Source organism: Triturus cristatus, chromosome 4_2, assembly GCF_964204655.1.
Source record: "Triturus cristatus chromosome 4_2, aTriCri1.1, whole genome shotgun sequence".
NCBI classification, from domain to species: Eukaryota; Metazoa; Chordata; class Amphibia; order Caudata; family Salamandridae; genus Triturus; species Triturus cristatus.
In genome coordinates, this window is record NC_140586.1 from 576,759,685 (window position 1) to 576,903,863 (window position 144,179).

Here is a 144,179-nt window from a genome sequence, read left to right on the forward strand (position 1 = left end):
GTTGTGTCTAAAAGGGATCATTGCCTGAAATGTGAATTGTTAAGCCATGCTAAATGTTTGACTGTGGAGGAGTGAGGATTTCCGAGTGGAAGAAAATCAGATGGGCTTATAGAGGCTAGAGGAAGTGTTTCCATTTTAAAGGAATTAAGCATGAGGAGTGCAGAGCCTTCAAGTAATGAAAGGCACAAGAAAGAGACTTGGGTTTTGTGATTGAGGAATGTGAGACGAGAAACAACAAGAAAGTTTGAGAGTCCTAAACGAATGGGTGAAGCCAAAGGAATACATGATAGTTTCCAGGGAGGAGTCATAGACAGAGAATAGTCGGAAGGCAAGGTACCAGAATATTGTGAGCAAATATTTTGCATCCTAACTTTTGTTTACCCACATATTTCCCTATTGGGGTTAAAAATCGATAATCTTTACCCAGTGGAATGATATTTTTCTAACACTAATTAGGACACAATATTAGTCTCTGGTGATAGTTTTGTGACTGATATTCTGACACACAACAAGTAGAAGACCAAGCGTGAAGCTTTGGGATATCCACATGTTGGTGGTTGATATAGATTTATCAGAGGGAGGACCACAACACTGTGAAAGAACATCTGGAAAGGTAGAGGTAAATTACTCAAAAGTGGTCCCTGCACTAACAAGGTGGGCAAGTATACTCAGTATGATGGAGCGGTCAATAGTTTTGAATGGTACTGATGAGTCGATTCTAAAACTTTATTCGATCTTTACATTGAAGATCATAAAAGTACATAGCAAATATACACAGATACAAATAGTAGTGTTATATAAACATTCACAAGAAGAAAAAAAAATCATTTAATCTCGAATGTGTATACATTTACACTTCTTTCTATTCAACAATAAAATGATGCTTAATGTTATGTTATGTTCATAGCTTTTATAAAGCGCAGAGGTTACCAAAGGGTGTCCTGGCGATAGATTATTTACCCTGAAGGCACAGAGCGAGGCGAAAAAGGATTTATTCAGTCAAAAGCCAGGTCTTCAAACCCTTCCTAACGTCCAAGAGATCCGTGCCGTTTCTTAGATGAAATGGCAGGTCATTCCAGGCTTTTGCCGCGCAAACAGCAAAGCTTCTGCCATCCCAAAAAACTTTTATTGTGTGCGGTACTGAGACCAGCTTGGCCCCCAGTGAACGAAGTGTTCTTTTCGGTGTATACCACTGGAACAGCCGATTTAAGGAGTCTGGGCCTGTACCTTGAAGAGCTTTGAATACCATACACAAGGATTTGAAACGCACTCAACTCCTTACCAGGAGCCAGTGCAATTTCTTTATTTCCTTGGAGATGGAGGAGAACTTAGATGTACCCGTAAGAAGTCTTGCAGCTGTATTTTGGGGCAGCTGGAGTTTGTTCATACTTTTTTGTTGAACGTTCAGATACAGGCTGTTACAATAGTCCAGCCCTGACAATACCAGTGCTGTGACCACTGTTTTGCGACTACCCAGGGGTAGGAATGGCAGTACTTTCCTAACTGGTCTGAGCACATAAGCAGTTGTCGATGCTACTGCATTTACCTGATCCCCAAAGGTAAGTCTCTCATCCACAATTACACCCAAATTCTTTACCCTTTTTTGAAGGTATCGGGAGAGAGCCCATCCATTCAGGCCACCAACTTGGGTGCCAATTCTGATCCGGTAAAAAAATTCCCCGTCCGACTCGTATCCGGATTTTTTTCCGTCCGAATCGTCAAAGTAGCGTACAAACTGCCAAGTACGATTCGAACGGAAAAAAGTCCATACGAATCGCATTGGGAAGATTTCCCCACACGTCCTCGGGTCGGGAAAAGTCACCGACACGTCCCCGGGCGAGAAACCCACCGTGCGGAAAAATAAAGTCCGACTGCGCAAGTACGATCCCTCCCGTCCTCCCCATTTCACAACCGTACGCAAAAAACACCGTCCGAACCGAACTCCCATAGCAACCATGGAGACATGTGCCCGCATACGCGCCGAACACCCCACCACCCCCCTGCCCGCGTATGTACGCCCCGAACCCCCACCCGTGTATGTACGGACCGAACCCCCACCCCAGCAGAGTATGTACGCCCCGAACCCCCACCCGTGTATGTACGCACCAAACACCCACCCGTGTATGTACGCCCCCGAACCCCCCCCAGCCGTGTATGTACGCACCGAACCACCAGCCGTGTATGTACGCCCCCGAACCCCCCCCAGCCGTGTATGTACGCACCGAACCACCAGCCGTGTATGTACGCACCAAACCCCCACCCCAGCCGTGTATGTACGCACCGAACCACCAGCCGTGTATGTACGCCCCCGAACCCCCCCCAGCCGTGTATGTACGCACCGAACCACCAGCCGTGTATGTACGCCCCCGAACCCCCCCCAGCCGTGTATGTACGCACCGAACCACCAGCCGTGTATGTACGCCCCCGAACCCCCCCCCCAGCCGTGTATGTACGCACCGAACCACCAGCCGTGTATGTACGCACCAAACACCCACCCCAGCCGTGTATGTACGCACCAAACCCCAACCGTGTATGTACGCACCAAACCCCCACCCCAGCCGTGTATGTACGCACCGAACCACCAGCCGTGTATGTATGCCCCCGAACCCCCCCCAGCCGTGTATGTACGCACCGAACCACCAGCCGTGTATGTACGCCCCCGAACCCCCCCCAGCCGTGTATGTACGCACCGAACCACCAGCCGTGTATGTACGCCCCCGAACCCCCCCCAGCCGTGTATGTACGCACCGAACCACCAGCCGTGTATGTACGCCCCCGAACCCCCCCCAGCCGTGTATGTACGCACCGAACCACCAGCCGTGTATGTACGCCCCCGAACCCCCCCCAGCCGTGTATGTACGCACCGAACCACCAGCCGTGTATGTACGCACCAAACACCCACCCCAGCCGTGTATGTACGCACCAAACCCCCACCCGTGTATGTACGCACCAAACCCCCACCCCAGCCGTGTATGTACGCACCGAACCACCAGCCGTGTATGTACGCCCCCGAACCCCCCCCCAGCCGTGTATGTACGCACCGAACCACCAGCCGTGTATGTACGCCCCCGAACCCCCCCCAGCCGTGTATGTACGCACCGAACCACCAGCCGTGTATGTACGCCCCTGAACCCCCCCCAGCCGTGTATGTACGCACCGAACCACCAGCCGTGTATGTACGCACCAAACACCCACCCCAGCCGTGTATGTACGCACCAAACCCCCACCCGTGTATGTACGCACCAAACACCCACCCGTGTATGTACGCCCCCGAACCCCCCCCAGCCGTGTATGTACGCACCGAACCACCAGCCGTGTATGTACGCCCCCGAACCCCCCCCAGCCGTGTATGTACGCACCGAACCACCAGCCGTGTATGTACGCACCAAACACCCACCCCAGCCGTGTATGTACGCACCAAACCCCCACCCGTGTATGTACGCACCAAACCCCCACCCCAGCCGTGTATGTACGCACCGAACCACCAGCCGTGTATGTACGCCCCCGAACCCCCCCCAGCCGTGTATGTACGCACCGAACCACCAGCCGTGTATGTACGCCCCGAACCCCCCCCAGCCGTGTATGTACGCACCGAACCCCCACCCCAGCCGTGTATGTACGCACCGAACCACCAGCCGTGTATGTACGCCCCCGAACCCCCCCCCAGCCGTGTATGTACGCACCGAACCACCACCCGTGTATGTACGCACCAAACACCCACCCCAGCCGTGTATGTACGCACCGAACCACCACCCCACCAGGGAATGTACGGACCGCACCCCCACCAGTGCATGTACGGACCGTACTGACGCCAAAAAAACACGTACTGAACCCGGACAAACCATATTTACACAAGGAGAGTCAAGTAGAGTTTCCCCACACCACCAAACAGGCCCAACAACCCCACAAACATCACATACACTCACCTGCAACTGCCAAACTGCCAAACAGAGGCCCAAAACTCAATCACTCCTCATAACACACCCACACAAATTTCAAACACAGCCACACCCACAAATGGACCAATAAAAATGGACCACACACACAAACCATGAGCCTTTGCAACAGACCCACTGCTGCCAGAGCCCACAGACGACCCACACCACCATACTTGAACCTCACACTTGCATACCTTCACACAACCACCTACACAAACACCCCCTCATCACATTCACACACACACCTCCACTACCACACCCACACACCCACAGCCATCCACACCCACACCCCCACAACCATCCACACCCACACCCCACGCCATGTCCACCACCAAGAATCCAAAGTTCACAAAGGAGGAGCTGGAGATCCTTGTCGACGAAATCCTCAGAGTCGAGCCACAGCTCTTTGGGACATTGGTCAGACAGACCAGCATATCCGAAAAAACCGCCATGTGGCAGAGGATCGTCGATTCTGTGAATGCTGTTGGGACAACCAGAAGGACCAGGCACGAGTGCCAATCCAGGTGGTACGATCTGCGGAGGACGGTCAAGAGGAAGATGACTGACAATCACAACCAGGGGAACATCACTGGAGGAGGGCCGCCCCCCAGACCGGTACAATACCATCCCTGGGAGGAGAAGGTGATGTCCACGCTGGCGGTGGAGGGACTACACGGACTGCCAGGACTCCCAGACCCTGGTGAGTACACAAACAACTCACCTCACATGGGGGGGATGCCATACACAATCAATCATGCATGCCACCCCCCCCAAGCCACCACCGGACACAACAACACTCCACAAACACACACATGCCACTGGCGCCTCCATGCCCCATGTATCAATCAGGGCCATGCCAAGTCACAGGCCACACAAAACACCAACACAACACAGGATGTGGTCGATGCTGGGAGTGGGGGCAGCAAAACTAACATTGAGCAACTCACAAGCACACAACAATGCCCTCAGCCCATATGGCCCAGGGCACAGCCATACAAACTGTGTGTACCCACACAGTACTGTCTTGCCTGCAAATGATGGCTGCCATGCAGGATGCCATGGGTCTGAAGGCACAATTTGCACATAACAGCAGACAATGAAGATGCATCGCTCTGATAGAGTCTCAGCACACACCGCCACAGCAGCAGCCACACTCAGACACACTGCCCAATGGGTGCCCGGAGAACAGGGACTAACTCACATGAACAAGCCAATGGCCATTCAAAGACCGGCTAACTGTGTGTGCCCAGGAAGCTGGCCTGAGGTGACAGAGAGTGACAAAGAGAGGGAGGGAGAGGGGGAATGAGAGGGAAGGAGACAGAGGGGGGACACAGGGAGACAGACAGAGGGAGGGAGTAGGGTGACAGAGGGAGACCGACAGAGGGAGGGAGGAGGGTGACAGAGGGAGGGAGGAAGGGAGACACAGGGAGACTAAATCACCCTTGGGTGGTGTGGCCATGTCCACTCGTCAGCCGGTGGACTGTGTGCATGCAGACCAGGTCTGGCAGTGCCTCAACCCCCCCTTCCGTAGATGAAGACCGGTCCATGTGTCAATCTGTGCACGAGTCCATCCGTGCTGCAGGCACAGACCTAACCACACACCCAGTATACCCACCCACCGTGTCGGTAAGAACCCTGTCACAAATGCTTCAGTCCCCTACCTGCAACATCAAATTGCCTTGCCAAAACACCATTTGGCCACGTACAGTGCAACACGTAAGGCGCATCTGCATGGCTCGCTACGCCCGCACACCACACTGCTGACTGTGTACCCAAATAGATGCATCAACTAAGATTGTGTCTCACACATGCGTAAAGCCCTGACAGCTGTGGCCAAGGGACATAGCCATGCACAAGTGCACTGTGAGAGGAATGCAGGACAGATCCAACTACCCAGAGGAAGAGTGCCAAATCAGAAATGCATGCAACATGGATGCCACATGTGACACTGTTAACATTGTCTCTCTCACACACAGGTCAACGTCGACGAACACCCCCCAACACTGGGGGAGAAGTCACACAGGACCAGGCTCCGCGGGATGATGACCCCACCGCCAGCGATGACTCTCACCACTCCGTGGATGACCCAGACCAACCTGGCCCCTCTGGTGTCCAACCACCTGCAGCACCTGCGTCAGGTACAACTGTGCCAACCACCACCCCCATTCCTGCCACATCCCAGGAGACGTCCAGGAGCCCTGCCCGCACACGACCACCCAGCCAGTCTGCCCAGGAGGGACACGGTCCTCCGGGCACCCAGGAGGAGGCAGGCGGCAACGCAGATGCCATCCCTCAGGGGTCCCGGAGACCCGATGCACCCACAACGGCAGGCCAGGTGCACGTGGGCAGGGGTGGCGGGAGTGGAGGACGGCGGAGGCGCGAACCTGACCAGGCAGCTCAGGACCCGGTAGTGTCCCAGGTCAGCAACATCCTGGATACATACCGGCGTGACACCAGGGGCATGGACCAGATTGCGTCCACCCTCAATGACATCAAGGGGACCCTCCAGGAGATGAAGACCCTGCAGTCCCAGCAACATGCCTGTCAACTGCAACACCAAGGAAGGATGGAGGATAGACAGGCTGAGCTCGTGGCGGTGCAAACCCAAATGACCGGTGTACTCCGTCGGATTGCCGACAACATGGGCAACCCTCCCTGTGGCACCAGGCGAAGGCCATTACCAGACACAGGGAGGGATCAGGAGGAGGAGGATTCATCCGACGGAGCGTCACAGACATCGTCACGGACTGCTTCCGAGGGTCCCCGCAGGAAGGTGGGTCGTCCACGAAAAAGACTGTGAGAGTCAGCAGAACATCACCATCTCCCAGGTCACCTGGCCTGGCACCTGGCCCTCTGGCCCAATAGCAGCACATGACATTCTCTGCCACATGGACTTGCTGGTCACTGTCTGACCTATGTTGACGAAGACTGTGGCATGGACTCTGACATTTTGCTACGACAAGGATACCAACTCCCCCAGTGAACTTTGGATTCTACACTCCCGCTGTGCACCTCTTGTCATCCCCACAAACCCGTACCCCACCACAAATAAATTAATCACACTTACAAGATGATGCCGTGATTCTACATTATTACAATACATGTGTGTGTCGTACAGTCAAAGCATGCCTGATCTCAGAATTAACTCCAACCATCCAAACCGTGGGGTCGCAGTCTTGCCCAGGACACACATGGGTCCCAATGTCTCATCTGATACAGACATGGAGTACCAAACTCACCTGTGCTGGGCCCAACCAGCTGAGTGGTTCCCGCACAACTGTGGCTACAGACACATTCAGGGGAGCAACAGTCATGCGCAGAGGTCAGGGATCATGTGGAGTGACCTGGCTTGCCGCTCCCAGGTATGTCTAGACATGTGTCCCTACAATGTGCAGCATGCTTGCGTCAGGCGGATGTTGAGAATGGTGGCTAGGCCAAGGTTGGATGCATGGAGATGCCAGAATGCAGTTTAGGATCACTGTGCCACATGGTTGTGTTGGGGTTGTGGGCTGCATCATGAGTGTGGGCGTGGATCTAGAAGGTCATCCTGCAGCTGGCTGTGAAACATTCCCCCCATCCCGTTAGGACGTTGATGTGGCCTGGTTGCCCGACGCAGTAGCAGAGCTGTGCAGATGCACTCCGGATATGGACAAGTACCATGGGAGTCGTGAGGCACATGTCCGTAGACTGCAGGGTAGGATTCGACACGGATGTTGTAGTTGCCCTGGGGGATGGTCTCTCTTGCCTTGAGGTGGATGGAACTGTGCATCTTGTGCATAATACAGTTCCCACTCCCTGACAAACCCCTAGCATCTTGTCACTCTACACATAGACACATATGCACCACCTATGAAAACTATGCCAGACCTGCGGCACGCACAGTGGCAACAGGGCACCATTGACAGGGAAGAGGCACCTTGGAGACAGAGGGACAAATTTATTAGTCATGTGTGTTGGAATGACAATGATACTCTGTCAACACATACACAGGTCATGTGGATGAACATGTGGGAGCAACACTGGCACCCCCCATTGCAACACAGATGCTGGCATCCCATTGACCTGGCACACAAGTGACGGATAACAGCTAAACACCCCCTGCTGCCACGGAGAGGCCGCTATACACCATTGAGGCCCTGATGGGGCAATCACACACCATGTCAACCCGGTGCAACCTGTATGTTTCCGAGGCCAGTGTTACACACAATGATGGCCTCATCACAATCCCCAATCCCCTGCCACATGACAGTCACCAAGTCTGAGCATGGCTCCAGGTGAAGCCTGCCCCATGTCATGTTCCCCATGTAGGATCACCATGTATGCAAATGGAACACACATGAACCGGAGAAGTGCACACAGACTACAAACAATTCACACACCCAAAACGACGTGAGGCATCCCTTACCCTGAGGAGATTTCAACACTTGCCCGTGCATGTGACGCTGAATCAGCACATGTCGCTGTGTTCATGAGGAGTAGCAGGAGCACAACAATGCCACCAGCAGACAGCATGCACATGGACCTGTGGAAGAGAGACACACAAGGATTCAGCACAAAGGAGCACATCCGCAAGCATGTACTTAACACGTATCATGTTGTTAACATGACAGGTGACAATGATGACCCTCAGACAACATCCTTCCATTGCGCCATCACTTGAGTGACACTTCAATACACACCACTGACTCACTTGGCAGACATGCAGATGGACACACACATTGCAACACATGCCACACACGGCCCAATGCGTGCACACTCAGACACTGGAACTCACCACTAAGCAAAGAAGTTGCGTATGAGCCGACTCCGCATGTCCTCCACAGCCTCCTCCTCCTCCACATCACTTGCCCCGTCACCAAGCCCTTCATCCTCCACGGGTGGATGGTCCTGGTCATCTTGATCCAGTATGAGTGGAACAGCTTCCTCCACTGCCATGTTGTGCAGCATGCAGCAGACGATGATGATCTTGCACACCTTCACCGGGGCATATGGGAGTGCTCCGCCGGTCTTGTGGAGGCACCGGAATCGGCTCTTCAGAAGTCCAAACGTCCTCTCAATGACTCTCCTGGTCCGCCCATGTGCGTTGTTGTAGCGGTGCTCGGCAGCCGTGCTGGGGTTGCGGACAGGCGTCATCAGCCATGGCATGTTGGGATAGCCAGCGTCCCCTACAAGGAAACATCATGGACAGAAGTGTGTCAGCACAGGCAGTGAGATTGGAAGATGACGCCAAACACTGAACTGCCAGAGTCTACCCACCAACAATACATGCTCGCTCGTTCCGCAGCTGCAGCATCATTTCTGGCACCCTGCTACGCCTCATGATGAAGGCATCGTGTGCTGATCCTGGAAAGCGAACACAGACATGTGAAATCACCATGTTGGACAGACACACCACAAGGGCATTAATGGAGTGATAATGTTTGCGATTCCTATACACCACCTCCTGTGCCTGTGGTGGTACCAACGCAACATGTGTCCCATCTATGGACCCAATGACATGGGGCATCCCTCCCAGGGCATAGAACTCACGCTTGACATCTGTCAACTGCTCACGATTTGGGAATTTAATGTACTCATCCAGGTGAACCAACATGGCCTCTAAGAAATCATGCAGAACACGGCTGAACATCGTCTGGGACATGCCCCCGACATCAGCAATGGTATGTTGGAACGTACCCGTGGCAAGGAAATGTAGGGCTGCCATCACCTTCAACTTGGGTGTCAGTGCACTTGGATACCTGTGGCGCGGGAGGAGTTGTGCTTCCAGCCGGCCAGTCAACTCATCAATCAACCGTTGGCTGAATCTGTAGCGGCGTATACAGTCCCGTTCATGCAGGGCAGCAATGTCTGGCATACGTCGAGGGAGAGGCGGAGCCCTGCAGTGAAATGGAAGGAACACCTAAGAGTGAGCACTGTACAACAACATCGTCAATGCACTGAGCACATGTTACACAGCCAATACACATATGCCACGTTGTGAGTCAGGTCTGTGCCACAGTTCCTGGACACGTACGCCAGTCAGGTTACACTCCTACCAAGGGACAGCCACTAACGGAGGGGGGCAAGATCACGATGACATGGCATGAGACTAGCTGTGGGCCAGTGTAAGTGAACATGCACACGCATCACAGGATTCACAGACATCCACACATGTGCAGAAGTAGTATGCGTATGGTACAGACAGGTAGTTGGATGCGATATGCACTGGTCACATGTCATAGGAATAGGACAGGCCACACACATTGCCTTTGAGGAGTACATGTCGAGACAGAACATACATAGGGAGCATGTGGATATGTACTTGTGTTGATACTCCGTGTAGTTGGATACATACACACCTCATTGCAAATCACATATGTGGGCTGGTGTGCGGAACAGTGTGCCATGCCCATCGACACACAGACACATGTTGGCAGCAGCAACTGCTGACGCATTGAACCACACACCTACAGCAAAATCATGGAAAGACATGCCACACACATGACATGGTTGCAGCGTGCAACGCAGCCATACACGTGTCATGTGTAATATTCCGTGTACCTGGCATCAGGGGACAGGTGCGGGTGTCCGTGACTGGGACATGCAAGTGACTCATGGCTCCACTAGTGTGTACAACATGCACACATGTCAAAGGAGTGCAGGGGATGTGTGGTACAATGCGCACCATCACACACGACATGTGTACACAGCTCATCGTACATGTGCTTTGCCCACACCTCAGGGGTAAAGTGCCACATCACATCCTGACACACCTGTGTCACACACAGGTGGTATTGCACAGACAATGCATTGGTGTCCACCCTTGGCAATACCTGTCCGCTCCATTCCTGTCTGTGTGCCGCCTGTCACCACTGACAGTTGTTATACGCACCGTACATACGCTCGGAGCGCGTGTATAGGGTCCCTGGGCCAATATTGCCGCTGGCGTATGCGTACGCCACAGTAGTACGGACTGTACACGCGCTTGTACGGTCCGGATCACAATAAGGGTGCTGGCGTATGCGTACGCCACAGTAGTACGGACTGTACACGCGCTTGTACGGTCCGTACTACTGTGGCGTACGCATACGCCAGCGCCCATATTGTGATCCGGACCGCACAAGCGCGTGTACAGTCCGTACTACTGTGGCGTACGCATACGCCAGCGCCCTTATTGTGATCCGGACCGCACAAGCGCGTGTACAGTCCGTACTACTGTGGCGTACGCATACGCCAGCGCCCTTATTGTGATCCGGACCGCACAAGCGCGTGTACAGTCCGTACTACTGTGGCGTACGCATACGCCAGCGCCCATATTGTGATCCGGACCGTACAAGCGCATGTACGGTCGGTATCACTGCTTGTGGGGTGCCCTAGGGCGTGGAACGCACCGTACCTGTGTGTAAATGTATGAAAACACATAGGGGACACATGAGGGACAAGTATAAGGGCCTAAATGCCTGATGGTTGCCATGGAGACTGAGTTAAATTTTTGAATTTGAGCACCAGGTGCACAGCAGAAGTCATGCAATGTGGATGTTGACTTGACATCATTATCAAAACTGAAACCATGCAAAGCCACACACTGGGGTAGGTTTGAAGGGATTGGATGAAACGTAGGATGCTAATGTGACTGACCAATCAATCTGTACTCCTATACATGAACAGGCCAGCCAGGCATATATAAGGCAGCCAGGTCCCATGAGAGAGCACTTGCCTGCACATCCATTCATCCATGACCACTGCTGCTGATAGTGATTCCTCTGGCACCATGTCCAGGACTGTGGAGAGGTCACAGCCATTCACCCAGGAGGAGAACCTTGCCCTGATAGATGTGATCCTCCCACAGTTCCAGAGCCTGTATGGTCGACCAGGGGTTCAGGTGAGTGCAGACTCCACTAGCTTAGACTGTGCCCCTTTTGTGTGACAGTGACTTCTGGCATTGTGTCCATGTGTGACAGACATGCACTGTTGTTTGGAGTGGGTCCCAGGGTGTGGAAGGCCTCATGTCACCCATGCAGAGCATGCTGTGTTTCCTGTGTGCACTCCTCACTTGCATAGTGCCTACTGTGACAATGAATGCAAGGTGCATGCCACATTCTGCCTGCATACTCCTCCTGGGGATGTTGTTTCCACAGTCCTGATGTGATCATGTGTTCCCCCCAGTGTGACAGGTGTCAGTACCCATGGATGTGTGTTTGTTCAGTGTACCTGTGCTGTGAGTGTCCAAAGGCCGTGTTCGTCCCCTGCACATTGGTGTGTGTGTTAGTCCCCTGTCATGTGGGTGAGTGCATATGGGGAGTGTTGCACACAAGCAGCATGAGGGATGGATATGGCCTGGCCATCGGATGTGAGCAGGGAGCAGTGCTGTGTGCATGCCGTGCTGAGCCAGCCCCACACCTGTGACACCCCCGTCTACTGGCACATGGGCAGAGTGAGGTGTGTACCCGCAGTTGGCAATGCCATGTGATTGTCCTGTACCTGTGTGTGTCTGTGTACTCTGCTGAGGTAGCATCAGTGTGCTGGGGCAGGTGACTGCTGTGAGGTGCTGTACATAATCCTGGTGTAGCCTGTGAGGCACAGTGTGATCCCTGGTCAGTGAGTGTGTGGTACCCCTCATGCCACCCGTGTGCTTCCACTGGCACGTAGTGCATTTGGCCTTCCACAGTGGATAATGTCCCTATGACAAAGGTGCAATTAGTTGCATGCATACCATGGCCTGTTCATAATGAGGATTGTTCTATATGTGTGTCTCTGTGTCTTTGCTCATGTGGATTAATGTATTCTCTCTTTTGCATCCTCACAGGTAGGCGCCATTGCCAAGGGGGAGATCTGGAGGGAAGCCGTCAGTGCCGTGAGGGGTACAGAGGGTCGGAGGCGGAGCCTGTCTCAGGTGAGGAAACGCTGGCAGGACATCCGGTGCTGGACGAGGAGGATTGCACGGCTCCTGCTGGGGGACTCACCTGAGAGCCGTAAGAACCGTGGCCGCCGTCGTCTGACCCACATCCAGAAGCGTGTGCTGGCGGTGGTCTTCCCCGATATGGACAGGCGCCTACAGGAGAGGCAGCAGCAGGAAGGGGGTAGGTACATGTGTGTCAGTTGTGTGTCCCCAGCCAATGTAAGTGTGCAGTTGCATGGATACACTGCCAGGGTTTGATTGTGCAGTGCGTCAACTTCTCCACAAAGTAGCACAGTGCTGTTCTCACTCCCTCCCTTCCCCTCCTTGCAATGTGTTCCCTGGTCTGTCGCCACTCTTGCACAAGGTTATTTAGGCAGGCAGTTCATGCAGGTGCCCTATGCTATCAGCATCATGTGTGGGGGTGATGTGCCACAGGTATGGGGACCTTGCGTGTGCCATGGCCAATTTCAGTCATTGTGGTGTCCATGTCACTTGGCACTGATTGTGAATCACGACATAGGGGTGTGTCTCCAAAATGTACAGCCTTCCAGCATGCATGTCCAATTGTGTGCCCTCTGACATGATGTGCCTGAGTGGGAGGCCTGCTAAGTGCAGGGACGGTTGCTTAATTTGCAGTCATGTCCATCCTGGACCATGGAGGAGTGTGGGCACTACTGTGCCCTGGGGCACCTCTTCCTAGGTATCATGTGCGTCATCCAACAATATGGCCATTCACTGTGTCTTTGCCATGGGTTGCGTAGGGTGGCATTGTACCCTGGGCTCAACTGTTAGGACCTACAGGTTGCTACATGTGTCCACTGTACAGGGGGACCCATTTTGCTTGTGCATACTCACAGTGGGCATTACCTGTGTGTGTTGTTGAGACAATCTGATGATGTTTGCCTGTCAATGATGTGTGGACATGGCCACCAGGGGCTGTGTGTGTACAGTCATGAATTAGTGGAGGCCATGTGTTTCCATCCCAGAGTAAGAGGTGTACATACTTTCTCCGTCTCAATGAGATTGTCTCAGGTGTGGGTGGTTTGTGCGTACAAGGCCTACATGTCAGAAGCTTCATCCTCCTTGCTGGGTTTAGCCTGTGTGTGATGTTTGACTGGACATACGCTCAAGGTGCAGTGACCCTGTCATGTGTGGCCTGGTTTCATGTATTGCCTTTGCAGCATGCGGCAAGAGTAAATGGATATGATTCATGCTCATCCCTTTTTGACGACGCAGTGTGGTGCAGGTGCTGTGCACATTTGTCCCCAGAGGCTGACTCCTCTCTAAAATTTCAGGTGCAGTGATTTGCTGTTGTGTCATGATCTCCATTGTGTCTCAGTGGCATGGTGGGTAGAAAAACTGTGTGTTCCATGGCCTACATGTGTACATTGTTTTGTAGGTGTTACTCCTGTTGCTTTTCAGGCTATGCAATGTGACCTATGTATATTTGACTCATGTGACATAAGTGTACAGGTGTCTGATTTTCTCCTGTCTCTTCACCTTGCCCACAGCATCGCCGGGGGACACGGAAGGAGACACTAGCACGGACCGGGAGGAGAGATTGAGCACCAGTGCCAGCAGTGCTGTCCTGTCTGGCACATGGAGTGGCACGGAGGCCGAAGGGAGTGAGGCGGAGGACCTGTTGACTGCCAACACAGACTATGACGCAGACGGGTCCGAGGCTGAGCTCCCAGAGGTGGCGGAGTCTGCCCCCCCAGCTGATGGCAGCCCTCCACATCCCCCCGCCACCTCAGGTTCCATCACCGGCCTCCCACATGCTCGTGGCCCTTCCCTCCGTGCTCGGTCCCCACATGTCTCCTTCCTGCCAGGCACCGCACCCCCTGCCCCTGTCACCACTGCTGCGGTGAGTGCGGAGTCTGTGGACATCCTGAGGCAGTTGCAGGTTGGTCAGACTGCGATGCTAAATGTCCTCCATGCCCACACCCAGGTGCTGACCCAGATGGAGGCATACATGGAGGGCATGTCGGCTGCGCAGTCTGACCAACGGCAGTTGCTGAGGTCCATAGACTCCACACTGACTGCAGCACTGGATCTCCTGCAGCGCTGCGTAACACCCCCTACCCCTGCCCCATCCACAATTCCCACTCCCGTGCCTGTCCCACGCACATCCAGACGTCAGCGTGCACGCACCCCAACAGACACAGGCACCACACCACCAGGGAAGTCGAAGCGCACACCTCCTGTCACGCACACACAGGGTGAGGAAGGCACACCCACTGGGTCGGGGGGGAAACGTAGAACACGCAGCCACAGTGGGAGTCCGCATTCCACACAACCCACTCCCTCCAAATCCACTCCCCTTAGCTCTCCTGGCCAACAGTCAGTGACAGCATCATCCACTGCGAGTGTGCCCCCCAGCCCCAGGATGACACCACCCCGCAAGCGGTGGAGGCGGGACCCGGCCAGGGGAGTTGAGTCCCCCACCCTGTCCACACCCTCCCCCAGTGGCGCTGCGACCCATCCCTTTGCCCCCCCCCTCCTTGGGGCCTGTGGTTGGATTGGGTGCGGGGGAGTCGCTGGGGGAACTTGCCGACGTGTGCAGCGCCATTCTGTCCTCCACCTTTGGCGCTGGCACCCCCCCTGTGGCAGATTCATCCCTCCCTGCACCCACAACACCTACCCTTTCCCCTCCTGTCCCTGCGGTGCCTGTTTCCACCCTCCCCCCTGATGCCCCCTCTTCTGTGGATGAAATGGACTTGTGAACTGTGCAGGCAAGCTAGGGGACACACGTCCCGATGTGTACCCCCCCCCCGGACATTGCTGCTGGGCTGGCCCATGGCCCTTGTACATAGTGGACATTTTCTCTGATATATTTTCCTGCTGAATAAAGCCTTTTCTTTTTGTTTTGCACACTGATGCTTTCCTGGACTTGCTGTTGGTGCTGGTGCTCCCTGCGTTGGGGTGGTGATAATGTGTTAGGGGTCTGTGAAATGTTGGAGTGTGCTGCTCATGGGGTGTACCCTGCCATCTGCGTGCCATCACAAAGGTCTCTGCAAATGGTATTTGGTCATGTTTGCTCTCACTGTATGGTGACATTGTCCCAAGGTGTGTTCCATCCTCTGTGGCCCAGGCCATTTTTCCTGCAGGGTGTCTCCCAAATGCTGTGCTGTGCTGTGTCTACATTTCCTGGATGTGTGAGGGTTGCCGTTCAATATAGCCATGCTGGCTCAGCGATGGCTCCGCCTGCATCTGGGGTATCACCCTTGTAGGTCACTGAACTTGTTGATGGGGTATATTGTCCGATGTCTGGGCACTGCTGGGAGTGATAGGTACACACCCCTCCTGTGTCTGGGCACTGCTGGGAGTGATAGGCACACACCCCTCCTGTGTCTGGGCACTGCTGGGAGGACCCTGCACCCACCCCTCCTGTGTCTGGGCACTGCTGGGGGTGTTTTGCACACCCCATTCTTATAGCAGGTTCGGTGCGTACATGCACGGGTGGGGGTTGGGTGCGTACATACACGGGTGGTGGTTCGGTGCGTACATACACGGCTGGGGTGGGGGTTTGGTGCGTACATACACGGCTGGTGTGGGGGTTGGGTGCGTACATACACGGGTGGGGGTTCGGTCCGTACATACACGGGTGGGGGTTCGGGGCGTACATACTCTGCTGGGGTGGGGGTTCGGTCCGTACATACACGGGTGGGGGTTCGGGGCGTACATACTCTGCTGGGGTGGGTGTTAGGTGCGTACATACACGGGTGGTGGTTTGGTGCGTACATACACGGCTGGGGTGGGGGTTGGGTGCGTACATACACGGGTGGGGGTTTGGTCCGTACATACACGGGTGGGGGTTCGGGGCGTACATACTCTGCTGGGGTGGGTGTTAGGTGCGTACATACACGGCTGGGGGGGGTTCGGGGGCGTACATACACGGGTGGTGGTTTGGTGCGTACATACACGGCTGGGGTGGGGGTTCGGTCCGTACATACACGGGTGGGGGTTCGGGGCGTACATACTCTGCTGGGGTGGGGGTTCGGTGCGTACATACACGGGTGGGGGTTCGGTCCGTACATACACGGGTGGGGGTTCGGTGCGTACATACACGGCTGGGGTGGGGGTTTGGTGCGTACATACACGGCTGGTGTGGTGGTTTGGTGCGTACATACACGGGTGGGGGTTTGGTGCGTACATACACGGCTGGGGGTTCGGGGCGTACATACCAGGGTGGGGTGGGGGTTCGGGGCGTACATGCACGGGTGGCGCTTGGGTGCGTACATACACGGGTGGGGGTTCGGGGCGTACATACCAGGGTGGGGTGGTGGTTCGGGGCGTACATACACGGGTGGCGCTTGGGTGCGTACATACACGGGTGGGGGTTCGGGGCGTACATACACGGGTGGGGGTTCGGGGCGTACATACACGAGTGGTGGTTTGGTGCGTACATACACGGCTGGGGTGGGGGTTTGGTGCGTACATACACGGCTGGTGGTTCGGTGCGTACATACACGGCTGGGGGGGGTTCGGGGGCGTACATACACGGGTGGTGGTTTGGTGCGTACATACACGGCTGGTGTGGTGGTTTGGTGCGTACATACACGGGTGGGGGTTTGGTGCGTACATACACGGCTGGGGGTTCGGGGCGTACATACCAGGGTGGGGTGGGGGTTCGGGGCGTACATGCACGGGTGGCGCTTGGGTGCGTACATACACGGGTGGGGGTTCGGGGCGTACATACCAGGGTGGGGTGGGGGTTCGGGGCGTACATACACGGGTGGCGCTTGGGTGCGTACATACACGGGTGGGGGTTCGGGGCGTACATACACGGGTGGGGGTTCGGGGCGTACATACACGAGTGGGGGTTCGGGGCGTACATGCACGGGTGGGGGTACGGGCCGTACTTCCACGGGTGGGGGTACGGTCCGTACATACCCCTGCCCACGCTCTGCGTGCCTGGGTACGGGCCGTACCCATGCCTTTGGTGGGTGGGTACGGTGCGTCCCACCATTGTTGCGGGGCCGTGGGGTCCGCACCGTACACAGGCCTTGGGGGCGTGGCTACGGGTCGTACCACGCGTACCCCTACATGACCCCAGCAATGCTGGTACGAGCTGTACCAAGGCCTTTATGACGTGGGTACGGGCCGTACCGCTATTGTTGGAGTGACGTAGGGGGACGCGTGGTACGTTCCGTACCCACGCTCTTGCGGCCTGGGTAGGGTACGTACCGGTTCGCGTGACCATCCACTTCCGTTGTGGCGGACGCTTGCGTTGCTGGCCTCGCCCCCACCCCCTGGAAGTGACCAGGCCCTGATGGTCAGGTATGTCCAGGCCATGTGTGATTTGGTACCATGTGTTGGTGTTGTGTGTCCTGCCCCTGCCCCCCCCTTTGCCCCTGGTTGTTGTGCTGACCTTCTGCGGCGTCTGCGTCGGTTCCTGTACGCCAGGTGGACTGCTAGGAGGGCAGGGATGGCACGTAGGTTCGGGTCCATGTCTGTTCGTCGCGTCCAGCTGCTCCTTGCGTGTGTCGTCCTGATTTCCCGGCAGTTTTTGGCAGCCGGTAAATATTTTCCGTGCGGGATGACGTTGGTTCGAATCGTACTTCCTGGTTCGTGAAACGTAGGCTGGATGCGTACCGACGTCACGTCGGCTCCTTTCAGGATCGGAATTGTGTTTAGTTTCTGTTCGGTCGGTGTTTTGTTCGATTCGTACGGAAATGGTGTTTCCGTATGAATCGTACTTGCATTTTCGGATGGATTTCGCACCGGGTACGAGTCGGACGGAGAAAAGGCTCCGTCCGACGGTTCGTACCCGGTTTTTACCGGATCGGAATTGGCACCTTGGTGTCCAAAACTTGGTATCCTTTCCAAACAATAAAACTTCAGTTTTGCATGCATTAAGCTTCAGACATTCTCTGCCATCCATCTCCCAACTGATTGCATGCATGCTTGGAAGTATTTATCTGTACCTATTTCCTGGCCAGGTTGCAGAGACACCACAATTTGGGTATCATCCGCATATGAAATAAGACCGAATGCAAATGCTCTGATAATAAGGGCCAAGGATCAGACATATACATTAAAAAGGGTAGGGCTCACGGAGGACCCCTGTGGAACCCCACAGGGTAATGAAAAGGGTTTGGACTGGTATTCACCCAGCGCAACAGTTTGTCCTCTACCAGATAGAAAGGAGCTTAGCAAAGCCCGGGCTTTAGATTAGATCCCACACTCCTTTAAAGGGTCCATCAAGATGCCATGATGGACCATATCAAAGGCCGTAGACAGATCCAACAAAATAAGGGCCTCCCTTCCTCCCTGATCCATGGCCTCTCTGATCTCATCTGTGGCCTTAATGAGAGCAGACTCGGTACTATGTCCCCCTCTGAAGCCATACTGGGAGGGATCCAAGGCTTGTGTTGCAGGCAAGAAGGAACTAAGTGTGTATTCATAATTTTCTAAACCAACTTGGCTAGAAGCCGAAGGCGCAAGTTCGGGTGGAAATTATTAGGGTCCAAGCTCGGTTTCTTTAAAAGGGGCAATAGAGAGGCCAATTTCCAACAGGTAGGGAAGTGCCCTGTTTCACACATGCCCTTCAAAATAGAAGACAATGATCAAGCAATCAGACCCGGGGGCCAATTTGGCCACTACTACTGGGCATGGATCATGGGGTGAACCTGATTTAGCTGCCATGAGAAGCTTCTAAAAATTGTCCGGGGATACTGGCAAGAACTTATCTAGAGTATCAATGGGGACTCTTATGGGTTTGGGTTTTTCACTTGCCGTATTCAGCATGGCAGTCTTTGGGCCACAAACAGCTGAAAAGATAGTATCCACTTTAGTCAGAAAAAACGTGGCTATCTCCTCACACAGTTCCTAAATTGATTGAACTCTAGCTGGGCGTGGAGTGGCCAGGCAAGAAACAGTTCTGAATAGTTCTTTTGCCGAATGTCTCACTAGATCAATACGGGCCACATGGAACTCTTGTTTAGCTAAGAAGAGGAGATGTTTATACTTCTGCAAGCCAGTTTTGTAGAGTTTTTTATCTATTTCTTTATAGCCCTTCCTCCAACTTCGCTCTAGAAGTTTGCAAATATGTTTGCGATTTCTCAAATCTTCTGTGAACCATTGAGCAGACGGTTGTGATCTTTTGGGAAAGAAAGATTTTTTGGGCGCCAATACATCACAGGCTTTCTCAAGCCATTTTGTGTATGCCATGGTGGCCTCTTCCACTCCCACCGGCACCTGGTCGGCTGTGGACGTAAGAAGCTCCTGCAAAGCAGTCCCCTCAACTTCATTCGAGGCTCTCGTTATTATTCGACCTTTTGGGTGAGGTCCACTTGCACGTCTTGTCACAAATTGGACGGCAGCATGATCTGACCATACGAGAGGCAGGAGGCCTGTAAACTGTAGGCTAGGATGGTTAGCCAATATACCATCCAAGGTATGGCCTGCCACATGCGTTGGGCCTATTACCTGCTGCCTCAGGTCTACACTATTCATCATATCTGTCAGAGTCACTCTATCGGGATCTGTAGAAGTCTCAAGATGGAAGTTAAAATCTTCCATGATTGTGTAGGCGTCAGTGCAAAGGGCTTCTTCCAAACGGTTGCCCACTGAAGTTAAAAAAGTATTTCTATCTTCCGGTGGTCTGTACAAAAGAATGCCTTTAAAGGTAAGATGGTGGGAAAGATTAAGATTGAAGGATAAGGCTTCACATGTTGCAGATGGGACAGACTGAAATGTTGCCCTGATCGAATTATGATAGATCACGGCCACTCCCCCCCCTTCCTGAGAGGACTATTTAGCATATAGCATGAAAACTCTGGCGGGGTGGCTTTCAATATGTTAGGCCTAGAGGAGTCATCGGTCCCTGCCTCAGTAATAAAAGCCACCTTTATGTCCCACTTTTCAATGAGCCTAGCGCATTCCATACTTTGATTAACCAATGATCTTGCATTAAGCAAAAAACATTTAATTACTTGGGTATTATACACAACAGACCCTGACCTTTGTTCTTTCTTAGATAAGGTGGGCTGATAAAGGACCTTGGGAAGGGTAATTTTACAATTGGGACAAACCGATGAACATGGAGTCAGTGGAGAGTCGAAAGATAGGCAGATGCAGTCTATACCCCTATCTGCCCCTTTAAGTTCTAACAGAGTTTTTTTAGTGTAAGTGTGAAAGGGGGGCTTACCTGCCCAACAACTTCCAGGGGTCCTGGCCCTGAGCACGGTCCGCGAGCGGACGGGCTTGCCTTTGGCGCGTCAGCGGCGCGTCCGCTGCTCGCTCGCACCTGCATCTGATTTTAAAACCTGGTCAGGGAAGAGCCTACTCCGCTGACCTGTGTACCCTCAAGATGGCCACCCCACCTGACTCCCCGATTCCAAGTCAGCATGAGCCCTACTCCTGTCCCAGCAAACAGAAGTCACCACAATACAGGTACTTTAAAACCGTTTAGAATAAAAGCGCTGTTAAAATCAGAACATGTGCAAATTCAAGACTGTGAAAATTACGCTTAACAGGAACCATATTATAAAAAGAGAGCATAAAATGATCCATATCCTATTAACAGTTGTAATTGTGTTATTTTGTTCCTACATGCCCACAAAAATGACGCTTATGAAAAACACACTAGAGGATCAGGCAAAGATTTTAAAAAGCATAAAGCGACCCGACATTGATTAAAATGATACTGTTTTAAAATAGGTACGATAAATTGATTTCTTTCCCTCTTTTAAAAACCACAAAAGAAATATGTGGAGATCATTTTGAGGGGATTTTGAATCAGAGGGACAGAGGGACAGTTCCAAGTATTTCAAGGTCCTCTCTGGGAACCCTAGCATTAAATGTACTAAACTTAGATGGAACATCAAAAGGATACATTTATGCTGGGCGATGGAAATATCTTCTAAGTGAAAATATCCTCCCTCTAACAATGGTGGCATTAATTGATATGTGCGGGCTTCCTGCTTACAGTAATTCCCTTCCCTGCGGACATATTGAGCCGGGCGCATAAAAGTATCAGCCAGCTTCTGTTTGGACATCTTCTTACAAGTGGTAGGGTTTTCAAACAGCTCCGCCAAGCCCACAGTGGTCAGCTTCTGTTTCACATATTTCATCCACCTGATCCTGCCATGGTTCTCCATCTTTAAGATGTCTCTAATTATGTTTTGGGTTAGGGTCACTGCATCCATGCGCCAAATGGAGAGCCAAAGCTGGAGGGGGGGTCGATCTGATAAAATCAGTGATGTACAACAGGCCTAATTCTATGTGTGTTACATAGTCAATGAGAATGACACTAGATTCTAGATTATTGTAGTGAGCTGAATTGATGAAGAGTAAGACATGAGTGGGAGCCATTTTAATGGATGGGGCAGCGTAGAACCCTGCAAGTATATGGAACAGGTTATTAGAGGAGTGGCAGGGGTAACCCTGAGGAATTCAAAGTATTCAAGAACTTTAGAGGAGCAGCTAAAAAATTGAGCTGTAGCTGCTAGAGATTAGGAGTCATGTGGTATTACGCATTAAGCTTTAATAATACTGGTAGTGCTTTTTAAAGGCAAAGTACAGAGGAAATCTACAGTAATATGATAAATAGATTTACTGCTCCACACTACTTCCACCAACTTTTTCATAAGGGACATGTTAGAAATGTAGTGCATTGTGAGCTTTTGAAGTTCCCTCCTCAACATGAGGTTGAGTATTTGATTCAGACAGCACATAATGTCTGATTCTTTTTGAAGCACGTCCTAGTTATTTATGATGTTTTTTACCACTCTAAAAAACACATCTATCTAACTTTCAGCTTGCAATGAGAGAGGTCGCTAGGGCTAAACATGTGTCTAAGCCACTACTTGGACTTTCCTTTATTCTATCTCAAAGTGGTGTCCACATTGTCTCTTTTGAGCTAGTATTTTCAGGTAATATTTTGCGTATCCATTGAAGTGCTGACTTTGAAGTGAAGGCATATTTGCTGAGATTCAAACAAAACAACCAAAATATATATGATTTGTTAGTATTGGTATCCCATGACTTGCATTGATGTCAACATCTGCATCTTATTGAGCCCAAATACTGTTTCAGAATTGATTGAAAGAGCAGTTGATACATTTTTGTAGTCCCTTTCCTACCACCTGACAAATCTGTGGTCATGTAGCATTGAAAATGCATCACTATTCTTGATTCAGTCTGAAAATCTGCTCTAATGATACAATTCTAGGCTGTTGTTCCCACGATGTACACTACCTATCCGTCTACAATTTTGTGGCTCCAAGATTGCACATATTTAGCAATATGTTTTCGCAATTTATCTCTTGATGTGGTTTTCTTTAAATCTTGAATACATTGCATTGTGTCTGCTTGTTGATGTGCTTTTGCTAACAACTCTGAAAATGATGCACCTTGAAGTAGCAAAACTTTCTAGAAGAAAAAGCAAGGATATTTCAGGGTTCTTCAAAGAGCCTTTGTCCCACTCCAGTGTGTGAATAATTGGATTTATGGTGTTGTGGAAGACAGGTTAGAGTTTCTCTCATACCTATTCTTAGCAACGACCTTTCCCACATGCATGTTTTGCATACTATTGATTCAGTGATATAGACAATTGGGAGCAGGTTCAGGTATTTTTCATGCCAATGGAAATGTAACATTTTCTGTCCCCTTGTTTTTCAATTAAGAGACGCTTTTGGAGCAGTTCATGGCCTCTGTTCTGTTGATTCCCTAAGAAGTTGCCTTCTGTTGTCTTCCAATAGCCTGGGCTTTGTTTGTATGGATAAATGTAGCCATGTTTTGCTGGGTTGCATTTTGTCTACAGGACAGAGCCTGATCTTTGTGGGAGAGTGCCTACCACTCTCAGGTGAGTGCTGCAAACCACTGAGACACATAACCTGGAGCTACGTATCTCATCATTCTCCATGTGCTCACTGCCAATATATTTGTGAGACTGCATGTGAGGTTCACTAGTGTACCCCTGGACATTTTCTGAGCAAACTAATCCTTACTTCACACTTCAAACTACCTCCATTTGTTACTTGGGTAGTTGATAACCTGCCTTAGACCATGCATCATACCCAGCGTCACACATCTTTCACATACCTCCAACTATATTGGTTACACTGGCAAGTGGAAGAAGGGTCCAAACATTAATGCCCCCAAAAGCAAGATCTGTAAAGACAGAACATCATTAAGGTTCTTGTTTCAGAGAAGTTAGTATCCTTAGGTAAGAGCTACAAAAAACAGAAGGCAAAAAAGAGTTAATAATTTTGCAATCCAGTTTGAAAGGTAGTAGAAAACAAGATTGTGTAATCAGCATTAAGTGAACAGGCTATAGCTTGTACATACTGGTAGAACTGTGTTAATTGCTGTATTGTCGCCTTTCTGTATAGTCTACCATGTCTCACTGAGCGGAGTGTCTGAATACAGATGTGTGCATTATTGAAGGTCCCTAGGTGCCACAGGTGCATCCTATGGCCATCTGTTCTTATCAGAGGCTCGGGGAGTGGACTTGGGGTAGATGCAAAAATCATCTTGACCTATTACTGCTGGTTTGGGGTGAACATGGTTAGTAATGTCTCACAAACTTTTCTAGCCTGAGCGATGGACACGACCTTGCAAACTATTTTGACACCTATGTAGTTTTTCAGATTGAGGTTAGTTCTCCACAAACTGACAGCTAAGCAAGTTAGTAGCCTCTGAATATGGAACTCCCCAAAAGTAATCGTTATTCTTTTATTTTAATGTAGTTAATGAATTTGCTAAGTTGGGAGCACTTTATCCCATTACACTCAATACCCACAGCTCAACAGCCTCAAGCATTTAATACACTTTTTCAACTGTTCTGATTACCGACCATGGACCGTACTTCACATCTTAGTTTTGATAAATCCCTTCATCCTTTCCATAAGTAAATGCTCACCTCTCTACCAGTTACCACAAGCACATTACTTAACTGACCATTTGAACAAGGTTGTAGCCTTGCAAAAGGAAATGGAATAGAGTGAGATGTTGCAGTTTTATGAATTTATTTACAATATCACAGATCAAGTCCCAATTGTGATGTATCCTTTTGATTGTTCCTGAGGTAATCACCCCAAGATCGGATCAGTGGAAACTGAAGAAAACAATGTCAATACCTTCACTCCTGGGCCATCATTCCATTTGAGAATGGAAGTTCATTTAGCACATGTGCATCTCAGGGAAGCCAGGGTCAAATATCAAAAGTAAGTGGCCATCCTGCAGTCCTTTGCATCTTCTTGTCCTGAGTGGCACAAATCTTGGTTCTCAACCAAGCAATTGTGATTGAAAATACCACGTAAAATTTACCTGAAATTTGCGAGTCAGTTCCCTATAAATAGTCATTAATTCAGGCACAGTAAAATGACTCCTACTATCTCTAATGTGGGTATACCCTGTTTTTCAAACCTCACTGAAACCGTGCTCATCAAATATCAATCTCACTCCATACCCAGTTCCTGGACGCAGAAAATTAATTTGCAGGTGTAAGACATTGGGTTGTTAGTTGACTAGGGCATAAGCCCTGGTTAAGCATCAAGCAAAATCCTTTTCAGGGTAAGGCACAAGCACACCCCGAATTAACCTGTGCTCCTGTGGTTCTGGACTTTTCAAGTGTCAGGGAAACAACACCCACTAGACCCCTGAGTTCCTTCCTGCCTTGGTGCACAAATAAACAGAGACACAGGCTTCTCGATGGTGGCGTCAGAGAACAAGGTTTATTTACTGCAGGGACACAGAAGTCGTAGGAACCACACAAAGGCAGAATCTAGGAGACTGTTCAAATTGTATGAAGTGGGTCGCTCCTTAAATACACCAAATGTGTCCTCAGGCAGCATTGCAAAAATATCTTTCATGCCTAGCCCGGTATCCCAAACAAACAATAAACATATACCAAACGATAATTATTTGTAAGTTTCCAGTGTTCGATCAAGTCTTCATGTCAGTTTTCCATTCTTCGACCGATCCTCCCCATTATAAAAATTGTATCCTCCCCATAGTAAAAGCCCAGAAGGAGAGGAGCGGAGCCAGGTGGGAAAGATTGATAAGTAGGATAAGAGATGCTTGTGGGTCATAAACGGGCATGGCTACTGGCTTCGGCCTCCTAATCGTGATCAGGCCAACGAACACAAGAACCAGTATAGCACGATTGGCCTCAGGCAAGGGAGGTAGCTTTTGCCTAGTCACGCAGCATCAGCTTCCTTGGACTAAAGCTTGCGTGTCCTTAACAAGGTGATTCAGCCAGGGTCATTGCTTGTCCATTGACTATGTGAGGGCAAGAAACAAAATGGATGCCGTATCTAAGATGGATGCCATGAATTTACAACGGAATGCCCTATTTCTCAGTGTATCCATGCTCGTAGCACAGCGAAAACACTGTCACATACTAAATGGATCATTTACGGTTCACTGGTACCAAAATCGTGTCAGTACTACGATACCGAACACACGGGTTCGGATCGCTACAGAACCTCAGACCGTCCTTTTGCCCTTACATAGGCAATAACTTACTCTAGTCAGAATCCATCTCTATATTCATCAGGTCACTGATATGTTGTTGGAGCATTATTCTATCCCGTGGCGTATCTCCTAAAACCGGTGGTCTTCTTACGCATGTTGCAGCACAAAGGCCACATAAGGCAGGACCACACTGAACGATGAGACAGCATGAGAATAAAAATACCAACAAAACACCAGTGACTATCAGAACCTTCCATCCCCACGCAGATAACAGATTCCAGAACCATCCCATCAGTGACCAATCACCTTTGTCTACATGAATAGAGTCAGTGATCTTGTGTAACTTAGAAATGGCCTCATATACTGTTGGCGCATTATTTGGGATAAAGACACAGCAACTCGATTGGATCATCTTACATACTCCACCTTGATCTGCAAGTAATACGTCAAGGACCATACGGTTCTGCAACGTCATGAGGCGATCCGCTTGAAGCTCAGCTGTCAGGTTACTAAGGGCACCAGCACTTTCAGTAATGGTGGATTCAACTACCCGTGTTAGTTGACGCAAGTTCCTACTGTTGGCCATGGGCCCCCAGAACGGAAGGAAACCTTTGAAAAAGTCTCCTGCTTCTTGGCCAGCTGTATCTTCCTTGTCGAAGACACCTCTCACAACTCTAGTCTTGTGATAATCCGGTGCAGCAGTGTATGTCGGAGGTAATAGTCGGGCAATATAACATGAGCCTGAAAAGTCAGCAGGCAGCCATGTATATGCTCTGTCTTTGCAGACAAAATAGGTACCCTTAGCAGCTAAGAATGCAGGGGAAGACTGTGATGGAAAAACGTACGTTTCAGTACAGTCACTCTTCCCTAGTCGAGCTCTCGGATTCCTCCCATTCCCTTGTAAACAGACCTGACCTTGGTGAGGTACGACCCAAATCGGAGTCGAGCTTTTACGCTTGTTTTCACCCAAACTAATGCCGTACTCCGTAGCATTCCAACCCATATAAACTCGTAACTCATCCTTGGGAGTGTCATTGACATCTCTAACCATGTCAGTAATTCCCTTTACCAAGGCTCTATTAGCAGAGTTATACCTAGTGGAACGCGGAGGTCGCGGGGGATAGGTCTCTAGAGCATAGGCGAACATGGTCTGAAATGCCCAAAATGATCCATTATAACTAAAGGGCAGAACCAGATAGGGGATACCCTTGTTCATGGTTGTTGTAACGCTTTTCGCCCTAAGTGGGATGGGTATTCCCAGACGTGGGACCCGTGCTCACTACACAACTGGAGTCAAGCTATCCTGGCTGATGACGGCTGATAGCCAGAAACCGGTCCTAGGATGCTTGATTCCGGTCCAGGGAAGACATGGCTTGGCAGTTCGGGCTGGACTGTTCCCATGAGGCACAGGGTCAAGACTGATTTGCATATGGCCATGTCTAAACTGGGGTGGCGTAGTGGGCAAAAGAACGATGGATTTAACCCAGATCTCTTGACTGGGGGAGAATGTGTGCAATGTCAGCATTCCGTCCATCATTTGTTTGTTGTAACGTATCAGACCACACACCCAGCAGTTCGTTGTATTTACTACTAGTTGGTGTTGGTGCAAGAGCTGAATGAAAGTGTGATTTATAAACTCAGAGCGTCGAGCTTGCTCATGTGCAGGAAAAGGGTGAAAAGAATGAAGAGAAACAACAGTCGGAGAAACAGAAACATGGGGAGGCACTGTAGATGTAACAGGTGCAAAAATCAATTGGATACCAAAAACGATTCCGCCTACCAAAGTTATTAAAACAATCAGAAAGGTCAGAGCGCATTGCATCATGAAACATTTGCTATGCAAAATTTCATACAGTTTTGTCTTACGAGCATTTATGACGTTAGCTCGTCGCAGTTCAGGAAGCTCCATCTTCTACAACCGTTCGCAATGGATGGTTTGTACCTGTTGAAAAATTGCCTCTGTTTACCCTGGGAGTTCCCAAAATAAACAGAAGAGACCGACCTTGTGTCTGGCCCCCTGCAAGTTAAAATAAGGCACACGTTATGACCCTACGGCAACCCAGATGGCAAGGCGAGAGAACAACGAAAACAAATGGACAAAAAATTATAGAGCAAACTTCCTGACTGAATGCAATGTGATAAGATCAAAACAGTTTTCAAACGGAAAGGTGATTATGCAATGTTATTGGTTCATGGAATGAGAACGTAGGTTATATCTGTACTTTCCGGGTCTTGTCTGATCTTGAAACAGCTGATCCGCAGGTGCAGTAATGTTCAAATCCGCAGGTGGCAAATGTTCACTTTGTACAACACTCTGTTCAGGGTTCAACGGAACAGTTCCTGGTGCAGTATCAGAGTTCTGTGTTTCAGATCGTTTGTCCGTCATGTACTCTGCATCACTGAACGGGATAAGCCTAGGAACAGGTTCTGTCTTGGATACACCAAATCCCTGTCTAACCCAGTTGTCGTAGGGGAGTGGGAGAGGCACACGCTTCGTATGGGTAGCGTGCACCCAATTTTTCCTGCCAGCCAGGCGTACAGCAGTTCTTGTGGCCAGGAGCACCTGAAACGGACCCACGAATCTTGGCTGGAGGTTCCGGGTCCGTCCAAAGTTCCGCACCACAACCAGATCACCGGGTTTCAATGTGTGACCTGGACTCTCTGGCAGCTTAGGCAAGGATTCAAATACCTGTTGGTGAATAAGACTCAATTTAGCAGTCAGGTCAAAAAGGTAATCAATCAACATTGGATATTCGATCTGTTTGAACTCCTTGGGCCTAGGGACTCCCCAGACATTAGCAGGGCGACCAAACACAATCTCATATGGGCTAAGCCCTACTCGAGAGTGTACAGTTGCTCTGGTGGACAATAAAGCCAAAGGCAGTGCGTCTGGCCAAGATAAACCAGTGGAAGCTTGGATTTTAGCAAGTTTCAGCTTCAAGGTACCATTGTACCCCTCAACCAAACCTGCTGCCTGTGGGTGATTTGCACTATGGAATTTTTGCTTAATTCCCAAACCCGCACACACACTCTGCATAACTTTCCCTACGAACTCACTTCTATTGTCCGACCATACAATCCGTGGCATACCATACCTGGGGAAGTACTCTTTGAGGAGGATTTTGGCAGTGGACATAGCAGTGTTATCCTTTAACGGATACGCTTCAATCCATCTTGAAAAAGCACAGACTACCACTAGGACATATTTGAGATTATTACATCTGTCCATGTGGATAAAGTCCAACTGAATCACTTCAAAGGGACAAGAAGGGGGAGCAAAGTGACCAGCTGGGGTTGGGGTTCCCTTGCCAGGATTATGCATCAGGCATACCATGCAATTTTTCACCACTCTCTCCGCGCACTTAGTAATTCCATCGTTCTTCCATACTGGAGCTAACATCTTACAGATCCCTTTCGAACTGATGTGCGCCGCTCCATGCGCCATAGTGACTACCGCAAGTACATACGCATCAGGTAGCATCCAACGCTGATGCTCAGACAAATCAACCCAACATCCACTCGAATCCATTTTACCCGTTTTCTCCCTCCATGCATTCTTCTCATTTTCAGTTGCTTCATTCTGGATTGCCTTCACACTTTCAATCGTATTCTCACACATTCCTGATTCAGCAATCCATCTTGCAGACGTTGCAACGTACATTCGGCTCATCATGTTCTTGGCCGTCTCTTTGGCGACCTCATCAGCAAACGCATTCCCACGGCCAACATCATCCGTAATCTTCCGGTGTGCACTGCATTTCACAATCGCAACTTCATTCGGTAAGGTCAGAGATTCCAACAGGTCATTGACTAACTGTCCATGTTGGATCTTAGTCCCATGGGACGTGAGAAACCCTCTTTCTTTCCACAAGCGACCAAAACTATGTGCTACGCCGAAGGCATACTGGCTGTCAGTAAACACATTCACACTCTTTCCCTCAGCTAGAATACACGCTCTTGTCAATGCAATTAATTCTGTAGCTTGGGCAGAATTCTGACTCACTCTTGCAGTCTCGACAACCGTACTCAAAGTCGTAACTGCATACGCAGCCGTCACATCACCAGTCTGTAGCTTGAAACACGATCCATCAACATACAAAGTACCATCTGGATCTAGTAACGGAGTATCTTTTAAATCAATCCTACCTTTTGTCTCTTCCTCAGTTCTAAAACAACAGTCATGGGACTCTGAATCACTCGACTCCTGAGTAGTCGGCAACAGCGTTGCTGGATTCAATATGCTGCATCGCTTGATCTGAATGTGACTTGCCAAAAGTGTCAGCTCATAGCCTGATAGTCTAGCACTGGTGAGGTGCTGAGTTTTCGTTCGATTCATGAGTGTATCCACAGCATGTGGAACCATGACTACTAACATGTTGTTCATGACCAATCCAGCAGACTGTCGAATAGACACTGCAGCTGCTGCTGTAGCTCTCAAACAACTTGGCAACGCTCTGGCTACCGGATCTAATGTGGATGAGAAATATGCACAAGGTCGCTGTCTGTCACCAAATTTTTGCGTCAAGACACTCAACACACAACCCTCTCTTTCATGGACATATAGTGTAAACGGCTTACTGTAGTCAGGAGTACCTAACACAGGAGCTGAGCACAACGCATCACGCAATTCCGAGAAGCTCTGTTGACATTCATCAGACCATGGCAAAGGACTCGGAACACCTTTTCCAGTCAGAGCCACCAATGGTTTTGCCATGAGAGAAAAATTTGGGATCCATTGTCTGCAATATGACGTAATACCCCAAAACGCCCGCACTTCTCTCTGTGTGCTTGGTACAGTCATCTGTGAAATTGCTTTGATTCTCTCTGGGGTCAACCTTCTTCCCTCCTTTGACAAAAGATGACCTAAGTAGGTCACTTCTTGGCAACAATATTGTAGTTTAGAAGGTGAAACCTTGTGATGTAAGTCTGATAAATGACGCAGCAAAGAAATTGTAGCTGTTTTGCAAGTTTCCTTGTCGTCAGCAGCCACTAAAAGATCATCTACATATTGGATCAGAGCAACACCAGGTGGAAGTACAAAAGCATCTAATTGACTTTTTAATGCTTGGCTGTAAATTGAAGGGCTTTCACAATAACCTTGTGGGGCGCGCTTGAATCTGAAACTACGACCACCTAAGGAGAAACCAAAAATATCCCTACTTTCCTCGGCTATCGGAATGCTGAAAAAGGCATTCTTCAAGTCGATCACTGTAAACCATGTAGCTGAGGCAGGAATCAACATCAATAATGCAGTGATATCTGGGACCACAGGAAACTGTGGAACCACTATTTTATTAACCTCTCTGAGGTCAATCACAAATCTGTAGATTGGAGGTTTGGAAGGGTCAGTGCGTTTCAAAATCGGCAGAACAGGACTATTGCAGACATTTCCTCTAGTTTCTTCTATCACATCTTTCTGTATCAAATCTTGCACGATCAGTAAAAGCGCACGTTGACCTTCATTTGAAATCCGATACTGTGGGATTCGTGGGAATCTAACATTTGCCTTCAGACTCACTACATAAGGGGGGATTTCCAGAAGACCTACATCATTAGGACCAGTCGCCCAAAGATTATCAGGGAGAGAACGCAGCTCCGGTGGGAGCTTATCCATCGACAAGTACATTGGAGAGATGACTCTCTTACCCAACGTGAGCTGTACTCCCGAAGGAGAACAGTACAATGTCGCATGCAGGCGTTTCAACAGATCTAAACCAAGCAGATTCTCATTACAACCGGTCGTCAGAATAAGGGGTGCTTCTAGTTGACATGGCCCAACAGAAATTGACAAAGGACCAGAAACAGGGTTGTGAACAGGGGCACCTGAGAAACCTACTGAAATGTTCGTTGAGCCAGACAAAGGTGTGCCAGGGAGTTTCGCGTGCATAATTGAACTTTTTGCTGCACCAGTATCCAACAGAAACGGTTCAATCACGCCTGATGTAGCTACTGCGACATAAGGTCCACTCTGATCAACTCGAACTGATACTACACCCTCTCTCTGCCTGTGGCTGTCCTAGTACTCACTTTGCTGAACTTCTTCACTACCTTCATATTAATCCTCAACATGGTATTGGGGAGATCTACCTGATTGTGTAGATTGTACATTTCGCTGATCGAAATAATTAGATGGGCGATCAGTCTGTGGAGGCATAGTACCACGTCCTCTACCTCTAAGAGCTTGCATAAACCCACCACGACCTCTCTGAGCTGGGACACCACTAGTTTGTGAGTGCAGAACTGGACACTCATTCTTATAGTGACCCTCCTTTTTACAATAGGCACACTGATTCCATGCTAACTGTTGTCGGGGAAAACCATAGTCAGATCTTTGGGACATCCCTTGCTGGAATTGTGGCTGTTGCTGAAACTGGGGTCGTTGCTGTGAATCTGACTGATTCGAGCGAGGCGGGTACGCCTGTTGCAAAAGAACTTTAGTTTTCAAGTCTTTTGTCTTCTTTTCTGACTTTTCCTTCTCTTCTTTTTCTCTATTTTCGTAATACTGAGCAGTTGCGAGTATCTGTGCTGTCGTCGATACCGCCCATGCACTCTCAGAATCCTTCAACTTGTTACTAAGCTCAGGCAAGAAATTAAACACAAACTTGTCGACAAACAACCTCTGACCTCCCTCAGTACTCATATCTTGCCCACTGTGGTCTACGAAGGTCTCTTCAAATCTAGTGAAGAAATCAGAGACGCTTTCGTCCTTCTTTTGCTTGCATGCTGATAATTTATCCCAGTTGACCCGTAACGCTGGCATCAGCGTTTTCATCAAATTGATTATTCTGCCAGGCAAAGCAGCAATCAGAGGCTCAGGTTTAGCACCACCAACTTGTTGTGCATCTGCCGCTACAATAGCTGGCCAATCACCTCCTAAAGCAACTTGGTGATTCTCATGGCGAATTTTGGCCCATATAGGCTGTGGCACTACATTGCCAAATAGCATTTCGATGTCTGCCAAATTCATGACGCATGCTTGAACTGTCTGGGTTAACTCTTTATAATACCCAGCAGGATTCTTACGCGGGTCCGGCAACGCCTGTTTTACTGCTAATACTTCGGCCCGCTTCCAAGGGATGTGTATCCACACTCTATGGAAATGTGCTGGAGCAGCTAAAATATTATTAGCCGCATCAGCTTGAACTGCATCGCGCCATATCGGCGGAACTTCCCTCATCGGATACTGACCTCGCTTCTTCCTAGTAATCGGAGAACCATCAGAGTCCCTTTGTGCTCGAAGAGGAGAATCAGACATGTATGCTAGAATAAGTTCTATCGCTTCCTTTACTTCCGAACCTATTACCATTCCTGCAGCGAACCTTCTCTGAATATGTATCAAGTCAGCGGGAACGGAATCTAAGTCATCATTATCCCATTCCTCACGCAAAAGGGAACACATCACGTCAAAGACATAACGCTGAGTTGGTTCATTCCATTGCATAAATGTTTCCAACACTCTTCGTGCATCATACTTCACAGCTTTCGACATCCACCTAAGAGCTGTCGAATCTAATATTCCTCGTTCCTGGGGACCAGGAAGCTGACTACGTCTCTGTGTAGAGTCAGAAACGGGTGTCTTAATTAAAGACCTGTAGAGAGGAGTTAAGATATTAGTTACAGAGTCGGTTATTTTCCGACGAACAGAAAGCGGAGTCAGAATGTTTACAGAGTTCGGGGACAAGGAAGCTGGAGCAGATGAAATTGTAAGGGTAGAAGTAGTAGGTAAAGCAGTTTGCGAAACGTCGGGCAAAGGCGGAATAGGCAACCCAGGTAGAGGGGGTGCCGAAGGAACATTAACCACAGGAAGAATAGGAGCTTGAATCAAAGGAAAAGGAACAACTATTCCAGGCTGACCAGCAGCCGGTTGCACAACAGGTGGTAACTGTGGTGCTGTAATACCCTGTGCATACGGTGGAGGTGATCTCAATAGGTAAGACAACAGGGGATCCTTTTCACAGTCCTCTATTGGCTTAGCAGGACACGATGGCAAGGCAGGGTAGCACTTGTCAATCGCCAAATTATGTTCTCTATTTGCTACCTCTATTGCTTTTTCAGTTTCGTTGACATGCAACTGCCTAGCAGACTGCATTAAAGTCAACCCTTTCTCTTTCTGTTCCTTCTTTATTTTTCTAATTTCTCTCTGTCTAGCTTCTTTACGCCAAAAGCGAAAAGAATCGAACATTGCCGGCCGGGCTTTCTTTTTAAACTTCACTTCTAGATTGTCTAGAATTTTAGTTTCAAAGCTACCATGTGGTGGCCAACTAAGGACACCATCTTTCCTGGTGTAACGGACCCACACTCCATTATAAGTGATAGGACCCACACCATGTTTACAATAGAGCTCATATGTAGGAGTTCCGATCGGAGGAACCGGACACGAGTCCTCCAACCGGGAATCCCTGTTGCAACTTAACCAGGACAGGAAACAATTACTACGGTTAGCCATTACGAACTAAAGACAAATTCTAACCAAAATGCGCAAAGAACTTAGGCCTACCAAATGAACCAATACCAAACCAAAGATTATCTTAACAAGAGCAACCAGTGATAATCTACAAATCCAAAACAAACGTACCCAGAGAGCAAAAGGATTATCCGAACAAGAGCAACCAGTGATAAATCCTTACAAGAGCAACTAAGAGCAATCAAACTGGGCGCGACCCACTTAATACTTAACTGAAATGTCGAAGACGTCACCAAGGAGAACCCGCCTACGTCTCGCCGTACTAAGGTCTGCACCTCGGGTCCAAGACAGGGCGACAGTCAGGGCAGCGGTCCTCTGTAGCCGTCTGGGAGCGGGAACCCTCGTGGAAGAGATCGTCGGGCCACTTTTACGACATACAGGGATCGATGAAGTGGGGTGCCCCCCTCCGGAATCTTCACACGAAGCTCCTCGAAATCTTCAGGCTTTGGACCGGTACCGGTTGACGTCGCCCCACGCTCGGCGCCAAATGAGGTTCTGGACTTTTCTAGAGTCCAGAGGTGTCAGGGAAACAACACCCAAAAGACCCCTGAGTTCCTTCCTGCCTTGGTGCACAAATAAACAGAGACACGGGCTTCTCGATGGTGGCGTCAGAGAACAAGGTTTATTTACTGCAGGGACACAGAAGTCGTAGGAACCACACAAAGGCAGAATCTAGGAGACTGTTCAAATTGTATAAAGTGGGTCGCTCCTTAAATACACCAAATGTGTCCTCAGGCAGCATTGCAAAAATATCTTTCATGCCTAGCCCGGTATCCCAAACAAACAATAAACATATACCAAACGATAATTATTTGTAAGTTTCCAGTGTTCAATCAAGTCTTCATGTCAGTTTTCCATTCTTCGACCGATCCTCCCCATCATAAAAATTGTATCCTCCCCATAGTAAAAGCCCAGAAGGAGAGGAGCGGAGCCAGGTGGGAAAGATTGATAAGTAGGATAAGAGATGCTTGTGGGTCATAAACGGGCATGGCTACTGGCTTCGGCCTCCTAATCGTGATCAGGCCAACGAACACAAGAACCAGTATAGCACAATTGGCCTCAGGCAAGGGAGGTAGCTTCTGCCTAGTCACGCAGCATCAGCTTCCTTGGACTAAAGCTTACGTGTCCTTAACAAGGTGATTCAGCCAGGGTCATTGCTTGTCCCATGACTATGTGAGGGCAAGAAACAAAATGGATGCCGTATCTAAGATGGATGCCATGAATTTACAACGGAATGCCCTATTTCTCAGTGTATCCATGCTCGTAGCACAGCGAAAACACTGTCACATATTAAATGGGTCATTTACGGTTCACTGGTACCAAAATCGTGTCAGTACTACGATACCGAACACACGGGTTCGGATCGCTACAGAACCTCACTCCCCCACTTGGTAGCTTGGCACAGAGCAATCAGGCTTAACTCAGAGGCAATGTAAAGTATTTGAGCAACACCTCAAGCAGTGAAACAGTGAAAGCACACCACAAAGGGAGCCTACAACAGATTTAGCAAAATAGAGTAACATTTAATAAATTAAACAAGACCAAAACAGCAAAAATCCAATTAATAGATATAGGACATATTGCATTTGAGAGTTTTATTGAAAATAGTGCCAAAAAGGACAAAGCACTACCGGGAGATTCTAGTCACGCCATACCGGGAAAAAGTTATAAGTTGAGGCTTCCCATGATGGATTGTGGGCTGGCTACAGGGACCCAGTTAGACCCATTGAACAGAGAACCATAAATCCTGGTTGTGGAGCGCTGCATGGATTCGCAGTTCAAAGATGCGCCATGCAGCTGAAGCGTTGCATCGGGAACAAGATGTGACAAATGTCTGGGGTGAGGTCCTGTTGCGAGGATTCCATAAACGGGGCATTCGATGTAAAGCCTGGTGTCTGGGCTGCAGCCCGAAGCTGGCAATATTTTGGTTTTGAGTAGCTGCAAGGATGCAATGCGGAGTTCAGCATAGTTGTCACGGCTGCGGTCGAAGAGAGATGCAAAGACCTTGGCTGTGGATACACTGCTGAAATTAGCGCAAAGTATGACATAAGTGCATTCCTAAAACCACCACTGCCATTCAGCACCACCAAGAAGCAGAATATTGGAGCCAGGTGGTCTGCATGAATTGAGACATTCGATGATTTCATAGATGCCCTAGAAGAGGTAAATAACAAGAAAATATTTATGTACCTAATGAAACTTGTCAGTGAAAGAGTAAAAGCAGTGATAAAGAAAATCTCATGGACTGAGATAATTTCATACGGTCAAATGAAAGAAGCATTAGGAGTCAATTTCAATCCGATGCCAGACGTCAACTATGAAAGGTACATTTCCAACCAAGAAAGACAACAAACAATTTGGTGAAACGATGGATGAGTTTGTTGAGAGACTTGACATGCTTACCAAACATTGTACATTTAGTGGATTTAATGATGAAGAAGCCATGTGCCTCAGAGTAATTGATGGCTGTCTTTCTGACTTGTCTGATGTTCGGATATATGACGTAATCCCACAAGCATTTCCTACGCACACCTTTTCTCCACAGTCACTACCCAGACTGCGATTTTACCTCATGTTCCTTTACTGGGCAAGTTGTTACAACGACTTGCCTCAGGGGGGTACTGGACTTTGAAATAGTATAAATTACCATTCCAACTCTAATCAGTGTATCAGCAGGGAAGGGATTGGTCTTAAGATCCAACACCAGTCCAGCAAGGTGCCCCTTAAAAGAAGTCATTGTAACGACTTGCGTGGTAAAGGACCTCATGGTAACGTGGCAGTTGGGATAGTGACTGCAGAGAAAAGGCAGGTCGTGGTTCTGCCTGCGGGGTAAAGGATGTCACCCACGATAATCATATCTGCCAAAAAGCGACATGCACATGTGGCTCTTGCTTCTTGCACAGAAGACGAACAAGCGACAAAAGCAAGTGAGTCAATGAAACAAAAGTATTCATGTAGACGCTGCCCCAAGATTACACTAAAATTCAATGGTTGTTCCATAGCCTTTATTATCGACAGCAGTGCATCGATCACTATCATGACAGTTGAAGAGTTTAACAATTTGTCACCCATACTGTTGGACTTGGCCCTTTTTGTTGGGTCACCCCTGAACTTTTTGCCTTCCTCCTGTATTTTTTCTGAGCGGTTTTTGGCTGTTTTATGACTCTGGGTACTTTATCACTGCTGATCAGTGCTAAAGTGCATATGCTCTCCCTATTGTAAATTGATGTATGGATTAGTGATTCCATGATTGGCTGGTTTGGTTTACTTATCAAACCCTAGTACAGTGCACTGAGTGTGCCCAGGGCTTGTAAACCAAATACTGCTGGTGGGCTTGCAGCACTGGTTGTGCCACCCACAGAAGCAGCCTGTAAAAGTGTGTCTAAGGCCTGCCATTGCAGAGCCTGCGTGCAGTCTAGTACTGTCATGCTGACTGGGCAGGTGCACCCACTTGCCAGTCCCTAAACCTTCCCTTTTCTTCATATCAGACACCCCTAGGGTATGCCCAATGTCAGGGTGTATTGTAAGTATAAGGTAGGACATGCCCTGGTGTGTGTGGCATGGTCTAATAGTGAATTACAGCCATTTTAGTTTTTCACTATTGCAAGGCTACCTGTTCTCCATAGGCCAGAATGGGCAGTTTGATTATTACATCTTATAATCCTAACTGACTCAGGGAACATGGTGGAAATTCGAATTTAGTATACCTGAACTCAGAATGATAAAATACATCTTTTAGTGAAGTTGGTTTTAACATCCTGTGTTTGAAAATACCAGTTTTTAGAAAGTAGGTACTGTCTTGTCTAACCATTCAAACCTGCCTCTGCTAGGCTGTGTATTCCTTGTCTGGAGTTTGAGTGACAGGGGCTGGGGAGTTCCAGGGGGCTGGGGAATTCCCGGAGACAGGGAGAGTCAGCACAGGGCTGAATAGAGAGATCTCCATGTAGATGGGTGGGAGGAGTTGCACCTGGGACCTGAATAGGGCTGTGCTTTCCCTCCACAATGCTGGCTCCACCTCCTGGGGTGCGTCTAATGTATCTGCCCTGCACTGTGAAAGGAAAGAAGGAGTCATGTCAACAAAGTGCTCCAGGACTGACCAGAACTGGTTTGGACTAGGCAAAGGCAAATAGAAACTAGGTATAAATATTGGGACCCATACCCAAGAACTTTAGATCACTTTGGGAACAAGAAGAAACCTTTGCTGAGTAGTGGCACCAGAGAGACTGAGGAGAGACTATCCCTGAACCTGGGGGATTGGCCTGCAGTGGTTGCCTGACTGCCAAAGCAAGGAGAAAGGACTTTGTGTGCATTTTCATTCAACTTGTGAAGGATCTCCAAGGGCTTGGAAAAGAGCTTGCCTCCTGCTGAAGTCTCAGGGACAACAGACGTCAACCACCAGCTCCCTTAGAGTTCTTTGGAAGTGCCTGTAGCTGTATTTGGGCCTTCTGAGGGACTGCCTATCGCAAGGAGCTGGAAACGCGACTCAAGAAGAAGTGTGTCACCGTCGCAGCCACTGCGTCGCATCACTGAACAAGGGTGTCGCTGCTGTAGCTGTCGCATTGCACCGCATCACAAGAAGCATCCCACAACACAGAAGAAGCATGTCGCCGTCGCAGCCGCTGCATCACTGAACAAGGGTGTCGCCGCTGTAGCTGTCGCATTGCACCGCATCACGAGAAGCGTCCCGCAACACTGAAGAAGCGTGTCGCTGTCACAGCCGCTGCCGTCGCATCACTGAACAAGGGTTGTCGCCGCTGGAGCTGTCGCATTGCACTGCATCACAAGAAGCACCTCGAATCCACGGAGAAGCGTGCCGCCATCGCAGCCCCTGTCGTCGCATCACTGAACAAGGGTGTCGCCACTGCAACTGTCGCATCGAGCGGAAGCGTCTCGCATCGTTGGAGAAGAATGTCGCCGCCAAAGCTGCTGTCGTCGCATCACTGGACAAGGGTGTCGCCGCTGCAGCTGACGCATCGAGCCGAGACATCTCGCAACATCGGAGAAGCGTGTTGCATCAACAAGAAGACGCCATCTTTCTTTCTTTGTACCAGATCTTCAATGCATCACCGCCTTTGTGTTTAAGGACCTAACGCATCACCTCCCCTGCAACACTTTCGTTGCCCTGCGTGTCACATCTTAAGGTACATTGACTCAAAGTGTCACATTTAAGATCTAAAGAGAACTAAGCTAAATTCTACCCTTTTAAAGTAACAGTATTGTGGATGTTTGTTGTTTATGATCTTGTGTTAAATCTATATAAAGAATACTTATTTTTGATATAAAACTTGTGTGGTGTCCATCTGTAGTGTTATCTCTTGATTAATGTATGTGTTCACAAATGCTTTACACACTGCCTCTGAGATAAGCCTGTCTGCTCATGCCAAGCTACCAAGGGGGTGAGCAGGGGTTATTTTAGGAGTGTACCCCCTTACCCTGACTAGAGGCAAAGGTGCCTATTTGTCACAAGTACCTACCTGTGCCAACTAGAGACCCCCAAATCTAACACATACCGTGAGTCAACACGTCAAATGAAGGTATACACATTGGCTGCTTCCAAACTTTTGGTAAGCCAAGGATCATTCACAGTGACCTTGCAACATAAGAAGATGTCTGGGCAAGCTCCAATTCACGTTTTTCAAGCTACTTTGTCCAGTGCATGTCTACTCAGTTTTGTAACTGTTGCTGACATGGGGCTAACATCTATCAGTTACAACCTACATGCTCAATCTGAAATTGTGAGTCAGTTCTCGTTATTATTTCATGACCTTGGAAGTCTTAAGACAATAAATATATCCGACCTGTTGCACAGCGGCACCACAGAATAGCATTTCACCTGCAAGAAGCGGTCGGAAAAGAACTTTAAATGCTGTTGAAGCACTGCTTCATTGAGCGCTTAATTGGTTCCACGCCATGGGTGTCGCCCATAGTCGTAGTGCCAAAGAAGGACAGTGGCGGTGCAGTGTCACATTTAGGTGGATATGTGCCAGGCCAACAAAGTAATGGAGAGAGAAAAACAGCCTGGTCAGCACATTGCAGACATGATCATGCAGCTGAACAAAGCCAAAAGTCTTCTATCGTGTTGACCTGAACGAGGGATACCATCAACTTGAACTGAATGAAAACTGCAGGTACAATACCACTTTTTTGAATCATGTTGGTGTGCTCAGATACTAAAGGTTGAGTTTTGGAGTGTTATTTGCTGCAAAAATATTTCAAGATGTTATACGTAGAATATTTCAACCTGCATATTTTAAATTATAGTAATGGCATGCTGGCATTTGGGACTACACAGAAGGAGTATGATTTATTTAATTACCTTTCCCCTAGAGTGACACAGCATCCAATAACTATGGCTGATCTTCCTACATGTGCTTAGGAAAGATTTGCTGTTAAATTCTTTGGACATCATCTCATGGTAGTCATTGACGAGTATTCACATTTTCCTCTGGTGGAGGAAATGTCAACCCATGACATGGTCATTGAGCGGCTGGACAACATCTTTGCAGCATGGGGCATTCCAGACATTCTTAAATGTGATAATGGTCCACCATTCAATAGTAAGGAGTTTCTAACTAGACTCAATGTCAAGCATCACAAAAGTACACCCTTGTGGCCCCAAATTAACGATGTCGTTGAATGATTTATGGACACCGTAAAGAGAGTGATCCAATATGTATTGATGGAGGGAATTGAGCTGAGTCAGGCCTTGTGTCAAGTCTTCCATGCCTATTGTTTGACTCCTCACCCCAGGTGAGAGTCCTACCACCTTGCTGTTTGGGAGAGCTATAAGAACCAAACTACCACAGTGGACCACTCAGAGAACTCTGAGTGCTGACGAGGTTTGTGCAACTGATACTGCTCAAAAACATCAAATGAAGACATATGCTGGTCAATATCAGTGAGCTCAGGAGATTGTCTTCGATGAAGGTGACTGGCTTTAAAAAAAAAAAAAAACGGAATCCGGAAAACAGATCCTCTGTTTGCTGGTGAGACTCTGAGAGTTGTGATGCACAGGGGACACATGATAATGGCGTAACATCCCGGAACATCTAACACTGGGGACTCAACCATCATCAGCCACTGTACGGCCTAGATACTGTGCCAGAACCCAAACGTGTTGTCAAAAATCTAGGCATCTTCGTAGACAATGCACTAACCATACAAGACCAAGTAAAAGTACTGTGCAGCAAATGTTTTACCATGCTAAAATTATTAAGGAGACTTTTTATATGTATCCAGGACAATTGGAGAAAAACCATTGTTCAGGCCTTGATAACTAGTAGACTGGTCTATGGGAATGCATTATTTGTCGGTATGGTAGACTACTTGTTCTGACGATTTTAGGTGAAACAAAATGCAGCAGCCAAGTTGGTCTGTAAAATGAACAAGTTTAGCTTGGCTTTGGAATGTTTGGAGGTGCTACACTGGTTGCCTATGCTCCAAAGAGCTAAGTTTAAACTACTGTGCCATGCGCGTAGAGCTTTATACACTTTTGGCCCCAAATCCTGTAGGACAAAGTTGAACTTTATTTCCCTCTGTGAAAATTGAGATCTCGCAATCCTGCTATGGCTAAACCTAGACATATAAAGAAAGTCAGAGCAGCAGGTTGTTCCTTCTCATATCAAGCAGCTGTACACTGGAATAAACTCCCATTAGACCTACGCCTCACTGACGACCATTTGAGGTTTAGAAAGTGATTGAAAACATGGCTGTTCAGGACCTAATTGCTGGTGCCTCTGTGACAAACGTCTTGACAATGTGGGTGAGCTATAACTAGAGCCGTGACATCCCTTTGAGATGCATGTCGCACTTTATAACTATAATAAATAAATAGATCCAACGTCAGTACCTGTACCCTCAGTTTCCTCTTAGGGTGCATCTTAACTACTTCATACCACGTAATCGGGCCGAACAGTGCAAGCACCTAGATGACTTATTAAAGAAATATATTGCTTCTATTGTTTACACCTTTTTATTTAACAAGGGGGAGATATAGTGTCTTACGTCTATGAGCGCTGGGACCCCATAGTTCTGGGTGGACTCAATGAAAGAATTATGTAACCATTTTGGGAGGTGTTAAAGTGTTAAGAAGTTCAGTTGAATGTGTCCGTTGATGAATAAAGACGTCAGCTACGAGCTCTGTGCGTGGCGTGTTCATATGCATACTACTGGGTTGGGGAGGATGCTCCAGATACTAATTGAACTGTGTCAATTGTTGGGATCTCGCTTTAAACTGTCGATCACGTTATCTTATTGTGTAGAGCATCCTCCTGAGCAGAATGCCTATACATCACTGAACCTACTTCAACAGCCTCTCCTTTATTTCACCCTAATTTCCCTTCCTCCCACAGTGCATCTCATGATGTTCTCATTGGAGTGTCGTAGAGTAGGTATGGGGTAGAGGTGTGCTGGAAATGGCCTTTTCTGCAGGGTTATCACAAACGTTTTGCCGTCCTCCTCCTCCTCTTTTTGCTGCATTCTTTTTGTTGGCTTTGGGAATCTGAGCTCTTTACCGCTGCTAATCAATGCTAAAGTGTATGTGCTTCTCCCCTAAACATGTTGTCACTGGTGTATACCCGATTGGCATATTTAGTTTACCTCTAAGTCCCTTGTATAGTGGTACATCATGTACCCAGGACCTGCAATCTAAATGCTACTAGTAGGCCTGCGTCAACAAAAAAATGCCAGTACTGCACTTCAATTCAATAGTTTCTGCTAATTGAGTAACAATCCTCAATTCGGAAAGACCAATCTTTTAGTCTGGTTTCTTATGAACATTTCTTTTTATTTTGGATTTTATTCCTAAAGTTTTTTTCTATTTTTTTGTTGGACCTTCTTTAAACAAAAATTATTTCACAACAAATAGAGACTTGAAAGGTATATACAAAAACATCCAATATATACAAAGACATCAAAAAATGTCACAACTCACATATAATGTATATCACTTTGCAAAATATTTAGTGGACACATTAAACATTCAAAGGACAACATTAAGTGCACTTAGAGACATGAACATACAAGACTGGACAAATTGACGAAACATTAACAAATATAGCCTGTTCAGAAACAAGTGTAAACGCCCTGTGTTAAATAAAGTTTTTTGAGAACAGGTGCGGATACTAGTGATTAGTACAAGATTTGTTTGTTCATATTTTCATATAATAGACCATCAAATAATTCAATTTTTAAGTTGTAATCCTGGGGAGATTGGTCTATTTGAGAGAACGGAGGTAAAGAGAACAGGGGTCGACGCGTTTCGAATCCCTTATGTAGCAGGGATTCTCATCAGGACCGTGAAGATTCAATCTACAGAAAAAATAATAAAAACATTCTGTCAGTCATACTCACAACACTCGACTTCAATCAATCACGCACACTCTCAGATCATACCTGTATTTATGATTCAGTGGTCGGTCTCCCAACAAAGTGTCTAATCGTGTAGCTGTAATGTTAAGAATTCAATGGGCATAATTAGTGTTGGTTAGCCAGTAAAAGGGAAACAATGATGAAGTTCGTTAATCTGGGTACTTACATAGAGATGCGGTATGACCGCGTGGTCAGTTACTTGTTGTCAGTTTCTTCAAACAATTCTGTAATGAAGAAAAGAAGAAATGTCCTATTTACTTTGGCGAAAAAAGGCACGCAGATGCTCATATTTAAAATGACCGGCTTAGTGGGGCGGGTGTAATCGAGCTCTTAAGTTTGTTAGCACGCAGCAAGCCTGATTTCTAGGTGAGGGTGTGCCAATAAATGGAGTGGTTTGGCGTTCGGTAGCGTTCATTTAGGAAGAATGTAGAATTCACTTAGGCACTTCTGCGTTCTGTAATTCAATGGTGTGTCTATGCTCGTGTTAAATGACAGATTTCGTCAGGCGGCATTCCAAGTGCACGGATGGGTTGAAGCTTTTCGGCTGCGCGCTAAGGAAATCTTACCGGTATTAGTTTCTCAACTCTCCTCCATACGCGTCCACGTCCATCACTGAGGCGCGTTTGTGATTATCCCGGTTGACCCGGTTGTATAAGTGATTGGAGCCTGCTGCTAATGCTTCTGGGAATCGTAGTTTTAAGTTTTGAACATGTTGTGCTGATTGCAATATTTGTTTAGGGGTATGTAAAAGTGTGGTTTAGTCCGTTTTTGGTGGCAGGATATGCCGATTCCGTAGGTCTGGAGGTTTTTTAAAAAAAAACTTGACAGCTGTTACTTAGCAACCCGTGTAAGTGCATTGTAGATCGATTGTCTAGTGGTGGAATGTGTCATTGCTGTCCAATGTATCCATGAATTCTTGCCACAGTAGATGTAAAATGGAGGGAGAGAGAAAAAACCACTATGTTCATAAGTTATAAAGTTCCGACATTTCGGAACTTTATCTTTTTTGAAGGCGAAGAGTGGTTTGGCGTTCAACTGTATGTCAATATCCTTTATTATATGCCAGTTCTGGTGGATGACCTTTTTGAGAAAGTTAGATGGGCGGAGATCTAGAGACCAAACTAAAGCAACGAGAAGCAATGCTGATCCTAAAATTCAACTCGGCCACTCAGGGCTTGAACGAAATGTCGGAACTTTATAACTTATGAACATAGTGGTTTTTTCTCTCTCCCTCCATTTTACATCTACTGTGGCAAGAATTCATGGATACATTGGACAGCAATGACACATTCCACCACTAGACAATCGATCTACAATGCACTTACACGGGTTGCTAAGTAACAGCTGTCAAGTTTTTTTTTTAAAAACCTCCAGACCTACGGAATCGGCATATCCTGCCACCAAAAACGGACTAAACCACACTTTTACATACCCCTAAACAAATATTGCAATCAGCACAACATGTTCAAAACTTAAAACTACGATTCCCAGAAGCATTAGCAGCAGGCTCCAATCACTTATACAACCGGGTCAACCGGGATAATCACAAACGCGCCTCAGTGATGGACGTGGACGCGTATGGAGGAGAGTTGAGAAACTAATACCGGTAAGATTTCCTTAGCGCGCAGCCGAAAAGCTTCAACCCATCCGTGCACTTGGAATGCCGCCTGACGAAATCTGTCATTTAACACGAGCATAGACACACCATTGAATTACAGAACGCAGAAGTGCCTAAGTGAATTCTACATTCTTCCTAAATGAACGCTACCGAACGCCAAACCACTCCATTTATTGGCACACCCTCACCTAGAAATCAGGCTTGCTGCGTGCTAACAAACTTAAGAGCTCGATTACACCCGCCCCACTAAGCCGGTCATTTTAAATATGAGCATCTGCGTGCCTTTTTTCGCCAAAGTAAATAGGACATTTCTTCTTTTCTTCATTACAGAATTGTTTGAAGAAACTGACAACAAGTAACTGACCACGCGGTCATACCGCATCTCTATGTAAGTACCCAGATTAACGAACTTCATCATTGTTTCCCTTTTACTGGCTAACCAACACTAATTATGCCCATTGAATTCTTAACATTACAGCTACACGATTAGACACTTTGTTGGGAGACCGACCACTGAATCATAAATACAGGTATGATCTGAGAGTGTGCGTGATTGATTGAAGTCGAGTGTTGTGAGTATGACTGACAGAATGTTTTTATTATTTTTCCTGTAGATTGAATCTTCACGGTCCTGATGAGAATCCCTGCTACATAAGGGATTCGAAACGCGTCGACCCCTGTTCTCTTTACCTCCGTTCTCTCAAATAGACCAATCTCCCCAGGATTACAACTTAAAAATTGAATTATTTGATGGTCTATTATATGAAAATATGAACAAACAAATCTTGTACTAATCACTAGTATCCGCACCTGTTCTCAAAAAACTTTATTTAACACAGGGCGTTTACACTTGTTTCTGAACAGGCTATATTTGTTAATGTTTCGTCAATTTGTCCAGTCTTGTATGTTCATGTCTCTAAGTGCACTTAATGTTGTCCTTTGAATGTTTAATGTGTCCACTAAATATTTTGCAAAGTGATATACATTATATGTGAGTTGTGACATTTTTGGAGGTCTTTGTATATATTGGATGTTTTTGTATATACCTTTCAAGTCTCTATTTGTTGTGAAATAATTTTTGTTTAAAGAAGGTCCAACAAAAAAATAGAAAACAACTTTAGGAATAAAATCCAAAATAAAAAGAAATGTTCATAAGAAACCAGACTAAAAGATTGGTCTTTCCGAATTGAGGATTGTTACTCAATTAGCAGAAACTATTGAATTGAAGTGCAGTACTGGCATTTTTTTGTTGACTCTTGTATTGGCGCAGCCTTACTGCGTTGGAGCCAGAACCCCTATTGTTGCCACTAGTAGGCCTGCAGCACTGGTTGTACAACACACACAAGTTACCTTTCAAACCTCTCTCAGCCCTGCCATTGCAGAGCCTGCCACTTTAACGTGGCATTTAAAACCTCTTGCCAATCCTTAACCTCCACTTTTATTACACATGGGTCCCCCCTAAGGTTGGCCCTAAGTGACCCTAAGGGTAGGGTGCTGTGTAACTAAAAGTTAGGACATGTAAGTTTTACATGTCCTGGCAGTGACAAACCGCTACATTTGTGTTTCACTGCTGTGATGCATACTCATTCCATAGGCTAGCATTGGGGATTCCTTAAGACAGCTTTTCACTGTAATTACTGACTGGAAAGAAGTAGCTACTTCATTTTTAATATCTTTGAAATGGGGTGCTAAATCCTCTTTAATGTTAAAGTTGGATTTGACACTACCATTCTAGAAATGCCACTTTTAGAAAGTGTGCTTCAAAGGACACATAACTCACACACTTTTAGAAAGTGGACATTTCTCTACTCTTAACTTTGCTTTGTGTGCCTGGGGTATGTCTCCAACATACATCTCAGCTGAGTGACAGCTACACTTTGTGCCTTCCCTCTAGACAGCCACAGCACAGGAAGGTTTGGGTGTGACTGAGGATTCATCTGCATACTGATAGCCTTCCTGGGCAGGAAGAGGGAGAGGTGGCTTATACTCACATTAGAATAGGTTGTGTCCTCTCCTCAAAGTGCTGATTTACCCCCTACTGGCAGTCTGGAGTCAGGGCTGGGCTGAAAGAGATAGTTTTTCACTTAAGAGAGTTTCTGTGAACTAATACCCCTACATCAAAGGCACTTGTGGGTATAAGTACTCAGGCTCTTGCCCAACCAAATCAGTACCAGTACACCACTGGACCTGGGAGGAACTCTGCTGGAGGAAAGACTGCTGTCCTGAAAAGATTGCCACTTTGATGTAACTGACTGTTCTGAGGAACTGTTTCTCTGCTTTACTAGGCTGCCCTGCTGCATACCGATCTCTGCCCTGCTGAGGACAAGGACTTGACCCTCTCCCTTGAACCTAGAGTGACTTCAAGGACATGCTGGTTTGCCTCCTGTTTTCAGAAGTCTCAGGGACAGACAATATTTCCTGCAATCCTGCTGGTGCTGCTGGACACTGCATTCTGTGAGCCCTACCCTTGCCTGAGGAGCCCCACAGTGCCACTTTGACACTGACGCAGAGGCTGTTCTGTCGTACTTTGAAATTTGGGACCGCGTAGGAGGCAGGGCCCTACCCCTGTCTATTCCGGTATTAGAGAGCTGCGAATGGTCAATGCGGTATGTACAAGTGCTTTGTGTAACGTTTTAGCTATGAATGCACTGTGTATACGTTATTATACATTGACTACGTGGGTTCCATCTTAGAGCAGTGGCCATCTTATGGTTGCCCTCACATAGGCTACATATCATGAAGCAAATACGGGCCTTTTAGAGCACATGTGCTTTCCTTTGACTTCTCTGTGACCTGGGCAGCTTGGCTCCGCTGCCCCAGGTCAGTCCGGGCCCACGAGCTCCCCGTCCTACGGCCACCTGTGATTAGCATCAGGGCTTGACACACCATAAAGCCTTTTCATCCCACACAAGCCTCCAGCTAATCTCTTTCACACCTGACTGTTCCTGCTTTATGGCTTGTTTTCCAAACAGGAGATGCTCGTGTTTATTGGGGCCTGTTGATATCTGATGTGGGATCTGAGCCTTGCTGGGTAAATAATTGTGGGCTGGCTTAACTGGAATGTGGGATGGTCATCGTGACTCTGCCTTTTCGTTTGAAATGTATACATGTATATGGCCATATCATAAAACAAGGAATGTATGCCTGAAGCAGGATATTTTGTATTTAAGGAGAAGCCCGTTTCTGTAACTTTTAGCAGTCTCCTGAGAACATACACGCTGTTGTACTTCTAGGATACCTGTAATTGGTCTGCAGCCAATAAACTGATCTTTGACTTCACCCAGAAGACTCTGTGTTTCTGTTGGTCTGAAACAGGAAGAACCCGAAGTCATAGGGTGTGTTCCCCTGCACCGCTGGGCATAAAATTCCCAGTACTTCAGTTGGCGCCCAACATGGGGCGATTTCAGCGGTACCGGTCCAAGCCAGAGGTTCGTGAGGAGCTTCGTGTGGAAATTCTGGAGAAAGGCCGCCACTTCATCGACCCCTGCATGTCGACGTGGTCCGAAAGTCTTTTCTGCGAGGTTCTCCGCGTCCCGATGGCTACGAAGGACTGCTGCCCCGATTAATCGCCCTGTTTTGGACCCTTGACGATTTTGGTAGAGCGAAACAACCGAGAGAGTCTTCTGGTGAGGCCATCGATCATCGATATTCAGTTAAGTATAAGTGGAGCGTCTGGTATCCTTAGGGATTTTTGGTATCCTTCAGGATTATTTTGATTTGGAGTTTGCAAACGCCAAAGCCAGAGGACTCGTGTATTCACGAGACTATCGTAATCGATAATCCTTTGAAGTCTGGAACTAGACTAGTGAGCAAAGATGCCTGGTGCTAGTGTATTTGGAAGATTGTTTTGTTTGAGTTGTGGAAGGGATTTCCAGTTAGAGGATTCATGTCCGGTTCCTCCAATTGGAACTCCAACTTATGAGCTTTATGTAAAACATGGCGTGGGCCCCATTGCATATAATGAAGTATGGATCCGATATACCAGAAAGGACGGTGTTTTAAAATGGCCCCAAAATGGTAGTTTCGATACAGATATCTTAGATATAAAAGTGAAATTGTTTAAAAAGAAAGCCCGTCCGGCGATGTTTGATTCTTTCCGCCTATGGCGAAAGGAAGCCAAACAGAAGGAAATTAAGCTAGCGAAAAGGAATAAGAGAGAAAGAGGTATGTCAGTGATGCAAGCAGCTGTGCAATTTAAAGATCATGAGGAGGAACAAATGAATGAGCAATTGCACAGACAGCGCAAACTAGGGATTGATAAATGTTACCCTGTTTTGTCACCCCTTGTGCAAGATGAGACAAAAGAGAAAGAGAAAGATTCCCTAATGTCCCATTTGTTAAGTTCGCCACCCCCGTATGCGCAAAATGCCACCGCACCTCCACAGCTTGTAAATATGCAGCCCCCAGTGAATATGCCGCAAGCCTTCCCACAGCCGCCAGCTCCTCCTCAGCTGGCTCCTATCCCTGCAGTGCAGCCCTCTCAAGGGCCGCCAGTTTTGCTACCTGTTGCCCCTGCGGTTCCTGCGACTTTGCCTAGCACGCCAGCGGCTTCCCCTGGCGCTCCTTCTTACACTACCCAGGTACCTGTATCTGAATCCGTTTTTCTTCCCTCTGTCTATCCCCCTGTTTTCGCCTCAACTTCTCGTTCAGCACGACAACGACTAGCTAATGTAGTTACTAGTTTAATGTCGCCTCTCTTTGGGTCATCTAGTGCGACTCCTGGCTTACAGCGTAAGCAATTGCCCAGTCAGCTGCCTGGTCCTGACGAGAAAGAGGTGTTAGATCATCTGGCGCGTAGGTGGATTGGTTTCCCTTCACTCTATAATATGGAATCAGTTGTTAACGTTTTTCACCAATGGGATGCCCCAAAACAGAGGTATGTCTTTGATAAGATGTGTGAATTCCTCTGTGAGGAATTGGAGGATAATGGTGCAAACCCAAACCCACAGGAATTGTGTCGAGTGCGATTTGATTTTGAAACAGGTATAATTGTGGGCCCCAATGTAGATAAAGCAGTAGCGACTTTACTGTCCCTCAGAAATGGGGATTGTCAGCAATCATTGTTCGAACAGGAACTCCCTGTGGGGAAAAAGGTAAAAGCGCGCCAATATCCGATGCGTGAGGTTCCCCCAGTTTGGAGACCTGCTGAGCCAAATGCTGTTCCACCTGTCTTAGCACATTTTCAGCGTGTTTGGGTGCATGTCCCATGGAAGCGATCTGAGGTGTTAGCGCTCAAGCAGACATTGCCTGACCCCCGTAAAAACCCTACAGGATATTATAAGGAGTTATACCAAACTGCAGAATCGTGTGTCATGAATCTGGCTGACATAGATATGTTATTCGGGAATGTTGTTCCACAGCCTTTATGGGGATCCATCCGTAATACGGATCATGCTGCAGAACTAGGGGGTACATGGGCTAATATCGCTGCTGCAGACGCTAGACAAGTTGGCGGCGCGAAACTTGACCCTTTAGTAGCAGAACTCCCTGGTAGAATTATTACATACATGAAAACTATAATGCCCGCGATGCGCGTAAATTGGGATAAACTATCCGCATGTAAGCAGAAGAAAGATGAGACAGTGTCCGATTTCTTCACCAGGTTTGAAGAAACGTTTATCGACCACAGTGGTCAAGACATGAGCACTGAAGGTGGCCAACGGTTATTTGTTGATAAATTTGTGCAGAATCTACTTCCCGAGTTGTGTAAAAAATTAAAAGACTCAGAAAGTTCTTGGGCTGTTTCCTCTTCAGCGCAAATACTGGCTACTGCACAGTATTATGAAAATAGAGACAAAGATGAGAAGGATAGAACAGATAAGAAAACGAAAGAACTGAAAACAAAGGTCCTCTTGCAGCAGGCTTATCCGCCACGTGGAGGACAGAATAATTATAGGCAAACACAAGGTATCTATCAGCAACCCCAACAGTTTCAGAGTAATCAGCAAATGAATGGGTATTATCAACCACAAATCCCTGTAGGTCCCAACCAATGTTCATATTGCAAAGAGGAAGGTCATTTTAAATATAGTTGCCCTAAATTAATGCAGCGTAACAGTAATGCGTATGGCGCAAGAGGTAGAGGTGGTCAGCAAGCTCCTAGAGGCAGAGGGCGTGGAAATGTTCCCCAGAAAGCGCGTCCTCTTCCGCCTCAAAATACCATAAATAGCTTTGGTCAGCAAGCCAACGCAACTGGTAATACAGCTCAGTACTACAATAATGATTATTATGCAGAAGATGACAATGTAGAAGATAATGATTACTAGGACAGCCGTAGACAGAGAGAGGGAGTTGTTTCAGTGCCAGTGGATCAGAGCGGACCTTATGTTAAAGTAACTACAGCAAATGTAACAGAGCCCTTTCTGCTGGACACTGGTGCTGCAAAGAGTTCAATCATGCATTCAAAACTCCCTGGCGCGCCTTTGTCTGGCGAAATGAATGTTTCAGTAGGTTTTTCTGGTGCCCCAGTTAGGAACCCGATTTCTAGTCCTATGTCACTTTCTGTTGGACCTTGTGAGCTAAAAGCACCCCTCATCCTAACGACAGGTTGTGGTGAAAATTTGCTAGGATTAGATTTGCTAAAAAGATTGCATGCAACGCTATATTGTTCTCCCTCAGGAGTACAACTTACATTAGGCAAGAAAGTGATTTCCCCGATGTATTTGTCTAAGAATGCAATGCCACCTGAATTGTCATCCCTTCCGGATGTCCTTTGGGCTACTGGTCCCAATGATGTGGGTCTTTTGGAAATACCGCCATATGTGGTCACTTTAAAAGCCAATGTCAGATTGCCACGTATTCCCCAGTACAAGATCTCCAATGAAGGTCAGAAAGCATTGTTAGCAATTGTCAGTGATTTGATTAAAAAGGGTGTAATTGAAGAGACAAGAGGCAACGTTTGCAATAGTCCTGTTTTACCTGTCTTAAAACGAACGGACCCTTCACAGCCACCTGTTTACAGATTTGTGATTGATCTTAGAGAGGTTAATAAGATTGTTGTACCACAGTTTCCAGTTGTCCCTGATATAACTGCCTTGTTAACTATGATTCCAGCATCCGCTGCATGGTTCTCAGTGATCGATCTGAAGAATGCCTTCTTTAGTATCCCAATTGCAGAGGAGAGCAGAGACATTTTTGGCTTTAGTTTAGGAGGTCGCAGCTTCCGCTTTAAACGCGCTCCCCAGGGCTACTGTGAAAGTCCATCAATATACAGTCAAGCTTTAAAAGCGCAGCTTGATGCACTTGTTTTACCTAGTGGCGCTATCCTTATTCAGTATGTTGACGATTTACTAATCACCGCGGATACTGAAAAGATTTACAAACACGCTACCTTGTCATTGTTGCGTTATTGTCTGCCTTTCATCACAAAGTGTCTCTCTCAAAGCTGCAATATTGTCGCCAAGAAGTGACCTACTTAGGTCATCTCTTATCGAAGGAGGGAAGGAAACTGACCCCAGAAAGAATTCAAGCCATTACACAGTTGAGTGTGCCAAGAACACAGAGAGAAGTGCGTGCTTTCTTGGGCATTACTTCATACTGTAGGCATTGGATTCCAAATTTTTCCTTGCTGGCAAAACCTTTGTTAGCATTAACATGCAAAGACAACACTGCTCTATCCACAGCCAAAGCCCTTGTTTAGGAATTTTTCCCTAGGTTTGGAATGCCAAGAATGGTGTGGAGTGATAATGGAAGTGAGTTTGTGGGCCAAGTAATGAAGAATGTGTGTGAGGGATTAGGGGTTAAGCAGAAGTTCCACGCTGCAAATCACCCCCAATCAGCTGGATTAGTAGAGCGCTACAATGGCGCTCTAAAACTCAAGCTGGCCAAAATCCAGGCGAGCTCCGGTCTTAAATGGCCTGACGCTCTGCCTCTAGCACTCCTGTCCACCAGAATGACCGTACACTCACGAGTGGGACTTAGCCCATACGAGGTTATTTTTGGCCGCCCGGCCAATGTATGGGGTGTGCCAAGACCGACGAAATTCAGCGAAATTGAACATCCAGTACTGCTTGATTACTTGTACGAATTGACGGCTAAATTGCGTGTTTTACACCAACAGGTGCACGATACTCTTCCCCAGGCCTCTGAAGCTCCAGGACACCCTATCGACCCTGGCACGTGGGTTCTGGTGAAAAATTTCCAGCGCAAAAACAACGATGAGCCTCGTTGGATCGGCCCTCATCTCGTACTTCTGTCTACAAGATCAGCTGTTCGAGAAAAGGGGAAAAAGAACTGGATCCACGGCGCCCACGTTAAAAGAATCCCTTTGCCTCTGCCGTATGACCAGTGGGTCCAGGAGGGTATCGCAGACTCTGAAACAGACACTGTACCTCGTTTTGTGCCGTTCAGTGATGCACGCGTAAGAGGCACAGCTTCAGCACAGGAAAGTGACGATATTTTGCAAGAAGCTGTGCCACCGTCAATTCGATTGGACACCACAGAGCCTGAACTCTTGTTTCAAGATCAAACAGTACCTGGCCGTCTCCACTATAACTTAAGACCAAGGCCTATGGACAAATAAATATTCTTTTCCTTACCTTTTTCTTTTTGATAACCAGAGCTCTCCCATCTGAAGGACTTTCTTGATTTTTGTTTTTCGAACCACCATCCGGGTTCAGCCGCAGGGTCGCGGTGCCAAGACTTTGGGGTACAGGCCGAAGACGTTAGGTCAACGGTTCTGGTTGTTCTAGGGCGTTCCCTGGACTGACAGGCGTACTCCTTAGCAGAAGATACTCACCCGCCGCGAGCGGCACGATTAGAGGATGGAGTTTTTCAAGATGGAGAGACTCGCTGAGGAAATGAACTTTAAAGCAAGAATATGTCAAATAATGAAGAGCAAACATTTTGTATTTTTATGTCTGTTTATATTATGTAGTATGGTAGTGTTTACTGTAGGATTTGTATTCTTCTCCTCTCAAGAGCCCATTGCAACCACTGAACAGCCTATACCTCCTCCTACTGTCTCCTCACACTCTTTTCACCCTCTGCCTGAACATGAACAAGCTAGACGGTCTGAGTTTGTAAACAACTCGTTTATTCAGCTCCTGCACCAGCACCAACTAGTCATGAATACAACAATTGCTGGGTGTGTGGTTTAATGCCACATACCATTAATAAGGGTATTCCTTATCTAGTGCTGCCGTTTAGTTGGATGTATGACGTTACAACGCACACTTTTACAACGCATGCACTTACAACGCATTTTTTACAACGCATAATCCATTACAACGCATGACATTACAACGCATGACACTACAACGCATTTTTAAAAAATACCTTTACAACGCATTTCCATTACAACGCATACTACCTTTACAACGCATACCATTACAACGCATAATATTAAATTACATTTAAGGTAAGTATTAGATAGTATAGGGGTAAAAGTTACTTTTCTAACTCCAGGGGGTGCAACAGTAGGGTAAGTGGTGGATAGTATAGGGGTAAAAATTACTATTCTAACTCCAGGGGGTGCAACAGTGGGGTAAGTGTTGGATAGTATAGGGGTAAAAATTACTATTCTAACTCCAGGGGGTGCAACAGTAGGGTAAGTGTTGGATAGTGTAGGGGTAAAAATTACTATTCTAACTCCAGGGGGTGCAACAGTAGGGTAAGTGTTGGATAGTGTAGGGGTAAAAATTACTATTCTAACTCCAGGGGGTGCAACAGTAGGGTAAGTGTTGGATAGTGTAGGGGTAAAAATTACTATTCTAACTCCAGGGGGTGCAACAGTAGGGTAAGTGTTGGATAGTGTAGGGGTAAAAATTACTATTCTAATTCCAGGGGGTGCAACAGTAGGGTAAGTGTTGGATAGTATAGGGGTAAAAATTACTATTCTAACTCCAGGGGGTGCAACAGTAGGGTAAGTGTTGGATAGTATAGGGGTAAAAATTACTATTCTAACTCCAGGGGGTGCAACAGTAGGGTAAGTGTTGGATAGTATAGGGGTAAAAATTTCTATTCTAACTCCAGGGGGTGCAACAGTAGGGTAAGTGTTGGATAGTATAGGGGTAAAAATTACTATTCTAACTCCAGGGGTTGCAACAGTAGGGTAAGTGTTGGATAGTATAGGGGTAAAAATTACTATTCTAACTCCAGGGGGTGCATCAGTAGGGTAAGTGTTGGATAGTATAGGGGTAAAAATTACTATTCTAACTCCAGGGGGTGCAACAGTAGGGTAAGTGTTGGATAGTGTAGTGTAATATTATGCGTTGTAATGGTATGCGTTGTAATGGTAGTATGCGTTGTAATGGAATGCGTTGTAAAGGTAGTTTTTAAAAATGCGTTGTAGTGTCATGCGTTGTAATGTCATGCGTTGTAATGGATTATGCGTTGTAAAAAATGCGTTGTAAAGGTAGTGCGTTGTAAAAGTTGCGTTGTAAAGGTTGTTCCCCGTTTAGTTACAATGGATCGTCATGGGCATTCCAAATCATGTTTCTCTGTGCTCTAGATGCGTACTCCCCGCGACAACCGCGTTCCATCAGACCTAGCACAAATAATAAAGCCTTAATGAAAGGAGTTGCCGATATGAGCAGAGATATCGACGCATACTCATCTATTCCCAAGGAGGAATTGAGAGCTTATGTAGGGTGGAACGCAACGGGGTATAGTATTAGTCTGGGTGAAAGACAGCGAAAAATTTCATCCCCAATCTGGGTTGTACCCCACATAGGTCGGTTCTGTTTGCAAGGTAATGGTCAGAATCCTAGAGCTCAACTGGGGAGAAGTGACTGTACTGAAACGTACACCTTTCCATCACAGTTTTCCCCAGCGTTTTTGGCTGCCAAGGGTACATATTTTTTCTGCAATGACCGAGCATATACATGGTTGCCCCCTGACTTCTCGGGCACATGTTATATTGCAAATTTGCTACCGCCAACATTTACTGCCGCCTCTGACTATCACAAAACCAGAGTTGTGAGAGGCGTGATTAGTAAGGAGGATACTGCCGGTCAGGAAGCGGGAGATTTCTTTTTGGGTTTCCTGCCGTTTTGGGGACCTATGGTTAATAGTAGGAACCTGAGACAACTGACTCATGTGGTTGAATCCACTGTTAATGTTACGGCTGGTGCCCTTGGTAATTTGACAGCTGAGCTCCAAGCGGATCGCCTCATGACTTTGCAGAACCGCATGGTTCTAGACGTCATACTTGCAGACCGCGGTGGGGTATGTAAGGTTATCCAATCTAGTTGTTGCATTTTCATACCAGACAACGCTCCAACAGTTTATCAAGCCATCTCCAAACTGCATAGAATATCTGAATCCATACACGTGGATAAAGGAGATTGGTCACTGGTGGGGTGGTTCTGGGAACTGATATCTGCCTGGGGTTGGAAAGTTCTGATGGTCGTTGGAATGATCTTAGCCATCCTTTTCCTGTTCTGTCTGTGCATACAGTGTGCTCCTGCGATATGTGGCCTCTGTGCTACATTATGTGTAAGGAAACCTGTATCGAGGGACGAGCTAAGTAATAGGATGATGCTACAGCAACATCTCCATGACTTCGTGAATATTGACCTAGACTCGGATTGATGTGAACATAGTTGTTGCCTATGTAAGGGCAAAAGGAGGGTCTGTCGTACTTTGAAATTTGGGACCGTTTAGGAGGCAGGGCCCTACCCCTGTCTATTCCGGTATTAGCGAACCGCGAATGGTCAATGCGGTATGTACAAGTGCTTTGTGTAACGTTTTAGCTATGAATGCACTGTGTATACGTTATTATACATTGACTCCGTGGGTTCCATCTTAGAGCAGTGGCCATCTTATGGTTGCCCTCACATAGGCTACATATCATGAAGCAAATACAGGCCTTTTAGAGCACATGTGCTTTCCTTTGACTTCTCTGTGACCTGGGCAGCTTGGCTCCGCTGCCCCAGGTCAGTCCGGTCCCACGAGCTCCCCGTCCTACGGCCACCTGTGATTAGCATCAGGGCTTGACACACCATAAAGCCTTTTCATCCCACACAAGCCTCCAGCTAATCTCTTTCACACCTGACTGTTCCTGCTTTATGGCTTGTTTTCAAAACAGGAGATGCTCGTGTTTATTGGGGCCTGTTGATATCTGATGTGGGATCTGAGCCTTGCTGGGTAAATAATTGTGGGCTGGCTTAACTGGAAGGTGGGATGGTCATCGTGACTCTGCCTTTTCGTTTGAAATGTATACATGTATATGGCCATATCATAAAACAAGGAATGTATGCCTGAAGCAGGATATTTTGTATTTAAGGAGAAGCCCGTTTCTGTAACTTTTAGCAGTCTCCTGAGAACATACACGCTGTTGTACTTCTAGGATACCTGTAATTGGTCTGCAGCCAATAAACTGATCTTTGACTTCACCCAGAAGACTCTGTGTTTCTGTTGGTCTGAAACAGGAAGAACCCGAAGTCATAGGGTGTGTTCCCCTGCACCGCTGGGCTTAAAATTCCCAGTACTTCAGTTCAATGATGAAGAATCCACAGCCTGCGCGGCTAAATGATGATGCATATGCAGCTCGATTTCAAAGCTTTGCATTCACTTCAACAGAGCTTGATGACGATGCAGGACCCTTTCTGCATGGTTTGATGATGACTCAGTAGGCTCTTAACACCGACAAAAGCTCCATCCATGGTATTTCTTCAACAGAACCTGTTAGGGTCCTGTTACTGGCTTGCCTTCCATCAAGGCCGGCATAACTTGCACCGGACCCTCAAGACCTCAAGTAACCTTTTGACTTCTATGCATTATTTTTGGTTTAATCTGTACAAATTCATATCTTGACTTCAATGTATTGAATTTTTGTCGTTTTGGGCTTGTTTTAATCTTATAAATATTCTCTCTTTGTTAAATATTCTCTATTTTTCTAACCCTGTGTGGAGTCTTTTTGTGGTATTTTCATTGAGTTACTGTAATTTAAGTGTTATACAAATACCTTACACATTGTCTCTTAAGTGAAACCTAACTGCTCTGTGTCAAGCTACCAGTGGGTGAGCACAGGTTAACTTAGGGTGTGTATCTGACTTACCCTGACTAGGGTGGTGGGGTCCCTACTTGGACACGGTGCAAACCTCTGCAAACTAGAGACCCCATTTCTAACAAGGTGCAAAAGCATCATTATTGTCGCTGAATATGGATGTGACAGGTTCGTGAACAGATCAATGTGCCTGCCCCGCGTGCTCTGGCACTCACACCAAGTCCATACGGCTGTGACCTGGGGTACATATATTTACAACCTAGTTTTAAGCACACTAAGGGCCTGATTATGAGTCTGGTGGTATGGCGAGTCTGAGGACCGCCTGATTCATGGTGGCGCGGCAGTGGCGGTCCAGCCACCACTGCACCGGCGGTCTGACTTGCACCATTATGAGTTGGGCAGTCAGACTGCCCTGGAGCCACTGATGCTGCCAGAGAACCGCCATTCCCTGGAAGTGGCATGGTGGCCAGGAGGCCACAATATTCTTGGCGGGACCACAGCAGTCTCGCCAAGCAGATCATGAGTTTCCTCTCCACCGGCTTCCTCTGCTTGTGCATGCATGTGAAGGAGCCTTGTGAGCCATTCCCATTGCAGTGCCTTTTTCAAAAGTAATTTTTAGAATTCCGTAAATAACTGCCATTTTGTGAACTTGAAAACAGTCTATATAACAGTAGGCTAGTGGTTTCCAATACAACTCTGAACCACACTGTACGGTTTGAACTACTGAATGCTGACATTAAAAATATCAACATGCAAAAATATGGAGGACAAAATAGCGAGGGGCAAAATATTGAAAAGTAGGATTTATATATGCATGTATAGCTATACTATTAATAACTCCACATCTTCTTACCTTGTATGTTTCCTAGGTAAGTATATATATGCAGAATTAAGTATGGAAAATCAAGATCTACTTACATGTCTATTTTTGTCTCTCAATATTTTGTCCTCAGTAATGAGAACCATCGCTATTCTGCCTTTGATATTTAGTATGCACACCCACTGTACGGTAAACGTGACAACATAACATAATACAACATAAGGTGATGTAACATTACCTAGCTATTATGGAAGCAATGTATTGTTATTATTTAGAATTGCACTGCTCTGTTATGTAAAATGTGACACCTCAGTTTTACAAGCCCCATAATCTATGATCCTTTCCCATGATTTAACTAAAATCATTTTATTATTCCTTCTGTAATGCATTAGAGCAATACAGTGTGTTTAATAACATATTTCCTCTGTGAATAATGCATATTTTGACCCGGCTGCTGTATTTTACCTTCTTCACTTGGGAACGCAGCATATTTGTTTAGAGGTTCTGCTAAAACAGGGGTTGTTACATCAGCAAAAACTTCCTAAAACTGATGACTTTGCAATCCCACTTCAAATATTATAATAATATGGATGATTCGTTTAAACTGAAATCAAAATAACATCAGCATCCTAAAAATGCAGCTCCCTGAGAAGAAGGTTGTGACTGTACGCCTTTTCGAATCCCTCATCAAAGATGCGATAAATATTTAAGACAGAAGAGGGGGAAAGCATTCACTAAATAATGCAAAGGAATATTCGTAGAATTCCCAAGCATGAAGTACAATTGACATCAGTTATGAGAGGATGTTTGTGAAAGATGAACATCTTCAATGTAAATCTTGTACAAAGTAGCTGAAGGAAATACCGTTCTCGTCATAGAAGGCAAACGGATAAATGCTGCAGACTCTAGCATAAGATTGTTTTTTCTTTTTTAAATTACAGACTTTGGGCCTGATTACAATTTAAGTGTCCAGCTAAATAGAGATCCCAAGTGATGTGATCTTTATTGCACCCTGTAATTACCAGGTGCGAAAAAGAACACGCCCTTCATTAAATTTCAGCAGATCAAACCTGTTGAAAATTAACAAGGAAAAAAAACTCTGATATTTAGAGGAACATTCAGAATTTGGGGGCCAGATATACGAAGCTTATTGTTTGCGATTACAAAATTGCAAATTTTTGCGATTTGCTATTTGTTAATTGTAAAACACTAATGTGTTTTACACTTTCTGCGATTCCCAGTGGGTTGCAACTAGACCTCCTTTATGACTATTAATGAGGTAGGTCTCAGTTTGCAACCCATTGGGATGCGCAAAAATCACAGGGATGGTGGCCTGCTGGGGTCAGCAGACCACCATATCTGTGATTGCTAATAAAAGGAAAACGGGATTCTTTTCAAAAAAATGAATAGTGTTCTGTTTCATTTTGTGGGACCACTGCCTGCTCTTCAAAAACACTTTTTTTTTCATTCCCTTTTGCGAATGGCTTAGCCTCAACTTCAAGTTGGTGGTAAAACGTAAATGAATCGCAATTTGGGGTTTATACATTTGAAAATGCCTTTTTGCGTTCGCATACGGCTCGATTCTGCACATTGGGCCATTTGCACACGCAAAAAAGCTTCTCACATCTGGCCCTTGTTGTTGTAAGCACTAAAATCCACATGCTATGCCTATTCCCCAGAACTCAGAATATGCAATAATTATCACATCTAATAAATTATGAACACCTTGGTGTCAGATTTTTATGAGATGTAAAACTTATGACATCTGAGAGGCCCTGCTCATAAGTAGGCCGTGTGTATTGTTTACGGATGGGCAGGTCAAAAGGTAGATCATATTGGAACAATTGCTGGGGGAATATTTATGTTGTATCCACAGAGTCTGGAGCCCTAGATCAATAGGTTTACTAGGTGTGTGTGCCTAGATATACCTCACTCCTCAGAGAGAAAATGTCCTCTCTCGGGATTGTTGCCCCAATGGGGGATTTGAATTGTGATTGACCCTCTGCCGCACATAAATGACATAGTCAAAGGTCAACTATCCACAAACATGGAGGCATGGCACAAAGACAGAGAGTGGAATTGTTTAAAAGGTGACAGCTCCTTTCTGTTTTTTTACCCATTAGCAATGTTCCAGGAGAACGTCACATGTTTGACTAAACAGATCAAGTTTGTAATTAAGGTTCTTTCAATCTCCACGATAATTGCGGAACCACATGCCATCTGTCTGAGAAAACGTATATGTCTATGAATAAGTGGCATGAACTTAACTATCCTACAGTACTGGGGCAGCTCCTCCATTGGAGCAGAGGAGCGCCACCCTTCTTAAGTGCCTCCCAAAGCCCCAGAGATGAAAAATAAAATGGTAATTCATTACTATTTTGTTTTTCATCCTCCCGCCCTGAACCGAAGGTCAGGACGGGGCAGGACCTGCTGAGTGACAGCAGGGAGGAGAAGTGGGCAGAGGGCGGCTTTTGCATTGTTTAAAGTGTGCATGTCCCTGTGGCCGGCCGTCTCATGAGGGCCAGCCACACATGCACACTTTCAACCTCTCAACCCAGCTGTCTTAAGACAACTCGGTTGAGAGCAAGTGCAGGCATCCAGTTCCCTCAGGAGCGCTGACAGAGGCCGCTCCCACCAATCAAGGCACTGCTCACATGCTGGTTAACAGCACATGAGCAGGCCAGGATTGGTCGAGGGACTTTGCTGGGGCCTGCACTGCAGTCCCTTCATAAGAGTTCGGAGTGAGAGGAGGACACTATCGTCAAGATCGAAAAAGGTTTTTATTTTTTTAAATTGTGTTTGACTGCCCCCCTCCAGTAGATGCCACCCACCCCTGTTTACAGTATATTAATGTCAACGGGCCTGTTGTACACTCCACCGTCGTCTGCTCTACAATTCCCATCAACGTGCCCTAAAGAGCTTGCAACGAGACCATCTCTTACCCAGGGATTCTCGTGTGTTGTGCACAAGCTTTCCATTTTTAACCAGTACCGGCTTCCTGTTTATCTTTTGGGCTTGTGAGATGCGCAGTAGGTAGCAGACAACCAGACAAGACAAATAAGATAAAAATGTTAACGCTGGTTTTAAAGGCAGAATAATAAAGTCATGTATCTGTGTACTAAAAAAGTACATGTTTTGTATTATTATGGGACAGGTGTAAAGTGCGCTCTGAATTCCCCAACTGCATAATCAGGGGGTACCTCCCCCCTTTATCCTCAGTAAAAAGAACTTGTAAAAGAGTGCCTTCTTAATGTCTTGAAGTTTCTGCTTCTCATTGGTTACATGGTGTTGCATGCTGTGTGGGTTGGTTAGAGCTTACAAGGGTTTTGCTCTCTAAGCAGTTGATGCTCAAATGGTTGAAGTGTATGGATAGAGCATGCTGTGATTATGGTAGCTAACATCAATAGGTGACGTGCAGCGATTTTTCATGCGTTTATATTCTCCATGGTTAATATACCATGGACTACTATCTGTTTTCCAGTTTGCATCCGTTCCTTTTGTGTCTCCTTTCCTTTCATCAACTCACATTGATTGACGTGATGAAAGAGGTAGCCTCCACCCCAGATATAGGAGGCACATTATCCTCTACATGTGATCACACACAGAGTGATTTGACATACAGGAGTCAAAAATGTCTGTTCTTTCTCGCTGCAGTAATTCCACCACAGTTGGGGGTGAACTCAATGATGAAGAATGCCACATTGTATGGGCGAGTTACATGCGTTCATTGTAAGCCTACCTTAAATTGATGTATGGCTCTCACTGAGAATATTGATCTATGGTTGGGTTGCAAACAGTGCTCTTCCAAAATCAAGGTGCAGAGTGTGTCTTGGTAAGACTAACAATATATGCAAGTGTGCAACATTTAGTTACACAGGAAAATCAAAACATATTTCACTCCCCCACATTAAGTACACGCCAATAATTAATAGACCTTTGCAGTGAAAATATTGTGGGAAAAAGTTCTGTCAATAATGCAGTTTCCTGAAAAAAATAGAATTAACACAAGTTGGAGCTGCAAAGTGATTTCAAAATGTCATATTTTATAGGGCAAAGATAAGTGTACTGGGAGCAGGGACGAGAGACGTTCTCTTGGCCCTCACATCTGCTATGAGCTAAGGGGTGGAAGGTGTGTTTGAGGATCTGAATGCAAAGAGTCTGATCCAAGCGCATGCCTGTTTTTTCCAAGTGGAAACATGCGCCTAGACATGTTTGGTGGGACACAGGAGACGCTTTAGGGCAGGCAGTTCTTTGTCCGCTGATAATATTGCCTTCAATCTTGCTTACCTGCCAGTACTTCATTTTATCAATGTTTTGTTTGTGTGTGTTTGCGTGTTAGTAAAAGAGAGGGGCAGAGATAGAGAACAAGAAAGAGAGAGAGAGAGAGAGAGAGATGATTGGTTGAGTAATGTCCTCGTTTAGTATCCCCCTTTTGAAAACTTTTTGCGGGCATTGTCAAGGATGTTATGGCCCTAAGCCTGGTAAAGACGCACAATACTGTAAAAACTACAGACCCATATCCTTAGTCAATATTGACTACAAACTCTTCGCTAAAGCGTTGGCAATTAGATTGGACCACCTTCTCCCCGATCTTCTTGGCGAGGAGCAATCTGGGTTTGTTAGGGGCCGCCATATTACGGACAACACTAGACTTTTATTCAACATCTTGTCAAAATCCTCCCGCTGCCAGCACTCACTTGCAGCGATTGCCCTTGACGCCGAAAAGGCTTTTGACCGGGTTGAGTGGCGTTATCTATTTCACACCCTTACCTGGTTTGGTTTCGGCCCCAGATTTATCTCTTTAGTCTCCCTGTTATACTCCCGTCCCAGAGCGGCAGTATTTGCGAATGGTCAAATCTCCTCCTATTTTGACCTAGGCAGAGGTGTTCGCCAGGGTTGCCCTTTATCCCCCTTTCTCTTTAACCTTGCTTTGGAGCCTTTTCTGTCCAGGCTGCGTCAAAATCCTGCCATCCATGGTTCTCAGATTGCAGACTCCCATATTAAACTCGCTGCCTATGCAGATGATATTTTACTCTTTCTTTCCAGCCCTGCAGAATCCATCCCTGCCTTTCTGAATGAAGTCAGAAATTTTTCCTCTATCTCTGGGTATAAGCTTAATCATGACAAGTGTGAGATCCTTCCCCTGACCAAATTTACTTTCAAGCAAGAATTTAGTGCCTCTCGGTTTACTTGGTGTCCCTCTCACATTAAATATCTGGGTATTTACATTTCCCCCTTAATTTCAGACACTGTTTCTTTATGTATGTCCAAGTGCGCACAAAAGGTTGCAGACCTCACTGCTAGATGGCATCCTTTATATCTTTCCTGGTGGGGTCGTCTCAATACTATTCAAATGATGATCTCTCCTATTATTCTCTATACACTCTCCAATATCCCAGTGCCCATCCCAACGAAATTCTTTACAAAGATTAATTCAACGTTATCCTCATTTTTATGGAACCTCAAGAAACCCAGAATGTCTGTTGCTAGACTCATCCGTCCTGCCTCTGAGGGTGGTGTCAACTTTCCTGACTTCCCTGCATATCAGAAGGCCTTTTTATTGCGTCAAGCTTCCCTCTGGTTACAAGATCCCACTTCCCCTTGCCCTCTATGGACTAAGGTTGAACATACTCTCCTCTCTCCGTTTTCTTTTGCAGAGTATCTTGCCTTCTCTCGTAAACCCTCCTTGATTCCTACTTCCATTCACAAGTATACCCTTAAGCTTTTATTATCGGCTGCTCCTGATCCCCCTAAGACCGTTGCTGATTTCCTTTCTTCCACTATCTGGCATAATAAATATCTCCTAATTGGTCGTAAGCCCTTTTATTGGAAATCTTGGAGATCCCGAGGTTTGATTTGGATTTCGCAGCTCTTCTCTGGTTCTACCTTTATTTCTTTTCCTGATCTCTGCTCTTCCTTTGGCTTACCCCAATCCTTTCTTTCCAAATATCTTCTACTTAAAGCTGCCGTCCTGGAGATCCATGAGCGACTCTCGGTTTCTCCTCCGTCCCCTATTTCACGCGCCCCTATTTTCCAACTTCACTCCCTCTTGTGCACAACCCCCAAAGCATCTCTTGTCTATAAACACCTTCACACACATGAGTCACCTAGACCTAAATCCAAGGTTGAACTTCAATGGGAAACTGACCTTGGTATAGACTGGCCGATATCTCTATGGGACAAAATCTGGACAAAGCTACGTAAAACTTCCAGAGCAGCTTCCTTGACACAATCCCTATTTTTTATTTATAACCGATTACTGCTTACTCCTTCTACACTTCACAAGCGATTTCCTACTACCCCAGACAAATGCTGGTCGTGTGAAGCTCCCAATGCTACCCTACTTCATATGATATTTCTTTGTAGACATGTACACGATTTTTGGTTACAGGTGTGGGCTCAAGTCAATGTCATTTTTCATACGTGTATTCCCTTTTCTCTCACTCACCTTTTCCTAGTTAGTCTATCCCCTAGCTGGAATAACGTAGACATGTATGCCTGCATTGTTGACTTGTTATTGGCTGTTGCCTTTCAACAGATTACTGTTAATTGGAAAAATGCATCAAATATTTCTTTCAAAGCGTGGTGGTATAATGTCTGTCATAACCATAGACTTGATAATGCCTTTGTCTTTCCTGTTCAATTAGCAGCTAAACGTGCTGACTTGTGGCTCCCCATTACGCTATATTTAGATAACTGTGTTGCTCACCCCCCCCGTCCATCACCTGCTCAACAAGAAGTTCCTAAGCCCCCATGATACCCTCTTCACGTTCAGAATTTTCCAACCTGTTGTTTTATTCTCATGCTCTTTGCAATTAGCCGCTTAATTATGATTGATGTAATTTCTTTTTTTTTTTTTTTTTTTTCAATACCCAAGATCCCATGATCATTGTTTTGTTGTGTACTTTCTCTTACATATTGTATTTTGCAATTCCCTTTTTTTCCCTTTTTCTATCCCCTCCCTCCCTCCCCCCTCCTTCCTAATTGATACTCTGTATTGCATTTTCGTTTTTCATTACTTAATACAATTCTTTTAAACTTTAAGGATGTTATGGCCCCTTTACAGCTCAGAGATATTTTGGGTGATTTTTGTCTCAATGTGATGTTATTGTGCTTGGGGTCTAGTGGTAGTCTGTAGTCACTGGAGTTACGTTTTTTTTTAATGTTAATCAGTTTTACAGTCTCGGTGCTGCGGTCCTGCCAGTACACCAGTATAGACCCAGATTTTGTGTCAGAGATGAGGCATTTTTGGAGCAATCCTCTCCTGCATGTGTTTACGTTGTTGGCACAGTTTCAAGATACTTTCACAGGCTCCCCAGTACTCTCTGGCCCTGTCCACCCCACTTATATTATTAGTGAATTTCTTTCATTTTTCCAAACTGTCTTTGTGAATGGCTGTGTGGTGTGTAGGAAACATATCTTATTTTCCCAGTCAGCCTGTTGCTCTTCAAGGGGCCACTGGAGCCCTGGCTGCCTCCCAAATATTATCACAAATGTTCACTGCCTATTATCGTGTTTCCCTAATAGTGGGTCGCAACCCACTGGTGGTTCACGATCCAATTTTTGGTGGCTCATGAAAGTCCAGGCAATATAAATGCCTTTAATTTACCTTGTCAGATTTGCTACTCTTCCATAGCAGAGGTAAAATGTACGGCCATGTCTTCTGCAAAATCGCCACTAATGGTTTTCAAGATGGGGATTGGTGCTTACAAACTCTTCACACTTTGCAGTCACAGAAAGAAAAGCAAAGTGAATTATGCAACAATATTCCTGGGGTGCAGAGAGTGTGAAAGGAAAAAGATTGTATGATATCATTGTTTGTAGCACACAACACAATGTAAATACCTGTAAATGACTGTACACATTCAGCAGTTCGACACCGGAATAGAAGCACATTTGTTGTAAATCTAAAGTGATGGAAACAAATCAAGGCACTTTTTCTTGGTGGGGCACAAATGATAAATATTCAATGAAACCTGATTTCCACACATTATTGTTTGTGTACTATATAGTTTTATCAGTGAAACTGTACGTGTGCAAATTTAGTGGCAGTTTCAACTGAAAATGTGCTCTTTGTAAATGACGGCACACTACCACACCATGCTTTAGTTACATAAAAAGATCACCTGCCTCATGTCCATTGAGACTAGGTGGATCGTGAAGGTTTGTCATGCTAAAACGTGGGTTACAGTTCTAAAAGGTTTGGGAAGCACTTGCTTATGGCCATGAATTTGTTTGAGCCTTTGTGTTGAGTGTAAGCCACAGGCATTCTTTTTTCAGAATCGTAGTCAAATTTTTAGTATGGCTTTGCTGGTAAACAAAGGATCTTGGCATCTTACGTATTCCTCCATGTTTCCCACTTTGATTGCATAGTGCCCTGGTGTCTGTGGAACCTTATGTTGTTTTTTTCTAAACCACAGTCACTGTTTTACCAGAATTTTAATTTATTTTTACCATTAATTTTACCAATCTCCTTGTTTCTCTCCTGGGAGCCCCAAAGGCTGGATATTGCTACTAATTTTCCAGTTTTCAGGAATCTACTGCCTGGTGTGTGTGTGAGTGTGGGGGGGACTTATGTTGTGTGTAAAACATAGGTTTAATTTTTCCTGAATTGTACGCTATTTTTACCAGACTTCCTGTTGCTATCAAAGGGGACTCAGGAGCACTAACTTAAATAATGTCCTATGTTTCTGTCCTGGGTGCTTCGTGGATCCAGGCATACCATTTCCCCCTAAGATATTGCTTAAGATTTGTATCCTATATTGGGGAATTTCTTATTTTTATGAAGTAGGCATGCACTGCGGTTGTCTGTTGCTCTGCTGCAGGAGCGGTCTCCAGTTTTTTACTGCTTGTGAGAAAGTGGATTATTACTTGTGATGGACTACCATCCACCCCAACCAATAACCTACTTTATACTCTGGTAAGCACTAGTATAGCCAAAAACAACCTTCATTGAATGACAGTCAGGTCAGAATGTGTGGGTTGTGGAGCCTGTGGCTCACAGGGTGTGCCAGGACAAATGAAATAGACCCTACCCGGAACTGGAAAACCTGGGTGAAGTCACCTACCTGGTGGACCTTGGCACCCACAGACACCCCCATAGGATGATCCATGTCAACAGTCTGAACCCTCAGTTTGACAGGGCGGACATGACAATGTTCATGGTCACAGATGGAGGAGAGTGAACCTCATCTAGACTTTCTGTCCCACAATGCCAAGAATGAATCATTGGAGGGAGTAGTGCCCTCCACAACACTGAGAGAGCAGCAGCAGCAGAGAGACTGTCACCAGTTACTGAGGACATGTGCTGGACTATTTTCACTGCCATCTGGACTAACCCTGTGGTGTTTTCATGGCATTGACACTGGTGAGAGCTTACCTGTCAAAAACAAAATATACAGATTGCCAGACAAAATAAGGGCCAGCATCAAGAAGGGTGTGCTCAAAACGTTATCCTAGGGGATGATTGAGCCCAGTGATACTGGAGCCCAAGGTCAGCCCGAGACGGGAACCTCAGAACTTCCATCTGTGTGGACTACAAGGGGCTGAATGACATCACTTAGACTGATGCCCCCCATCCCCACAGTTGGTGAGTTCATCAACTGGTTAGAGGTGGCCCATCTCAGCACTTTTGATCTAACCTGCGGATAATGGCAGATGGCCCTGACTGAGGGAGCTAAGGAGAAGTCGGCATTCTCAACTCCTGAGAGCCACTTCCAATATAAAGTAATGCCTTTTGCATTAAAAATGTCCCTGCCACCTTGTAGAGGCTGGTGCTCAGGGTACTGATTGGACTGAAAACAGTTAGCGCACCATATCGGGATGATATTGCTGTTTTAGCTCCATCTGGCAGGACCACCTGACCCTCCTCAGGGAAGTGCTTAAGGCCCTGCAACAGAGAGGACAGTCTATCAAGGCCAGCACCTGCAAGATAGGGTAGGGGTGTGTAGTGTACCTGGGCCACCAGGTTGGTGGGAACATATGCAGCCTCACCAGTACAAGAGCCAAACAATTATGGTTTGGAAACCTTCCAAAACTAGGTCTGGATGGAGTTCGCAGAGTTCTGCTACACAGAACTATGCAGAGTTGGCCAAAAACTCCACTGCAATATGTGGAGCTCCACGTGCGGCAGAATGCCGCCCGGCCCTAGTAAATAATATTAGCGGTAGAGGTGGGAGACATGTTCCCAGGTATTGTGAAAACTGCGTCTGCCTGTGATGCTGAAGAGAAAATGTTATTCTAGTACTAGTGACTACAAAGTGCCTTATAAATGCCCCGGTCGGGCTCTCTTTGGCTCTATGTTTGGTGGGGAGGCTGGTACTGTGCTGATGCTAGGTTAATAAACCCACCGTCTGGCTCATAATTCAGTCTGATGGGCTGGGCTGGGCGGAGCCTGTGGCTCTTCAATATTCTGAGGCCTGGAAGTAATACATACTTTCTTTCTAGTTTTGCTTATTGCCTGTCACTTTTTTGATACATTACCACATTTAAATTAACATTCTTTACACGCATTAGTAGGTGTGTATGCGTCTACGTGCCTGTGGTAATATCTAAAACAAACATATCTTTGGAAATATTGAAAACAAATCACTGATCCTCGTATAAACTCTATAATGCAGTATTACAATTGAACATTATTCCACTGCAATGTTGTTGAAACTGACAATGTGTGTCTGGGCCATTTAGTTTTGCTTCTAATGAGCTTAAAATGGTTGATGGTCTGTCCTACCATGTATATGTACCTGTGTAACTACCGTCAAAGTGTGCTGAATAATTATCAAATGAATAACAATAATAACTGTACTATCTTTATTATTATTATTATCATCATTATTATTATGTGTGTCACTTTTGTTGTTTATTGGTGATGACACTAGTAATAATAACACTCTTTTTCTTGATTTCGCTTTGTATGACATAGAGTGATTATGGACCCGGGGAAGAATGAAACCTCTTCACAGTGGGCCCGATGTGTGAAGGATTTCTCCCCCGTGTAGTTCATAATTGCATGTTGAAAAGGATGTTATATATGAAAGGAGACATGTGCATCAACGGGAGAGTGGGTTAAAAACCTGCGTGTGACGTCAAGTATGTGTAATATGCACACACATTTTTTAGCTTACTGCACACTGGGCATTCCCAGTAGTATTTCTGTTTTGACCCAACAGTGTAAACAACAGCCGCTCCGTGCAACTCCAGCAAAGGTTTAACGCATAAAGTGTTCACAAATAAGTGCATGTGCACCTCCTACACTTTATAGGGCTGCTGGTAACGCTTGGAATACTGCTACTGAAAGTGTTTGAAAGTGCGCCAATCAAACCAGGGAAAATATTATGAACTGAAACAATGAAAGGGGTTTGAAAATTAAAATAAATGTATTGTAAGAATCCCCCAACCCTTGTTTTTTCTTATTGAAGACCATAGTCTGTTGCATATTTTGAGGGAGGAAGTTGGTTTGTAGTGGCCTTAACTTGCACATGGAGTACATGACGCCCGTTTCAGAAATATCTCATTATTATATTATTTTATGTATGAGATTTTTCATACAGCACACACTCGCCAGTCAGTTCGTCCCACTGAGGGTGTGTCAGTCCTGCAGGTACTCAGTGCTCCTAGAGCTAGAGAGCAGAAGGCTGAGTCATCCGTCCTGGAGTACAGTACTGAAGGTGTCAGTCCTGCAGGTACTCAGTGCTCCTAGAGCTAGAGAGAAGAAGGCTGAGTCATCTGTCCTGGAGTACAGTACTGAGGGTGTGTCAGTCCTGCAGGTACTCAGTGCTCCTAGAGCTAGAGAGAAGAAGGCTGAGTCATCCGTCCTGGAGTACAGTACTGAAGGTGTCAGTCCTGCAGGTACTCAGAGTTCCTAGAGCTAGAGAGCAGAAGGCTGAGTCATCCGTCCTGGAGTACAGTACTGAAGGTGTCAGTCCTGCAGGTACTCAATGCTCCTAGAGCTAGAGAGCAGAAGGCTGAGTCATCCGTCCTGGAGTACAGTACTGAGGGCCCCCTTAGAGAAAAGAAGGGGGCGCATTCTTCGCAGGGTGTAGGGTCCCCTTGCTGTAGAGAAGGTAGAGAGTCATTCCTTTCAGGGTGCATCTGTCCTCTAGACACTGAGAGCTGCTAGGGCCCACGCAGAGTACTTGGACCCTCATTACAAAATATAACCAGGTCTCGTCAGTGCACTAGATTATAACCGGTATGTTTGGAAACAAGCTCCCTCATGGGCACGCATGAACATGAGCAGGCCTTGTGGGTACACTTGACATAAGCAGGCTCATCCAGTGGCAGTGAGTCTTGCACTCAGCTCAGTATTACCCGCGACGGGGCCTGCTTGTGTCTACCTGCCACTCCCAGCGCCGGTGGTCATTGGTTTACCCCTGACAGCCGGCTGCGCCTTGGTATGTATCTGGAACCTCTCTGTACACACTGTGCCTGTACTGTGCCCACCAGGGTGTGTAGGCTGGCTGTGGGCAGGGAGTTCAGGGTTTGTTTCAAGCAATACATCACTCCCTTTGATGTATGGACGTCAGAAGCTGCTTATAATGTAATGCTCTGTAATGTCACGTGAGTTGAGGATACTCGTCTCACAGTTACTAGTCTCTTGATGGGCTGCTTGTGACTGTGGACTTATCGAGCGGCAGGGCTCCGTGGGGGTGCCGGCCGTTGCAATGTGGTGACGAGTGAGTAGTTTAGGTGCCAGGGTAAGAAGCAGTGTGTGGCGCATTGCAGCCTCGTCCTCTGCTTCAGACGGTCCCTGTCCAGTGGCAGCAATCATTGTCACACACCACCCCTTCCTCCCGCCAACCCCCAGGCCAAACATTTCCTAGGCTGAAGTTTCCATCCTAGACAATGGCCTACTGTCTCTGCACTCCTCGTCCAATTCCTTGACCCCTTATCAGAGGATGTCAAGGAGAGGATGCCCACAACCTTCACACAGAATTATTTGGTTTTGTACTTAACCACATGGCAATTTTACTTCGGACTTGTTGCACAAAGTGCTGCTAGAAAATTTGGGATCTCTGATTTGTTTGTGGAGACGGTCACAGATGGCATATTAAAAGCAGCAAACATCGGACCGCTTCTGGGACACTCTCAGAGATTCTTTACTCACTATGTATTTAGATTTATTCTGCTGTTTATATGTCATGTACATGTGGGGTGAGTGCGCATGCCCGTAAACTTCTCTCTGCTGGTGGTATGCAGAGTTTTTGTCTGGACTTCGCATTCCGTGTGGAACGCGGAGTATCAACACTCCGCAAACTCTGCTGGTGGATTGGAGTTCTTCGCCCACCCTTATCCAAAACCCAGACTCAGGTCAGAGCTTTCCTGGGTCTGACAGGCGTCTACAGAAGGTTGTCAAGCGGTATGGGACCATTGTGGCCAACCGTGACGGAGCCGACTTAAAAAATGGCAGCCAAAGTAAGCCAAATTGGCCAAGTAGGGTCAGAAGACCTTTGACACCCTGAAGGAGGTGCTGCATACAGCACCTGTACTTAAGGCACCTGGTTTTAGCAATTAGTTTTTAGTCCAGCCAGATCCTTCAGAACATGCGATTGGGGTTGTTATCCCAGCTAATTAATGAGGGTCTGTGAGAAATTGGGTTATTGGTTGAGGGGGGTGAAACCCTACTCAAGCAGAAACCACAACCCTTGCCAGTGTGAGGCACAGCCAAGCCCCAAATTAAACCATGCTCGACCCTATGTTAGGTTGGCATAGAGCAGCCAGGCTTAAACTGGAGGCAATGTTTAAAGTATTTGTGCAACACTTCAAACAATAATACAGTCAGAACATGAAAAATCCTACACCAATTTAGCAAATTAGAGTAAATTTATATATATAAAACAAGACCAAAACAACAAAAATCAATCAGTAGTACTGGAGATATGCAGTTTAAAGATTTCAATGAATATAGCGCCAAAACACAAAGCACCAACTGTGCATGTCTGGTCACTCCAGACCAGGACAAAGTCACAAGTTCAGGCCGACAATGATGAAGCGCGGGTCAGCTACAGGGACCCAGTTAGGCCTGCTGAACAAGGGTACCTTAAATCATGGTTGCATAGCATTGCAAGGTATAGTGTGGCGGATGAGTCATACAGCCAAGGTGATGCATAGTTTCTGAGGGGCTACTTAGCTGCGATGCGAAGTCCTGCATCGTCATCAAGGATTTCATCAATGAGGCCTGTGATGCGAAGTCTGGTGTCGAGAATGCCACACACAGTTGAGACGATTTGTCGGTTCTGAAGAGCTGCGAGGCTGCAATGGGTGAACCTGAGTAGTCATGGTGGCTCAGTCAATGAGAGATTTGCAATGCAAGAACCATGTCAGTGAAGCTTCGTACAGTGGCAGTTCTGATGCGGGCTGTAAGGTCGATGTAGAATTCTTGTGCTGAGAAAATCCTTCCTTCAGAGATGATGCATTGAGTTTTAACTGTGCAGCAGAGAAGATGTGTCAGTCCTGCTACATCCACAGGTGCAGCGGAAGGGCACCTTTAGGCTAACTTCAAAGGGTCCATGACTGGAGTAGCACCACTCCACTTGGCACGGTAGGAATCACAGATGGCAGAGTCCAGGTGCTGGGTTCAAGGTGGTTGGAGCCTTCTGTCCCTGAGGCTCTAGTCCGGAGGACAATCAACTAGTCCTTGGAGTAGGTTTGGGGTCCTGGGTTCAACAGAAGCATGTCCAGTCCTTGTCACCCAGGCAAGAGGGCAACAGGCAACAGATCAGCACAACAGGGCAGGGATTCAGGGGAGCCTTCAGCTTCTTGCCTGTTTTCCCACTGGCCTGGCCTTCAGAGCAGCACATTAATCAACAGCACATTAATCCTTCTTCTTGGCAGAACAGTGAACAGATCAAAAAGTGTAATGAAGAGTTGGGATCTGAGGCCGAACATTTATACCTGATGCCCACTTTGAAGTGGAAGAAGCTTATAGAGGGTTCCACCCGCGGTGTCAAGCATTCCCTTCCTCCCTGTCCTGGCCCCAGGTTGAGTGGGTCTAAATACACCAGTGTCTAGCTCTTTGTGAGAGTGATCAGACAGAGCCTTTATGATGTGCAAGTATGGTAGATGACAGCTCCTTCCCCTTTTTAACTCAGAGCTCACCCCTTCCGATTTCAAACAGTGGCATTTTAGAGAAAAGTTGTTTAAATGTGGCAGAGTGGCCCCAAACTGTACACTCTTGGGTGGGCAAGAGCAAAATCCCTTTTCGTAATGACAGCAGTGACACACCTCTGCCTTTTTTAATGTTTTTTAACTCCACATAATCACACTCAACTCAATGCCACACAGGAACAACCCACATAAATACACTCCACACCATGCCACAATTCCCCTCAACATAATTTCACTCAATGCCACGCAGTTCCATGCTGCACAGTTCAACTCTACACATTCCTATGCCTCACCAAATAGTTCCTCAACAAATCACATAATTCCATTCCACAACACAATTCCACTACACACCACATACATCCAATCCACACCACAGAATTCCACATCATGCCACAAAATTCAACACCACACCACATAATTCCACTCCAGTTTGGCTCATGAATTCCTGGAATATGACTCTGGTTCTGGGAATACACCATCGGCAGTCACACTATCAGCTTCAGCTGATTGGCTTGGAAATTATCATGAAATGACCACGAAGGTATTTTGGACTTTGCTGAAGCCATTGTGGATTTATCGTCTCTGGGTGCCGGTTCCATCCTGGATCCCTCTGGCTCTATGAACATGGGAAATATCCTGTGAGCCTCCTAGATTTTAATTCAGCTCTTTTGTTTTTAGTTCTAATGATAGTCATTTTTGTTTCTTTGTTTTATTCTCTTTTTCTGTAATCTGGTTGTATTCACGGTCTGCATTTGGACATCCATTGTACACATATGAATTTTTGCATCTGTATTTAATAGTATTTATGGAGGCTCTCATAACGCGTCCTTGATGTTGTTAAACACATTTTGGTCAGTCCTAAAATGAAGAGAAAAAAGAAAACAATACAATTCTTTATGGCAGAAAGAATTCTCATGTAATTGACTGTTTCATTTATCCAGACCTTATAACCCAGTCTGTCTTTTTTTAATTTAAGCGGATGTTTAGGGGAAAACCCCATGTAATCTTGGGGTCTTAGTTGTCTGACTGGGTTTCTCTCTTGCTCTTTAGTTATTAGTGCCTCTGTAGAAAGATGGAGAATCTCAACAATTTTGGATTCTCAGCCTTCATTTGCACGAGCAAACCTGAGGGGCCTGTGGTCTGTCTGAACCTGGAAGTGAGTGGAAGTATGGCCTCAGCTTCTCTCCCAACAGTACTCCACATTTGTTCTTGGCAAATGAATTGAGTCATCTCTAGTCTATGCAAAACCAAAGTTCTGGGGCGGCACCAGGTGGGGCGGCTCTTGGTACCAGCACTACTAGGCTGGAACAAGGACTACTGGAATCCTCAGTCACCCCCAATTCCAAAATCTTAGAGACCTCCTCTGTGACGCTGGCCCTAAGTTTGTCAGACAGCCTGTATATTTTATTTCAGACAGGCTGGCTGTTTTTAGTATCAATACCATGAGTACACAGATGTGTGAGCCCAGAAGTGAGGAAAACAGAGATACAAACTGTCTGAACGACTGGTGACAATTCCTCTAGTGTTCTGAGGCCAGTGTAGGGGAGAGGTTGACACCCTCAAATGACCCATCTTTCTCTATAGATAACAGAAGGTCCGTGAGAGGTCCACTCTCCTCTACCTCCTCCTCATCTGTCACCGACAGCATGGTGACCATAGACCCCTCATAGTGGGGTTTGAGGTGGATGATTTGGAGGACCTTTAACGGGTTTCTGGGGACTCTTGAGATCCACCAGGTACGTTGCTTCCTCCTTACTATCAGCTTCCTCATAGAGATCAGTCCAACGGTCTTGGAGAGCCCTCGGCTCTACTAGCTCCACCCCCACACTTTATGTCCTGGTTGAAATCTCACTATGATAGCTGTCTGGTCATATCATTGATTTAGGACTTCCTGGTTAGCCTCCAAGTTCTCAGAAGCCTTCACCCAGGACTTGGTCTTCTTGTTCCTGAGGACTAGCATCTAGCTAACCACATCCTGGGAGGGGTTTCTTGGGAACTTGCTCCCACCCCTGCTTGACCAGACTGAGAATTCCCCTAACAGGGTGACGATACAGAAGTTCGAATGGGCTAAGCCCAACTCCTTTATGTGGCACCTCCCGGTAGGCAAAAAACATGCATGGTAAGAGGATGTCTCACTTCTCACTCATGGGCTCAGGCAGGTCCATAATCATGCCTTTCAGAGGCTTGTTGCATCTTTGTGGATGGCAGGGTGTGGAGAACTTGGAGGTTACCCCACACTCCTTCCACATTGAATTCATGTTCACAGACATGAACTTTGGTGACCCTGTCAAACATCATGTCTTTGGGGAACCTCACATGGGTGAAAATCCCCATCAGGGACCTAGCCACTACAGGTGCAGTCACAGTTCTCAGGGGTATGGTCTTTGTGTTCCTAGTTGCATGTTCCACCAAGACCAGGATAAACCTGTTGCCTAAGGCTGTCATGGGGACAAAGGCCAAACAATGTAGATGCCCACCCTTTCAATGGAGGCGCCAACAAGAGGTAAGGGATTCAGGGGAGCCTTCAGCTTCTTCCCTGTTTTTACACTGGCCTGGCAGGTGAGACTGGTCCTGCAGAATGCATCTAGGGCTATCCTCATTGGGAGCCTATACAAATGGGAGACAAGCCTGTCAAAGGTCTTGTCTTGCCCCATATGTCCTGCCAGGGGAGATTTCATGAGGCACATATATTGGGCACTCCTTATATGCCTTATAGAATTCCCCCCTGGTTGATCCCACTTCTGCTTTCTGTACAGCAAGTTCAGGCAGGTCATCAAAGGAGGCAATGCCCGCCTCGGTAGGCTCTGGGGCGGCCTCCTCTGTGGCCCATTCCACCACTACCGTGGAGCATTCAGGGGCTATTTTCCCATGCCTGTTGCCCTTCCCGAAGCTGTCTGGGCCATTGTTCCAGGCTCCAGACCTCCTTGACACAGGCAGCCATGGACCTGGTAGTCACACAGACCCACTCAAGCAACCCCAATATTTCCAGGTGTGATTTGAACTCCACTTCTTTCAGGCAATTCCCAAACAGGCAGTCTACAGGCATGGCACGGCTCACAGCAGTGTTTAGAAGTCCTAACCTGCCCCCGCCATTCAAAGGGATTCAGAGCCACAGTGTACTAGCTCCCCTGGTTGTCTGCTACCACAACATACTGTCATGTATTGGGTATTGCTTGCTCTGAGGACATAAGATGACACCTGACAGTAGTCATACTGGTTCCAGTTCCCCCCACCCTCTGCCCCTTAATGGTGACCCACTGTCTATACTTGAAAGTATTTGAAGACATGTGAGCTTTGGTCACTATCTCCTTGTCAGCAAGGGACACTAGGGTAACCTCAGCTTTCTCTCTCACACTAACTGTGGCCATCACCTTCCAAGCACTACGCTAGCCAACTCCTCGGTCTGCCCACAACTGGGGGATATGCCCTCTTGAGACACTAAGGGTCACCCTAGGTGTGCCCATACTGAAAAGATTAATTGCACTAGAGGACAAAGTTACCAGTGTTCTTGTCAGCAAAGCCTTTCTTCAGGTGGCCAGATTGAGAATGGAACCCTTTCCCCTGAGAACTATTTTCAGGGCCTTGAGCGAATTCTTTCTTATCTCCTTTTCCTTCTTCTTGCAGGAACACTGACCACCCTTTTGAGGGACTGAAGACCTGGCTGTTCATGCTATAGTCTTTCCACCTGAATTTCATAGTCTAGGATTCGTTATCTGGACTGCTCACTACAGCACCTTGATGCCCATGAGTAATTGACATGCTTTTTTTAAATTACAAAATGGAATCAAATCAAATCAGATGGAACAAAGTAATCTTGTTGAGTACACAGCAGGCCACAATGACAGGCAGTCCTCTAAGAGTCCATCCACAAGCCCAGAGAGTGAAATGAAGAGTGGGTCCGAGGGCCCTAAATTTATAGCTAGTGCCTTTGAAGTTGGGAGAAGTTTCTAGAGGTCTCTGTTTGAAATGCTTGGAATTTCCTCACTTCCCTGCCCTAGCTCTAAGCTGACTGCAGAGACAATGCGGTGGTGACAAGCCCTTTGTGTGAAGGCAGAGCACCGCCTATTCAGTTGCAAGTGGGGCTGTGTTCAGCTCTGCCCCCTCCCCATTCTGCCAGCAGATGGTCCATTCAGGCACACCTAATCCCTCTATTGTGTTACTGTCTGCGAGGAATTCACAAAGTCCAAGTGCCAGTTACACCCAGTCATGTGACCTAAGGCAGGCTGAAAGCACCGAAACGTTAAGGTCAGAAACATGAAAGCTTTGTAAGAGTGGCATTTTCAAAATTGTAATTTAAAATCCTACTTTACCATTATAGAGGAATTTTAATTACAACTTCATGGATACCAAACATGAAATGCCTATCTGTCCCCAATCAAAAGTTAGCACTTAATTAAATGTAATAAGTCAACCAATGTTATCCAATGGGACAAGTAGGTCTCACAGTAGTGATAAACAAATTTAGCAGTTTTTCACCAAAAGGAAATGTAAAACCTAAAAGTGCATGTTCAACATTTTAATTCATATGTGCCCAGCCCTATGGGCTACCTAGGGCCTACAATTGTGGTAACTTACATGCAATAAAAGGGGAATTTAGGACTTGTCAAGGGGGTTATATTGCAAAGTCGAATTGGCAGTTTAAAATTACATTCAGGCTACAATGGCAGACCTGGAACATGTTTTTAGGGGCTACTTCAGTGGGTGGCACAATATGTGCTGCAGGCTCACTATAAGTATTTAATTTACAGGCCCTAGGTACATGGTTTACTGCTTTAAAAGGGACTTATAAGCTAATTAAGTATGATAACCAGGTGTAAACCAATTGAAATATGTTTAGGGGAATGAGCGCAAGTACTCTAGAACTGGTAAGTAGTGGTAAATCGTCTTAAGGCCAACAAAAACTAATTTCAGCAGAACAATTGAGGTACGTTGACAATTGGGGAAGGCCCCTAAGGCTGACCGGTCTAATGCTGCAGATAACCTAGGTGTTTGTAGAAGGGTATATCATCTAAGTTCCTCATTCTGGTCAAATCTCGCAATTACTTCGTTATAATCCTTTAGCTACTAAGCCTTGTCATTTTCAGCAAGTCCTCTAGCAGTGGTATGTCATGTTCCTGAACTGCAGCTGTTAGACCTGAAAAATAAAATGGGAGAGGCCTCTATAGGTCAGTTGTAAGATCCTTCTAAATTATCCTCGTCATGGTGGCATTTTTTGCAATAGCAGATTTGCAAAAATAATTTTGGGTTGCATACTGTCAAGTTCCACTTTCGGTTTCCTCGGGACTGTACTGATGCTCAAAAGGGTCCACCTCTCGACCGTCCCATGTCCGGAATAACAAATACACGCGGACTAGTGAGACACTCAAGCGGGGGAAGGAAAGGGTAGGAACAGCAAGGAGGGAGATCTGTGGATGACACAACAAGAACACCGTAACTATCTTGCTTTTAGAAACAACATACAACCACTTGAAACACCCCTATCACTACACATGTATATGTAAATATAGATCTACCTGTAAAGTAAAAGAAGGATGTATCAACTACCAGAAGAGAGAAGAGGGTGGTTTGCAAGCTTCCTGCCCGAACTACCAGAGAGAAGATAAACAATTATAGAAATGAAAACATGATAAAGCCTAGCAGTTTCAAGCACATGGATCCCCCGTGTGTTAGCTTTAATTTCCCCCCAACCTACCCTATGGTCCTAAGCAGAACAGCTGGGTATGCAAAACAGGGATGACTTGATTCCCCCCTCCGTCTCTCTCTCTCCTAGGAAAAGAAACAAGGCGTACAACCAAATGTGAAACTGGAAGATGGCATAACGGTAATCCTTTCACTGTACAGGGTCCTAGTAGACCGACAATAGTTCCATAGAAAAATGCACACAAGTTAATTACTGGCTCAGTATTCTGAAACAAAACCAACACTGTATATCCCAATGCTCAGTTGAAGTAACCAATAGTATACTCAGGTCACTGAGGTGATATTATAGTTGTGGAGCCTCTCTGGTTTGTGCTCCACTCCAAAGCAAAAGGTTTTGACCAAGAGAAAAAACGTACTCCTGCACCACAGTTGTATCTCAGAACAGAACAAATACTCCCTGCTAGAGACCCCAGAGAGGGTAATCTCGCCAACAGGGAGTACGCGCTCGGTGCAGAATGGGGGAAAGTGAAGTGGGCTACTTAATACTCCTCTGCACGAGACCAGGGAAAACGAGTCTCTTCCAACAGAGGAATGCCTTTCCAGTGAAGCCCCTTCCAACAGACTCAATGCTCCTCCGCATGAGACGCCGAACGCGGCGATCGGCCAATGGAGGAACCAAGCCCAATATCGCCGGGGAAGCCGGTCAAGGAAAACAGTACCTAAACAAGCCGAGAAGCAAGGATCCGGAACATGCATAAGGCACTCTCACCCCACCACGCTCTATCGAGCATGGGACCGCCACCAGGATAATCGGCGGCTTCCTCGTCTCCATTCTGCCGCTATATCTGGGTCCGACGAGCGTAAAAGTCACGTGTCACGTGACTCCCGCTCTGCATGTCGGGAACTGTAGTTTGTTACCGCTACTCTGCGGCAGACAGCATTTACCGGCACCGAAATACCTGACACATAGGGCCCGATTCACAGAACTAACTTAAGACAAAATCCTAAACTTACTACCATTTTCGTATTCACAGAAGGCACTTACTCATTTTGGTATTCACAGAAGACACTTACTCACTTCGGTATTCACAGAATTTAGGAGTCCTAATTTTAGGACTCCTAAATGCCTTTCTGTGAATACTGAAAGACTTAAAATTTGGATTTTTCCCAGTTTAGGAGTCCTAAAGTTAGGACTCCTAACTTTACTACTACCAAACTGAGAAAAATCCTAATTTTAAGGCTTTCAGTGTTCACAGAAGGCATTTAGGAGTCCTAAAGTTAGGAGTCCTAACTATACTACTACTAAATTGAGAAAAATCCTAATTTTAAGACTTTCGGTGTTCACAGAAGGCATTTAGGAGTCCTAAAGTTAGGAATCCTAACTATTCTACTACTAAACTGAGAAAAATCCTAATTTTAAGGCTTTCGGTGTTCACAGAAGGCATTTAGGAGTCATAAAGTTAGGAGTCCTAACTTTACTACTACTAAACTGAGAAAAATCCTAATTTTAAGGCTTTCGGTGTTCACAGATGGCATTTAGGAGTCCTAAAGTTAGGAGTCCTAACTTTACTACTACTAAATTGAGAAAAATCCTAATTTTAAGACTTTCGGTATTCACAGAAGGCATTTAGGAGTCCTAAAGTTAGGACTCCTAACTTCTGCGAATACCAAAATGAGTAAGTGCCTTCTGTGAATACCAAAATGAGTAAGTGCCTTCTGTGAAGACCAAAATGGTAGTAAGTAGGATTTTGTCTTAAGTTAGTTCTGTGAATCGGGCCCATACAGTCTAGAGAATTGACAGAGAGAAGTTAGAGTTCCAAATGAAACATTGAGTAAGGAGTTGAAGAGTAAAGATTGAATACTGTTCTTGCGCTTTGAATAAAGATTTTTTTTGTCCTTCAAGTTTTATCCTACTAAGGGAAACTGAATCATACCTTAGAATTTGGAGAAGCTTCACATGTAGGGGTGGAATTGTTGGATTACTTGTTCTTCCATCATATGTTGGAGAGAGCTTCATTAATGATTTAGTTACTGTCATCGTTTTAGTGTTTAACTTTGCCAAGTGCTGAAATTCTTTTAGCTTTGTGTTCAATTTACATCCTAGGTAGTCCTATGCATTTATTAACTCAGTTGACTGCTGGCCTAATTTCTAGTTCAATTGCTTTTTCGTCATATTGAAGGATAGTATTTTTCTGTGTGATGTTTACTTTTAAGCCATTTTCAGAACTTAAATCATGTATAGGTTTTACTCAATTCTGGAGTCCAATTGCTGTTTGCAAAAAGATGGCAAGATCATCAGCATAAGCTAATACCGTATACGACAAGTACCCTTTTTTGAAGTTGAAAGGTTTGTGTTGTGAATGTAAGAATGTATGTCCGAGATATAGATGGAGAAAAGGAGGGTCACTAGCATGCAAACTTGTTTAAGCTCATTTCCTACAAGGAACGTTGAAGATAATCCAGCTTTGTCTGTCAATTGCTTCTTTTTTTTTTTTAGTCTTTTAAATAGCGCGAACTAGGCTCAAAGATATAAGGTATCAGAGCCCTTAACATGAGCACCAGTTTTGTTACACAAGGAGACATTCATTTTTTGTTCGGCATGGGGATATTAAGTGATCTTCCCAGAATCACAGGATGTTGAGCGTCGTTGCCCAGACTCGAACCCGGTCCCCCCCATTCGAGGTTGATCGCTTTAGCCAACTGTTAGTATGCAAGGCCATTATCAAATTCAACAACCTTTTATCATTGTCCAGAAAGGGAAGTATTGCACACAGATGGTTTTGATTCACTTTATCGAAGGCAGCTGAGTTATCGTGCCCTCTTTTCCGGTAATGCTTTAATGAAGAGTAGTGTTAATGGAGTGATGTTGTCATTTTTCCACATCCAGGACAAAAGCCGGCTTAAAAGACTGATAGGGGGTTAGTATAAGTTACTCAAGCAGTGAAGAGATTTAGTGGATTTTTCACAAATTGTTTTCCCTGGGGTGGCTCCTCCGTGAGAGAGGAGAAGCATCGTCCTGCCACCTAAATTGCCCCCAAAAGCTCCAGAGATGAAAAATAAAATGGTAATAGAGCTAATTTATTACCATTTTAATTTTTTTGTCTCCCCGTCCTGGACCGAGGGTCAGGACGGACGGGGCTTGCAGAGTGACGGTGCAGGGACGAGAGTGTGCTGCTGCTTGGGCACTTTTCAAAGTGCGCCTCTCCCTTTGGCTGGAGGTCTTGCAACGGTCAGCCAGACATGCACACTTTGAAAGCTCTAATCCAGCTTTTAGAGCAAGTGTCCAAAGGAGTGGGAAGAGAGGCTACTCCCTCCAATCCTGGCACTTCTCTCATGCTGGTGAGAGCAGCGCCAGAATTGGTTAAAGCAGTTGGCTGGGGCTCACATCAGACTGCAGCAGCATCAGGAGTAGGACGTGCAGCGAGGAGTAAGCCATGTTTAAGGTGAGTGTTTTTCATTTTTATCCACCATCCATGCCCCACCACTCCCCAAAGATGCCATCCGCAATTGAGTTTTCCTTCCTCATCTAATAAGGCTATAAGACAAATGTTGGTGGGTTGTCTTTAGAACCGTTTGTATGCATTAGTTGGATTATTGACCCTTTACAGGCACTCGTTCAGCATTAAGGCCGTGATTGAATAGTGACTTCAATAAGTGGCTCCACAATGATGATTTCTGTTTAATTACTGCTACCTGGATACCATTAAGATCTGGTCTACATATGAATTCTTCTTTAGCAATAACCACATCTTTTTAAAATGTAGGATGAGGGTGGTGCCACCAAGGAAGCTAAACTGTAAAAGTTACATTTCAAATATGTGTCCCAAGTTGCACATAGAATTAACTTACGAGTAGCTGTCCTAAAAACGAATATTCCTGTGCCAATAATTGCCCAAATTGTTTCATGTTTTTGTGCTAATTGCAGTGCAAAGCTCAGCCCACCTTGGTCAGTGATTTTTATGTTTCATCATTCTCCTTCTATATCAATTTCAAATGCTTTGGGGAGCGCATGAGGTCAGAGCAAAGTCGAAAAAAGTACCTTAATGTCTTTCTGAAGTTTGTTTTCACTGTCACCATTGGTCAGGAGATCGCGCTTGTGACAGGTTACTTTAGCAGAACGTTCCTGTGTCGCTGAGGGAAAGAGGATGTTAGTTGAATACCATTTTTAACATTGTTTGGCATCTGTCACTCCAGTTTGTGTCTTGGACCCTGAGTTTTCTAGTTCTGATAAAGCTGAAGTCATAAATGGATAGTTTGTTATTTGCAACCATGTTAAAGTATGGTGACTCCTTATTGGGGCTTGTGATCAACTTTAAAAACATCTAGGGCACAGATCAGTACCTGGGAAGTGTGGAAGGGAATGGCTGGATATGTTTAACAGTTACTATACCATGCTCCCTCCTCACACCCAGCTGCGTCCCGACAGGCCTTACTTCTTTTGTCACATTATTATTTGTGGTCTACCGGTCCCTTTCCCTTTGTTAGTAGAACGCATTTTTGACAGTGTGCCCTGTAGAGGCCTGGCACCTGTCCCGCTATCCCTAATTATAATATCTCGAATGGAAATCCCCCTGTGCTCACTGTTAATGCACCCACTCCCACGGTGCAATCCAATACAGGATTATAACAATTCCGAACAAATCGCAAAGGTGCACCACTTAAAAACAAGACCAGATAGACACATAAGAAAATAACTGGTCCATGTACATAGTGTTTTTCTTTTAGTCTCTTCTTTAATGGACAATATTCTTTCTTTTTAAAACACAGCCGACGCATTTCGTTCAGTAATGGACTTCTTCAGGGCATAAAGGCAAGAAAAGCGGGTACTTCTTAGGGATGCCAGCGTCGGAGTATCCGGAATGGGTAAGTGTTAAAAGTAGGATATGCGCAGACTTGTTTCAGCAGGAATTAATGTAACAAAGATAAGTACTTCTCTTTAAAGGAAAAAGAGAATCCAAGGTATAATAGCAGATGTATGAACCATTCCAAAAAAGCCTCACCATGATAAGATGGTCCGGGAGTAAATTGGGCAATCACCCGATCCAGCCTCGATATGGCTGTGATCGAACCCAAAGCACCTCCTGCAGAGCGAAAGTGGTATCCTTTCCCTCTGTTGTTTGGGATGTCGGCTCTATCTGCTCTCAGTTGCATGCCCAAACCCCAATAATTGAGGGACCACATGCAAATGGAATGCTGCTTCTTACAGTAGCTCCCTCATGCTTCGCTCATGGGGGAGAGGATGTAGCCTTACGGTTACAGCGGTCGACCTCAAAGCTGGGGAACCGGTTTGGAGTCTCAGCAGGGACGCTCAACATCCTGTGATTCTGGGCAAATCACTGAAGCTCCCCATGCCTAACAAAAATGAATGTGTCCATCTGTAACGATACTGGTGCTCATGTAAACCTCTCTGATACCTGATATCTTTGGGTCGAGTTTGAGCTTGTCCAGGGCTCACACTCCCAAAAAATAAAAATTGCCTTGACTGCTGCCCTTCTTGATTTGGTTCGTTTGACCTGATTTCTGCTGCAGTGTTTCAGTTTGTTATCTTTCCTTCTTCAGATCTTGCTGCCTTTGATTTGTTGCCTTGTTCTGGGTTGATATTCCTGCTTGTAGCGCAGCATGCTTACATTACAAGCTGGGGCTAGTAGTTTTTCGGATCTGTAAGAGAACCTTCCCCTCAAAGGTACTTAGGGCTTGAGAGAGTCAGGATTTGTCTTCAGCTTAATTTAATTTCCTGGGACAGGCAAGTTTTGGGAACATTTTTATTGACCTTTTCTTTTCTTTTTCTCCATTCTTCATGTGCCTTCCTGTGAGAAATTGGATTGTTGGTTGACTGGAATGTGAGCCATGGACAAGCAGCAACCACAGTCTGTGTCAAGGTATGGCATAATGACGCCCCAAATTAACCTGTGCTCATCCCCCTGGTAGCTTGGCACAGAGCAGTCAAGCTAAACTTAGAGGCAATGTGCAAAGTATTTGTGCAACACTTAGACAGGAAAACACCTCACAAAAAGGACCCAACACCAAGTTAGAAGTGTAATACATTTAACAAGACCAAAATGACAAAAAAAACAATCAGTAGGACCGTAGATATGAAGTTTTAAAGAATGTAGTGGAAATAGCACCAAAAACACCAAGATCCAACTCGGAATATTTGGTCATGCTGGATTGGTTCAAATTCACAACTTTAGGATGACTGCATTGGAGTGCAGGTCTGCTACAGTCCCCAGATTAGTCCTACTGATGTTTTACTTTCTCAAGACAGCGGCAAGAGTCCTGTTCACATTGGAGAGGGCTACAAGGAGCAAGTAGGGCATTGCAGGAGGCTGTTGTCATAGTGCAAAGAGCAGGCCAGGCATCTTGGATGGGCATCCTAAAGCTTCACAGTGATGGTGCTGGAGTGTGAAGAGTTGGTCTGGCAGCGCTTCACATAGACTGCAGTGCGAGCGGAAAGGTCTTAGTGCGAATGGGCCCGTTGGCGGTCACGAAGAGCCCAAAAGCTTACTTTCAGTTCGCTGAGCCACAATAAGGGTCCAGGATCTGAGGAACACCACTTGAAGTCAGGAAGTCTCTGCAGCTGGGTACAGGGGCTAGTACAGGATTTTGGGGAACCATATATATCCCTGATGCTCAAGTCAGGAGGCCAGCAGACTACCCCTTAGGATCACTTTGGTGTCCTGGGTTCAAGATGAAGTTGCAGGTGCAGTACTTCTTCCCCAGGCAAGAGAGCACCAGGCAGCCTGTCGGCACAGCAGGACAGCAGTTCCTTCAGGGCAGCAGTCCAGCAGAGTGGCAGTCCTTTAAGCAGCACAGCAGACCATCTTACTGGCAGAGTTTCCACAGGTCCAGAAGTGCACTCAAGAGCTGGTGTCCGAGGTCCACTACTTATACACCGTTGTGCCTTTCAAATGTAGAGAAGCGTCTAGAGGCATGCTTTTGAAGCGTACAGGTGCCCGGCCTTCCTGGCCCTGGCTCCAGACTAACTACAAGGGGTATGCAGCCCTGTGTGTAGAGACAGGACATGGCCTAGTTAAGTACAATAATTGTTTGAGCCCAACTCCTCCCTTCCATCCTGCCAGTGATGGCCCATCCAGTCACACCTAAGCTTTCCATTGTGTGTGGCTGTCTAGGAGGAATACACAAAGCCCAACTATAAGCTACACTCAGTCATCTGACCCAGAGATCGGCTGCAGGCATCAAATGGCTAAGGTAAAAAAATGGCAACTTTATAAAGTACTGAAAATATATGTACCCCTTACACCATATATTATATTTTCTCTCTTGTACCAGACTACGCCACTAACCAGTGTCTGTATGAGCCAATAACACCTACCTGTACTTACATTACATTTTTGTTCACACAGCTAACATTCATATAAAATTCCCAACCTTCTTAGTCGCCTCGATTTTCATTAATCTATTTCTGACCTTGGAATACCACCGACGCTGAGCAGACTTATCAAATGATAATTACTTGGGACATTCATCTCCATTTTTTGTGTATGAGCTTAACTATTGCACCCTTCCAACTGGGCAGAAAAATACACATTCTTGTTATAAAAACAAAAGGCTTTGGAGGAAAAACTAGCCCACAACTTTGGGTTCGATTTTATAACAATGGCGGGTAGATTATGTGGGCCAACTGCCTTAGTTAGTTTTAAGGAGGTTATCAGTTTTAATAAGGCCTGTTCAGAGAATAGTTCTAATAATTACACCCTCATATTGGGCCACCACTTTGACCTTATAGATATGACTTAGGGATCTAACCCAAGTACTTTCTTGCACCGTGCACCTTAAGGGTTCATTTGACTTATTGCACTGTCTCTGGTCTAACTTCCAAAATGTAGTAATTTCTTCAGCCAGGAGAGTACTGGTCTTCATGTCCCAATTTGCCTGATGGTAATCATGTTTCTTTATTTCAAGTAATGATGCATATCCCTTTTTTATGGTGTTATAACTCTCTCTTTCCCTATAACCCTCTGGAAGACCCCTCGACAGTCTTGCTTTACCCAATCTTTTTTTTAAACCTAGACATTTTATTTCAAACCAGGACTGTGTGGATGAGCAACATGTCCTTTCTTTGTTAGCCTCAGGCTTACACTTCCTAACTATTGGAATCAAACATCTGGCTCCCTTTGCAATAGTCTCAGAGTACCATTCCAGCACATTAATAATAATAAATTAAACTTGATATTGCTTTAGATGTATGATGTATATATCATCAATCCTGGTAGTCAATCATTTACAGAAAGATACTTCCAGCAGAATCAAATTATCCCTATGCCATGGCACAGAACAACAGATGCTTTTAAGCCCCATTGAACACTGCCCATAATTCTTACCACCTCAAAGGATTTACAGGCCTCGAAATACCATGCCTGTAAGTACATATAATCAATTGGGCAATTCTGATTATCATACATAAATATTTGGGCTGCTGGCTCGTCCTCCCTAAAATGGCCATTTAATGGCACACAAAGCCTAGATCAGAGAGAAGCGTATTTAGTTGTAGAACATTGGGTGCACTTTGGAAATGTAGCATAGGGTATTCCATAGCTTTCCAACATGTAACTACAATAAACCTGTTCCTGTACTGGCAACAAGCAAAGATTGAAGTCCCCCATTAATATAATGAGTGGAGCTTCCGAGTTCTCTGTCAGGAAGGCCTGATCTCTAAAAACAGTTGCCAAATCTCCTTCTGGACCTCACCATGATTTACATCGACATTCACAATTATCAGACTGTTGGTTGGATGGCACCTGCCAGAAGCCAGTCACTACTTGTCTGAATGATACTTGATACTTTAATACGTTCCATTGATACCAATGTCAACAGACCTCCTTTAAATGCACTGTCCCTGCCTTCATTGCCTGCTTTATGAACTGCCTAAATTCTCTTAAATGTGTTAGTTCTCCTGCCAGGCAGGTCTCCTGAAAGCATATAATCATATTCTCCTTTCAAATCTCTGTAAGATCTGTTGTTCTGATTAAGTATTCCAAGCCATGGGCGTTCCATGGGAAAACACCCAGGCTGATCGGTGGTCCATCTGTATAGTACACCTGCTCCCCCTCCCCACTTCCTCCCCTGCCAGGGGGAGACACTTTCCTGAGCAACGCTTAGGCGCGCAAATCTATTGTGAAGCGGGATCAAATCAACCACCGCATCTCTTGAGTGGGCTGCTACTGTTACCTCCTAAGCTACTATGCTTATATCCCACCAAACGAGGAAGAGGCAAGAAGCCTTCTGCTCCTGTTACCAACTGTATGTTGCACATTAAAGCCAGCATGGTTTGCTAATAGTGGCATCATGGCCTGGAGGATTCCAACCTCTCATTCAGGCACTATCCACAGCCCTATTTCCTTAAGTTCACTGATCTCTATTATCAAATCAGGAAATACTGGGGAGGTAAAACTAACTTTCATAACTTTCTTCTCCTTTCCGGATTATCTGAAAGCCACTTGATCTATATCTTCACCATATATTAGGATAGTTACCTATTCCCATTTGGAAATGAGAAAGCTTGGGCCCACTTAAACAACCCTACTCAACCAGATGGTCTTTTTAGCTGCTTGAGAGGTAAGAGGGTGAAACAATCAGTTAAAATCTCAATATAGTATAACCAATTTGGTTACACAAGAACTACTCAACAATTACATTGAGATTAGTAAGGTTTAAATATAAATTCAAAAACAGATTGACATGGACGAGTCTCAACAATACAGTATAGAAATATAGGACAAACAGAATGAGTCCAAATCTCCTAAAGAAATGCACCCTATGTAACAAAAAGAACTCTATTTAGCATTAATCAGGAAAAAGAATTGAACATTAAATTGCAACAATTAGTTATCAAAGCACACTGTCTTTCTCTACAATACAACCCTAAACTAAGAAGCATTGAGTAAAATAAAAAATAGAAAAGTTTCAGCTGTCAGCGTCTACAATATAGATGAAACGCCAACCAAGGGTCATGTATCATGAACTCACACAATGCAGAAGAAGAGGTCTGTATCTCATGAAGTATTAAGATGTCTCTCTGACCCTCACTATGATACAGCATAAAATAGTAGTCTGCATTCAAGGTAAATCATGTGATCAGCTCCAGCAACTTTCCATGATCCAGACACAAACTAGCTATTGGCACCATCTCTCCCACATCGATCAGTCTCTACTTCATTCCTCCTTGGCCATTCTCCTCCTCCTCCATGAGAACTCGCATCCTTGCACAAACCCTCCTTTACTAAATAGTGAAGCTTTGTCTGCACCTGTAATGGAAACCAAAAAGTGCAAGCAAATACATTCTACACTGAAGGTTAAATATGAATTAAATATTATATTAGAAACGTGAGCTTGTGCTGAAACTATTCTTGAGGCCGCAAAATTATGTCAACTTGATAGTGCACAGGGTTATCAATATGTGCAGATTTCCAAACATATAGCAAATGCAGTTTCTTAATGAATTCACACATTTCAAATTATTACATAAAAGAGGTCACTTCAAAATACACCAATATGAATATAATTCCTTGCTGCAAGTCTAAATGTCTAAACATTAGTCTACACATACACTATGTCATCGGCTTCACATGAGATACATTATAAACTTACCTTAGAATATTAATACATAGTATTGCAGGAATTTCTAATACTCACTTTTCTAGGCACACCATTTATAAATCTCATTAGCTTTTACATGGACTACTTGAAATTAACAATGCCCCATCTTCTCTTAGTAGCATTATTCACAGAGAATATATTTGAGTGCCGGCTACACATGATTATGATGCACTCCTACAGAATCTCAGGGTAGTATAAAAATTACGCTATTCCAGAAATTACACTTTTAAAATGTAATCTTATGGGAGAGGTGGGCTTTGCAGTAGTAAAAAACAAATTGAAGAGTTTTTCACTAGCAAGACATGTAAAGCTTAAAAGTACATGTCCTACTTTTTAAATACTGGGCTGTCCAGGGCCTACCCTAGGGCTAACCTATATATATTAAAAAGTAAGGTTTGGGCCTAGCAAAAGGTTTATTTTGCCAGGCCAAAATGGCAGTTTAAAACTGCACATACAGGCTGTGCAAAGGCAGGCCTGAAACATGATAAGGTGCTACTAAAGTGGGTGGCACAATCAGTGCTGCAAGCCCACTAGTAGCATATAATTTACAGGCCCTGGGCACAGGTAGTGCCCCGTTACAAGTAAATTAAATTTGCCAGTTGGGTATAAGCTAAACTAACATGTGTTAAAGAGAGAGCACATGCTCTTTAGTTCCAGTTAGCAGTGGAAAAGTGTGCAGATTCCCAAGGCCAGACAGAAAAAATAAAACAAAAATAGGAGGAGTGAAGGCAAACTTTTTGGGAAATACCCAGCAGAAAGGGCCAAGTCCAGCACTTACCAATCGGATTACCTCTACTGTCTTTTTTTCCAAAGGTGGATGTGGGTGTAAGGGACTACACAGTGATAATGATCATATGAAATACTATAGCAAAAAAATATCTTAGTTGTGTCCCCTGAATGTCGAAGACATAATATTATGGCATGGAAAAACCTAGGAGAAAATATTGAAAGTGAGATTTCGAAAGGTAAGTAAGCAAAAATTTTGTATATGAAAGTCTACATATATATGTACCTTGACGATAGCTATATATATCTTCAAGATATGCAGATGGATATAGTAAATTTACACTTCCTTATATGCACTAATCTTTGCGTATTTTGTCCTTCGATATTTTGTCCACGATACTATTATATCATGATATTTCTATTTTCGATATTCGGTAGTGCAATTTATATCTTATCATAAGCATAGTTTATCTAGATCATGCATTTCTTTCAGCCTATCCTTAGGAAAATACATAAGTACAAGTCTGCATAACCTGTTTACAGTTTGAGGCTCACAAACGGAGGTTGCATAACAGATTTCCGCGGATGTTCTACACCGAAAACTTGCAATAGTTGCATTTTCTCATGATAAAATAACCAGAAAATCATTGTTTATAACCAATCCAGTAATCACAGTCACGACCATTTTAAGCACTTTTAGAGAATTGCAGAAAAGAGAGCAATCGTTTACTCTCAAATCAAAGCAGAAAGCCATACAAATGTTCACTGCACTTTAAAAGGAGGTGAGCGATCTGAATTAAAAATACATGCACTGGCTGGTGAATCATAATGTTAGGTGCCATTATCTATGATGCAGAGAGCACAGACAATCCCACTTCCAGCTGTCCTCTTTTATGTAAGTGAATCATATCTATGTTCAGTGCAAGCGCTGTATTGACTCATCCGCCTTTTAATATGTATACCCTTAAATGACTGCTGTTCGCTGTAAATGGCATGATTTAAACCTGTGCATCTGAAAGAGTCAGAGGAGCCCGCACCCAGCTAAAGCTTCTGAGAATTCACAGCCACTTGGATTCAGGCCTGGCATTAAAGCGCCTTATGCAGTTCTATAAATGGCATAGACATAGAATAAATTGCAGTCACTAAAATTATGAAGTCAGCAATGTAATGTTCATACAGCAGGTAGAGTATGCGTTTAAATAGGAGCAGCAGAAATAACAGTTTACTAATGACTTCCACAAAACAAACGGGGCTATTTAAATCCCCAAACTGCTCATTCATAGCGTCTTCATTAACAGCCACGGATGCTGACGCTGCATCAAGTGGGAGGGGAGGGGGATGTCGGCATGTGAGGAAGCACATCCTATGGCTAATGCGTGCATCTGTAGCAAGCACATATTTCAGGTAGAATGGCCTACTTTGTTTACGAGTTTATTTTAAGAAATCCTTATTTTTTCACCAAAGAGGGATTGGAAGCCAGATAAGCCCTTTCTTACTGAATGATCTAATTATTCAAAAGACGACTTTTCTACATATTTGAAATTCATTTAAAGAAGAAAAATGGTTGGCAGCCATGGTAACTAAAATAATTTTTAGAAAAAGCCTACAGTAACCTGATAAATAGTTAAAATTACCCTCATGCTGTGCGAGAATACTTAGTGGTCACACGAATGTACAATATCTCAAGCACTATGAGTAGAGTCTATTTTAATTTAATACCTATTGTCCACAATATTTACAATAATCATTTTAAAACATGTACATTTCGTGCAAGATCTTGCTAGGAAAAACGTGGTGGATTTTGTATGGGTAAGCGTCACAACACCACATTTTACAGAGCAGGGAATAATGTATGGTATGGCAGCGTTACTCCCAGTGCTGGGATGCACAACCTTCAATGATCCTGCTGTGTCACTACAAATGGCTGGCCCCAAACTGAGGTGGCATGTTGTGCAAAATAATGATGGACAGGGATATGGCCTAAGTAATTACCAGTGGCTGAGATTAATTCAATCATTCCATCCATCGCTTTTTTGTATACTTGAGTGCCTCGTCCTTAGGAGGATGTGTATTTCCAGACATGGGCCCGCCGACTCTGCCACTAGAATCGAGCTATAACCAACTGATGAGCCTTAATACTGGTGAATCCTGTCTTGGGTTACTTGTGTTCCAGTTCAGGGAAGACTTAGCCTTGCAGTTTGAACTGGACTGATCTTTTTTGGAGCAGGGTCAAGACTGATTTACATATGGCTGGATCCAAACTGAGGTGACATGGCGTGCAAAATAATGATGGGCTGGGATATGGCCTAAGTAATTACCAGTGGCTGAGATTAATTCAATCATTCCATCCATCGCTTTTTTGTATACTTGAGTGCCTCGCCCTTAGGAGGATGTGTATTTCCAGACATGGGCCCGCCGACTCTGCCACTAGAATCGAGCTATAACCAACTGATGAGCCTTAATACGGGTGAAACCTGTCTTGGGTTACTTGTGTTCCAGTTCAGGGAAGACTTAGCCTTGCAGTTTGAACTGGACTGATCTTTTTTGGAGCAGGGTCAAGACTGATTTACATATGGCTGGATCCAAACTGAGGTGACATGGCGTGCAAAATAATGATGGGCTGGGATGCCATCGCGAGTAATTGGCAGCGACAGACATTAATTGAAGAATTCCATCCACCACTTTTTTGTATACTTACGTTTTACTCAAGGAAGGACACAGTTGAAATCAGGGTGATATTTTGGTTTCAATTACTTTTCAGGGTGGTGCTCTTTCTTAGACTCTCTGGAGGGGTAGCCGTGCTGCAAGCTCGAACTCTCTAATGTGTTGCTTCAGAAGGGTTGGGTGGTGATTGAGCCTGGAACTAGAGGCAATTGGGGTGACAGATCACTTTCGTTCAAACGCCTGTCACGCTGCCCTTTACTTTAGATGCCATACTCAAAGTGCTCATTAGCACTGGATTTCCATGTGTCTCTCCTGCTGTCTCATTTATGGCACTGGTGTATCCCAAACGTACCTTTCAGTGCACCCCAATATCTAGAACTGGTTTTTGAAATTTTGAATACTTAGCAAATCATCCTCCTTTTTTATGCTGCTTCTGAATTCTCATTACTAATTTATGGTGTGTTGATCACTGTAACTCTGCTTAGTTCTGGGCTAAGAGTCCTAGGTGAGCTTTGCCCTCCCTTTCCTTCTAGAACCTAATGTTTTATATTTTGGATTTTACACAAATCTAGTACCTGATCTCCTGGGGCCCTCCTACCTACCCAAACATATTCATGACACTATCCCCAGCTCAGTCATTAATTTCTGTTTTTAGTGCCTCATCTTTAGACAGTAGATAAAGTCAACCAGACTTCACATTACAATTATTTTGAAGCACACTAGTGCTGCGTGAAATGATTAGTGAGTTGACTGCTGGACTGTGCCTTCCAAGTCCCCCGTGAAAGAATCCTCCATCGTATCCTTATGGTGCTTAGGGTGGTTGTGGGGTCTGATCCAGCTTCACTCCACACATCAAGCACCAATGCAGCTTGACTTAGAGAAAATGCACATTCAGTCCATTAATTGTCCAAAAAGTTTTTTTAACAAAAGAAAAATTATCATCTGAGTAGTCGAGTCAGCCAGTCGTGGGTACTCCAGCAAACCATAAAATGAGTGAACTCCTTAAGAGTAAGCAAGGCAGAAATATATCGTTTTTCATAAACAATCTGCAACTTTGGCAGCTATAGTCACCCCACCGCACTAATGCTAAATAAAATGCTTTATCAGCTTTGATGTGTAAACCCCGAAGTTTAAACTGCCAGCCAAACTCCCACATTACCAAAATCTCAAAACAAAGGGAAACACTAAAATGTAAAATAGTCCTTGATCCCAGTGACGGCCCGTGTAGGGCGTTTTACCGGGGCGGTGACGTGGCGCAGAGGAGGGGCAGGGTGGGGGGTTGCAAAATGCGGCATACGGCCGAGTTCAGGTAAGTTACGAAAAAAATTAATAAAACGAATTTCGTTGCGTGCGCTGCATCGCATTTGGCATCCGTTTATCAAACTTCAAAACATCAAAATCTCCACTGCCTTTGATACTATGACATCCTCATTTATATTGTGTCCATCAGTATAGCCAATGTTTATTTCTTCAATCTTCTGAATCTAATATTGTCAGCCCATTCAACGAGTTTCGTCCCTACCGGAGACTTCGTCAGGGATAGATGATGGCAATTGTCCCATACAGCCTATTGTCAACAGGAATCGTCTCAGTGACCCATGACAAGTAACATACTTTCTCTGAAAAGTTGACACTCCCAATTCATTCCAGCACAATAACCATCTCGCTATCCAATCTAGCAGCATAGCCAATGCAAGTGTTGAAGCGATGTTTACATTTTCATGTGTTATGCGAGCACTCTATGTTGCTTAGTGGGGGCTTACCAACACCTGTCCTCTAGGTAGTATTTTCAGAACTGGAATGTAGGTAGCTAAACATTAACACACAATGTTGGTGAATTGAATGATGGATGTACAGAGCCTGTTCGAGCAAAAAGTGCAGTTTTCACCAGTTATGTTATGTTATGCTCATGTTCTTTTATAGAGAGCACATACACCAGAAGGTCTCTTGGCACTAGGTAACTAATCAAACTTCATCCTCACTTAATAGTAAGCCTGTCTGAAAAGCCATGTTTTCAGAAGTTTCCCAAATGTAACAAGATCAGAAGTGGACCTAAGGTCCAAAGCAGGATATTCCATACTCCAGGGATAATAACGACAAACCTACGCCCTCTGATCCTTTTTTTTTCCAAAGGAGAATCGCCAAAAAGTGAAGGTGGCTAGATCTTAGTGCCCTAGTAAGGCAGTATTGTGTGATCCGGGACTTCACAACTGTGGAGTTATGCAGGTAAAGGGACTTAAAAACCATACAACAAGCTTTAAACATTGATCTCTGTATGACTGGCAGCCAATGAAGGTCCATAGTTGCCTGGGATATGTGGCTCTGTTTGGGCAGAGTGTATATCAGTCGAGCAGCCTGGTTTTGAACTAGCTGGAGCCTGTGCAGGAGGATTTTGGGATGACCAGGTCAATCGAATTGGCGTAATCTATTCTAGACATAACTAGAGCTATGATTACTTGGATCAGGGCCTCTCTAGTAAGGAATTGTTTTATCTTTTTAATGTGTCATAGCTGAAAGAAGCTAGCTGAAGTCATGGCTCCTACATGCTGCTTGAAGGAGAGTTCCTCATCGATTATTACACCCACTCTTTTTACTGCCTTTTTGGGTGCAGGAGGAGAGCCTATCTCGCTAGGCCAGAATGATGGGGACCAATAATTCATCTTGCTTTTTGTAATACTTATCTTTATTTTATCAGGATTCAACTTCAGATGATTGCTGTTCATCCAATCTCGGATGAACAGCAAAGTATCCTGAAATAGCTAAACCAGTTCAGTACTGAGTCCTAGAAACCTGCAGCCCTAACCCGGTCAGCCAAAATAATATGGTCAGCCATGTCCAAGGCCGCAGACAGGTCCAATAATACCAAGACTCGAGTGTTGTCAATGTCTTTACGCATGTCATCCTCTACAGACATGATCACTGCTTCTGTAGAATGTGCCGGTCGAAATCCTCCTTGTGCTGAGACAAAGAAGCCTGACTCTTCAATAAATAGACATGGATGCTGGCTATGCGGGCCTCAAGTAATTTTGGCTAAATAAGGTAGAATTGAAATAGGCCGGATATTTTTCATATCCGTGGGATCAGCTCCAACTTTCTTTATGGCTGGTGCCATAATCGCTTTTTTAAAGGACCTAGGGACCACCCCCAAGTTAATAGATTGATTAAGAAATGACAATATAAGGTCAGGAAGCCGAGTACATACTGCTTTTAGGACTTTTTGGGGCAGATATCAGTTGGTGAACCTGACGTTTGTCAATAGGTCCTCTTGAGTTAAATTTGGAAAGCAGGTAAGCGTTTGACCATTCACCATGTCCACTGATGGATTATTAAATGGTAGGCAGGGGGGGAATACCAATGGCCTAATCTTGTTTACAAAGAATGCATTGAGAGAATCACACAGATCTTGGGTAGGTAAAACCAGCAGAGTAACTCGGTCTGGGTTAGCGAGATCGGAGACAATCTTGAATATCTCTTTAGATTTATTAGAGGCATTCATGATTCTGCCTGTGAAAAAGATTACTTTTGTTTGCTGCAAAATATTTTTATGATTTCTAAGTTTTTCAATGCACCCTGTTTTCAGGTCAGGCAAGTACGTACACTGCCATTTCCTTTCTGCTTGCCGGAGGTTAAGTTTGTCAATTTTCAAGTCATCCAAAAACCATTTATTGGACTCATGGCACCTAGGTGCTCTATTTCTATGGAGGGGAGCATGATCATTACTGGCCACCTTCAGCCAGCTTGTGATGTCATGCTCATTGGCTTCTATATCTTCCTTCGGAGCGGGTGAGGAGTTTCTTAAATCCTCACAGAAAGCTGTAAGGTTAACCCAAGCCCAGTTCCTGTAAAAAATAATGGGGCTGGAAGGGGGATTATTCCACTTAGGCAGAGACATTACAAAGGACTTCCCATGATGATCGGACCAGCCATGTGGGGCTATACTCAAATTCCTCACAGGGAATTTGGTGGTCCATATCTGATCCTAATGTGTGTTGGACAATTCACTAATTGTTCCAGATTTAAGTCACTCAGAACAGCAGTCAAGTCATTGGCTTGCTGCCCCCCTTCTGCCTCGTTTGCCCAATAGTTGAAGTCTCCGACTCTAGGAACATTAGCATGATCTACAATTAGTGAAGCCAGATATTTGACAAGGGCCTGAGAGATGTCTGGCATGTATTGGGGGGAAGGGAGTCTATATAACAGCACACAAGTAAAATAAAATTCCCGGTGGATCACTATATTCTCCACAGAGGGAAGCTCTATAGATGTCACTTTAACAAATCGGTGCTCTTTCTTGATGATAGTCACCACACCCCCTCCCTTCTTCCCCATGATCCTATTAGTTTGTAGGATATAGAATTTGTTGTGGAGGGCAGCAAGTTTGTCTGGAGAGGACTGCTCCATGAGCCACGTCTCTGTTAATGAAATTAAAAGTGCGGTGTGTATAGCGCGACTGTCACTCCTAACGGAGTCTCCTGGCGCTGCAGATAACTAAGAACGACTGAAACAGTATAGGCTAAATCAGGGCCAAGGAGCAAACATCTGTTAAACTGAAGATCCAAGTCTTTAGGGCTCTTCTAAACAGCTCTTCCTGTTGAATCGCTCTCAGTTCCTTTGGCAGGTTATTCCATGCCTTTGCACCCAAGACCGTTGCTGATTTCCTTACTTTAGTTGACAATTTGAACCTAGTTATTGTAAGTAGATTTGCAGAGCTAGATCTGAGTGTCCTTGTTGTGGTATATGATTTGAATCTAGTGGAAAGATAAGCAGGACCCAAACAGCGACATGCTCTAAAAGTTGTCAACAATAGTTTGAACAAGATTCTTTTATGGATCGGAAGCCAATGCAGAGTCTTCAAAGCAGCAGAGGCAGACGGTCTACGTGGAAGCCCTAGGACCAATCTGGCCGATGCATGCTGAACTACTTGAAGTTTCCTCAGGGAGGCTTTATTCATCCCTGCAAGTAGGCTATTACAGTAGTCTAGCCGTGATAATATAAGAGCTACTGTTACCGTTTTCCTTGCTGCAAGCGGGATTAGATTGAGCATTTTTTTCAATGTTTTAATGAGGCCAATACAAGTCCCTGTTAGTTTTAAGACATGAGGTTTGAATGAAAGAGAAGAGTCAAACAGTACTCCCAGATTTTTTGCGACCTCTACCGTTGAAGGGGGGGGCTGCAGTATCGTCTGGCCACCAGGCCTTAGGTTGGAAAAAATTATTTTTTCCAATAGGAAGGATTTCTGTTTTATCAGTGTTACAGCAGAGGTGCTTGTTACTCATCCATTTGATGACTGCCGTAAAACAAGCCTTAAAATTTTCTTCGGCTTTCGTGGATTTCTCTTCTAAAGACAGAATTAGTTGGGTATCGTCAGCATAAGATGTGATTTCGATCCCAAAGGTCGAGATCAATGAGATGAGTGGAGCCATATATATATTAAACAAGAGAGGACTAAGAGAAGCCCCCTGTGGGACACCCGTAATTACGTTACGTTTAGATGATAGACAGGAGCCCAAAGAGACAACCTGCTTTCTGTTTGACAGGAAGGATGTAATCCATGCCAATACAAGGTCAGAAATGCCACATGATCTTAATCTGGCTAGCAGGATGTCCTGGGAGATGGTATCAAAAGCGGCAGACAGATCCAAAAGGATCAGGACTGCCTTCCTGCCACTATCCGTTATGAGTTTTAGGGTGTCTGATATCTCAAGTAATGCTGATTCTGTCGAGTGTTTTGGGGGAAATCCAGACTGGCGGGATGAAAAATAGATGTAGACTCAGAAAAACTGGAGAGTTGTTTGTAGACTATTCTCTCTGTAATCTTACCCAAAATTGGTAGAAGGGATATAGGCCTATAGTTAGATAGATTAGATGGTTCAACATTCTGTTTTTTCTTGAGGGGCTTCACGATAGCAAATTTCCATTCATTGGGTAGTATACTCAAGGCTAGGGAGGAATTCACTATTCTATTGATCAGCGGATTCACAACATCAATGATATGATGTAAAAAAGTTGGGGGACATGCGTCCAGTGGAGAACCTGATTTACAGGCTAATATTGTCTCTTTCGTTTGAACTAATGAGGCAGTTTGAAATGCTTGAATGGCGGGACTGTCCAGTCTATGGTCTAATACCTTTCCATCGGAAAGGTCCTGAGGTCTATAAATCTCAAAATTCCTTTGAATACTCCTAACCTTGTTTTCAAAGTAGAGTGCAATTTCATTACAAAGTGTGGGTAACGGAGGGATCACGGAGTGTAAAGCTTTAGGATCTGTGAAAGATTTTACAATTTTAAATATTTCTTTTTGATTATGCTTTGCCATGGTGATTCGATTGTGGAAATATTCTTTTTTTGCTACTTTGATGGCCAAATGATATTGCTTCCTAAATGATTAAAAAATGTGCAGGTTAGTTACTTCATATCCCCTTCGCCACTTGCGTTCAAGCTGTTTACAATGCAGATGGAGATCCGCCAGGTCATTTGAGAACCATGGATCATTGTGGTTTTTCCTTTTAGACGCACGAACACCGCACTTGGGAGGATCTAGTTTGTTCCCTATGGATGTTAGCCAGTTATGAAATCTGACCGAGTCCTCTCCCGGTTCCCCTATTAGTGTTGGGACCGAATCTTGAGCTGTTACTAATAAGAGGGGGTTCGAGACTAAAGACTGCCATTTCCGCCTGGGTGTACTTGTTATGTTACTGTTAGTTGTGCCTACACCGACCTTTTTAGGAATTGGAAAGACAAAAGGGATAAAGCTATGATCAGACCACACCTGTGGAATTAGATTTCCGATCTGAAGTGACATAAGATTAGTGCAAACCATGTCCAACGTATGCCCCGCACTATGTGTTGGTCCCTGAGCAACTTGTTTCAGGCCAAGTAGGGTGACCGTTTCCAGAAAAGATGAAACTCCTGGACTATTATCACATTCCAGGTGTAGGTTGATGTCCCCAAGCAGTGACAAATTTGAATATCTAAGCACTGCCTCGCTAAGAGCATCTCTTAAGGATTCAAGGAAGACATTGCAGTTACCTGGAGGACAATATAGCAAGCCCCTGAGAAAAGGAAAAGGAGTAGGAGTTATTTATGGTGCAGCAAAAGCCCATATTTTCTGCTCCTTTTAGTCCTCTTAGTCCTTAACAACAAGATGTCTGAGGACTGGGACTCCAGAAGATAAAAGGTCTCATTCTGGTGCTTCACTAAGGAGCGGGTGTTCAAGTAAACCACCCGGAGATCAAGACGGTTAGGCTGAAGTGTTCTGGGGGTAGTGCCTAGTGCTGACATTGTCATTTGAGGGTTAATATGCCTCCTAGCCACCTGGGCCCCTCGTTGTGGGGCTACCAAGGTCCCTAATGTCTTTGTGATTGAAGGAGAGATATCAAACCTCCCTTGATTGTTGCCCATTAATTTGTTCCTGGAATAAGTAATTGCAGGGGCATAGTAACTGGTTCCTGGCCCTGTTCAGACACGGACTTGCGCAGCATGCTTGCCTTTGGCGCGCCCGCTGCACGGACGTGCCATGCTGCTCCTTATGTAGGCGTGGTATTAGCCCTCTCAACCGCCTACTACCAACCAGGATACTGATTGGTTCTCACCCAGCCAATCAGCACTCGGCTAGCCCCGGTGCGAGCGATACAGTCCCCAAATTGAAAACACAGTCAAATTAAATTCTACAGTTGCACAACAATTAAACCCAATTTAAAAATGCTCAAATATTTCTAAAGTGAGGCAAAAGGCGATCAGCGTTAGTTGGTGAATTATGATTGTAAAAAGACTTTCACATCACAGTACAGCGATTTACATCGGTGTTGGAATAGCTGCGGTACATATTTTAAAGTGTTGGGTAAAGTGTTGGTAAACATAAAAACTTTGGTAGAATAATGAGGCAACTAATACTGCTGGTCACAGCCTCATACCCACTCACAAGGAGGGCTCTTTTCATCACTATCCTCACTGTTGGCGCACATACACTGTGGTGGTAGCTTAGCATGGTGATGCCACCCAACAATTACAGAATATATTGTGGGAAATCTTTGTTGATTATTCTGCTGTGAGAGAGTGAGAAGATAGTAAAAGATTAAGGTTGCACTAAAGTCAGAAGTTCTTAAATAATCACAAAACCTCGTAGTCCTACGAAGCAGATAAATGTAAATGTGCAGGCAGTGCATGGTTTGAGGTTGGTCAAAGTTAATGCAGTTAAATAGAGAAAAAAGCAAATTTTAGCTATGCTCGTCAATGAACTACAAGTGTGCTTTTAAAAGATACACTACCTAAAGCCCCCCTCAACACATAACAGGCCACCTACCACCTATCTTCACTTTTAAATCGGAACACAAACATCCTTTTTATATATGTCCTACTACCAAATACACAAAGCAGCATTTACTACAACCTCTTAAGCTATATAAAACATAAAAACAAATAACCACTACCCCAAAAAATAATCATGGTCTTTGAGCAAGCCATGATTCAAACCCTTCTAAAAATAGTCCCCCAAACAGCCATACAAGTCTGTCACTATCATTTCACTCACAGTATATTGAGATCTCCAAGAATCTGCAGTGTAGAATATTCTACAATTTGCCTTTAAAATAAAAAAAATTAAAAATGATGGCACTAGCCTATGTTCCTGTCACAGAGGTAGCAAACCACTAAAATTTCCTAATAGAAAGCCCTTTCTACCAACAAAATGAAGACAGATTTTGTTCCCTAATGCACTATTATGAAGACACTTGGGTAGGCAAACTGCATCGCTCTGGACACAGACACCAACCCACATTTCAAATACCAGGGTGGACTGTCTATGACAACACAGGAAGCCAAAACAAAGAATGAAGTGGAAGGGTGGCACAATGCCTTCCAATGCACCCTAGGCAGAACCCACCCTACACTACAAATTTATAGAAACATTACAAAAAGAGCAAAGCTACCAAAAACTATGAATAGAGCAATCTGTTAGCCAAACTGGCCCTATTCTTAGCAAACAAACCAAAGAAGTTTTTAGATGATACAATTTTTAGTCAACTTCTTCATAAATAACAAAGGAGTAGATTAATTAGAAATCATAGGCAAACAATATTATAAAGAAAATACTAACCTACCAAAGTCCTCAAAAACGATGACAAATTCTAAACCAACAGACCAAATGATTTTTTATTGAAAATACCAAATATATTTTTTAATTACACCAATCAAAAAAAAATACAATTCTAATATTACTGAAGACTGATATAAAAAAAATTATATATAAATAATCATAAAAAAATGTAGCCAATACCAACCAAGGAAGTTGAAAACAGACATAATTCATCACATAAAATAATTATAACATATAAATCAAACAATTCCACTTAAACTCACATGACATTTACACAAACAATATATTATCACATTTCCCACCTACAAGAAAATAAATAAAACGTATTGTTTTGTACCTCAGATCATTCTCTGTTTCGTCATAATAAATAATAGAAATCCTCCACAAATGGAAAAAGCAATGTCCAAAAAGACCCTAAAAAATGCAAAAACAAAACAAATCCCATGGAAATCTCTTGAAACATTTCAAAGTGTCTAGGAACCATAAAAAAAGAAACACTCCAGGAAACCCCCCAAAAAAGAAAATCAAAGTAAAAAGCATTGGTTTATTATAAAGTTCGGTCGCATATGCACTTTCCCTATGGAAGCTTGTGTTACGGGATAAACCAGCCGTAACAGAAGCTCCCATAGGGAAATGGTCAGATTGTATTAATCTCTGCACTCCGTGGCAGGCACCTCAAGGTGCAGGAGTCAATGAGGGGGGCACCAATGCCCCCTTGGCCTCCAACAGAAGGGGGCCCTGTTACGGCCCCCAAAAACACTTTCTGACATGCCGTCCATGTCGGAAAGCCCGGCATGGAAAGCCTGTCGGAAACTGTGCATCATAATCCGTACGGCTTAAAACGCCATCCATATGGATAACAGGCCGGCTTTCGACTGTCCGACGAGCTCCTTCAGCCCATCGGATTCCGGCTGGTTTCAATTCCGACCAGCTGTATTGTAAACAGCCGGTTGGATTTGAAAACGACGATGACGGTCGGAAAGCCTCCGACCTGCAGTCGTAGGCTGTCCGACTGACATTGTAATCAGCCCCAAAAGTTTTTTTACTGCAGTAAAAGAGAAGTACAATGCAATATTTCTGAATAAAACTTAAAGAATCACACTCCAACATAAATCATTTTAAAAAACTGTTAAACACTAAAGGGTTCACATTTACTATTCCCTCTCCAATATAAACCAATTTGGAGACGGACACCAAGGGCCCTGATTACGATGTTGGCGGTGCAGCACCGGGTCCATCCCGCCACTGTACTGCCAAAGCCTGGTCAGACCGCCCACTAGATTAAGAGTTTCCTCCTTTTTGGCGGGCCTTTTTTTTATGTTCCCATGGCGGTGCCCACCCCAATGGGAACGCCAAGAACAGTTCCTGCTTGGTATAGACTGAAAGGTCCATGCCCTGCAGGAACTGGTGTGCATGCACGCAGGGGGACACATGGTGTGCCCCACTGTGGCCTGAGGCACCAGAGGAACCATTAGGACCCCCTTTGTTTCCTCTCTGCCATGGTTTTCATGCCGGTGAAACAGCTACAAAAACCGTGGTGGAAAGGAAACTTGTAATATGCATATCACTGCTTCCTGACTGCCGCAACACTGCCAGACAACCGCAGTTCCCTGGCTACTGCGGCGGGGCTATATTGGTTGTATTGTAATAGGGCAGTCGGCGGACCGCCACCGCCACACCCCATGAGTCTGGCAGTCTGTTGACTGTCAGATTTGTCATCGGGGTCTAAAAGGGTGACATTTTCTATTCTCACTCCAACCTAAATGGTGTTGGACACTAAAGGGGTGACATTTACTATTCCCACTCCAATCTAAACCATATTAGGGGAAGGAGTTGGAGACTAAAGAGGTGGCATTGACTATTCCCACTTCTATCTAAGGCTATGTTAAGAAAATATTGGATGCTAAAGAGGTGAAATGTAAAATGGACAAACAAATCATTTTAAATAAACAATTAATATGCCATCCTCACAAACATTTTTTTACCTTAAAATTAAATACAATTTCAACTAAAAGTACACTAACCAAAACTTCTCACATGTATACACATTTGTAAATATTAAAATATAAATATTAATTACTGTTAATAATAATAGATTTTTGCAAATGTTTAGTACTATTCATGAAGTTATTTTTAAAATGAATTTTCATCTTTAAAAACAACGAATTGACAATATTTACACATATTTGTTACAAAGCATTTAAAATTTGAAGATTCTTAATAGAAATATTTCTAAATAGTTAACTTTCTTTTTAGATATATTTTTATTGTGTTTTTTTACTTGTAAGAAAACATCTTTATAGCAAAACAGAATAAATAAGAACATGTGTGTATCTCTAGGTCAAACATTATGGACACAAAATGAAGCAGCATACTTTGACTGCAAAGGGGACAACGGAAACACCATAACAAAGATAATAGAAAAGCAAACTATAAGAGGTTAAACAGTGAGGTCTGTTTCTATAAGAAAAGTAAGATGGAATGGTGTTGGTCATTTGGGGACATCAAGATCTGAAGGTTAGTTTCATATCTGTGCAACAGTTTGAAGTCGGTGGACAGGTCTGTGCTATTGCACGTGGGGGCACAATGAAGCATGTAGGTTTATGCAAGGGGGTTCTCACAGTGGACCTCTATGTCTGTATATGATGGGGCAGGCATCTGAGAGTGTTGTGTAAGCCTGATATGTTGCATGGGCCACCTGCAATCATTGAGGATTAGGGTGTTCCTAGGGGAAGACGATAAGCACACAGTCTACACGGTCTCTCATAGCCCTCCTGCCATCATGTATGCAGTCTAAGGTAGTAATGTGCTATCCATTTCCAGTGTGTAGTATCCTCTTTAAGATGGGCTTGTATCTTTTTTAGCCTCAATGATAGCGAGGTAAAGTTCCCAACTTTTGCCACCCGATTAGGAGTCACCTCACATCCTAAGGAGCCTATGGGTGTGTGCCTCTGCTTGCGCCCATGTTAGCAATGTGGACAGCCAGCGTTGGAAGAAGGGAGTCAGAGATGCCTTCCACGTCGTTACCCGTCACTTGAAAAGTACAAAGTCAAGTTCAATAAACCTGTGTAAGTCAATAAATCAATCAAGGTATTTGAAGGTCGCTACTCACCCGTGAGGGTTTCGTAGTGCTGGGGGGGGCAGGTACAAGCAGCTCTGTAGGTCATTCGAAGAGCTAGGTTTTGAGGTCCTTTCCAAATTGGTGCAGTCTTGGGCTTCATCTGATGCAGAGGGGGAGTTCATTCCAGGTCTTGGCCGTGAGGTAGGACAAGGATCTGCTATCCGCTCTGGCCCTGTGGATGCAGGGGGGCCGTGGCTAGGGTAGGTCGGCAGAGCTGAGGTTTCTTTTGGGGTTGTGGAAGGAGATTTGCTCATTGAGGTATTGGGGTCCAGTGTTATGGAGGACTGTGTATGCGTGTGTGAGCAGTTTAAAGGATATTCTTTTTTCGATGGGGAGCTAGTGAAGTTCACGGAGGTGTTGGGTGATGTAGTCATGTCGCGGGATATTGAGGATAAGTGTGGCTGTGGCATTCTGGACAGTCTGGAGTTTGCGGAGGAGATTTTTGTTGATTCCGGCATAGAGGGCGTTTCCGTAGTCCAGTCTGCTGGTGATGAAGTTGTGGGTGACGGTCTTCCAGGTGTCGGGGGGCATTCATTTGAAGGTCTTGCAAAGTATGCTAAGGTTGTTGAAGCAAGTGGAGGACACAGCATTGATCTGGCGGTTCATGGTCAGTGAAGAGTCGAGTATGATGCAGAGGTTGCGAGTGTAGTCCGTTGTGGTGGGTGGGTTTCCAAGGGCGGGTAGGCCACTAGGAGTTGTCCTATGTGGAGGGGTGGATCTGAGGATGAAGACTTCTGTTTTCTCTGAGTTGAGCTTCAGGCAGCTGCTGCTGATCCAGGTTGTGACATATTTAATCCCTTCTGTGAATACCGAAAGTCTTAAAGTTAGGATTTTTCTCAGTTTAGGAGTAGTAAAGTTAGGACTCCTAACTTTAGGACTCCTAAATGTCTTCTGTGAATACCAAAAGTCTTAAAGTTGGGATTTTTCTCAGTTTAGGAGTCCTAAAGTCAGGATTCCTAACTTTACTACTCCTAACTTCTGTGAATACCGAAATGAATAAGTGCCTTCTGTGAATACCAAAATGAGTAAGTGCCTTCTGTGAATACCAAAATGGTAGGAAGTTTAGGATTTTGTCTTAAGTTAGTTCTGTGAATCGGGCCCTTGGTGAGGTTCTCTGGGAGGGCGGTGATGTTGGGATCCCTGAGGCTGTGTAGGTGGAAGTTCAGGTCTACGAACTGTATGTAGTCCATGGAGGTGAGAGCGTGGGAAGCGATATGGTCTGTGATGCCGTCGGTGAAAGGGGAGCAGGGTCCGGGCGTTCTGTAGGCGTACGTTCTGCGGAGCATCATTCTGGGGCTGGGCTGGATCTGGAAGTGGATGTGTTCTATGAGGGGCGAGGCATCATCCAAGTTGGTGGTTGTTAATCGGAGGAAGCTTTTGTGGATGGTGGAAAGGCCTCCTCCTGGGTGGTTGGGGTGGTCTTTCCTCCGGATCTTGAATCCATCTGGGATGGCGGTTGAGCTCTCTGGGGCAGAGGTTGCATTGGTCCAGGTCTCTGTGAGGAAGGCGACCGACATCGAGCAAGTGGGTGTTGAGGAGGTCCCAGATTTCTACAGTGTGCCTATGCATGGAGCGTACTTTGAAGAGGATGCAGCTCAGGGGCTGGTGTGCAGTGGCATCCAGTGTGTTAGGGGTGGCTGTTTGGGTCTGGAGGTAGGTGAAGGTGCAGTGGCAGTGTCGGCAGGAAATCGGGCCGTGGGTGCTGCTCGGCATTGAGAGCTGGCAGTTGTTGTTGCATCCAGGGTTGAGTGCGTGTAGAGGGCTGGGGTCGTAGTGGTGGGGGGATGGGGAACCAGGGTCGTTGGCACTGGTTGTGGTCAGGTTGCAGACGGGCGCAGACAGGCTTTTCTTTGGCCACCATCAACTAGGGGTTGGGGAGGGTGAGCAGCTGGGAGGTGAGAGGTGGGAACACACTGGGGGGACGGGCCGTGGGGGCAGCAGCAGCAGCAGAAAAAAGACTGGGAAAAGGCATAGAGAGAAAAAGGCAAAAAAAAAGAAAAAAGTAAAGAATTAAAAGGCAGAAGAGAAAGCCAAAATAGAAAGGCACAAGAGAAAAGAGAGAAAAGGCTGACACCTACAAAGCGGACTATCAGAAGAGCAGGCTTTTCCACAGATTACCAGGGATGAGGCGCAGGCAGAAACCTGCGGGTGGAGGAGGGCCTCAAACACCTACCTAGGACACCAGAAGGTGCTGAGGGCAGTGCCATAACAGCGGAGCTGTGCGAGGGGAGAGCAGTTACTCTGACCAGGAGGTTCTAATTGTTTACCCCTTTGGTATTGGGCAGTCCCATATCAAGTGATAAAACCCCCGCAATCGCCATATACACCTAGGGCCCTCAGGAATCAGGTTTAGAACATATGCTGAATGCGCTCTGGAAAGAGGTAAGCTTGATCTACATAATTAAATTGCATAAGGTGGAGCACAGTGAAGGTTTCTCATCTCCAATGTCCCAGGTGGCCAGTATTACGCGCAGTAGAGTGTGATGCATTAAAAAGTGACCATCCCCTATTCTGTAAGTGTCTATAACATCTAAGAATACCATGAACTTGCCATCGTGGAATAGATCACCCAATTGGGTCATCCCCACCTCCGTCCAAGTGTCTGTGTTGAGTCTTTGCATTTACAAGTGAAGATTCTGCAAATGCCTCAATTCTATGGAAGGGGAATAAGGAATATAAGGACCTTTGCCATGCACAGAACAATGCCAGCTTAGCCGAGCCACAGCCATCTGGCGGGTTTCCCGCTGGGGCCGCCCCTCAGGTTCAGACAACCATGTGTAAACATCCACACCCCCTTGTCACGTAGACAGGATAGGCCTGGTAAGAAACACCACCATTTACATGCTCACATTTCTTAAGTTGCCTACTCTTTTACACACAATGACTTTTGACATACATTTGTGTGTGTGACAACACAGGATAACATTTCTGCTTCACAGGCACACTATCACACCTTGAACATTTAGTACAAGTGATAAAGTTTACTGCGCAAATGTCATCATTGTTATTGTTCTATAGGCAATGCCGCTATCCTTCTAGAATAAACAATAGCAGCCTGACAGAGGTTGCAACATGGCCACATCAGTGATGTTTATTATTTAACCAGAATCACTTCATTGTTTAGGTGAGGCAAGGACTCAGCTGACACTGCAAGGTCACTACATGCCAGAATTCCAGCTCAGCCGATTCCTGTTTACCAACACAAGGGATGCTGGACTACCCGGCCAGGGATTTGACAGATCACCCACCCTTGAGAAGACTGGGTTAAGGAGCGCTAGGTAGGAGTACATTATACATAGTATTTATATGCATGTATATATTCACTGTCAGCACAATGGTGGAAATGTTCATCTTTTTAACTATTCCTGTAATGCTTGTTATGCTAGTCTGTTTCATTCTATTGACTATCGGAGCACACATATTTAATACAAGAATCACAATGGTTCAATAAATATTGAAATACCTTGAGGAGTATTTCTTGTGTATTTCTTTGGATATTCATAAGAGTCCAAACAAAAGGGTTCTAGATCTGTTAAAACGATTTCCTTGCCGATCAGGGTTGTCCTATTCTTTGGTTGCACACACATTTGTTACCCTATAAGGTTAAGGGTTTCAGATGGTGTACTGTGGCTAGCAGGGGTACAGGCCAACAGATCCTGAGGATGTGAACAGAATCAATCTGGCACAATCCTGATGTTTATGTTGTCCATCAGTTTTACCGGTAAGGTACAAGCCATATAACAGCCTAGCAGGCCATGAGCAGGTGCGCAAGGGGCGTTGGAGATTGCTGAGGGCTACTCGTCACATGCCCTTGCACCAGATCAAGTCGTAGAGAAGACCATGGAGTTCATGTAAAAAGCACTGGGGTAAGACAATCAGATTTGTGGAGAAAAAGTAAAGCAATCGGGGCAGCAGCAACATTGTAGAGATCGCCATTTAACATTAGCCAAACCCCATATATTCTAGAGTCAGCTGCAGAAAGTCTCAACTCAAGGTATCAAATGCTTGTTTTATGACTAAGGAGACCGCCACCTTGCTGGAAGCATCGTAGGCCGTGTTCTGGACCAGGCGGAGCAACCGATGAATGTTGTGAAAGATGCTGTACCCAGGTATAAACCTCGACTGGTCCTTGTGCACAAGTGCGCCGACTATGAGGAACAGTCTATTGGCCAACACCCTGCCCAGAATTTTATAATCTAAATTAAGTAATGACAGCAGCCTACAGGATTAGAAGTCCAATGGGCCCCATCCTGGTTTAGGCAGGACCACAATCAGGGCTTCCTGCAACGAGTCCAGAAGTTGGCCTTTCTCTGAAACTCAGTGTACATGCCCAGTAAGTGTTGTGCACCATGGGCCAAGAAGGTGGTATAATGCTGGACGGGCCACCCATCTGTGCCTGGTGTTTTATTCTGGGCAATTTGGGCAACTGGAGCTCTTATTTCTTCCAGCTAGTTCAGCTCTTTGCAGGAGGGATAGTTTGGTTAGTGGAAGATGCTGCAGGAACACGTGCACCTGTTCCAAAGACTGATTAAGCACTGCTGTGTATAGTGACTTGTAATGGTCATGAAACGCAGCGTTGATGGCTACCTGTGTTGTAAGCATTAAGTTTCCATCCATCCTAGTGGCACCAATCTGGGATATTTTCCTGCACTAGCTACACTAATAATTTCCCTGAGTGGGTCCCTTTGCATGAAGCATAGCTATGTGTCTCTCAGGATCATGCTTTCCTAGCCGTGCCTCTGCCTCAATTAATTGCTTGCGCATCCACTGAAGTTGTTCAGCAGGTGCAATACAATTTGCCAACTCCGTTTCCAAAGGCTGCAGATCTCACTCAAGAGACAGAAATTCATCATTTAGGAGCCAGCGTATTCTCCTTATGGCCGCTGTACAGTGACCGCTCATGACTACCTTATGTGCATCCTATTTCAGAGCCCGGGAGTTTGTAGAACCTGTGTTTCAGCTCGAATTTTTGGGTAATGCATGTCACCAAATCTTCCTGGAATCAGTGGTAGGATAGTGCCTTGGTCTGCAGCACCAGATAGTTATCCTGGTGTGTAGCCTACCCCACTGTAGGGTCATTTGTAAAGGCCAATGATCCGAGAGGGTGCATGCCAGGTATTAAACCGTAATACCGTTGAACCTAACTTTGCACTGCCTAAGAAAAGTTCTAGTCGAGTGTGGACATCATGAACTGGGGAATAAAATGAGAATTAAGAATTTAACAGATGCCTAACTCTCCAAATGTCATGCGGGTAGGTGATGAGGAGTGAGCCATTTGCTAAGTGTTGAGTCATGCAGATACACGTGGCATTATGCAACGGGAGTAGTGCGGTTGCCGGCTTTATCTGGCACTCAGTTAAAGTCACCCCCATAAGGTTGGGGAATGAGGGTCCTGAAAAATTGCAGGGGTGAACATGTCCAGAAAGCCTGACTGGTTAATATTAGGGGCATATACCTCTACTAGTAGAAGAGGAGCTCTATCAAGATGGCCTTCTGTAATGTTGAAACAACCCCCCTCATCCACCCTGTAATGTGCCATAATATTTGGGATCCCCGGGGCAAGCCAAATAGGCACTCTGTGGGCATAGGTCGATGCCGTCATGCCATAGATCTGTCCTTTACGTTTCGCACAAAGCTACTACAGTTCAGTTAGCATGAGGTCTGTTTCCTGTAGCAGTGTAAAGTGAGTTTGATGGTGCTTAAGTAGACTTGGACATGATATTGGTTGGTGGGAGAGGTTATGCTGTGCACATTCCACATCAAAATATAACGTGGTATGTGACCATCTGTGTTAGTCTCCATGGTGTGCAGAAACAGTGTGCGCCACGCACTGTGCTCGTATGCGACAGAGTATTATAACAGAATACATCAATGTTAGAAAAGCCTACCCCTCGTGGCCATCCACACCTCATGTCAGTGCCTTGTGATCCCAGAAGTTGGCTCCATACAAGCTAGAACAACAATACAATCAACAAAAGGCCCAAGCTGCCACTTCCCACCCTGGAGGGAGGACTCATATGCCTCAGTCAAAACTCCCTAACTTGAAAACAAAAGCCCTGAAGGCAAAAATCATGATAAACAAGTCCACATTGTAGTCCATGTGGGGAATGGAACCGGTGCTCCTCATAAATACGGAGGGCTGAGCCTATTCTGCAGAGTACAGTGTCTGATTTGCCATCCCACATGGCAGTTCCTTACAGTCATCTGAATACAGCAGTCAATATTTAAGGATAATTACACCAGGTCATCTGCAGTTTGAGGTTCAGTCTGTGGCTAGTGCTGCCTGTCGACATCACCAAATCAGGCATGTCTAAGCCAGAGTCCAATGCCAGTCTAGACCGTAGGAGGGTTCAAGAGTTTGTGTTGTTTTAAGAGGCCACCTCCACTGCTCAGGCCTGCTCCGTGGCCACCTGAGATTGAGAGGAATGCACCCGGGCAAGGCTTCATCGCCTTCACTTAGGACGAGAGATCATCCAGTCCTCCTCCACCTGGGGATTAGTGATGGCAGAGATCAAGCTTTTCATGTGGAGCCAGATCCACACATCCTCCAGGGTCATAAAGATGTGGGAAGTCCCTCCCTCCTTTTCCTTGAGCTGCACTGGAAAGTGTAGAGCATGCTTGAATTGAAGCTCCCGAAGCCCCATAGGAGTTGCACTTCGGCCATCAAGCCGGGATTGGCAAATATTACTACATTTTTATTTCACCAGTGGCCTTTCATCCAGAAGTATTGGAGGATCAGATCCTGGTCCTTATAATTCAGTAGTCAGGAAATAAGGGGCTGGGGAGGCACCCTTGGTGGCAGTGGTCTTACTGGGATGTGATGCACCTGCTCCATGGAAAACAGTATCAGGATTTTACTTTCAGGAGTCATCAGCTATATCTTGATGAAGAGTTCAGCACTGGGGCCTTGGTGTGCTCTGGAAAACTCAGAAAGCATATATTCTTGCATCTCGAGTGCCCCTCTGTATCTTCCACCACCTGATCTTTCAAGGCATGTAATTGTTGTTGTAGATCCCGGACAGTGGGATGCATGGATGTCAAGATGGGTACAACATAATCTACGTGATCTGCTAGCTTCCAATGATCTGGTCTGAGGAGGGTTACATCTGGGGAGAAAGCATTTATTTTCACCTCCAGAGAACTCCTAGTGTCTAAAATAGCTTGGAGGATTTGCTCAACTTGCACAGAATGTGCAGAGAGTGTGTCATTTGGGTGCTGTAGAGTACTCATGGGATGGACAGCAGCAGCATATGTCAGTGCAGGTTCTTAGGCATTCAATGTTAGCTTCTTAGAGACCCTGAGCTTCCCTATCATGATACTGGTGGGCGAGAAGCGGTTAGTACATGCAGCATGGGGCAGAGAGGGAATAATTATCAGGAGCAGAGGCATCTGATAGAGTGCGCACCACTTGTGAGATCCAGGCAGTGCCTGAATTCAACGGCAAAGGACGAGCCAGGAAGTCAAACTCGGATAGCTTTTCTCTCGCCCCAGCAACAGGCTTCTGGATCTCCATGGGAAATGGCGAGTTAGGAAGGACCAGCTCTAGAACTAGCACAACCACCACACAGGTCATTCATTTCATAGTAGTGAGGGTGCCTCCCTTGCCGGGGCACTCCAGCTGTCTGACCCTTGGCCACCAGAAGCTCTTCAAGATTGGGAGCTCTGTCAAGCCGGTGACGATGGTGGCTGGCCCAGGTAGGTGTCCAAGATTGCCAAGCTGTACAGGTGCTCCATTCTAAAGAGTACTGGTAGGTCACAAAGCACCCCCTCAGAGTCCTGGGGTGCATGGCACCCCCATTGCCACAGATATGTTGTTAGGGCCCCGTAGTGCAGTTAAACAGCCCCAAGGAGGTAAAGGGGTCACCTCAGGCCCAGGACCGCCACAACCAAAGTACTCAAGGGAAGGGTCACATCAGCCGAGTTGGGCTCACTTTCTTCGTTTGGGGGCAAGTGATCCGTAGTCGAGTCAGGGCAATGAGGGGCAACGTTCCTGGAACCACTCACTGTATTCTCTGCCGACGCGCACCACCCCGCAGGCTCCTCCACCCTGGAGAGGTCTCTCCAGTTTGTCAATCCACACGCCTTGAGGCAGGGACAATTCCACTCAGATGCGGCATTACCATCACATCCGGCCTTGGAGGAATGCCCCACTGCCAATCGCAGTCCACAAGGATTCAGGCTCTTCATGGCTCATGCAGATCTGTGTCTTATAGAAGTGGTCAATTGCAGCAGGAGGAGAAAGCCCAGGAGGGCCCGAAATTCAGTGATCGGAGTTGTGTTTAGGTCGCCGCTGTCTCCTACGATCATTCCATGGTGATCTCGCCAGCCAGGTCAGTGCTGGCCACAGGCAACAGCGCAGTGTGGCTCTGCAGTAGGCAGGGATGCAGGCTCAGAGCAGGCCTCAAAGGCAAATGGTGCTGCAAAACACGTGCGCCGTTCTGCTGTGGTTAGAAGCCCCCACTATGAGCACCGATTACCCCGCCCGCCAGGTGCGAACTGACCTCAGCACACTGTGGCAGCACAACTCCACTGCAGCTGTCACAGAAGGCTCAAAGTTGGCCTCTGAAGTTAATGGGGCTTCTGATCACGGTTGTGTGAAACGGAGCACCGCTGTGATTTCACCATTACCACTCCACCTCTGAAGGGATAACTGCCGGTAAATGGTGTGTTCAGCAAGCTGGCAGATTACAATTAGGCAGGAATGTGTATGGGCCCAGTCGAAGCTCACGCAAAGACCATTCGATGTGGCCACCATCTTGACCACGCCACTTCTAAATATTTAACTTTATGAAAAGTTTTGTGAACTATTTAATTGCTTTTTTTTTGTTATCTAACACCATTAACAGATATCTTCGTCAATACGAAATTAAAATCTACTAAAAATATTATTTTAACAAAATCATTTTAAATTATCAAATTATTAATTTTGCAGATCTTTAAAATTATTAACATATTTTAAATTTAAATAACACATTTTTTAAAAATCTCCCCACCTCTATCCTCTAAAAACCCTATATCCCAGTGCTAAAAAAGAATCACACTATTATTTATATACATTAATACAACAACAAAGTTCAAATGTCAGCACTTTCATTACTAAAAAAAATTCTATTACTAAAAAAACAAATAAATAAAAATAATAAACTTATACAAACACACTACAATAAATTATATACTAATTAACACTTTCAAATAATGCTACATACAACAATACCTCCTTCATCAATATTTCTGACAAAGAGAGTAAAAATAAAACAAAAAACTATTTGTTACTTTTGATACTCCTGTCAATGATATTTCTGATATCCATTCTTCTTAACACAATATTTTTGCATCACAATATTTTTTTTCTGATACTTTGTCCAAATACCAGTAGATATTTTCTAATCTGTGAACAGTGCTAAATTTGAGCCAGTGGTGGCAGCTGGAGCTAATCAGCACTCTTTCTTTTTTATGGGGGTGGGCAGAGTGTTTTTTAATCATCAGTCTTTCAGGCTAAAGAACAGCGGGAAAGGCAAGAGAGGAGAAAAGAAAGAGAAAGAAAAATAAGGAAAAACTGTGAGAAAGGGAGAAAGCTATGATGAAAAAGAACTCACAAGAGTAAGATATAGGGACAGGGAGTGTGAAGTGGTGGATAATTGAGGCATGACGGTGACTCAAGAGTAGCTAGTCCTGATATTCCCCAACCCTGACATTTGGCAGCACACATACTAGCCTCTGTCCAAACGTGAGCTTCAGCACTGGTTAGTTTACAAATTAAGCACTGTCTGTGAGTAATATAAATATGAGATATGGATATGTGTTCCTTTGCGACAAATTAATACTAACACGTCTCCACATTTTGTTTAACTACATAAAGCTACACACTTTGTTTCTCTTCCATCCCATAAAGAAAATAAGATGATATGCAAATCTTGAGTGCGCAACTGTCACAGACCTCCGAGTGGTTGTAGGCACAAGGGAATGGTGCGTCAGGAATGAAGATGAGGAGACCCAGGAAAATTAGTAATATGAACGTTTTTTTATTCAGGGAACACTGTGGTTCGTAAAGTAATAATGGCCATCCAGCGTAGCTATGGATGAGGGGGGGAAGAACGGAATTGTCTCTGCAGTCCGGTGGAATCCTTTTAGCAGGAAAGCTTCTGTGGCACTCCGCGTTGTCTCAGCACTGGCAGCCGAATGTCCCGGACAGTATCAAAAGAAAAGAAAAAGACCACAGATCAGTGGAATACTTGAGGGAGCCAGTTTTGACCAGGGCAGGGTGGTGAGAGGGGATCACCGCGAACTACCATCACCTGTGCTCAACCAACAGTGAAATTCGGTGCCCACCCTCACAACCCTACCCGTTCCTTCCCCATGAAAATTAAAGCCCCCCGCAGACGACGAATGACCTGCTCCAGCCATACTCCTCCTGGAGCGTGGCAGGGCGAAGCATGGGATTGTTGGCCTCCTGGCGTCCGGTCCTTTTCCAATTTCCTCTCCTTGGCATCAGGACCGCTGGGCGACACTGGATCCAACAGCTGCTGCTCCGGTTCTCACCCACGCTCGTCTACCCCCGTCCGTTTTCCGGTTTGCCTGCTTCCTGGTTATGGCTCCTCCCTTTTCATCCTGATGGGGCCTTCCAATAGGAGGAGAGGGTCCGACATCATACTTGCTGATACATCCTCCCATAGGTCCGGAGCGGTCTTAAAGGGGCCAGGCGATTCCTGTGCACGGACAAGGTTTAAAGTGTCAACATCGGAGGGAGTTTGTGGGGCCCACTCCCCAGGGAAACCATGACACTACCTCCCCCTGGATTTCCCCATCAGAGGAAAGAGGATAGTGGGAAAGAAAGTCGGCATTCCCCTGTTCCGTCCCCTTATGGTGACACACCTCAAACTGGAAAGGCTGTAGGGCCAGGAACCACCGGAGGACACGGTCGTTGCAACCATTGTTCAGTTGGAGCCAAGTCAGGGTAGCATGGTCAGTATACAAAATAAATGGTCTACCCTCAAGATAGAAGAGCAGTTTTTCGATACCCCACCTTACTGCCAAGCATTCCTTCTCTATCGTGGGATAGACCCTTTCCCTTGGGAACAACTTCCTGCTGATATAGATGACAGGCCTCTCCTCACCCTCACTATCAACCTGGGACAGCATCGCCCCAATTCCCACCACAGAGGCATCACCCTAGAAAGGCCCGGTCTTCAGCGCCATGAGGCAGGGACTGATTTAAAAAAAAAAGATTTGTGAGGGGGCAGCGACCTCGGAAAACTGGGGGATGAAGCACCTGTAGTACCCCACCAACCCGAGGAAAGCCGGAAGGTAGTTGGGAAGGATGTGTTTTGGATGGCTTTCACCTTCTTGGTCTGGGGCTCTATCAGACCCTTCCTTAAAACATACCCCAAATACTTAACTTTCTGGAAAGCGAATCTGGACATTTTCACATTGATATGTAAACAAGCGAGTCCGAGCTCAGTAAGGACGGCCTGGAGATGTTGGAGGTGTTCTTGCCATGACCTGCTATATACCACAATATCGTCTAGCTAGGCAGAGGCGTAGGATAGGTGAGGTGCTTATACCGTATCCATTAGCCTCTGGAAACTAGTCAGGGCCCAATGCAACCCAAACAGGAGGACCATAAAGTGGTATAGGCCATCGGGTGTCGAAAAAGCCATTTTTTGTTGGTCAGCAGGGTTTAGGGGAATTTGCCAATAGCCCTTGGTGAGATCTATTGTGGAGATGTATTAGCCTCACCAAGGCGCTCTATCAGCTCATCAACCCTGGGAAGCGGATAGTCGTCCTGTTTGGAGACCCGATTTATTGCTCAGAAGTCGATACAAAACCGGATGCTGCCATCCGGTTTCTGCACTTGGACAACTGGGGAACACCAATTGCTCTTAGAACGTACTATAATCCCAGTCTTTAACATCTGAGACACCTCGTTCTGGAGAGCGAGGCATCGGGCCTCAGGGACCCTATAGGGTTTCTGTCTGATCACGACTCCTTCTTGAGTCGGGATCACATTGTCGGCCAAATGGGTCCTGCCAGGTTGATCGGAGAAGATCTCTTAATAGTTAAGGAGGGCCCTGATTTCTTCCCGTTCTTTGTCAGTTAACTCAGTATTATTTACAGTGTCCTGTACTGTGTGGGGCAGAGTTTCCATGGTGGATACACTATGGGTCTGTTTAGGTAGAGGGCCCAGCCATTTTTTAAGGAGGTTTATATGATACATTTGAGAGGCTCAGGATATAGGTTGTTTTTCCTATTTTTCTTGTGCTCGCTCTGGAAAGGTCCCTGCCAATATTTCCTTAACTTGTGAGAGGAGGACGGAAGAAGGACTAGAGCCCAGTCTCCTACGTCTAATTCACGCCACCTCCTCCCTTGATCGTAGAAGTGTTTTTGTCTTTGTTGTGCCTCTTCTAATGACATGTGGGCTAAGGTTCTTAGTTTGTGCAAACTGGACTTAACCTGGTTTGCATAGTCCAACAATGACTGAGCTTCCTGAACCCCCTCTTTTTCCCAGCTCTCTTTTGTAATCTCTAGGAGGGTTTGGGGTTTTTGGCCGAAGAGTAGCTCGAAAGGGAACATACCAAGACTACTCTGGGTCTGACTTCTGAGCACGAACAGTGCTAAGGGTAGTAGCTGATTCCAGTTCTTTCCATCCCCAGTGAGCATCTTCTTGAGGGTGAGCTTGAGATTGCCATTATAGCGCTCCAAAAGCCTGTCCGTCTGGGGATGGTAGACTGATGTCTTTATGTGTCGGATATTCAATTCCTTGCACACCTGCCTCATTAGCCGTGACAAAAAAGGAGTCCCCTGATCAGTGACGATATCACGGGGAAACCCCATTCTTGAAAAACTTCTATCAGTCTTTGAGCTATCGTGGTGGATGTTGCCGACTTCAAGGGAAGGGCTTCTGGATATCTTGTGGCATAATCCACTATAACAAGGACATATTGATAACCCAGGCTGGACTTGGGTAGGGGGCCTATAAGGTCCATACCGATTCTGTCGAATGGTTTAACAACAATAGGAAGTGGATTCAGTGGAACGCTGGGTGGAACATAGGGGTTTTTCTTCTGGCATATCTGGAACTCCTGGCAGTATCGCCGGACCTGTGCGTATACCCCTGGCCAAAAGAAACTGCAAAGTATAGATTGGGTTGTTTTTTTAGCTCCAAAATGCCCTGCCATCAGATGGGCATGAGCAAAAAAGTGGACCTGTTCCCTGAACCCGCTTGGTACTAATAACTGGGGTTCCTCACTGTCCTTAGCCACCCTATAGAGAAGTCCGTTCTGTTCGATAAAACAGGGATAAACCCGTCGTAAGGACTGCTGTGTTTCTCTAGCGCTCTGCCATGCGTTGCTGAGTGTTGCGTCATAGAGTTGGGCCGTTCTAAAATGGGTGTCAATGGCCCAAGTTTCAGAGGTCAGCAGGGAATTCTGGGGACTATTGGTCTTTGGCGGTTTTGATAAGGCTTCCAACATGAGGGTAGAGAAACAGGGGTTGTCTATCTCTATTATAAGAGACTCTGGGAGATAAGGCAAAACCCCTACTTCTACCTGAAACCCAACCCCCAGCTTAGTTTTGAGGTTAACCCGGGCTAAGGGATAGTCTTTTGTGGCACCATGCACACACCTTATTTTGACTGTTGTAGTGGTAAGGAGAGGGTGGGAGGACAGGGCCTCTATTCTAACAACTGATTGTTTACAGCCTGGATCTAACAGAGCAGTTACGGGCTGGCTGTTCAAGGCAACACGTTTTCTGAGCATAAAGGATGGATCGAGGGAGGTAGCTCACATTCATGGGTTCATCCTCCGTTTTCTCTTTTTTTCTTCTGCAGTATCTTGCGATATGTCCCCACTCCCCGCAATCAAAACACCGAGGACCTGACGTAGAGGGGGCATCTGGCTTCCCATATTTTGGCTTTGTGGAGTTATAGGGTGGTTTTATAGGCTTTCCCGTGTGCTGGATCTTGGAGTTTTTCTCTGGTTCTTTCAATGTTGGTCAATTCTGGGCCCTGGAATACGATGAGGCCATCTCTATTGCATGTGCCAGGGTTAGACCTGCATGTTGGCGTAACCAGCGTTGTATACCGTAGGGTAGCACTTCAAGGAACTGCTTGAGGTAAATCTTGTCCATGATTTCCTCACGGGTAGACTCTAAAGGCTTTAGCCAACGGTCGGTGGCGTCCTTCAGTTTGTAGAACAATGTTTTCAGGGTGTCAGCAGGTATACCCCTCTCTTGTCTAAACTTCAGGCGATGGCCTCCTTGTCAATGCCTAGTCTGTCCAGAATGAATTGTTTTACATGGCCGTAGGCGGCTGTACCATCCCTGATGGCCATCTGGTATGTCGCTTGTGCCTCCCAGTAAGTAAGGGGGCCAGATAGAATGGCCATCGGTCTCCAGGCCATGCGCTGGCCCTAGCTGCTCTTTTGAAATTAAGAAAGAAGGAAACAGGATTGTCTCCCGGTACACACTTTTGTAATGGGACCACGGTACCAGGCAGAGTGGTCGCTCTTCCCTGTCCCAAGAAAGCCATCAGCTGTGGCTGTCCCTCAGCCAGTTTGGTAAGGTTGTCAGCCTGAGTCTGTATGGCTGACGTAAAGACAGCCCTGTCCATTTCGGCTTGACTGGCAGTTTTCTCCATGGCAAACTCAAGTTTGCTCTGTCCCTCTCTCATTTGGGCAATGAGGTTTTCCTTCTTGTATTAAAGGATGAAGTCCCACTTCTGACACCAAGTTGTCACGGACCCCCGAGTGATTGTAGGCACAAGGGAACAGTGTGTCAGGAATGAAGATGAGGAGACCCAGGAAGTTTAGTAATATGAAAAAAAGTATTCAGGGAACACTGTGGTTCATAAAGTAATAGTGTCCATCCAGCGTAGCTATGGCTGAGGGGATGGAGGGGGGGGGGAAACGGAATTGTCTCTACAGTCCGGTGGAATCCTTTTGGCAGGAAAGCTTCTGTGGCACTTCGCATTGTCTCAGCACTGGCAGCCGAACGTCCGGGACTTTTCATCCCGGCGGGGCCTTCCGATAGGAGGAGAGGGTCCGACGTCATGCTTGCCGATACGTCCTACTATAGGTCCGGAGTGGTCTTAAAGGCTCCAGGCGATTCCTGTGCACGGACGAGGTTTAAAGTGTCAAAATCGGAGTGAGTTTGTGGGGCACTCCCCAGGGAAACCGTAACATCAACGTTTTGCAACTCTTACAAGAATGAATTCTGAAACTCATCCAAAGAATTTAAAGCATCAGAGGGCGATATTCACAAGGACTTATCTCCGATTTATCTCCACCTTAACGCATCAAAAGTGGAGCTAGACCTAGCACCCCATTCACAAGCTGGTGCAAACTGCAGACATCGCCAGTATCCCCGTGATAACTGCCCCACAATTTATCTCCACGGCGAACACCACCAACTAACCCTAATGAGATGCAGAGTAGGCGTTCCCGTGCAAAACACCTGAAAAAACCCCACAATGAACTGCCAGATCTGCGAAGTGAACTAAAAACAGGCGATAAGCTGCTGTAGCCGCATGTATTTAACACCTGCCTCAAGCAGGTGTAAAGACAGACGACTACCTGCAGTAGGCAACAGAGCCCCACACACACCCGAAGAACAAACTACGCCATGGAGCTACTAATCATGCAGCTCTGAGCCCCAACAGGGCCCCAACACCCACCGCCACCACCCCCAGGACCGCCACCACCCCCAGGAACCGGACTACCACAGAGGCAGCACAGAGTAAGACAGCGGACCTACCAAAAACGCACCACTCTCACAGACCTAAGGCCCGAGGAAGTCAATGCCCACTACTGGCTCAAAAGGGTAAACATCCTCCGAATCATGACCCACATCGCCCACAGGCTGACTGTCCCAACACAGCAGAGAACCAACATCCCTCCACAGACAAAGCTGCTGGCTGTGCTGCACCTGTTGGCCTTTGGTACCTTCCAACCAACAACTGCCAGAGTCAGAGGGGTCTCACAGCCAGCCCTATCAAAGTTCATCACATCTGTCCTGGATGCCATCCTCAGTGTCATAACCCAGTACCTTCACTTCCCCAACACTGCGCAGGAACAGCTGGAGAAAAAGCAAGGCTACTACGCCATAGCTGGATTCCCGGCCGTGTTGGGGGAAATCGACTGCACACATGTTCCACTTGTGCCCCCTGCGGATACTGCACACCACTACCGCAACAGAAAGCATCAGCATTCCATCAATGTGCAGGCAATAGTGGACCACTGGGGACTCTTCACCAATGTTGTCGCTAACTACCCAGGCAGTGTGCATGATTCCGTCACCTTCCAACAGTTCATCATCAACCAGCGCTTCCAGGATGGCACACATGGAACGGGACTGCTTGTTGGTAAGTGCCAAATCAACACATCGCACACCCCAAAGCAACCAACACACAACGCACAACTGTGGGAATGCACACGTGACCAAACCACATAAAACATGTCAAACTACACGACCACCTACCAGACATGACTACACCACTCCATGGTCATCCTAGGCTACCCCTGCACCTAATACAGACATGTCATGGCACCACAGCCACACAACAGCTGAACGTGTGGAGATGCGGAATGCACCCATGTGTGAGGATGCAAGTGACCCGTGAGCGGGAATGTACACAATGAGAAGTGAGGCATGGATGTGTAGGACAGACATATGAATGCAAACAACTGATATGTCCATGCAGACCACAACTGCTGGTGACTGGATAGTAGTGAGCAGTGGACGCAACCATGTCACCCCAGGCCGTGGGACAGATAGTGCAAGTGTCGCACGCTGCGTCCCCCCCTGTGTGCGTGAGCATAGTGGGTTGGCCCTGAGTATGCCAGGGCTGTGCAGGGGTGTGGTGACAAACCCCATTGCGTAGGGCGTGGTCCACTCTTGGAAAGGCAACTTCACTGATGGTACGGCGCCGCGCGACCTGCCATGAGGCCAACGCCGTGAGCAGTGGGGCCTGTGACCCTGTGCGCCTGCTGCACCCCAGGACGCTGATGCACAGACCAGGCCTGCCCACCCCAGCACACCAGGGCTGCACTGCTCACCTGCCGACACCGTCGTGTATCAAAGAGGGCCCAACACATGCCGGTGCAAACACCAAGCCCCAGTCCCGCGACCTCTGAATCCTCCGCAGACCATTGATGGCCCCCCATCACTGGTCCACATTTCTCCTTCCTGATTTACATGCTTCACCTGCGTCCTCTTTGGCCCAGTAGGTCCCACATGTGGACCAGTGTCCTGAGTCCTGAATGGCAGTGATCCAAAGTCTGTGGCAGCGGCCACAGCACAACACTCCCTTCGATCAGTGAGGTATAATACCATGTCGCAGGCCTGCGACACGTGGTGCCACTAACTCTATTAAACGCAAGCCGGCGACACGTGGTGCCATTAACCCTGTTCAACGCAATCCGGCGACACGTGGTGCCACTAACCCTGTTCAATGCAAGCCGGCAACATGTGGTGCCACTAACCCTGTGCGCCATGAGTGAGTGTCATCCTTCGGCGGAACATCTTTGGTGTCGAAGCCTGTGGCCTGGGGGTTGTCATCAGCAATGGACAGGTACGGACTTGGTGTCTGGCCTGGGTCAGTGGCATTCATATCCACCATGTTGCCGGACACAGCTGGTATGTGCCCTCTGCATCATGCCCTGGGGGTAGGCCTCCCATTCTCCCCCGTGACACTCCGCAGAAGGCACCCATGACACATGTGAGGCCCTGCTCTGCCCTCATGACCCTAACCCAGTCTCCCGCAGGTCAGTGTCCCATGGCGGTAGGCCCGTGTCGGCTGCTGTGCATCTGGGGCCACTAGCCCTGTGCGACTCGAGTCATTCCCCCTTGTTGTACTGACATTGCATTGCTGAGTGCCTGAAGACTGTTGGAGTTGTTGGCAGCACCAGCTACTCCCTGAGTGCTGGCTTACACTCACCCCAAACACAGCCAGCACATGCATCACTGGATTAGTGGGCCTGCCATCACAACCTGCCGAAACAAGTATTGACTCTCTTCTCCCTGCACTGTCACAGGTGATCAAGGATATGCACTCTGCCCTTGGATGATGACACCCCTCTGAGACCTGAACACACCCTCCCAGAGGCAGTACAATGCGGCCCACATACACACCAGGGGCATCGTTGAATGCACATTTGGCGTGTTGAAGTCACGTTTCAGGTGCCTGGATGGCACAGGTGGAAAGCTCCTGTACAGCCCAGACATCGTGTGCAAGATGATCGTTGCATGTTGTGTGTTGCACAACATCTGTGTTTGCACCAATGCCCCATGGATCCCAGTTCCAGGGCTACCGGATGATGATGGTGACGATGGGGCAGGTGGCCCACATCCCACTGCAGCTGTGGCAGGAATGGCCCATAGGAACAACATCATTGACACTTACTTCTCATGAGCACATCACATTGTGGCCGTCCGTGGCAATCGTGGGACAATAGAAGATGTCCAATTGCACTGCATGTGTGATTAACACATATTTGCAGGTTACGGGTTGTACTTGTACATTGTCATGTTACATTTTCCTGCGGTTTCAGATGTGATTTGCCATGTTGTGCCAATTTGCAGAACCAGTTGTGTCCTGTGGTCAGTAGTGTTGGGGTTGCTGTTTGTATCGGGATGTTGTCAATGTTGAGGTGCACTTCTACTTATGTGCGTATGCTGCACGGTAGGCGAGTCCCTTCTGCAGTTCTGATTTGTCTGCCACTGGTCTCTTTCATGCAGTGTGCCTCTTGGTTCCGTTCTTTCACACTGCCTGGATGTTGTGGTGTACATGTTGCCCTCTGCAGTCGGTCAGGGTGCATCCTTGGTACTCCGCTGTTGATGTATTTTTTTCTGTGGCATTTTCCGTATGCTGCTGTTGTGCTTTTTCCTGCATTACGCGTGAGTATTGCTGCCCTCGCACTGGTTGTCACTGTTTTCTTATGGCACTTTGGCCCATCGCAGGTTTTTTGGCGTTGGGGTTTGTGTTTTTATCTCCATCGAGGTGGTTGTTTCGGCAAACTATCGCATGGGGCCACCTTGTTGTGAATTCTATGTTGACATGGGGTTATTTTCCCGCGATAGGCTGAGATATTGAGAGTTGCGTTAAGCTATTCTTGCAGGTGGTTATAACACGTTCTTGTGAATATACCCCAGAGTCTTAAGTCACCAAAATTTTTTTGCATTTGATTAGTTAAAAACGGAAATACCATTGCCTGGCCCACCCACGCTGCTGACATGAATGAGTTCATTCTTTCACCATACACTTTCTCTGGACGCACATTGCTTGTCAAAGACCCAGGAAGTAATTTTTGGATTTGAGTAACTTTTGCATAAACATTATTAGTATAGAACGTACAGATTTTAAAACTGAAATAAGAAACGAGTAGAGCGTTTACTGGACTGAGAGATACATTGGTAAGTGCAAAGGAGTGGGTTGGAGTCTGCTGGGTTCGAAGATGGCTGCACTGTAACATGTCTCATTCCGAGTCTCACATTACCCTTAATGTATTGATACCATATATTGATAACAGTAGGCCCTACCACCTTGAATTTACTGCTGAAGTGTCCCCTCACTGAATGCTGCTTTGTTGCAGGATTCCAGGGCTGCAATAATGACCAACTTTCCTCTATGCCACTTCCATAGTGAAGAGCATCCTGCAGGTGCAGGCCTATCGATGGTGTTGATATGCAGCCTGGCGTGTGAACAGAGAGTGATGGCGGGGTTTGCCTGGACTAACACCTGCTGGCAGGCAGGCTGGAACTACTGCACAGTTGACTCTTGCTACAGAGAGAAGCATTGAATCCAACTGCCTAAGGACGCACAACTTATGAGGCTTGTCTGGTGCAGCTGGGCCCAAAAGGCAGGTGCTTAGGGGATGCTTCAAGAGTGCCAGCAGGATTGACCTGGTAGGACTTGATGTGATTTGTAGCAGGCAGATAGGACTGAACCTCAGGCCACAGAAAGCCTGTATCAATGCTGCAGAGCTGGCAACCCTCCTATTTGTGTCAAGATTAGTTGTTGACCCATGTGTTCTAGGCAATGTGACAGGCATTCAGCTCATCTACCCTATGAATACAGGTGACTTTGAGATGTGATCATTGTGGTGGAGTCACTCGAGAGCAATATAATGTGAAGATATGGGGGGTGCCCGTAAAGTCCTAGTGAATGCTGTTCTTGCTGTACTATCACCCAGAGATCACCATACAGATTGTGGTGTGACTGTGTGGGGCATTGCTGTGTTTCCTGTGGTGCCTGCAGAAGGAGTAGATTCCCCTGCCACTTCTTATGTAAAAACTGTACGTTTCAGTGGAACAGTCTGTGGCAGTGAACTGGCGGGCTCCATAGTTTCTTAGGGATACCTCCTTGGCCTGAGGTTTTGATCAACTCTGGGTCTTCTGTTAGCCACTGCTAGGCGCTTGGTCCAATTGATTTCTATACACCAAACTTACATTACTTAAGAGTTACCTTGGACATCTTGGTGGTTACAGTGATACGGTTGCGCAACTATGGCCAAGGCAGAATAAAAGCCGCCTAAAATTTCATTTGTCCTAAGATGGCCAACGTGCACTAGTCAACGATTAAAATCTGCTAGATACTGTTGACCCTTGAGCTCCAGAGAATTCGGAGAACTTAAACTTCAAATTCATACTAAAAGATATGAGGCCCCCCCTCTAAACAATTCATGAAAATATTGATACCCTGTAGCTGTGCATGAACTGCATGACTGAGCATCTTTGCCTTCAGGCTGGACCAGGATGAGTACCATGTGTCTGACAATGAAGATGATACAGTGATAGGAAATGAGATAGGCCTCAAAATGGAAAACACCCTTGATGTTTTAAGCTAAAAAAGAATAACCTGAAGCACTACTGTCAAGGAAAAACATCAGAAATACTAGTACTCCAAACTATACCCATAAAGGCAAAATAGAATCCTCTGTAGAGTATACCTTCTCCCCAATCATTTGATAGGACAGGTTTCTCATCTGTCTTCATTGATGATGGTTCTGAGAGATTGCTGGCCACAAAGCTGGTAGCTGGGGTTCCACCATGGCCTATTATTGCCTGCCTTCTGGATTATAGAGACAAGGATATGACACATATACTACCTCAGGAGAAACAGATCTTGGAATATGCAAAATTACTATTTCCAAATTTTACCTTATCGGTTTCTGAGGGCTTGCTGATTATTCTACACTGCCAAAAAACTACAGTCAATGAACAACACCTATGACATACTGTGTCCTGATCTTCTGAAGTTTGTTGGTGATGGGAAGACACACATTTTCAATAACCCTCAGTCTGCTTAGATATTTGTTATGCCATTGGCTTATTCCTCCAACTTTTACCATTCTTGGAAACGTCAGTTGTCCTTGCAAGTGACCATCATCAAGCTGGCATAGTGGCTTCAACAAGGAGTCACCCTTGCTCTGACAACAAAATAAGCATAAAGAAGACACAAGAACTGTGTCCCGGGTAAAGCATTTCCGCTGGTTCATTTTGAGGCATGTAACCTAGCTAAACAGTTGCCAATAATGTGTGCACAATCATATAAACCTACACTTTTGCCCAAACTTGTGGACCTGCCACTTCCTTAGCATGTCTCACATGCATCATAAACTGAAGAGTAAGCTACTGTCTTGGACTGTGCTTCAGCTAAATGGTGCATGGAAGATTAAGTAAATGGCAGTATACATGAATAGGAATTACAGTCACATGGCTCTCCTACAGAAAGTGCTTTTGACACCACTCATAGAATGGGCAAGGACCAACAGGATTGGTTTTTGCTATGTTTTCTCACTATAACACACATAGATAGCAAACATGCCACAGGAATAGCATTCTCGATGAAAAGGGCTCTTCCACTCCATATAATGTGGATAGCAATGATTTATTTTTAAGAGAGTAGGTGCTGGGCCTAATGTTTTTCTTAAAAGCTTACACCCAATGCTATTGAAGGTCAGGGTGTCAAATAGCAGGGCTGTTTAGACTTGATTCCACTCCATACATCTTTAATCCACCACCAGGTGCTTTCTCCCTTTGTCACTGGGTTTCCATCTTTCTCTTCTGTCATATTTTCTCCGTTTGTGCTTTTCCCTCTCTTGCTCTAGATGAGTCTGTTAAGGAAAAATACGTTTGGCCTCAAAAAATCAATTCTGGTGGGGCCTACCTGCAACCACTGGCTCATATTAAGGACTGGAGGATAGTCTGAGACCCAGAGGGCAGATTCCTGATAGTACAGGGAGAATTAAGACTACACCTTACCTTTGGAAATATACATGGCCCAAATATCGATTGCACCCACGGTTTTGCTCTAGCATGCATTCTACATTTAAAGAGCAAAATCTCTGGACTACAATATGGGGGCAGTGGCATCAAAACCATGTGTAATATTAATATAAATAGATCGTGCACAGTAGGTTGGGGACTATCTGCCCCTGTGAGGGAGATCATTCATGAAATGGAAAATGATAACCTGATGTCTGGAACCATGAGAGTCTACCAAATAGGAATTTGCTTTTTACTTCACGACTCACATCAGGGATGTCTGCCCACGGTTGCACATGTGCCCAAATCTGCCATGAACACTTTCTGATTATGCCACAATTGTTCATAGCCTAGAGCTTCTGAGGGGGGCATGTTGTGTGCATACTAACAGGTCCTGTAGGAGGGCAGAAACATGTTGACTAACTAAGGGTTTGGGTAAGAAGACCTCTTGGAAACTATGGGCCTGATTCACAAACTGCATTTTGTAAATCAGGTAGTACTGCATAATGTCTAATGTATTTTATGAACAATACAAAGGATATTTTTATATAGCCTTCTGAGGAGTCTCTTTTTGTGGTGTGCCTAGTGTGTCACTTGTGTGAGTGTGTGTTGCGCAAATCCTTTACACATTGCCTCCAGGATAAGCCTGACTGCTCTACCAAACTACCAAGGGGGTAAGCAGGGGTTGGTTCTGCCTGGCTTATGTGCATACTCCTAGTCAAGCAGAAACTCAATTTCTAAAAGATGGGTTTTTGAACGTCCACAAGAAGATAATAAATAAAGCCACCGGGCAATTGCAATTGGGCCCTTTTCTGTGGTGTAAAAATGTCAAATGCTAGGAAGGGCCAGTAATGTATCATAGGTTTTTCTATATTTCTTTCCACGCAAAAAGTCTCCTTCTCTACCATGAAAATATGGAACTGTTTAAAGAAGATGTGGTCAATATAGGTGCACATCACTCTCAATACTTGTTGATCCTAATAGGGGACTTTAATCATAAACTGGTTCCCGAAAGGTTGCACCAAAGTTATGAGGATTTACTACCCGCTTTTAATATACAATGTGATTGCTTCGTGGTAAACAAAGCTACAGCAAGGGATGAAGTCTTGTTAAATTTTTTTTTACATCAAATCGGCTTGTAAGCTTAAATGCTTGTGTGTCTGTAGACATCCCAGAAATGAAAAGACTTCCAGTATGGCAGTCAGAATTGCCCAATAGATTATGTGTTTGTGCAGGCGTGAATCTTCAATTTATATATGAAATTCAAGGTTCTACAAATGCAGAGAAGTGACCACTATCATTTAAGCACAACTTTTAGTCTGGATATTATTCCAAGAAGGACAAAGATAAACCCTATAAAGGTTCGGTATCTAAAATGCCTACAGACAAGAATCTCTTAGAAACATCTAACTTTATTGAAGGCTCTCCAATACAAACATGGAGAAATCACGTTTGAAGAAGTACCCTCTGATTTTTTACTGGTGTACAAGGGTATAATTTAAGAGGTTGTTGCCAAAAAGTCGAACTGAAGGCCTTTAATAATCCTCAAGATAAAATTAAGACTGAGAAGCATTCCAGGAATAGCTCATTTGATATAGAATGTAGACTTTTAAAATGAAGAATAAGGAAGCTTGAAAGGTATATAAGGATTTCCAGAAACAAAGTGGGCATGTTACGTCTTCATAATTTAAGAAAATAATTCAAAATCCTAGTAGCATGTAAGAAGCGGGCATTTAAAGCAGAATGTTGGAAAGTAATGCTCGTGACAAAAGAGTCAAATATTGTAAAGAAATTCTGGTACAGAACAGACAGGAAAAGCCCAGTGGAAACAGGCAGGTTCAGTGGGAGAGGAGCTTGGGTAGAATTTTTGCATGAGGCCTATAATAAAGATGCTACATTCACCCATTACCCAATAAAAGGTTTTGTTAATGAAGTGACAATGGATTGAAGTTTTCTGCACCAACAATTAAGGAAACTGTTGAGATGCTAAAACTCACAAGGGCAGCTGGACCAGACAACCTAACAGCAGTAATATTAAAACAAACACTGCCTGGTGGACCAGCTTGCTCCACCTCCTTTTTCTGAAAATTCTTCTGACAGGAAGATTTCCAGATAGTTGGAAGAGAGCGGTTTTAAACCCAGGAATAAAAAAGGTGTGCATTCCCTGGAAACTATCGGCAAATAAGCCTGCTAGATGTGAGTGCGAAAGGCTTCTCAAAAATGGTTTTGGGGATGCTAAGGGACTGGACGGAAACAAATACATAAATACGAGACTTGAGGGTCTTAGGGGCCAGTTGGGTCCAATTAGGTGTATCTGGCTTTTCCTGGTTGTGGGTCATCAAAATGTTTTTGAGAGGTTGTCTCAAACTCAACTTAGGAGCAATGCCAACCCGGCAGACTCAACTGAGGGAAGTTAATCTAACCCTGGGAGTTCTTATAAATCTGTTTTCAGGACAATATAGATGGTCCTGTTTATTTATGTATGGGGTGAACATAAATCATATATGGAGGTATACTCAAAAGAATACTTTTATTCCATAAGTACCTCTTGTATGTTTAAAAATACTTGAAAAAGTAACATAGTGTGGTCATCTCACGAAATACAATGAATTGCTTAACCTAAGAAATGTCTCTTACCAACATGTTTTGACCTCTATGTAAGACTAAAAAGGTCTAGGTTCTTTTTCAGGGTAAATGTTTATAGGGCAATGGTATACATTCAAACCGTGCAAATAAGTGATTAATAGCATACCCATCCCTCCGCTAATTCTGTGAATATCTAACTCCCGTATTATGGCTTTAGATGGGGGTCCCAATAGGTAATTCCACCTCGCCGACGTTCATATGAATGTGTGACTATAAAATAGGCACCCCCTTACACATAGAAATGGAGCCCATAGGCTAAAAGGAATGGGCTTACTTAGATATTTACTGGATTTGGGGAAGGACGGGTATACTAGTAAGCATTTATTTGTATGTTTTGAATGTATACCATTGGCCTATAGACATTAACCTGAAGAAGACCCTAGACCTTTTAGGCATAAATAAACAGAACCGTCTGGATTGTCCTGAACACAGAGTTATAGGAACTCCCAGGGTTAGATGAACTTCCCCCGGTTGAGTCTACCGGGTTGGCATGGCTCCTAACCCGGTGCCAGAGGTTGTCAAATGATGAAGCATGCCTCAATAAGTTTAGAGTGAGAGGAACTCTGAAAAATCTTTGATGGCCCACAACCAGGAAAGGCCAGATAAACCTAATTGCACCCAACTGGCCCCAAAGACCCTCAAGTCTCTTATTCATGTTGTACAGTCTTTTGGCGGATAGACTTGAGGTGGAACCTCCCCTACTCTCCTTATAGGGATTTAGCGGAAACAAATACAATTATCCGGTTTAAAGGGGGGCATTTGAAGACCAACCACTGATTTACTCTATTGGCCACTGTGAAGATATCAATAGAGCACTGTGGAGGATTTTATTGTTGTTTTGTGGCTTTGTGTTTGATTCAGTTGATCAGGTTTTGTTATTGTAGGCACTAAAGATTTATGGAAACCTCGATGATCTATTTCTAATCTTACAAGAACTCCATAGAGATAACTGGGCGCAAGTAGAATTAGATCTCAAGGGATCTCTCTCAAGAGGATTTATATAAGAAACAGCCTGAGGCAGGAGTGGGTCCGATCCTAACCCTATTGTCTTTATCTTTGGCTGACCTTCCAAAAATACGAAGCCAATCGAACACTTTCAGCCTTAAAATGAATGGCATGCACGTACGCTGTCTCTTATACATGGGGCGAACTTGTAATTTTTGATTTGACAGAAATCAGCCTTCAGAGGAAGCTAGTCATCTTCTCTGACAATTGTAAGAAGAAAAAATGAATAGTCAATATGGAAAAGACCAAAGTGCAGCCAATAGGGAAGAGAGGATAAGGTCGGCCTGGGCCATAAATAAAGTCAAAATTGAGACAGTCAGAAAAAATAAGTATTTGGGGATGTGGTTCTCAAATGATTTACGGTGGAAGGATAACCTTGCTTCCATAGAAGCATCCATAAGGGGTCCAAAGAAAGTTGATAACCTTCATTGGACCCCTTCCCTAGGGCCGGTGATGGCAACCTATCAGGATGTGATAAGGCTGTAATTCCAGTACGGTGCAAAGGTGGTCGATATTGTGGGTAAGTTAAGCTGAGATATTGAAGAGGGGAGGTGTTTGAAAAGATTACTTTCTCTACCCCACCCACAATGGTGCAGACGGTCAGAGTAGAAAAAGGAGTGACGGGATGCACTCACTTAGCATATACAGCGATAATAACATTCTGGATAAGAATACATTTCGAGGAGCTTTCCAAAATCTCATTGTTTTGCAAAAGCAATATACTACAAAGCGAGTTAACCTGGGCACAAATAGTAAGAGGGAGGATTTTTAATTGCTGTAGGAAATTAAACGTAGAAGGTGACATTGATCGGGTAGGTGTGATCAAGGCTAAGCTCAGGAGAGTAACTAAACAGGTCTCCAGAGAGAAGGATTTTATCCACCTAAGGAATAAGAAATCTGCATCCTTCTTGTTGAATTCAAGGATGGGGAAACAATACATTTCCCTTCCTAGAAAACTACCTAATGTTCATTAACATCAATTAAAAGAAATATGACATTAAGGATAATGAGCAAGTGATTATATTACTTGTGGAAATTAGATTTCTTGATGTAACCTGTGCTATTGTGTGATTTTTATTGTTTGTAGACACATTTTGACGAACAATCTGAATAGTTTATTAAGGACGAATTGGGGTTTTAATTATTTGTTAATTGGGGAGTGATTTTCTATCGCTTGTGTATAAAGCCTTAGGAAAAGTAGATTCACCTATGACTGGATGAAATGTAGTTTTAATCATCTTTTATTTTGGGCGTTGCTCAATTTTAACCATTGATTTTATATGTTATATATGTTTTTAAGAGTTTTTTTTAAAAGACTAAGGTCTAAATAAACATATGTTTGTCTGACTGACTGACAATGGCAAAAGCACACTGACTGGCTACACAACCTGGCTACACGGGCAAACAAAAACAAGCAAGGAGGCATGGACAACAAAGAACACATACAGGCCCATGGACACTGACTATACAAAATAGACGCCGGCCACATGCCATGGAAAGCAAAGACAACATTGTGGCCTATGGCAAACACACACAAACACACACTAGCCAGACAAAGGAGGCATTGTAAACAATGAAGAAAACACTACCATTCATTCCGCAATGTCAAAAGCAAACATTAAGTGACCTATAAACATTTTACAACAACACACATCCGCCCAAGGAATAAAATATTATCCCACCAAAATACAATTTTTGCTGAAAACAAAACCAAATACTTAATTTATTTCAATTCCATACATGGCCTAAATGATGTTTTAAAACAACATTTCCCACAGAAACTGTTGTTTCATGCACACTATGACTAGTACTGGGGGATGGCCCATGGGCAGACTATGCCACGTAGTAAAATAAATAAATAGTGCAAATTAAACAAAAATGGAAAACCTTTACCTAACTGTGCAAGTTTTTGTCCCTTACGAAACACTAAAAATTAAATAAAAAAATTCTAGTTCCCTACTGTAACTCCAGGCCACCCACCACACTTACAATCAAATTAAAACATTTAAGAAAAGTTAGTTGGAATGCGCTGGTAACACACGTTTATGTAAGACCAGCCTCTTTTTGTGTATTTAAGCAATTACCCTTAGTATAATTTGTTGGACAGTATGTATAGTACGTCTTCTATGGCGCCACCATTTTAGTTAGGTCAGGCAAGACAGGCAGGACGATCCGGTCACATTCGGTCGCTAGTATAATACCTCTCCTTGTTGGCAAACCGTATTGACTCTTAAGTTGGTATTAGCATTCACATTAGCTAATGTGCATTATGCATTGCGGGCTCACTTTTATTTACATCCGACATGCTCATAATATTCGTAGATGCATTTGTGTATTATATCCTCCGCGGTGCTGCCATTTTAGATAAGGACATCCGAGTCAGGCAAGTCGGCTTGTTTGAACATATGGGTACTACACGGGGCAAACCAAAGGTGAATGTCTACTTTATTTCTGTTTATTTCTTCGATTTCTGTCTATCTTTATTTATGATTCCGACATACGCTACTGGCCACGCTGCTCGGTTTCAGATCTTCATCTTCATCAGATTCACTTCTTGTGCTCCAGACACAACAGCGCTTGCTCGGCTCAATCGCATTCACATTAGCTGATATGCATCGTGGTCTCCTTTTTTATTACATCAGGCATGCTCATAGTACTCAAAGTAATCACCTGAAAAGGTATTTTCCAGTTGATTTAGCTGCTTCCCGAGCAGAGAATCTGCCGCTCGCACTTGCCAGCATCACAAAAATAGTGCCAGAAGGCTCCGTGGTGACCGAAAGCCGTGCTAGCTTTTGTACATTAGGAGTTAGTAAGAGGTATTTAAGTATGTATAATGTAACCTAGCAACACCTGCTGGGCAATGAAATAGAGTGTATAATGTAGAATGTGAGTGGATTGTAGAACATAGAACTGGCGGTTGCTGACTAGATCTTGCCAGGTTTGGTCACATACATATTACTGCAATTTAAATAAAGAAGGAAGGAGGAAATTGACGCAGTGTGTGCTTTCACTAGTGGCCGGCAAATTTTTCTCGTACTCGCTAGCAGCCGGCAAATCTCGTCCCCCAGCAAGCGTTTACACAAGCCTTGAACGTGCTAATGGGGTTATAATTAAAAATTTGCAAACATTCGTGACAAGAATTTTCAATTCTATTAAGGACACGGAGGCGAGGATTATGATTACGAGTGGGTTCACAACGAAGCTCACAGCAGCCAATGAAAACACAGAAACCAAAACCATGTGATCAACCATAGAGTACCAGGGTATATAAGGTCCCTGCATGAACATAGTGTCCTCTTTCTTTGTAAACATAACAGTTAAGTCCATTCATGACCTGCTCCTGAAGAACAACCGGCAGACTAGGATTTCTCCAAACCAACAACTGAAGGCCCAACGGGGCTGTACATTCGAACTGGAACACGATCCAGGGAATTCAACATCGTGTAGACACGAAGAACTGCATAATATCCAGCCACAGCTGTACGATAGTCAGGCTTTATTTGTTATCAGCATCTGGAATAAAAAGGAACACCCCGTAATAACCATTCCTAACCACCTGATAAAATGTTAACATTGCATAACCTGTATACAAAGGGTGGGAAACAATCAAACGTATGCAATATAAAATAGCATGATCAAACAGATAACATGACATATAATGCATTATACCCTCTGGGTGGGATAATATCAGTACGAAACTCTGCAGTACCTACCTCGTAATCTTTAACACATTGCACCACGCTCAGCTTGGGATTATTTGGAAAAGCTGGGTAGGTGACAGACGCAGTGTTACACTTAGTTCTTCTAGACAAGGTAAAGGTCACACCTTCTGGGGAAAACATACACCCCACTAAGTCCAATGCACGTACGTCTGAGACTCGTTTACAAGAAACTAGACATAGTAGCATCGTTAATTTAGCTAAACGCTGCTTACAAGATAAATACTTATTAGAAGGCCATGCTTCCAGAAATTTAAGGACAATGGAAACATCCCACAACTGTGAATATTTGGGACATGGAGGCTTTACCATCCGTACGCCTCTAAGCAGCTTATACACCAACGGATGTTCACCAATGGGTTTGTCATCCATGGGTATATGACCTGCCGAGATGGCGGACCAAAAATTGTTGACTGTTCTGTATGCCAAACCTAAAGATGCTATAGAGGCCAGAAAGTTGACAACTGTAGAGACATGTGCTTTAGAGGGATCCACTTCCCGTTGAGAGCACCAATCACACCATCTCTTCCAAGAGGAAGCATAACGTTTATGGGTGTTGGCCGACCAGGCTTCATTGATAAAGCTATCAGCCTCGCGTGAAAAGCCCAGGACTTTCCATCTGTCCCTGAAATCCGCTGCGCCACTAGAGGAAGTTGACCCGATAGCACCAGTGGATGAGGATTCTGAAGATGGTCCAGCAGTAGGTTCTCTAACCGATGAAGAAGAACTGGAACTGCACAACTCATTCCCAAAAGGACCGGGAACCATGCTTGTGACCTTCATAGCGGAGTGATCATGATGGGTTCCGCCCCATAAACTCTGGTTCATGCTAGAACCCTGGGGATCATCATAAACGGGGGAAATGCATAACGCACGGTTGACGGCCACTCCTGTAGGAATGTATCCATGGCCTGAGCTTCTGGGTCTGGCCTCCAGCTGAAAAACCGGGGAACCTGTCTGTTGAGGCGGGATGCAAACAAGTCTAACTGACAGGGACCCCATAGACGGATCAGGTTCTGAAATACTCGGGGAAACAGCATCCAGTCGCTGAAGTCCTGCAGATGGCGGGAGTGCCAATCTACAACCTTGTTGCTGTAGCCCGGAAGATATTCCACCACTACTGAGATTCTGTTCTGAAGAGAGAAGTTCCAAAAGTCCTTGGCGATCTCTGCTAACATCCGGGACTTGGTACCGCCCAATTTGTTGACATACCGAACCGCCGATATGTTGCCCATTCCGAAGAAGGATACAACAATCTGTCTTCTGGGGAGATAGACATCGGATCGCAAAGGAACCAGCTAATAGTTCCAGGCAGTTGATATGTAAATGCAGCTCTTTTGGCGACCAACGACCACCCGTGGACAATAGGCCGCATCGGGCTCCCCAACTCCACCGGCTGGCTTTGGATTCGATTACCACATCCGGGGCTGATCCGAAAAGAGCTTGGCCGTTCCAGGCCTTCGTGTGGTTTAACCACCAGATCATTTCCAGCCTCGCCTCCTCTGAGAGAGAAATCTGTTCCGAGTAATTGATGCTTTTTTGGAGATGGCGGATCTTGAGCCGTTGAAGGGCCCGGTAGTAAAGGGGACCTGGGAAGATCGCCTGAATGGAAACGGCAATTAAACCCACTATTCGGGCTAATGATCTCAGGGATATCGTCTGCCTGTGAAGTGTAGACCTCAGTTCCCATTTGATATCCCTGACCTTTTGCATCGGAAGCAGGAGCTGGCAAGTCAAGGAGTTGACTAGGAAGCCCAGGAACTCAATAGATTGAGTCGGGGTCAGTACTGATTTTTGTGGATTCACAATGAACCCCAAATTCTGTAATAGACTGATCGCCCAATTGAGGTGTATTTGTCTTAGCTGGGGAGATGTCACCATAATGATGATGTCATCTAGATATATTATCAGACGGACTCCCGGGCTCTGAGTGACTCTACCACCGGTCTCAGAAGCTTTGTGAAGCACCATGGTGCTGACGACAGGCCGAATGGGAGAACTTTGTACTCATAGCAAACTCCCTTCCATAGAAACTGTAGAAACCGGCGTTGAGGGGATATTATATGGATATGGACAAATACGTATCTTTCAGGTCCAGCTGGACCATCCAGTCTCCTTCCTGGAGGAAATCGCGTAATAGATGGATACCTTCCATCTTGAGGTGTCTGTAAACGATCAACTCTCTGAGGATTAAAACCAGCCTGGACCCACCCTCTTTCTTCTCTACTAGGAAGACATTGCTTCGGAAAACTCGAGGGTGGTGAGTGGAAGTCACTATCGCGCCTTTCTGTAGTAAGGACTCGATTTCTGTTGAGATAAAGTTCTGATCTCGTTGGGAAAAAGACATCGGTTGTGGGTGCATGCCCTGAAATGAGGAGTCGTTCAACTCTAGTTTGTAACCCTGTATTGTTTCTAACACTCAAGCATCCTGAGAGATCTTGCGCCATCTGTCGAGAAAACACATTACTCTTCCCCCCAATATCACATCGGAAAAGGAAATTAGGCTCACCTGAGTTTCCGGACTCCTGCTGACCACCGGAATTACCGCCAAATCTGCCTTTGTGAAATCTGTTCCTGAATCTTCGAGTGGGGTAGAAGGAGGAGGTATTAAAGTCCGAGTCCTGATATCCTCCTCTTTGTTGGCCATGAGGGGCACCGTGATTGAAACCACGGCCGAACGAGTGCCCCCGAAAGCGTCCGGCACTGCTGAAAACCGGGCAGAACACTCGCTTAAGGGATCCCTGGGCTTTGACCAAGCCGCTGAAAGTAGCCACAAATGTTGTTAATTCTTTCAGGAAAGTTTGCCCAAACAGCATTCCTTGGGCCAGTGGGCCCGATTCTGAAGTTGACATCTCAGCAAGCTTAGGATCCAATTTCAGAAGGATAGAACGACGGTGTTCAGTAGATAGTGCACAGTTGTCGTTGCCAAGTTGGCAAACTGCAACTGAGTTGCCAACTGAAACTCTTTGGCAGGGAATCCTAGTTCAAGAATTTTGGTTAGAGGACCGGTAATATCTAATAGTTCATCCTGACTGGATATCCAAGACCGATCAATGCCCTCCTTGGGATCTTTAGTATACTTTTTGAGGTCAGGAGCTCTGAAAACGCAGCTCCGGCGTTCTTTTAATCCTCCGAGAGAAGGAAAAACTCAAAATGGCCGGCGCGCATGCGCGGTACCGGCCGATCCTAAAAATAGAAAGAGGACTACGCAGCCACGTGTCCTCGCTCCCAGAGTCCTCCAGCTCCACTGCCGATCGCAAGGACTAAGGGTGCGCGCCGGGGCTGAGATGATAACCGGGTGCCTAAGGGCACACGCACGCTGGAGACAGTCACCAACGAAGGAATAATGGTCAGTAGCACTTCAAATGCGCCCCAGCTGACGCTCTATGGAGAACCCAAGCGGTGTGAACCGGCTCGTAATCATAATCGGAGCCTCCGGTCCTGACATAGAATCCTGCTGCACACGGGATAGCAGGACCTCTGCATTACACGGGTGGCGCGGAGTTGCCTGAAGTCCTCCAACTGGGCAAGCGGAATTAAAATTCCATCCAGTCCTACCCATAATTAGGCATTCCCACTGGGTCGACAGCCTTTTTTCACGACAGATTTTTAGGATTTCACACACTTTTGGTGTAGTAACACGTATTCCCTGCCTTTACTTCTTTCGGCTCTCCTTTTCCCTTACTCCTGCCCTTGGTGACACCCTTTGCCCTCCTACCCTTTGTTTTGGAAATCTGGTGAGAATTCTTTCACAAACATAACAAAACATTGCTGGTATGATGTCAAGCTGGCTGAAAGGATATCCTATCATTTATGCTAAATACACATGGGGGCAGATTCATGATAACTGGCGCATCCCTGCATATCAACAGGGATGCGCCAGTTATTATGCGCCACAGCTGCGCCACAATGGATGCGCTGCATTTATAATGCGGCGCACCATGGGGCAAAAACGGCACAGATGCGTGACGCATCTGTGCCGTAAAAGTGGCGCATTGCTGGAGTTGCGTCGCAAGCGCGACGCAGCTCCAGCAATGCTCTGGGGGTCCCTATCTGTACAATGCTGCGTCAATCCTTACGCCTGCTTCAAGCAGGCGCAGGGTTTTGACGCAGCATGGGCCTAAAAGTGACTGAGTGAAATCTTGTAGATTTCACTCAGCCACTTTTAGGAGGCGTTCCTGCGCCGGAACGCCCCCACCTGCCCTGGAACGCCTACATGTGGCGCAGGGCTTTACAACGTGACGCATCTCCAAGATGCGTCACGTTGTAAATACCCCGCACCATGGTGCAGGATTTGCGCCGCTGCTGCATCACAAAAGTGACGCAACGGCGGCGCAAAAGTGGTGCAAGTGCAACATAAATCTGCCCCTTGGTTTCTAAATAAAATAAAAAATACACATTTTATAAGTGCAAGAATGTGTGTAAAATGGGTATCACATTGGTTACACAGCATGCATTCATGTATATAGTGTTAAATACATATGGTTTGAAAACATCAGTAGATTTTTTCGCAAATCAATTGCACTAGGAAATATTTACAGCCAGTGCCTTAAGGGCTTTTGGACTTTCCAATATTTAATTTAGATTCCTCCTATCAGTTGAGCAAGGTTCATTAATGACAAATTCAATATGCATGCTTCGAGGTTGCAGGAAAGCTTTAGATGGTCGTATGATGTATGTTCGATAAGAATACAACAAGAATAGAATTTCTTTGTGTTTAAAAGTGCACTGATGAAAATTTGCCAATGTTTCGTTTTCAATGGAACACAAACATCAATGAGTTCACCTTTTGTAGCAATATTCGTATCCGAATTGTTTGTGCAATTTGAACAATGACCTATGCGTGGCAACCAATGGAGCGAGAAGGCTGGCCACTGGCAGTCATCAGTTCACTTGTGCAAGTTCACTTTGTTGTTGCTCGCGAAATTCCATCATTTGTTTTCTGCTAATCTACAGTCTCAGTTTGAAGTACTTGATCCTGGAAGGTGATCCTACGAAAATTGAGATTTTGCTTTTCTTTCCGTGAGAAAAATCTATAATTTGCCAAAAGAGCAAGATCATTTCCCTGTGTTCTTCCCTTTTAATCTTATTTCGGCTCCACAGTTTGTAGCTGCGGTTATGGGAGTGACTTGTGGAGGCTCAAATAATGGGTGTTTTTTTCTTGTAAATTACGTGGTCCATCGATGAGGTGGGTGGCCTCTGCGCTGCAGTGAGCACTTCTGAAGCTCCCGTATGACATGTACAGACGAACAAATTTGATTGTCTGGTGACATCATTCGGAGCATTGTTTTTCATCTAGCAGTAGTTTTGAGTATATTTATATCGTAGGCATGCAGAAACAATGAGAAAGGTTTGGACTATCATTGATCTCGTATTGATTATTTCTGATCTCTTGACCCATTATGTGTTTCTTTGCATAGTGTCATGTATGCAAGTTGTGCTGTGCTGCACACAGAGCTGCCAGTTTTAACACCATGACTAATGTTATTAGGGCCATATTCTCAAGGAGCTATCTCTGAGGTATCGGCAACTTAACGCAGCCAAATTTGTGATAAACTTACAACCCCATTCACAAGCTGATGCAAACAGCCCATATCAGCAGTTTTCTGGTGATAGCAGGCGCAAAAAACATCGCCAAGGACAACCCCAGCAACTTTCGCTAATGAGATGCAGAGTAGGCGTTCCCGAGCAAAAAACAGCGACAACACCACAGCACAACATTCTCAACAACAAGCCTCATCTGCGATAAGAACACAAAATAATGGATAAGGTGCATTAGCACCAGGAAACTAACACCTGCTCCGAACTGGTGCAAAGTCGGACTACAACCTGCACCACAAAAGAGAGCCCAGCCCACAGCGACACCTGAAGGACAACAGATGCCATGGAGCCACAGAACATGCATCGCGCAGCCCCAAGAGGGAATCAACACCCACCGCCATCACCCCAAGGACCCCACCTCCCCCTCACCCCCAGGGGCCCACTCTGGGCACCCCCCACCCACCCCCGGACAAAGATATTTCACATCAACCACACAGAATCATATAACAAATAACCTGCATGATGTCGCACAATCACATCTGGTGAAATGCATGTGTCGTCACAAAAATGAGCAACACACATTCACCTTTGAAGCAACAAATTAAAATATATTAAAATAAACACAGAACAGAAATGAAGACACATGTTGGCTCCCCTCGGGACAATCCGTAGGTCACAGTCTTCAAGACAAAAATCATCAAGAGAAGGTGTGTTCTGCGCACATCAAAGGACAGAGAGAGAGCGAAGGAGAGAGAGAGAGAGAGAAGGAGAGAAAGAGAAAGCGAAGGAGACAGAGTGAAGGAGAGAGAGAGAGAGAGAGCGAAGGAGAGAGAGAGAGAGAAGGAGAGAGAGAGAGAGCGAAGGAGAGAGAGAGAGCGAAGGAGAGAGAGAGCGAAGGAGAGAGAGAGCGAAGGAGAGAGAGTGCGAAGGGGAGGGAGTGAGAGAAAGACGAACAGAGAGGGGGAGCGAGAGAAAGACGGACAGAGAGGGTTATACGAACAGATAAGGGGAGAGAGAGCTAGAGAAAAGAAGAGCGGGACAGGGAGAAAGAGTGCCAACACTGCGCACCCAGGCCACATTGCCCACCTGCTGCCACCGGTGTGTCTCCAACCAGGTGCTGGTATGTAGTGCAATTCACCAGGTCTCACATCTGAGACAGACCTGCCATCTGAAACAGAGTCCAGATACCTGAATGGCAAAGTACATACAATTGCACAAGACCTCATCGCCTGACCGCCCATGCACACCCAGGCAGCTGCACCCCAGCCCCTCCTGCCACCCAGCGGTGCATGCCGGCCCCTGGGCACCCAGGCATATGCACCCCAGACCCTCCCACCATCCAGAGGTGCATGCCCACCCCTGCACACCCAGGCATATGCACCCCAGCCCCTCCCGCCGCCCAGCAGTGCATGGCCGCCCCTGTGCACCCAGGCCTCACTGCTCACCTTCTGCCACCGGCGTGTAGAAAAGAGGGCTCACCACATGCCTCTGCAAGCCACAAGCCCGGGGCCTGCAGGCATGGCACCCTCCACATCATGCAGCCACGCTCCGCAGGCCACCAGGTCTCACATTTGGTGCTGGGTCTTGATAACTCCATGGCATAGGACATACCAGTGCACCTGGCCTCATCGCAGGCTGCACACCCACTCAGCCTCATAGGTGCCACTAACTCTGTGATCCAGGAGGCAACGCCACATGGCGGTAGGTCCGCGCTGCCCACTGGCTCAGGCCTACACTGTGGTCCAGCAGGGCACACAAAACCTGAGCCGTCCAGACTGCCCGGACGGGGCATCATCGCAGGCTGCACACCCGCTCAGCACTGAAGGTGCCTCTACCTCAGTGCACCAAAAGTCACCATCCCGTGGCGGTGTGCCTGTGCTGGCCACAGTGTATCCGGTGCCACCAAGTCTCTGCCACCACAGTCATGGACCCTCTATTTTTGGGTATCATGATGTGGACGCCATCATGTCCCCTCTGGGCCTGTGGAATGTGATATCGCAGGCCCCTGGGCCCCAATGCCTACATGCACACCACACAGAAACACCCCAAGAGAGGTTGGAAATGGTGTTGTGCCCGTGCGCCCAGCCCTTTTCAATGGCAGGGTCACATGTGCTGTTATGTGTGTGCTGGATGGGTGTGGTGTGGGTGTAAACCAGCCATGAAAGGAGTGGCCGTGGCATGCTGACAACTAGACCTGTGAGCAGCAGATCAATACAGGGGAGTCCTGGCACATGTGGCGTTGTTGTCCCTCCTGGAGTGTAAGTGTAGTGGGCTGGCTTGGCGTATGCCACTCCAGCGTTAGGGACGGGTTTGAACATTGACCCCGGGGGTCTGTGCGTGGTTCTGTACGGGGCTGGACAAGGAAGTAACAAATGCGTGTGTCACTGTTGTTGCGTCGGTGCCACCCGGACGACAATTGACAATGTGTCACCCTGTGACCCAAGTCCAACTACATGAGCCACATGGACGTAAGAGGAATTCACTGACCCCACATTCATCCATGCTACAACACTTGAAAGACCATAGAGACAGCACATCTGTGTGATTCGGAATGTTTAATGCACATTCAGTGGAGTGTTGCAT